Source organism: Telmatherina bonti (genome assembly GCF_933228915.1).
Source record: "Telmatherina bonti genome assembly, chromosome: 14".
Lineage (NCBI taxonomy): Eukaryota > Metazoa > Chordata > Actinopteri > Atheriniformes > Telmatherinidae > Telmatherina > Telmatherina bonti.
Genome location: NC_136612.1, coordinates 31,542,644 through 31,686,822, shown reverse-complemented (window position 1 = coordinate 31,686,822; position 144,179 = coordinate 31,542,644). Strand labels below are relative to the sequence as shown.

The window sequence follows — 144,179 nt, the reverse complement described above, 5'->3', positions numbered from 1 at the left end:
CTCCCATCTTTTCAATGTCTTTCGTTAAAATGATGGAAGCGGCACATTCTAAATGTGAGTAAAGGAAAGACTAAAATGGTGTGCAGCAGCAAGACGTTGGAGCACAAATTAAGTGAAGTGTTTACATGCAGTTAATCACAAATGAGCATCTAATGGTAAGGCTTTGGGCCCTACCATGTTTAACACAGAACAGATGTTTAGTGAAATAACAGGTAGTTGCATCACTACGAACAAATGACGATGAAAGGAAGCTGATAATAAACTAGAATATGGGGGGTTTTCTAATATTTTTCAGTTGGAAATGTGAGTGTTTTAGGTCTGATTATTACAATGTTTTGGGTTGGGGGGATCTGAGTGGTGGTTTTCTGTTGATGGAAAGAAGCCAAGCAGGAGACACCGTCTGATTACTTCAAGATGTTGGATTTTAATGTAAACAAGCTCTATGTTGCCTTTCAAAGAACACAAGGGGTCACTGTGTTGAAGTAAATCATGTGATCTGAACTTAAGTCAACATCTCAATGCAACAGGGTTAGAGAATCTGGACTAATGCCTTTTATAGTGTGGTCTACCTCCACACTTATCAGACAGTAAATCAGAGAAGCTCTACCATTGAGGGAATTATCCGTGAGGTGGTCGATGTACTTACTTTCAGTAGTACCACAAATAGTAAAAGAAACATCAAGGAGTATTGAATTTATTATGAACACTGGTCAATGAGGGATTCAATGTCACTCAGGTATGTATGTAGTCAGGTGAAGCCAGGAACCAATCCTCCAAATCTTTGTAATCTAAGAAACTGATTGGTTTCATCTGGCTTCATGGTGAGGTAGCTCTGAGTGTCATCCACATAGCAATGAAACTTTATACCATGCTGCCTGATGATATTTCCCAAGGAAAACATGTATAATGTGAAAAGTATTGGTCCAAGTACAGAACCCTGAGGAACTCCATGACTTACCCTGGTGTGTGAGGAAGACTCATCATTTACATTTACAAACTGAAATCTATCAGATAAATATGACTGGAACCAGTCTAATGTGGTCCCTTTAATCCCAATAACATGTTCCAGCTTCTGTAGCAGAATATTGTGATCAATAGTGTCGAATGCAGCACTGAGATCTAAAAGAATGCGTACAGACTGAAGTCCTTAACCTTTGGCCATGAGAAGATCATTTGTGACTTTCACCAGCGCTGTCTCTGTGCCATGATGAGCTCTAAATCCTGACTGAAACTCTTCAAACAGATTGTTTCTGTTCAGACTGGCGCATAGATGGGTTGAAACTGTTTTCTCAAGAATTTTAGACAAGAATGGGAGATTAGATATTGGTCTATAATTAGCTAAAACTCCTGGATCCAGAGTTGGTTTTTTAAGCAACGGTTTAATTACAGCTGTCTTAAAATATTGAGGTACATATCCTATTAATAGGGATGAATTGATCAAGTCCAGTACAGATGTTTTAGACGCAGGACGCCTGCTGTAGCCCACAACGTTACGCCGCACTTCATGTTGTTTACATTGAAGTGGACATGCTTTGAATGAGAGGAAAGGTGGAGAAAAAAAAACTATGGCGGCTGTAATGTTACAAACTGGAGCAGAGTTGAGTGATGACAGTAGTACTACTTAACAGTCATTTACTACAGTAGTACTACTTAACAGTCATTTACTACAGTAGTACTACTTAACAGTCATTTACTACACCAGACAATGAAGGTCAGATGCTGCAAAGTGTATGCATGATCAGTATTTTGAGTTTTTGAAGATTATCTCTAGATTAAAAATAAGATAATATTGCTAAGTTGCATGGACCAGGCCTAATGCTGGGAAAAACATATTTCACAGAGGAAAAGTGTAATAGTAATACACTATTAAATTAGTCTGGTAATCAGCTAAATAAGTCTAAATTTATAACTTTTTTTGTTTCTAACCCTTTTATTCATAGTGGCCCTGTAGTGGGCACCTATTTAAAAGCTTTTTTCTTGCATATTCATGAATGAGGACGATATTTTTGTAAATAAACCACTTCAGTGGGCGTTAGTGAGTCATTCAATACGTTTCCACTCACTGGGGAATAAATAAATAAATGATACAACTGAACGTAATGTAATTACCCAACTTTGCCTTTTCGATAAATAGGAAAAGAAAATGATACAGCAAAATTCATAAAAGATTTACATAATATAGTTATGAGTATATTTTATTCTATAACTATTTTGTAGAATGGATTAAAGTAAATCATAAAAAATTCTAAATATCACTAATATTGCAAAAAATACTGTATTTAGAAAAATGTTACATTGTTTTTAAATTAATTCATGCATGAAAGGGTTAATGAACTTTAAGTTTATGTATTTACGTTTCAGTGTTATTTTTAATGTTCATGCAATGAGGCTTGAAGTTCATTAAAGTATCTCCATGGCACTTTGAATTTGGCAAATGTGGATTTGATTTAGAACTTGCTGTTTTGTTTTTTTTTGTTGTTTTTTTTTGTCATATCTGTGCTATAAAACTATTAATCCATAGAACAATTTATAGATCTACATGTAAGTATCAGCCATGTTTTTTACCCATATTTGGATGACAAACTGACAGCAAGTCATTAAGGGAGTACCACCACTTATTTTGTTCCACTTAAAGCAATCATCACACGTGCCATCTATCATGGACAATACAAAACTGGCAAAGAGGTAGATCTTTGAGGGGGCTGTGAGCGTGATTATGGATGATTGGTGTACGTCAAACTCCAACCTGTCTGTATCTGGGGGCTTGGAAGTGGGCTGTCTCACCCATGGCTCACAGGACACTCAGTTTCATAGGTTCACATTTGTCATCTGTTTGAATTTAGCAAAAACCTATAAAACCAAGAACACAAACAATTTAGCATATTAACAAAAAAGGAACCTTTCTTCTGAAAAGATTCAATGTCATACAGAAGATAATAACTTAAAGTTTCCATGCTTAAGAGGGGTCTACAAGTCTGGTTAGTGAGAAATGAAAGAGGCACATGTAATTAGACAAATGAAATTTTAAGACCAAGCAAGCTCCATGTGATTCATAAAAAAAAAGAAAAAACATTGAAAGAGGATTCAGTTTTACATGCAGCCATTTAAAAGGCCTTCATCCTTCTGAATATATGAAGTGATTGGCTTGGTATGGAACAGTTTGGGATGGGATGGCTCATGGTGCTTTTCTTGCATTTCCCATTGTAAAAACTGAAAATGGTTACAGAATCTGTGATCCGAGTCATCTTGCTGTCTTTTGGGACCTTTCCATTGTGATCCCATTCTTACCAGTCCCACCCCAAATGGGCTGCATACATTTGCCTTGCTTTATTCCTGTTATATGCATTGTAGTTCCTTTAGCATCATTATTGTTTTCTCCTCCTCATTATTTTTATTAACTCATTTTCACACCTGAGAGGAAATGACATGAACTGACATCCATGAACATAATGATTTAATTACAAATGTCCCGGATAAATAAACGCCCCTTGCAGGGGGGTTTGTTTATAAAGGTGAATGTTTGGAGCCGTAAAGCCTCATGATAATGTCCAGCTGACACTGAGTTTGGTGTTGTCTGTTTGGCTTGTTTAGAAGTGAGCAGTGTGGAAGAACCTTTTCTTGAGTGCACACAGTATGCATGTTGCATATTCATACTTATGTGTAATTGATGGTATTTGACTGTGTTTAAATAGAATTAGTGTTTGGGTTTTAACTCAAGATTCTTAAAGCTAAACTCCAGCTTCCTGTACTTGAAATCTTGCCCTTTATACCGTATTGCCTAAGTAAGTTATGTATTTACTTACAATAGATTTACTATGATCTGTTTCATTCTTTACCATGGGACCTTATTATTCCATATTAGTGAAGTTTGTCTGTGACCAGTCTAGGTCCTAACCCTCTTCACATTTGTATTTTGTTCTTGTTCACTTGTTTTCATTAATATAAAGTGAGTCCTTCACTAAGAAAAAAACAAGAAAATACAAAGATAAATAAACAGTGGAACCTGACATACTGCAATCCAGCGATTGGTGCAAAGATAGAAAGATGCTGTATTTAGTTGACTGATTTGGCAACATCTTTTGCGTGTTTGTTTTTTATGCTTTTGATTCTATATTTATTCAGCTTTTATGGTAGCTGGTCAGCACATGGACAAGAGAAAAATCCTTCCTTCCCTCATGCTCTTCTTCATGTTGTCCGAATTACAAAAAAGGAATCTTGAGTAAATGGTGGATTTATTGTTGTCCCCCCACATCCCAATGAGTGAAGTAAGTTTATTGTTCCAACCGTGAAATCAGGCTGCAGCCAAACAACGACAAAGACATGATCGCACATACTAATAAAACCATGACAAAATAAAATATGTTTAATATCTAAAACAGACAGAAAAGATGCAATGCATTCAGATAAACAGATGTATCACACCAACAAGACAAAAGAAACAGAATGGCTCGACTGCACATGATAACAAACACATCAACCCACTGTTCAGCAGTTTAATGGCAGGTAAAAAAAACTGGAATCTATTTGTCCTGATGACACCGTCATCTGACCAGCAGAAGGAAGTAAAACAACGTAAACCATGCTCCCATCAATGGAAACGCTAAGAGCTGGTCGTGGACTTCTGCAGACGTGGTTACAGGTCTGCTGTTTGAAGATAACACTCAGTTTCAGCTCTGCAGTCAAATAAGGAGACAATTGTTCTGTGGACATCGTCTCTTTATAGTCAGATACAGTTTAAACTGGCATCAGGTTTTACAATCATGTGCAAATGATCTGCAAACAAAACGTCTTCCTCTCAAACCCTCCTGTTGCTGATGTTCAGCTTGATCCACGACAACCAGCTCATTTGAATGTGAAGCGTTCGTCAAACACTTTCAGTTAAATGAAAGAAGATGGGGAGACAGATAGACGGGGAGACAATGGGATGGGGAGACTCCCATCAGAAGCTGGGATGAACTCTGCAGACATGTCTGGCTCACGTTAATCGGACCATCAGGGGAGGGACCTGGAAACCTCCACATAAAAACAACGGTCCTCCTGAACTCCATCCTGCTGCAGACCAACTTCTTTCTGTCCTGCACCTACCAAGGAAGTCCAGAACTCCAGAACTCCAGAAGTCAGGATCTCCACAGCAGCAGGTCTGAGCTGAACTTATTTTCACTTTGTACCTATTAAAATCTGAATCATATTGTTTTAAATATGAATTAGTTTAAACAATAAATCATCATTTTCTCATGTTGAAATAAAAAATAAACTAGTAAGGAAACAAGGGAAATGTGTTTTATTGATCAGGTGTTTGGGTTTTCTGATCATTTCTGATCACTTTTCTAGTAATTAGAAAAAACAAATATAATTAAAGCCGTTTATTTTATTTTCTAAATTAAATTAATGTAAAAATGTTTTAAAGTGAATCAAATGTTCACGATAATTTGCCCTATTTTTGTTTAAGTTCAGATTATTTAGTGTATTCTTTCCAAATTTAATTCCAAAATACTTTTCTGATATTTGTTTTTCTGATCTGAAGGGTTTATTCTTCTTTGCTCACAGATTATTCATTTCAGTTATTATTTATAACAGTTAGTAAACTGTATTTGATAAGAATAAATAATTATATTATATTTCTATTTTACACCTAAACATCTGAATTAATTTGCTGTTATACAAACAGCAAAATTAGTGTCAGAACAAATAACTGAAAAAAAAAGAGTGAAATAAAGCGAAATTTAAAAATGAAATAAATCCGTATAAAAGATAAATAAATTATATGAAAAATAAATACATTACTTTGAGTGCATAAAAGCTACAAAGGCCAGAAGTGGTTCTGCCATTGAGGGGTTAAACCCCGATAAGGTCCTTTTGTTTACTTTTTCCAGGTTGGCTGATGAAGATCAGTTTCAGGATTGAAGTCCTGAATATACATTTATGTAATTTTTCAAAATGAACTTAACGTCCCAGATGAAAGGACATTGTTACACACAGAATGCCAGCGCATCAGAGATTCTCAATTGGACTCAAGTCCTCATTTGTCCATCGATCACAGAAACTCTCCTAAACTCCATCCAACCCATGATGTTCATATGGCCCTAATTTTTAAAAAAAAGTCCAGATTTATCAGACGTGCCGAGGCCGTTCGTATGCAGGTTAGTCAGTAATCAGCTGTTTGTCAATCCCACCTGGTATATATCACCTGTTCGTGCACATCGGTGCATGTTCGTCTAACCAGACAGAGACGACGTTCCCTGTAGCAGTCAGGTAGAATCCCCTGACTTTCCCCTCACAGTGATGAGAGAATGAAACCAGTTTCAGTTCAAGAGATAAATATTATTCAACCTTATCTTAAACAAGAAAGAAAAGTATAAAGTGTGACTGAAAGGAAAAAATAAACATGTAGAGAGAAACGAGAGAAGTAAATGATTCAGGATGACAGACGGATCTCTGAAAGAAGATCCAAACATGACGAACCCCCACCTCCAGGCAGACATGGGGGCCACCTGGACCCGGGTGGCTCCCATGGTGATGGCCTGGGTGGTCTTGGTTGGGGGGTAGCCCTTTGTGTAGAGGCTCCTTGAGAATATCGTTTCCTTATCTGGTGCACATCTGGTGCAAATGCACCTGGCCATTCAACTTCTTTTAACTGTTACAGGGCAAATAGGGCATGGGTGAGGGCGGTTGTGGGTGGGTGAAAGGGGATGTGTATGTGTGTTAGTGTTTTATCTCTTTTTATCTATTTTGGTGTAAATTGTTTTATAATGTAAAGCACTTTGTATTGTTTTTAAGCACAAAAAGTGCTATACAAATAAAGTTTGATTTGATTTGATTCTGTGAAGCTCTCTCGCTCACCTGGTTCTTCTGCCTCACCTTACGGACACGGGACATCCCACCTGTCTAATATTAGATAACAGAACTCTGCAACACAGATCCCAGATTAGGTAGAAACTCTAACAGGATCTGATCAGAAATGATGCCATCGATCAGATCAACTGATCATCTTATGATCTCACAGCTAAGCGGAGGTAACAACAGATCAATAATGACTTCTCACCTGTCTGCCTCAAGTGTTTTTTTGTAAGATCTGAAACTAATTAAGCAACACGTCTGTTTATTTTTCTAAAAGATGAAGTGAGTCATTATTTCAACCAGATAAATCTCCAGATCAGAGATCATAGACGTCTGCAGAAATAATGATTTTCCCTGTTCTACATTCTGTTCCTACGCAGGTCGGAAATGTTCGGTATAAGAACATTTCTTAGTATCAGTACAAGATAGTAAATTCCACTTCACTTAAGATGTTCTTGTGCACAACAGAAGTACAGATCTGTGCATAAGAATGATGGATTCTACATTTTTTCTGCAAAGGGGTGTAATACCCACACAGTATGTCCTTGTGGTTTTCAGATATTAATGGATGTTTCTTTGTTTTCAGTCATGGCAAACTCCAGTCAGCTGTTGCTCCTAATGGTGTTATCCTCCCTCCTGCTCTGCAGCCAGACCACCAACCAGCAGGAACACCGCCATCTGCAAAAGAGAGTTGATAAAACAGATGTTCTGAATGTAGCAAAAGATGTTCTTCAGATTGCAACAGCAGCTGAACCTCTCATCGACCTCATCCCAGTAGGAGGGGCCATCATAAATACTTTCATAAAGCTGGTATCAGGGGGTGGTGGAGATGCAGAAGCAATAATAAATAATGTAAAGGGTGAGTTTAAAAAGTTAAATGAAAAGCTGGACAATCATCTCATAGTGGTCACATGGAACGTCTGGGCTAGCGGTTAGCCTGGGAAAACTTCAACCATTTTCTCAATAGCTGTCAAGGATCGTGCATCAGCTCTGAAAAGAAAAAACAAAATCAGGATCTCTTTAAAGATCTGCATACTAACATGGTGTTCGCTCCAAATAAACTGCACACCTTGCTTACCACAAAGCAGCCCTCCTTCATTACTGACTTTGAGAAACTGCTGGCCGACCACGTCAGGTGTCATGAAGACAGCATCAGAGACTTCACAGAGCTCATCACTAATCTCATGTACATGGGCAACACCGTCAACCACATCTACTACGAACTACATGGAGTTCAGAGTGAGGATAAAATGGACAAAATGGCTTATGAAACATCTTCAGTCATGTTTCAAATCCACAAAAGCTGCATTTTACATCCCGATGAATACATAAAAAAAGACATCCTCGATCTTATTAGTGAAAACCAGGATCGTCAGAAACTAGCAGAAGACATCAGGGGGTTTCTAGAAAGGGTGTATACCAGGTATGACTGGATGGTTGTTGCCTTCATCACCAAAAACTCCAAACGCTCCAGATGGTTCAATAGATTCCTAAACAGGCATTACTTATCTGGATTTACTGAGATGACTAAAGGAGAAGTTAGTGTAGCCGTAGCCAAACAGGTCAAAGGGACTTATGACAAGGCTGAAGCAGTGAAAGGAGCCATTAAGAGTTGCCTTTCTCAACCCCCAAAATGTGATGAAGTCATAACTGCACTCAGCAAGTGTCAGGGTATCAGTACTGCTGCGCTAACAGCGGTTCATGCTTTTGTTGGCAAAAGTCATGATAGCCCTGATGCCACAGCAGAAGATGAAGACGTTGAGTTCCTAGACCGTGACCCGTCAACGCCAACAAAGTACATTTACACTGGAGAGTGCAAAAAATACAAAATATTTAACGGAGGACACTTCAGAGTTCTGATAAAAAGTGATGAAGAGATGAAAAATGAGGATCCATGTAAAACCATGAACTGTGGAGGGAAACAAAGAGGGACGTGTGTTGCTCTGAAGAACGTGCTCAAAGCATTGTGCGAGTGTAAGATGGGATACTTTGGGAAGAACTGTGAGAAGAGCTTAAAATGAAATTAAGCTTTTGATGTTTTCGTCCTAGTTAATCAAATCAAACCACATTCTGCATCAGTCAGCTGAATCCAGCGATTACTATTCTAGTAAAGAATCAAGCATTATATCAATACATGACCCTTGCTTTCCAAAATACCTCAATCCACATGTGAACACAGAAGTCACAATCATGCTGCAGTTGCCCCTTTATCACCTATAGGTGGCAACAACCTCTGCACTGATGCGTACAGTCTGAGCATGCTCAGCAACTTGGCTTTTTATGATGATGGCAGCTTGGTTTTTGTTTTTGTTTTATGACACCATACCTGTTAATTCATTAATCCAGGACCTTTTTGTCCTGAAAGCAGCAACATGGCAGAAAAACAAAATTTAACTGTTTGAAACTTTACTCAGGAAGAAACAATGATCAGATAACAGGAAATCCACATGACTTCTGATGCATCTTTGAATGGTGGAGGACGTTGATTAATCAAGGTTCATTTCATCACCTTTAGTTAGCGCTGATCTTTTTTTTTTATTTCTATGACTGAGCTGGTAATAATTTTTACCTTCCAGAACAGAAAAGGGCTTTCAAATGCAGAAATCTCAGCATATTAGGATGAATAGATTAACTTATCAGATCGGATGTGTATTTCATCTGTCTTTGTGAACTAAATTTTAGCTTCATGAATGCATCATTCATGCACCCACCTTAATACATAAATAATCCTCACCCAAGTTTCCTGTTGATGTTGGGATGCTGATTAGCTTATCTATAATGCAACTGCTAACATCTATTGTTTGTATCTGCTTATTTTTTCACCTGTTCATTGACATGCATTGTCTTTCATTTTATTAACTGGAGAAATAAATGTTGAGATCTGCCTTGTGTCTGTCAGTTAGCTAGCTGACAGGGACAGAATGCAGATTTTGTGCTCAGACAAGAGGAAAATTCATATAAACCCACATGTAACACATTCAGAGGCTCAGAAATGAATCATCTGATTTTCTGTTCACCTGTCATGCTAACTTCCAGTGGCTAATCATTATAACTTCCTGAGGTTTAACCAATCCGATGCTTTGTGAGTTTCAGTTTGAGCCGTGTGGAAATAAATAATATATTTACTGAAATCGTGTCTCTTAATTTTTCTGTAAACGCAATCGGATCTAGATCATCCAGCGGTTTCTACGGTAACCAGTTTTAAAGACACTTTACGTGACTTTCTGACCTTAAAACTCTGCATTTGTTACACCCTGGTACGTTGGCTGGACTTACATTCTGGACTTTTATTTGCTGGACTTTTATTTTATTTAGATAGTTGCATATTTTTTTAGAAGTATTTACACATGTCCGCATTCTTGTTATAAAACATAACAATAACACATTGTATTCCCATAGGTGCCACTTAAACTTAAAAACAATTCAACATAAAACAAAAAAGTTAATCACTTCTCCGGTAAACCTTCAAAAGGTTAGCAAGTGGCAGTATAGCTTAATAAACAAACTGAATATCCAAACTCAAAAATAAAATAGACATGGTATACATCTTCATGTGTCCACATTTAACATCCTTCATCATTAAATCCCAAATAAATGACTAAACAAAATGAACAGTCTCACACTCTTCAAACTAATCACTGTCAGTGAATAAATCACCTACATTTGCAGACTCAGACCATACACAGCGGCATGGAACAATCAGACACTCTTATCTCTATTAAAGTGGAACTACGAAAAGCAACGACACGTTATGCATTCCTGCTCCAGCTTGTAAACGTAAATTAAAATCTTCTCTGAAGAAGAAATTCCAGTGTGTGTTTGACGGGATTGCTAAAGCAGGAAACCCAACGCTTCTGAATGAGATCTACACAGAGCTCTACATCACTGAGGGAGGAACTGGAGGGGTCAACAATGAACATGAGATCAGACAGATTGAAACAGCATCCAGGAAACCAGACAGAGCAGAAACAACCATCAGATATGAAGACATCTTTAAACTCCCACCTGGAAGAGATGAACCAAACAGAACAGTGATGACAAAGGGAGTGGCTGGAATTGGGAAAACTGTCTTAACACAGAAGTTCACTCTGGACTGGGCTGAAGACAAAGCCAACCAGGACATCCAGTTCACATTTCCACTGACTTTCAGAGAGCTGAATGTGCTGAAAGAGAAGAAGTTCAGCTTGGTGGAACTTGTTCATTACTTCTTTACTGAAACCAAAGAAGCAGGAATCTGCAGCTTTGAAGACTTTCAGGTCGTCTTCATCTTTGATGGTCTGGATGAGTGTCGACTTCCTCTGGACTTCCACAACAATGAGATCCTGACTGATGTTACAGAGTCCACCTCAGTGGATGTGCTGCTGACAAACCTCATCAGGGGGAAACGGCTTCCCTCTGCTCGCCTCTGGATAACCACATGACCTGCAGCAGCCAATCAGATCCCTCCTGACTGTGTTGACATGGTGACAGAGATCAGTGGGTTCACTAATCCTCAAAAGGAAGAGTACTTCAGGAAGAGGTTCAGAGATGAGGAGCGGGCCAGCAGGATCATCTCCCACATCAAGACATCACGAAGCCTCCATATCATGTGTCACATCCCAGTCTTCTGCTGGATCACTGCTACAGTTCTGGAGGATGAGCTGAAAAGCAGAGAGGGAGGAGAGCTTCCCAAGACCCTGACTGAGATGTACATCCATTTCCTGTTGGTCCAGATCAAAGTCAAGAAGGTCAAGTATGATGGAGGCGCTGATACAGATCCAGTTTGGAGTCCAGAGAGCAGGAAGATGATTGAGTCTCTGGCAAAACTGGCTTTTGATCAGCTGCTGAAAGGAAACCTGATCTTCTATGAAGAAGACCTGTTGGAGTGCGGTATCGACATCACAGAAGCCTCATTGTACTCAGGAGTGTTTACACAGATCTTTAAAGAAGAGAAAGGACTGTACCAACAGGAAGAGAAGGTGTTCAGCTTCATCCATCTGAGTGTTCAGGAGTTTCTGGCTGCTCTTCATGTCCGTCTGACCTTCATCAACTCTGGAATTAATCTGATGAGGGAAAAAGAAATATTGAAGATGCCTGAAGAATTCAATCTACAATGTGTAGATCAGTGGGCTGTATTCAAGGCCTTACAGAGTCCAAATGGACACCTGGACTTGTTCCTCCGCTTCCTGCTTGGCCTTTCTCTGCAGTCCAATTAGAGACTCCTACGAGGCCTGATGACACAGACAGGAAGTAGTTCAGAGATCCATGAAGAAACAGTTCAGTACATCAAGAAGATGATCAGTGAGAATGCGTCTACAGAGAAAAACAATCTGTTCCACTGTCTGAATGAACTGAATGATCGTTCTCTAGTGGAGGAGATCCAACAGTCCCTGAGATCAGGAAGTCTCTCCACAGACGAGCTGTCTCCTGCTCAGTGGTCAGCTCTAGTCTTCGTCTTATTGTCATCAGATAAAGATCTGGATGTGTTTGACCTGCAGAAATACTTGTCTTCAGAGGAGGCTCTTCTGAGGCTGCTGTCGGTGGTCAAAGCCTCCAACAAAGCTCTGTAAGTGCATATATTGTTGGTGGTGTATAAATCTACTGCTGATCAGAGATCAGCAAAGAATAGAAGCTTGATCAGTGTTAGGTAAATTATCTTAGAATATAAAAAATGTGTGGCTCCAAGTATGGTGAGAAAAGTTAATGTGAATGTGTGGTTTAAAACTTCTTCCACCTCAAAGACCCCAGCGGCAAGGGTTGGGGATTAAACATCCGATTTCACAGGTGTAATGACTGGTCAGTGATAGACATGCAGTATCCATGGAAAGTCCAGAGCTCAGCTAAAAGTTTATAAAAAACAATTTGTCACTAATAAACACAGTTTGGACAATAATTCATAGACCATTTAAAGTTCACAAAAATATGTTAACACAAATTATGGACCCCATGTACACTTGACGGCATGGTAAAGGAGGAGAAATGTCACCTCTACTGAAAAAACCCACATTAAACAGAATTAAAAAATATTAGTTTAATCTCACTATGACCAATATTTACTAAACTAGAAGTAAAATAAGGCAATATTTATGCTTTATGTTTGAAAAACCTTACAAATTCTGCTGACTTGGGTCCAAAACTTATCCTTTTATGCATTTCACTTCAGGGTTAGAACTTTACACAGATAATATCCACATGTTTAATCATGCTTTTCTGAAAGTTTTTATCAACTTAAGAAACATTTCAAAGTCTTATTATGAAATGCAACAAATATTTAGGCCAGGGAAAAATCTTAACATCTTCCATATTTTTCATCTTGAATTACGTCAACATATTGGTTTGTGGTGATATGTTTGCTTGTGGAAAATCCCATTTGTTAGTCTTATTTTGATACCAAGATGGTTTATGTGGAGTTTATAATCACAGAGAAACCAATACTTTGTATGTCATTTTCAAACAAAAACCCCCAAAAGACCCTTATGATCGAAGAGGTCATACGTGAGTGATAAGTCATCAGAAGGAAATTCTTCTGTAGCCAAAAACAGAGGTTGAATTTTTATCAAATAAATGTTTTGACAGCATTGCTTTGTCAGCAACACAGCTTAAAAAGCTATGGACTGTTTAATGAATTTTCTGGAAATGTCAGAAATGAAATGAGAAACAAGTGATCAGATTTTGGAGGTGATCTGGGTCACTGTTGGGATCCTAGAAGTTTTTAAAGCAATCTTTACTATTGTTAGATTGGGATAATTGTGCCATAACAGCTTGTAGCTAAACAGATAATGCCCAGAATCAGTGGCAAAAAGAAAAAAAACTAAAGATTTCACGTTAGATAAACTAACAGCTAACCTAGAACATTAGCTGTTAACTGAAGTAAATGAGTTTTTTCAAAACCTGCAAGACGACCGGTATTATAGCCATTTGCTTCATCTTGGCAAAGAGTATTTAAAGAGTATTTTTCCAGCATCTAGGTTTCTAAATAAGATGTGGTGTCAATCTTGATGATGGAAACAGATCGTTATACTTGCTTGAAGCTTACATACCAGTGTTGGCATGGAGTTGATAAATCCTTTGGGTTTTATCCTCAGGTGAGCGACCCCATAGCTTGTCGGACACCGAGTGCTTCTTTCTATATATATATATATATATATATATATATATATATATATATATATATATATATATATATATATATATATATATATATATATATATATATATATATTGTTTATGAAGACTGTTAAAGTTTTGTAACTTACAATAAATGTTAAACTTTTTCAAGGATCATTCAACTGAAAGTATTTCTGCCATCTTCACCTACAGCACTTAGTGTGTGAGTGTGTGGTGAAGCCTGATTGTATTTCACCAGGGATCCACAATTGTGGTCGTTGAAGGCTGGTGTCCTGCAGGCTTTCCAATTGTATCTGCTGCAACACACCTGATTTAAATCTGTGTATTTAGCCAGAGTCAAGTGTGTTCCAGCAGGGACCTGAAATCTGCAGGGAACTGGCTCCAGGGTACCAGGATTGAGGATCACCATATTACACAAAACCACATCTTTAACAATACTGTTAGACTTCGATTGCTTAAATTGGATGCGGACATCCCACGATGCACTGGCAACTTGTTTGCTCTTTCTTTGCAAATTTGTTTTCTTCCTGTTAAAAGAAAGGTTTTCTATCTATTGTCTGCTGCTTGGTGTGTTCAGGATGGGGGATTAAATTGAAAAGATAATTCAATCCCAAATTGTTAAATGGATTCTAAAGGGACATAAAGTGGCACTCCATAAAGTGCCTTGAGATTACCTTGTGGTCAGTTGATACCACATCTATAAAGATACAATTAATTAAAGACAAAGATAAAGTAGACCTAATTACAGTTCACCATTTGGACATAAACTTACTCTAGTCTACTATTTTACAATCACTTAGCAGGTGCTTTTTTCCAAAATGATTTACATCTGAGAGTAAGAACACCACAAGTGATCAAATAAGACGGGGCTATAACATAAAATTGTAGTCATACTGCTGTGAGTCCAGTTGGACAAATGTGCTGCCTTTGTGCATGCATAGGCAGTGCAATTTTTTTCTTCCCTTTCTTACAATAATCTGTTACGCCAAATATTGTCTTGCGCGTAAGTGCACGCAGCTTATTCAGTGTAGAGTTGTGCCAAAGAGCTTATGAAGCTGATTTGATATACAGATGGTGTTAAAGCCTACATCCATGGTCACAGTTGATGAAGTTTTGTCACATGTATTGTCTTTTTCTTCCTAATTGTAATTTCAGATTAAGTGCGTGTGGCCTCTCAGAGAGGAGCTGTAAAGCTCTGTCCTCAGTTCTCAGCTCCCAGTCTTCCAGACTGACAAAACTGGATCTGAGTAACAACGACCTGCTGGATTCAGGACTGAAGCAGCTGTGTGATGGACTGAAGAATCCAAACTGTAAACTGGAAAGTCTCAGGTCAGAATTAAAGTGCAACAACAACCCCCGCATAACATAGAAAAATGCAATATAATAAGAGGGATGGGGGTAAGGTGTTGAGCCTGAGGGCGGTCATAGACAAGACAATTTATTAACATGGTCAGCTAACAAGTCTGTTTTTGCAAAAGTATTTGCTATCACAAAGCTTGATACTCTGTTAACATTTTGTTAGGGCTGTCAAATTATTTAAATATTTAATCGAATTAATCACAGAAAAGCTGTGAATTAATTACAATTAATCATATTTTAATGTAATCACCAAAGTTCCAGTCTGACAGAAGGTAGTTGCTAAATCCGCAAGTGTGATACCTCGCAAATGAGAGAGGTAATGATATGTAAGGACTAGATCTGATTGTTCCTTTTAATGCTCTGATAAGAAAATTTGTTCATAAATGAGACTCATGGACTCAAAAAAATGAAATAATTTTTCTCCTTGCCTTAAGTACAGCTCTGTCCTCTGGAAGCAATGGAGATCGTGCTGATATGGATTACATTTATAAGTCTCTTCTGTGTGTTTGTTTTATAGACTGTTTTATGGAGTCTGAAATAGTTTTGATCTTGAATTTTATTAACTTGGTTTTAGCTGCTCAAAAACTAAATGGAGGGCAAACCATGAAGGCAATGCAATTACAAAAACTATATATTGTAAAGTAAAAAAGAATCACCTTTTTAAATAAGAAAAACAAGATTTTTTTTTTTTTCCTTTCAGCATTCGAAAATACTTTTGTAATTACATTTAATACATTTTGTAATTACAAAACAAATTCAATACAAATTGTTTAATTTAAGTGTAGATTAAGCAATCTATATTTTTATTTAATAATTACTTATAAAAATGCTTAATTGCTTTCCTTAAGACATTCCTGGTTCTCCATAGAGATAGAGGTGGTTCAGGAAAAGGACAACTTCTTTAATCTGTCTGCAGATAAAAGCACCTTTGATTCATTTTTCCTTTCTATGATGTTAATACTCAAACTTTTTGTCTAAAAGACCAGCAGGTTTTTCTTTTTTTTTTTTTTACCCCACTCGTCACAATTAGCCATTACATAGATGAAACTACAAGTTTACTATTGCAACGATGTGGTGAATCACCACCAACAGCAGCTCAGGAGTGTCAACCAGAATATAAGAAAAGAAAACTGCATGGTTAATTGTGTGATGTGTCAAAGAAGTCATATTGCCCATGTGTAAAAAAAAAAAAAAAAAAATATGAATGTGATAATTCCATAATAAATCTCTTTGCATAAACAGATTCATTTTGACAGCCCTATTTTTGATCTTTAAATTTTTATAAGTTCTAAATTTTTATATTTGGTTGTTTACTACTGGCTTTTTATTACTAGTTTACCTCCAGCAATGCAAAAAAATACTAAATGTATTTTTTGTGCTTCTGGGGTTTGTAATGGAATTTTAATTTAATCATTTTTCTTTTTATAATCACACTTTTTATGGTAATCTAGTGATTATTCTTAATAGTAATACTGTAAACTTAGATATGTAAACAATTGCCTCAGAATATTTGCATTCATTCAGGGCCATGGATTGACGTAAATCAGGCTCTTGCATGTGAATACAGTCACATAGAGTTCACTGTGATATTTTCAACAGAATATGTTTTTTTTTAAATAAATCTAATAAAAAGAATGTACACAATCATGTTAATGTACTGATAAAAAGTTATGATCTAAAAGCTACACAAAGTTTCATGCCTTTACCATTCAAAAGTTACAGATGATTCAGTTGCTGTTGTCTCTGCTGAAACCTGAAAATGTGATATTTGTCACTAATTACGCATTGAAGTCATAAAATCAAAGACAGACTATAAAGTTAGGTCCAGCTATAAAGTTAGGTCCAGTTTCTGTGAACATTTGATGACATTCAGCTTTAGTTTCAGTGGAGATGGTGCATCATTTTTGACAGCTGTGTTTTCTGTAGTCTGTCAGGATGTCTGATCACAGAGGACGGTTGTGCTTCTCTGGCTTCGGCTCTAAACTCCAACCCTAACTCCTGTCTAAAAGAGCTGGACCTGACCTACAATCATCCAGGAGAGTCAGGAGTGAAGCTGCTGATGGCTGCGTTGAAGAATCCACATAAACTCTGGTATGGAGAATGCTGCTGCTACACATGTAGTCACGGAGAACAACAACATGTGAAGGAGACTTTAGTATTGTTTCTGCTGTGATCATAGAACAATGTTTAGAGGGTCTCAAAGGAAAACATCTGGAGGAACTATCTGTTGCTCAGTTTGCTCAGATTGGACATCTTTTAATGTTAAAGGTTGGAGTTTGTTACTGTAAACATCCTTTCTGTCCTGTATAACATTATGCAGGCCATGTAGCTTACCACAAAGATTTCTCAAAGCATGTACATGTTCATTTTCAGTTAATCACATTGTAAAAAGAGATGTCTGTCTCTCATTTCAGGACATACCACTTTAAGCAGAGCTTTTAACATTTGTCTAATACTCAAAAAAAAGTTTCCACTTATTAGTTCAACATATGAATTGAGCTGCAGATGTTTCCTTAGTCGTGGATTTGATGCCATGGTGCCCATGCAATTTATCACTTTTAGCAACAAAATAATTTCAAAATAATGTTTGCATTTAAAGACATTTTCAGCTCTGTTTAGCAATACTTGGAGCAACACTTGAAAAAAATCTTTAGTTTTTTTTTTTTTTTAAATAGATGTTTCTTATTTATTTAGTTATAATCAAGAGCAAACTTAATGTAAAAACATCTGCACCAATGATAAGGTTAAGTATGGGGATGATGGCCAGTTGTGCTTAATGGTTTATTATAAAATTGGTAGCATTAGTACATGTTTATTTATAAAGCACCTTTGAAGAGAAAAAATCTTAAGTGCTTCCCAAAAAACATCTCAAAGAACACAAACAAAATTAAGTTAAAGCAAGTTTAAAGAGATGTGTTTTTAGCAGCTTTTTAAAGGGGTCCTATTATGGTATTTGGAGTTTTCTGAGCTTTCTACAGTGTTACAGTGTTAAATCCTCATCAGACATGTGAACAGCACTGTTTTTTAATTACCTAAACGCATGTTTGAGTTTGAGTTCCAGGACTCTCTTCGTTCGGTTTCCATGGCGATGAAAAACGCGTAGTTTTAGAGAGTTTTTTCTACTTGGAGATCCTTGTGACGTCCCGGGGGATAAGGTTTGGTGATTGGTTACTTTCTACTGGTTAACAAGGGCATGTACAAATACATCAGGCGGGTGGAAAACGTGGGATAAAGTTATTTCCAACGATGGCTGGTGAGTTTACCAAAGAGAGACATCCTGCTGCATTCCTTGCTGTGGGTTGCTGTTTTCCACTTCGTTTTCAGGCTCTGATTCAGGTTCCAACATGTAGGGCTGTATGCTATGTGTTGACATTGTATTTTTTTTTATCAAGTTTATATTAGCCTAATCCTTCTGTTTATGAGATGTTACAATGACGGCGAAAGCAGTTGCGGTGCGCGCTCCCGATGTAGTGCAGTGGCGGGAGGCGGGGCTTAATGCGGAAGAGTCTCAATCCACTCGTTTTGCCCACAGGCTGATCTGACAGCCTACGGAGAGGGTCGGTCTGAAGTAAATAAAGCGATTTGTGACAATAACTCAATCAATCCCAGCCCTTCTGGTCTCAGAAATAAAAATAAATTAGCCTGAAATGCACATAATAGTTCCACTTTAAGTGATCAAGTCCACTGATCTCAGGCTGAGGGGAAGGGAGTTCCAGACGGAAGGAGCCAAGACTGCAAAAGCTCTGTCACCTTTGGTTTTTAGCTGTTTAACAACCAGTAGACCCTGATCAACAGATCTCAGACCTGCTGGGAACATAGGGCTGTAGATGGTCTCTGTTATAATTAGGTGTATGTAAGGCTCTATATGTCAAGCCAAGTTAGAGCTAATAGTCTAAGCCAATCAACTCTGCTGAGAATGTTGCTGTTTAGATTAATAAGATTTAAAAGGGGAAATTGAATGCACTTTAAACCTAATCTGAAACATTTCTCTACATTATCAATTGAACTTTGGAGCCCTGCTTTGGTAAACATGGTCAATAGCTTAAGTGCAGCCGCTACTGCAATTCAAAGCACTTAGAAAAGTAATTTGAGTGCAATATCACCTTTAAGAGCAAACAAACAATCTCTGATCTAACAAAAAACTGCAAGCTTTTAGTCTGTTTTGTTTTCCTTTATCTGTGGAGAGATGGAAAATGCTGACCAAAGAGCTTTCTGATTTTGTTCCACCTAGTTACTCGATTCAGGCGAATGTGTCCAGATGTTTAACAGTTGAAAAAATGAAAAAATGGTGCTCTGACTCCCTTCCTCCTTTCAGGGTGGATCCTGCTGGAGAAAAATGGTTACAACCAGGTCTGAAGAAGTGTAAGTGTGTTTTTCATTGGCTTGATCTAATTCAGCCTTCATACTGTCACATAACATTTTAAGGCTGACCAATGAGTTAATAGTTCAATAACTGCAAATGGATTGTTTTTGTTTCCATCAGACTCCTGCCCACTTACCATCAACACAAACACCGTAAGTAGAAAACTTAAACTGACCGATGACAACAGGAAAGCAACTCGTGTGGAGGAGCATCAGTCATACCCTGATCATCCAGACAGATTTAGCTATGCACAGCTGCTGTGTGGAAATAACCTTACTGGTCGTGGTTACTGGGAGGTGGAGTGGAGAGGAAATGTTTGTATAGCAGTGAGTTACAGCGGAATCAGAAGGAGAGGAAATGAAAGAAACTGTATGTTTGGATGGAATAATCAGTCCTGGATTCTGAACTGCTCCGAGGAAGATGGTTACTGTGTGTGGCACGATGACAGAAAAAGATTTATCATGGCCGCCTCATCTTCCATGTCTAACAGAATAGCAGTGTATGTGGACTATCCTGCTGGAACAGTGTCCTTCTATAGAGTCTCCTCTGACTCACTGATCCACCTCCACACCTTCAAAGTATGGCAAAGTCCTTGTGGAGTTGGCTGTATACCTATATATATATATATATATATATATATATATATATATATATATATATATATATATATATATATATATATATATATATATATATATATGTATGTATGTATGTATGTATGTATGTATGTATGTATGTATGTATATATATATGTATGTATGTATGTATGTATGTATGTATGTATGTATATATATATATATATATATATATATATACATCTAGTTTAGTCGAACGGCATGCAACTTTCAGGACTATTGGATTTTAATGTTTGATGTAGTGCAGTCATCTTCGTGCACTTCATTCTGACATTCATCCTGCACTGTTTTTTTTCCCCCATAATAGAATCTTTTCTGATATAACCTAAGCCGTCTAACTATTGAAAACCTTTAAGAGCTTTAAACAAAAAATAATCCAGGAGTGTTGACTACCCATCTGAATTCTGATTACATTTTACTTTCATCATAATTAACCACTGAACCAAGTACAGCTTGCAGAGGGGTATAAGTCACCAATATCTCACGCTTGGTGTCTAAAAGGTCTCATTCTCATGCAAACTGGTTTGATAATATTTTTTTTGGCTATAAAACTAAAAATGAGCTGCTTTTACAGATAAAAACTCCAGAATGAAATAAGAACTGAAGGCTCCAACAGTTGAATTAGGTACTTACAATATTCCATAACGTGATATCTTGTGAAACTGGGACTAACGTCCGCCAGGTTGGGTGACTATTTCCCGTCAACCTTGACTATGCCCTCTTTAAACTGACCTCCCCCCCGTTTTCCCATCGTGTCTGCAGTTGCATACTCACAACTATACCAATCAAACCACTTTATGTGGGCTAAATGTAGCTTACCAATAAAAATCAGATATAGATTACAGATGATGTAATTACCTCTGACAGTTATTCAGGTTTACTGCCTTGATTGGCAGCTGCTGCCTGTTTTCCTGGTCAGGTGAAGCTCATCAACAGAATCTACTGATGACAATGAAGTCAAAGAATTATTTACAGTTAAGTTGCTTTTGATGGACAAGCTCAGACAAATGTGAAAAGAAATGCTCATCATATAAGCAGCTTTAAGCTAAGAGCTGCATTAAGTATGACCCTAAAGAAAATACAAAGATCTGATTAAAGCATTTTCATGTTGCCGTAAACTTAAACTAAATTTTCCTTACTAGTTTTCCTTTTCTATTCCTCATTGAAATATAGTGTGCCTTGCATTCCTTGGTGCTGTGAATCACTCGTCTTTATTTTGACCTGCTGTGATTTTATTCAGTCTGCACATTAATATCAGTTTTTGAACACATGTAGGTTGAGAAGCAAATGCTTAAACCTCAAATCTACAAGACCTAAATTTATTCATGTGTTGACTACTGTAAGAGTCTTAAACTGACATTCCTGTTTGGGGGGAAAAAATTATAATTTACAACAGAAATACAGCAGAAACCTGTTCAAAAGCAATTTAGTAAAGATTTAACAACTGATCTGCTCAAAAACACATTTTACTGCACAGCTAGGGTGATAAATTGACACTAAACTACCTCAACAAACAGGCAGTGTTGTGCAATTAATACAGTACAATTGTGCTAATAAGTAATGTTTATTTATTCATTTTTTTTGTAGGAAGCAAATTGTGGCATCGCTTTGATGCAACTAGTCAGCAGACTAGAACGACGAATGTGACTGCAGGTGCCACAATGGAGGTCCAAGCCTACCTGTCGAAACCTAACATCTTGAGGAAATCAGACCCACTGAAGTATTGGGAGCAACAGAAGGCTGTATATCCAAATCTGTACAAACTAGCTGTGGCATTTCTGTGCACTCCTGCCTCGTCTGTGCCCTGTGAAAGGGTATTTTCTAAAGCTGGAGAACTATTGTACAAAAAAAGAAATCGTCTTTCTCCCAAAACACTGGATAAATTAATATTTCTAAATAAAAATGGATACTTTTAAATTACATCTTTATTCAGTTTTGCATAAGCACAAACATCAAGTAACACAAGCACAAATATAAAGTCACAAAAGCACAAACAACAAGTAACACAAGCACATTTCACAGCTCTGTGTCAGAACCCCTTTAACTCAACCAGTGTGTAGTTCATTTTTTTGTCCACACAATGGAGACATAGAGCAAATGAAGCACCTTGATGAAGCGCCAACCAATGTGTGATACACTTGGCAGCGATGCCTCACTGATTCATGACGCCTCATTTTCCCATCACTACTATTAACCATTAAGAAACTAAACTAGACAGGCAACATTTAACAGACATGAAGCTCAACATTAAAGACATTTCTTACCATCATGGATGATTTCCAACCTCGCGTGGAAGCTGAAAAACATACACTCAGTTCTTTAATTCCCATCCCGCCTTAAATAAAAATAAATAAAAATTTTTAAAAAAAACAGCTTTTTCTAGCTGTATTAGCGTTGTGTATCGCCCAGAGTTTCTTTCAGCAGGCGCGTTTGTTCAGATGAGGAAGAAGAAGCGCAGCTGACCTGCAGGTACCTGCTGCGCACCTGTTCTGACCAAGACAAACCACGTGACACATGGGCTTCGAGTGAAAATCAGTTTTAATCATGTGTTGTCTTTCCCAGCGTTAAATTTGGTCTAAACAAGCACAATAATATTATATTGATTTTATAGATAATATTTCACACTATGCAATCATAATCTAAAGCACAGACGGTTTCAAATGGGCAGAAATCTATCTATCTATCTATCTATCTATCTATCTATCTATATATATATATATATATATATATATATATATATGTGTGTGTGTGTGTATATATATATATATATATATATATAAATAGAAAAATAATTACAGACATATTACTCATTCTGTAGTGAATAGTTTCAACCAGCAGGAGGCGCTGATGTTCTGAAGAACAGCTGAACGATATAATGAAGGGAAAGATGCAGGATTTATTTTTTGTTTGTCACTGTACTGCACAGCTTTTTAATCATTATTTTCCTTAAATTTAAGATCAGTTTGACAAAGTTAGAATTTATACCTGCTCCTAACATTGATTTCTTTATTGACAAGTTAGAAATCTTACCTCATCAGAGGGCACCACTAAAGAAAAGCTCAGGTCAACATTTAAGTCTTGTGGGGTTTCTGCCTTTTAGCATCTTTTTTTTCCACAAAATTTATTTATTTTCTATTTTAATTGTATGGGTTTGTTTGTTTGTTTGTTTGTCCTTTAACCATATTCTGTCTGTTCCTTAATTTGAGTCATCTGTACAGCACATTGTGACAGTTTATCACACAACTGACCTGATTATGTCCTTCATTAAGTTCTGTAAGTTAATACAGTAAGTTCTGTATCATTGGTAGGAATTATCAACACAAATGGATCAGATTTGTGAAAATATATTAAGCATTCCTCTCTCTTGGATCCTCTCCCAATTTAGGTTCAGATGCACTATACTTTTAGGTTTGTGTTTTAAACGTTCTTTTATGGATAAAGGTTACAGTTAATCCTCACCTGTGTGACTCTTCGCCATGCCTTTAGTTACTCTGCTATGGACTCTGGCTGCTCGAGGAGGGGCATGATTTACTTTTCAGGTCTATAATCTCCATGTTTAAATATAAGACAATATTGCTGTCATCAATATGTGCCCTTTTTTTTTTTTTTTTTTGTAACCCTCTTACCTGTATTACCCAGCCCCAATAAGTATAGGCACATGGCCGCCCTGGTTTTGTTGGAGGGTTTTCTTTCATTTTAAAGGAGCACCCTATGTATGACTTTTGCTGTGGTTTGGGCTTCTATAACACAGTAATTAGGAGTTAGACTGTGTGGACACAAATTTAATTGGAATATGATATCGTTTTACTGTGCCCAAGCAGTTAGCATGCTGCACATTTTGCTTTGTTTCTCTTGATGTTTAGGTCCACAGTTACAGGTACATCTCAGAAAATTAGAATATTGTGAAAAAGTTCAAAATTTTTCAAAATGTGCCTGCATGCCAACTTTTTGGGCACAGTGTGAAGAAACGCATAAAAATGCACAAAAACATAACTTAACACATTTTGGTTTTTTTCCCTCAAATATGAATAATGTGTCCAGTAATGTTTTGGTTACCGATCTATTTTCTTTGAAGACCCCATTTCATGCAAATACTAAAAAGCAATGGACCCCCTGGCCCCCACACAACCACGTGCTAAAACTATGCTTGGTTTATTGCTTTCATCAGTGAAATTCTCACATTAAATAATGTATTCTGACAAAGTTCTGTAAGTGAAACAAACAACATGTAGCCTTGCTTAAAAGAAAGGGACATATCATCTGCTTTGTGGAGTTTCTCAGACACATTTCTTTCATTAAATGCTGCAGGAAAAATCAAGGCTACCAGGAAAAAGATGAAGTGCTCCACCTGCTCTCTGACCTCACTGAACCCCACTACATGGACTAAATTGATTGGACGTGTAGCCAAGTTGTAGCCTTATTAGTGGTATTTTGTTGCTGTTGTTGTTGCTTCTTCTTCTTTTTTTTTTTTTTTTTTTTTTGGTAACCACATGCATTAAATCTTTGTATGCGCACATTATACATAATGGCTACAAACAGTCAAAGCCTTGAGGACCCCTGTACTCTTTGCGGGACACCCTTAAAGGGTCCTGTACTCCAGGCTGGGAACGATTGCGCTGCAATGTCCATATTGCTTTTGTCATAGAGGTTTGTACTGCAGGGACACCATACCTGCAGCATATTAGAGTTTATCTGTTGTTACTGTTTAAAAAATCCAAATCTGACCTACCAATCTGTTTGATATGTAAAAAATATATTCACAAACACACAACAGTGCTCTAGACTTTTATTGAGAGATGATAGACAGCATGAAAAAATCATTTAGTTTTACTGAATATAATTACAGCAGTCATTTAAAGAAAGCACCTAAATTAGATTATTGACACAGTAACATTTGTCTTCTCATCCCTTGGTTTAGTCATTCTTATGATGAGGGTTAAATTTGCCCACAAATTAATTATAATTAAATGATTTCAGTGAAAAGATATCTCCCGATAAATTATTAGGAAAAAGAAAGTAAGGGTTCATGATGCGTTGTAGGTCATCTCTGAGGAAGCAGGAAGAAATGGAGCTGTTCTGCTGCTCAGTCACATTCCTCAAAGTAGGTCTTCATGGCATGATGGCACTGGCGAGAGGGCTCTCTCAGCAGATACCTGATGAAAGAAAAAACAAACTGGCTCTTAACACTACAGCTGTTAGTTGTGGAGTGTGTGACTGAATCAGGAAGAGTTTTTTTTTTTTTTCAATATTTCATCCAGTTCTTTGTTTGAACTGTTTGCATGATGTGCACTTCCATTTTGACTTTACTCCAACCTTTATTTCAAATACATGTTGAACTTCATATGTATGTTAACCCAGTAGTCTGAATGAAACAGTCATTTGGCAGAAAACACCTCTTTATCTGGTTAATTTCAAGTTTGTCTTGCAAATAAACTACATTTCCTTGTGCTGTCACATGTTTGCATAATTTATCCATATCAATATAAATAATATGGACAAACAAACAGATAAGATCCTGGAGACCTCTAATAGCAAAGTATCAGCACAACACCAGCCTGTTTTCCCAAACAAGTTTGATATTTCAAGGAACTTGCAAACAACTTTTAAGCTATATTTGATTAAAAAAAAAAAAATAAAAGTAATCCAGTCAGTGTTTGGCTATTTACCAAAAGGGAACATATTACGGACAATTCTGCTACTGCTGTGCTTGAGAGCACATATATGGGTCACTTCATGCCCCTAAAATAATATATGGGTAAAAGACTGATTAGCTACTGCGATGTTTCCATGTACTCTTTTGAGTACAACCAACCATGAAAATTTTACACACACACTAAAGTAAAAGGTTTGATCAGTTCCTGCCGGGGTATGCTACTTCTTCCATACAATATATGCATTAATGCAAGTGCAGTAGCTCAAACATAACTCTAAAAAGATTAGTATTTAATCATTTTTTCTGAATTTAAAAAAGAAACGCTGTCAGAATGACTCAGAGATTATGTAAGCCAACCACAACTCAGGCAAGTGAATGGGTGTGTTATTTTTACAGTGTATGAAAGGATCACTGGTGGTGGTGTGGGATCCCCAAATGAACCTGCCTGGGGCCCCATAAAAGCTTGGGCCGGCCCTGACAGCCATTTTATTAAGGAAATTCTGTCAAGTGCAAAAAGGATGTCTCCTTAAACTGCACTGAACACAGCAGGAGGTTCAAATGTTTACATCCACACATGATGAGCTACATGCATCGCCTTTGTATACGCTACATATGTTTACCTATAAAACATAAACATTAAGGCAATAAATCACACGGCACTGATTCAACCTTTCAATCTTTTCCTCTCTGCAGATGTCCACTTACCTCCAGAAGTCACTGTTCACGAAGCAAGCCACGTCATCGCTAATGTCGTCATCGGCGAAGGCTTCAGGAGACAAAATTATAATTAAAACATGCAGAAAGTGTTCGGTAAATGATCAGTAGTGATTGCTACATTCATTTTTTTGCAGCAGCTCACCTGAGCAGGATGACTTGCATACATTTCTTGACCAACGATAACCAGAATTACAGAAGTGGCTGTCAGAGAGCTGAAAGATCCCGTAGAAGCCGAGGGACCACGGTATCCTCTGTTTTGGTTCTTTTGATTCTTTTGATTCTTTTGATTCCTTTGATTCTTCTGATTCTTTTGATTTTTTCGATTTTCCTTGCTTTCCTTTCGCCTTCTCCTTCTTTTCATTCTTGGACTTTTTGGACTTGTCACGGGCTGAACGTCGCTGCCGCCTTCCTCCGGTGCTCTCTTCCATTGTGTCCTCCCCAGTGCCCTCTTCATCATCCTCCAGGTGGTCATCATCTTTCATCAACTGCTCCTCATCAAACATGTTTTCTTCATCGTTCATCACATCAGACAGAGACTCCTGTAAGTCTGACTCCTTGTTCGGAGCAGCGCGCTTTTTCCTGCCACCGGCAACTGTGCTGTTGGAGCCCAAGCTTGTATTTGAGCTCATCGATGGCACAGATGTAGTTGGAGTTGTAGTCGTTGGAGTTGTTGTTGCCACAACCATAGTTTCATTGTCTCCAGCTGTTGTGGCAGCTGCTGGTGCGGCTGTCGGCGCAGCTGTTGTAGGTATGCGATGGCCATCCACTTTGATCAGGTTGGTATTGAAGTGGGATTTTCTCTCCACCTCACAGGTGACTACATCAGACCAGTTATGCAAGTGCAGGGCAGAGAGAAAAACAAGGAAAAAGAAGAGATTGTATACAGTCAGCGTGGGAAAGCAGCTTCTTTTTAATATCCAGAATATTTTGCAGGCCATCTACGTCTCTGTGCAGAATTTCTTTGTTTTATATTGTGAAGTCTTAAACACTATTTCTTTCTCTCTCTCTTTTATCTCAGACTCAGCAACAGGACTGTAGATGCCCTTCAAATACACCATGCCAATCGTCGCCACAGTCTGTAAAAATGCAAACCCTGAGCTGTGGCAGGAGGTAAAGCCTTACTTCCAAAATCTTTATATGTGTGTGTCTATGAAAGATTTTTCAGTGTAGAATCATATGAACTGGTGTTTTAGAAGGTCATGATCAGATTTATCATTCAACTTAATGTCTTTATTTAAAAAAACTTATATGAAATAACTTTTGATGCTTTTATTTAATTTGCACAATTAAAAATAAGCACATAACAGCTTCATAGTGAGGAAAACAAACTTCTTCTCAATCTTGCTTTAGCCTGTTTGTCAAGTGGTAATTTTAACTTGGAAATTTGACAATTCAATGTTTAACATGCATCTTCTTTAGGAGTGAATGAGGAAACGAAAACATATACAGGATAGCTTTCATTGGGAAAAATAAAGCTTTACACTTCCTTTACCATCTTAATCTTGATGCAATCAACTCAAAACCAGTTCAGGCAGATTCTCTTCATGGTTTAGTTAGCTTAGCGAGCTGTTTTTAACTGAGTCACAAATGTAATGAATCACATTATGGTGTTTCACTGCAGTTATTGATGCTTGAACCTGCAAGTTACCTCAGTGTTGTAGATGATGTTTACTGTTAATTGTACTTGTACTTGCTGATATTTTATCTTTTTCTTTGAGATAGTTGTACTAAAATAGAGTTCTTCAGATATTTTCCGCTACATGCTCCCTTATTTGAAGTCATCCTCTTAGCCACTCTGTCGGGGTTTATCTTAGTAAGTCTGGCTGTTGCGAGTTTTGCTTATTTCACTGAAACACCACATAATACACTACATTAATCAACCTTACTGATGGCCAGTATCAGGTCCTTGTATGGCTCAAGCCTTTTGGAGAGGGTGATCCGCTCTCTGAGTATCTTCCTCAGCTCGCATTTTGAGACGATTCGGCACTCAGAGAGGCCGGGGACCAGGGCCACCATGGCCAGCACCAACAGCAAGCCCAGCTTCATGTCAACACTGATAGGAGAATGAGAAATTGCTGGGAAATGAGGAACAATGTTTGGAAACAATGCACATAAAATCAAATAAAAAGGTTGATTTAATCTGAAATTATTTTTGGGGTTGAAAAGATGTAAGAGGTCAGTGAGCTGACTGAGTCCTGATGTGACTAGTAGGAGGAAGAGCAGCACTAGTGATTAAAAATTATTAAAACTGCTTACAAAACAAAATTACTACAAATAAAACAAGTTTTTTTTTTTTTTTTTGACAAAATTGTTCATTTCTGCTGTGCATCAACAAGATGGATTATAATCTTTTATGAATTATGATGCTTGAATGACCAAGTCAATGATGTAAAAAGAAATGTTCCGAAAAGTTTGGCTTGTTGTTTAAAGTTGTTTAAATACGATTTTGATCTCTTCAATATTTACATATCAATAAACTTGCAATTGATGCAAGCTGTTCTTCATTTAAAAAAAAAAAAAAAATGTTGGTTCAATTAGTTATGAAACATTCTGAATTTTACATTGATATTTGCAAATCAGAATCGTAGTTTAAATAAATTGTATTAGTATGAATTAAACTGAAATGCTGTGAAACAAGTCAGCACAACACAAAGCCACAGTTTGCTGTAAAACATCCCTCAATCTGTCAATTCAGCTTTTTATGAACCATTTTAAACAAGAAAAATAAGCTGACAGGACTTGTGGGAATACAAAGTAAAACAATGTATCAATGAAATGTGTTGAGAAAATGACTTAAAAACTAAAAATTAGAAGAAGATTCTTACCACGTTTGTCCACCTGATGGAAATTTGACTCTGTATAACTCTACGTATGAGCCCAGCTTTATAAAGCCAGTCATGAACCAATCAGCAATCTGTTTTACAACCTGTCAGTTTTCTACATTGTTTCCATGACGGAAGAAGGAAATCTTTCAGTCAACAAAAGAATGGCTTCAGGCCATTGTTAAAAAAAACTATTCAGTCTTTTACAGAATACAACAGACTCCAGCATCATAGTGCATTTACATATACAGTATATGCAGATCTATAAACCCTGGTTTATTGGATAAAGAGCCATTTATGATCATGTCATGTTACCAATCATCAAAGATCCGGCTACATTCAGAAGCTTCACTGAAACAGGCGTTGATATGAAAATGAAAGAAACTTTTAGGACTGATCTCTGACTACTGTAGGACAGAAAAACGTACGCAAGTTTAAAGTCTTGTAATGTCCACCATTATAACAACAACCCTCTTCTGTATGGTTGAAAGTATTCCAGTAAGTTCCCAGTAAAGGGTTAAAAGTTCCTGTTTTCCCATCAGCCAGAATTCCCTGATGACTCTGCAGCCATATGAGCTTATTATTGTGGACAAGACTGTTCAGTTCAGTTACAGCATTGCTGCATAAAAGTACTGACAATGCACACAAACCAAACACCTTTTCACAAAGGAAGAAGGTAGTTTCACACGGCTTCCACGGCTGATTTAATCGCTGATCTGTGTTGGAACAGACAGAAAAATGTTAAAGCAGCAGATATGGAAAGTTTTCTTTGACTGCAGAAGAAAATAGTAATGCTCTTTATCGGAACTTTAAATAATTATATTATGTAACTTGAACACAAACAAACAAACCAACATTTCATTTAAATGAAGGTCTGATCACAGTTGATTAATAAAAACAACATATTGAACTGTGCACGCAGGGTTGCAAAAGGGTGGGGCTGATTTGTCAGGGTTATTTTTGCTGTGTCATAAACACGTTCTAATATGATGACTAAGTGATTCTGGGACGTCTGGACAATAAAAATGAGCACAAAGGACCAACATCATGGTTTTTTCGGAGTCAGGTGATCTTTACCTTTAGAGCTATTACTCAACAAATAGGAATAATTGCTATTTTTCACTGCGTAAAACCGTTGATGCAACAAAAAACGTCCACTTAAGCCCATCTTTCATTTATTAAATAGATATCTGTTCATTTAACATGATATAGAAAACGTGTATATATTTTCAAATGATTATTTTTGTTGGTTTTATGGAAAACAATGAAAGTTTGATTAACTAGATAAGTCATGTTCAGTCGGATAAACAATCATCACTTCAAATCAGCAACTCTTGGGTAATGACTGGATGTTTCTGTGCTGAGAGTTTGGGTTGTTGACTTTAGGGTTGTGTTTAGCTTAATTAGATAAGCAGCCCCCCCATGAAGCTACAGAGCCCTGACACAGCTGACCCAGGTTTAAATCCTGGGCTTTGGAACCCTTTTTACTTCAAAAGATTAGTTGTTTTTTTTTTTTTTTATTTGTCATAAACATGATTATAATTTAGTTTTATTGACACTTTTATAAGAAACACTTAGTTGCAACAAAGAGGTGTGGATTAAAAACTTCATAATGTGACATGTTTCTGTAATTTAAGCAATAATAAATTGAATTTGTTGGTATAGTGAGTCCCTGTCTTCACCAAAGTTTCCCTCCAGTGACAAACAGTGACAGCTGCAGTTATTATTTCATATCAAGGTTCAGTCCCTGGATTTTTATATTATTATTGGCCTGATCTGCCATGTTTTTCCTTCTGTTGTTTTCTTTGGATTAACTAGGTTCAGAAAAATAAAACATGGAGGATTTTTGTCCTGTTTAATCGGTTGGGATGAGGGGAGGGAAATGCAGCCCAATCATGCAGGCATGCCAAGCAGTTCTGGCTCGTCGTGTGTTGGCATGCAGGAAGATGTCAATGCACAGGTTTTTTTTTTTAAAACTTCATTTCCTCCTTTGAGTTTTTTTTTTCTACAACCATTTCTTAGTTTTTGAACCATGTTTGTGTAAGTAAATACAATTTCCAAAAAGGCAGTTTAATTAAAGTGTCATTAAAAAATGTGCACATTTTGGTTCACATTTATTCATCTTTATATTCCTACTTTTTCCATTTCTTACACAATGTTTAAGACTGTTTTTTAATCCTTTCTAGACATCCATTAGTTATGTAGCAAAAGGGATGAGCGTCTCCTGAGCTGGGGTCTACATTTACGGGACCCAACTGTCCAGGTTATGCTCTTATAGTTAGGGATAGTCTAGTCATCCATTACTCATGCAGCAATGTGGACGTCACCTGATGCGCTGAATAGAACCCAGCTCCATTTTTCTAATGTGTAAATATCTGACAGAATTACCATCTCAAACTTATTTCTCCTTCTTCCGCAGGTCTTCCAGAAAAAAAACTGCTGTACACGTTGATCTGTCTTTCCTGTCGTCTCCACCCCAACCAGTCGAGGCAGATGGCTGCCCTCCCTGAGCCGGGTTCTGCCGGAGGTTTTCTTCCTGTTAAAGGGGAGTTTTTTCCTTCCCACTGTCATCGCATGCAGCTCAGGATGTGGGATTGGATCCAAGTCGTGATTCAATGCAATCAGTTGGTTTCCATGATAGGCTATGTATGAACTGGCTTGAAATGATGTGTATGTAAAGTGCCCTGTGACAACATTGTTGTGAAGTGGTGCTATACAAATAAAGCTGAATTGAATTGAAAAAAAAAAAATAGAATTTCAATGTTTTATTTTTTTTAAAGAATTATTTCATAGTAATGAAAAGAAATGAAAAAATACTTCATGAATCCTTGAAGGAAATTGTAGATTTTCTAACTATATGCAGAACATTCCATCCAGCTTTTAATACAAGTAGTTTAACAGTGGAGAGCAAAAGCAGTATTATTTGTGGCATTTACCAGGAAAAAGAAGCTGCGACAACATGAAATGGCAAGTATAGTTTACATTTTGCATTAAATTTGTTTTCATTTTTAAAATGAAGTAAACAAAATCTTTCTCTTTAAAAAGGCCATAATTATGTCGCACGTTCATGTCAGTGAGAAGAGCACTGATCATCATTGGTGCTTGTATAAAGCACATTGTTTTACGCTGATTTACTAGTGTTCTCCGTCCCCATCATTAACTATGAGGTATGCTGACTGTACCTTTGTGTCTGCAGTTATTCCAGGAAACTGAATTTTCCCCATTGTTGCTGTAACCAGTGACGCTCCATTGAGGAAGTGGTTGTCAGACTGGTTTGCTGTGCATTCTGACTGCAATCAGTGTTGTCCTGAACAATCAGGCTCTTTGTGTGCACTTTGACAATGACCGTGTCGTCACGGGTAACGTTAGGTGTAAAATCTTCTGCAGTGAGCTGCTGGCAGGCTGAAGCCTCTGCAGAATCCAACCCAGTAGCAGGATTAATTTATTTCACATGATTATTTTTCAGAACCATAAAGTGGCCTGTTCACATACAACAAGCCCAAACAGGAAAAAATAAAATGAAAACTGTTTGACATAACAGAAAAGTTTGCTTGTGTTCGGGCAACATCCAGATTTCTGACTACAGGATTTAATTTCCTGCTCCTTGTGTGAAGGTTAAATAGATTCAAAATAGCAATTTTCTGTTGTATTTTTGGCTTAACGGTGTGGCTGTGCTTATCTTTCTTCTTCAGGTATGATGCCAAAGGTTTGTTATGACAGAAAATGTGACAAAAAATTAGATTTTTGTAAGCTTTAGAAAGATTTTAGTGAAATTAGATTCATTTTAAGACACGTTCAGCTGTTATCTCAATACTGAACAAAACATTTCACCTCCACATGGAAGATTAAGACAGAAAAAATGAGAGTTTCTTCCTGTGAATATTTGTTTGAGCTGCATTAGATGATACACATGCACCCGTTCTGGACCTCAACAAACCAGAAAAGGAAAAGGTAAGGTTGAAAAGAAATCTATTTCTTCCATGACACTGAATTCTTTCACTTTTCTTTCTTTCTGATCAGATTGTTCCCGTCTGCATCCTGATAGGTTTCAAGTTCACGTCACCGTCACACTAACAGCACTGCCATCTTGTTTCTTTGTCATCCCTTCACAAGTAGAGAAAGCTGACAGAGTAACGTTCACTCACCCCGGAGAAACCAGAGGGATTTGTTTAGTTGTGTTTCTACGTAAACTGTGTTTTTCTAACTGTTTCTTCTTCTAATACTTTGTTTTCTATCTATTTCTTTTTGCACATTTATGCATTCTTTGCACAACCTCTGCTCTTCTGCGCACCACACCTGCTGCTAGATCCCACTATCTGATGCTGCTGAACTGTCGATCCGGTCTCATCACTATAGTCAGTTGTCAACTGTGCTGTGTGCGTTCCTGGTGTGTAGTTGTGCTCTACTGTTTGTTGTTGTGTGTTATCAAGTCCTGTTTTCTTGTAAACTGAGTGTCATTCTGTGTTTTTATGTTGTTTTGTTGACCTTTGTACTGTGTGGGTTAAATGTAAAGCCTCGTTGACTGCGCATGTCATCTTTTCCAGTAACAGAAACACAAAAAGTTTAATGGGAATGAAAACATTTGGTGTGTTTTTATTTGTTTGTTTGAAAAGGCCGGAAAAGTTGGAGTTTACATTTCATTTCTAGTGAATCCATCAGATGATTTTGACTGATTTGCAGCAATCTCTTCTCACGTCTGATTGTCTCTAACATGTAATTATTACTGTGTTTTTAGGTTCAGCCCTACCAGTAATCTGATCAGCTGGAATGACTGGGACGTCCCGTCAATGTGTGTGAGCCAAGATTTTAATCCTACTGAGCAGCTGAAAAGAAAAGCTAAGATAGCACACCTTCAGACATATTTCCTGTCCAGACTGTTCCCAGCAGCTCACACGAAGACAAACATGTATGAGGTAAAACTGTACCTGCCTCCAGTTTTACATAATCCTCTTTTAACAATCTCTTTGCAGCATGCAGTGGTGTCAACACAGTTGAGATTTATTAGACCAGGTGAAAGCTCCTGCATCGGTCCAAGATTGAGAAAAATCTCTTTGTTTGTCACTTTTTTATTAGACAGCAACAAGATATAGAAACAAGCACTTTACTATAGTCTAACTGGCCTCAGACTGGCATTCGAGCTGCTTTCTAATGGTTTGTACTGAAGCAGGACAAGTTGTTTTTGGTAAAATGGGAACTTTTCTTCTGTTTAACAGCCTCAATGGTGCATTAGGCTCTTTGAGGAAGCATTTCAGAGCCAATTCTGTTACACTGTGGACAAATTCCTCTTCACTACCTACGATGCTCAAACCTGCCCCTTAAACCCCGAGAAGTCCTGACGAATCACAACTATCTGCCCCTCCGTCAGGAGGAGGGAGGTGGATGGAGGACAACTGTTTTCTGTGAAATGGAGACGTTATTTTTTATCGTAACTGTTCAGACCCATGTCAGGAATCTAAAAATGATGAGCTGTGTGCTTTGTAGTTGTAGTTTTCCAGTCATGGAACACTGCTGAAATCTGTCCTTTCAGGTGACGTTGTCCAGATAATTATCACAGCTTGAAGATCCTCAAGGCTGGATTTTTGCAAGTGTACTCGTGTATCAGAAAGTCTCTGATATCCAACTGCAGCAATTTGGCAGACGGACTGAAACCGGTTACAAAAATAAGACAAAGTGGTTTTGTGCTATTGTTTTTTATTTGTTTATTTATGTATTTTTATTGATGTTTTTACTCAACTCAAATACTGATTTTTTGTTTTGTATGTGTATTTTCAATCTTTTTAACAACTTTTTGTTGTTGTTTCCTGATCACTGTTATCTCACTGGACGATTACAAGTTTTTTTTGTGTGCATATAGTAACTTGGTTTTGTTTTGCCCTTCTTTTCATGTTTATGGTTGTGTACAGAACTTCTGTAAACGGTGGTGATTTTGTTTTATATCTAATTTGTAATAGAACTTGACATTGTGGGAAACCAAATGTATTTCTGAAATTTCCTGTTGTGTTTCACATGAAACAAATGGAACAAGGAACTAAAAGACGCTGCAACACAGCTGTAGCAGGAAATGGCTTGCTCTTAAATCACCTTTCATTCTCATGTTGCTCTACTAATTTATTTGTAAAGTGTTTCTTATTGTTTACTTAGAAATATGACTTTTCATGCTCTCATACTGAGCATTTATGATAAACTGCACCATCTTGTAGTTATGTTAGCTCGCTGCACCTACAATGAGTCCTTTGAAAGCATGCATGAAGCTAAAGGATAGTTTGTGCTCATACTTGTGAAGTGGCAGCAAATATGATTGAATTTGTATGAGGTGATTTTACTGTTCATCGTTTTAACAAAAGGATAAAATCTGACTGACTCAGCAGCTCAACTTAAAACAGAAACTGTAAAAAGCAAACTGAAAGCAGAGGACAAACAAGGATAAAAAAATGCAGAAAGTACATGCAGAAGAAAAAAAAACTCAATTCATCCTGAAATTTCTCGTGAACCATTTAAAACCTGCATTAACAGTAAAATAGATGTGAACACTTCACTTCTCAGATCTCATTACAACAATCCCAAATTCCTTTTTAAAGGTGTGTATCATTTAATAAATGGTGTTTTTAACAGGCCCTGTGTGTCTTTATCAGATTCTGCACGAGAACTTGGTAGATCACTTCAGGAATAACATTTATACTGTTCAATCGGATCTTTTATCTCAACAAAACGTTTATTTTGATATGAATTGTTTTTTTTTATTTTACCTGAGAGAACATTGGATAGTTTTCTGAAGCTACGGAGTATGATCAAGTTTTCTCCCAACAAAACCAAAAACCTTCCTTTGTGATCCCAAAATTTTAAAAATAAAATTTGATTTGCAATATCAGTACAAGCGTTGGTGGTGAAGGATAAATGAAGATGGAACACAGCACATTTAAAACGCAGCCGTAAACCTGTATGTAGTGAAGCAAGGAAACTGGAGAAGTTCTAGTAGAGATGGGTCAGGAGAGGTCAGAGGTCACCAAAATAACAAGTTCAGCGGTGCAGCTTCACAAATCTCCCAGATGGAGGAACTCAGATGTAGGCTAGCTGTCTGTATATTTCTGGTTAGCTTTCAGCCTGCAGTTAACTGTTAACACTGTTCAGTGAGAAAACTGATGGTTCACATGAGAACAAAACAACTTGACTCGAAACATTTCTGATTTTAAGGAACTGACGGCGATGAGGAAGCATCCCTGGGTTCCTCATCTAAAGAAATTCACCTTCAGTTCTGCGGTGGTCGTTGACAGGCTAAGGGTACAGGTGGACTTGTCAATGTTGTAATGTTATGTTCCATATTAAATCACATTTTAACTGAATTCTGAATGTTTTCCTCTAATAGGCTAAAAAATGGGGAATCATGAGAAATTAGAACAAAATAATGCCTAAAATGACACATAAAAGGATCAAAATGCATAGTTTAAACTACCAAAATGTACAAACATGCAAGAAAAGTAACTGCAGGTCTGAGAAATGACAGAGATTTACAGTTTGTTCCAGAGAAGAAGACCAGAGTACCAGCAGACCTCCTCAGCAGACCTCTGGGACCTGATCAACTGGATCCTGATTGGCTTACAAAGAGCGAAGAAACTACTGTAGGTGCCTCAATATCAATAATAAGTAATAATAAATAATGTTTACTCTTGTGTATTATCTCTCATTGTTCATAAGGATTTTATTGTAATTTTAACACATTTTAATGAGATAAATCGTTACTGAGCCACAGAATCAAAGTGCAAAAACAGATTAAACGCAATGTTCAGATAAAAACATTAAAAAATAAAACACTTTTAAATGACAAGTGATACATTTACACCTTGTATGATGGCGGTAATGTAATCACTCCAATCATGTATCATTTTACTGCCGTTTGTCGTGTTCGCTAGGTGAAGTACGTACATTAAGATGCTGCTGATTACTTGTGATGAAACTAAATTAATTTTTTTTAAAAATCGGTTTATTCAGATAAATGTCTTGTCATTAAAAAAGTCATTTAAACTCTTAAAATCAGACAATTTACAGGTAAGAGTGAAATTTAGAGCAATAAACGTGTTTTACTCCCTGCAGTGGGACACGCGGTTAAATCTGTTCCAGATAAAACGGCGTCTCCAGGACAGCTTCTTTTTTCGACAATCTCTGCAGGCCTTCTTCCAGAGCATGATGGATCTTCTTCCACGAGTTGATCTCTGAGCTCCAGAGTGCAGCTCTGGCTCTGATGAACTGTGAGAACTCGGTCTCGCTGCCTCTGGACAGACCGATGCTGTCCTTACAGATGAAGAAGATGTCCATGCCGAGGAAGAGAGCGTTGAGCGCGATAAAACCAGCTCTGGCTGACTTGGAGACAGCAAGGGAGCTTTTAGCCGCCGCCTGGCCCACGTCGGGGATGTCCGAAGCCACCCTGGGCACGCTGCCTAAAGCTTTTCCTTCCTGAGCCACAACCTTCCCTGCACTTACGATGACCTCCTCATTTTTTAACAGCTTTGCAGCAGAAGCCAGATCAACGATGGAGTCGATGCTTCTCCCAACGGTTCCGGCTTTAAAAACAACCTTGCTTATTCCCAAAGCCATGTTCCTGACATTTGCTTCTATTTTGGACAGCGACTGCCTGGTCACCTCCTCCAGACACTCCTGGAGTTTTGTCACATCCTCCATGAAGCTCTGGAAGACCACCCCGGCTTTCTTCTGATGTGTGTGATTAACTCCAACCTCGGTGGCGGTGGTGACGATGCTGTTGACTCCGCTGGTCACTCCCAGCCCCACACCAGCCATCGTCAGACCCAGAGACACGCCTGCTGTGATAGGCATCAACGCCAAGCCGACGATGGAGAGCACACCCCCCACTGCCCCCACTGAGCTGCCTGCCACGCTGGAGATTTTTGCCCCTTTGTTCATCCTGTCCAGCTGAACTGCGTTCTCCTCCAGCTCCGTTAGAAAGTTAAGCATCCTGGGCGCCCGCTCATTGAACTCCTTGATGAAGCAAACACACGATTCCTCCTGAAACAAGAACACTGTCCGGAAGTTCAGGTCCTCCCTGAAAGAAAAAAAAGAAAAACTCAATGCTTGCTGACTTATCAAGCTCTTTTTGTTGTTGTTTTTCCCTCAGAGGCTGAAAAATGTCATATTTCCATAACAAAAGATGAAAAGTTATTTCATGTAACGCCTCCAAACGGCATCCGAATGCACCATCGACTGTTTGACAGGAAAAGGTTTCTCTCTTTTAACATGGCGAAAGCAGCACATGCATGATGCACAATAAGGTACAATAAAACCTGAAAAATAGCAAATAAAAACAAAACAAGAGCAACATATGCAAATTCAGACATCAAATAACAAGACGTAGGTGTGATGTGTGCAAAGCTTGCAGAAAACAGTGCAACAGACTAAACTATGGAGTCCAACAGTCTTTCAGCTTCGTGGATAAAAACTGAACCTTTTATTGACGATGAAGGAATTTGGCAACAACTGCGTGGCTCAAACGCCAACACTGATTGGTCCCTGGAAGAAAAAGGAGCCTTAACCTGCAAAACTGAGTGTTGAAGCCAATGAGAAGAATTAAGTTTAGGTGTAAATTTCAGTGTCTGCTCCAGGGGAAGACAGGATCTCAGTCCTCGTCTGTACATCTTCATCACACTCTACTGAAATATAAACGTAAAAAATACTGTTTTTTTTGTCCAAAGCAAACATTTGAACATGTATAATTTCCTCCTTCATTTCTCCGGATATAGTAGAACAATGTTGGGTCATTAAGTTTTTCTGTCATCTGGAGACAAAGTTGCTCATTTCTTCGGTTAGGTGTCTTTTATTAATGCTCAAATAATGATAATAATAACTTTATTCATCTAGAATTTCCCAAAGAAATGCAACAAAGTGCTTCAGACAGGAAAACAAATAATCAAATAAAACAACGAAAAATAAAATAAAAATGTTGTTCTACAACAGTAATTCCCTGAATAAATATAATCAGCATCATCACATAAAATCAGAAATATAAAAGTATGTTTAAAGAAGATTTTAGATGGACCTGATCAGCTGTAGCACCTCAGTTCAGAGTTTCTAAGCTTTAACCAAAAACTGATCCACGCCTCTGGTTTTCGGCTCAGTCGCTGGGAAAATAAAAGTATAACAAGTTCATAAGGTTGTAAAACGTCAAGGTGAAAGGTCACGAAGGCTTTAAAAGCCAACAGTAAACTCCTAAAATCTAAAAACACAATTATGGATGAAGAAGATCATGCAAAAAAGTAAAGGAAAATCATCAAACATAAAAAACTAAATAAAAAAAATCATTGCCTTGTAGCTCCAGTGCTTATTATCCTATTTACATATTTCCACCCTTAACTTTCATTTACATTTATTTAACTTTCATGGATTTTTTTTATTAATCCAGATGCTTAGATTTGTATAAATTGTGTGCAAACGCTGCTAAATGCAAAGAAAAACTGGTCAAGCAACTGACTTTACTGTTGGCAACGTGCTTTCTTTTCATGCCTCTACTTCAGAATTCATGTATGACAAATAAAAAAAAAGCAAAAATAAAAAACACATTCCAGGAGAGAAAACGAGCGAAAAAGCAGCTAAAATGCAAAGACAAGCAAGCTTTCAGAAACTCTAGAGCAGTCCTTCCCAAACTGGGGGACCCGACCCCCGTAGGGTCCCAGGGTAATTCAGCGGTCACCAGATTGTTGTAAGAAACAAAACAAAACTTACATTTATTAAATGTTTGTATTTTTGTCAGGGCTGCCAAAGTAACCACACCCTGTGAAAGGAATGTATTCATTTTTTTTATGAAGAAATATGTAAACAACAAAGTTATTGTTCACCTCACATAAAAATCTAAATTTATCTCAGCCACAAGCCGGTTTTGCACGTCGGTGCTTTGTTATAGAGGGGAACTGAAAAAAACCACTTTATCCTCCTTATTTGTGAAGTTTCTGATCATTTTCGAGCCTTACAGACATCAGGTACCATCAGGTGCCCAAAAACAAAGTTATTCCCAGTGGTATTTTTTAAAATATTAATTTGAATTTGGATTTATCTTGGAGAAAGAAGCTGATTGATTTTCTTTGTCGTAGCCAAAATAATCCACCAAAACCCACTTTATCCTCCTTATGTTTGAAGATGGCGACACCCTGCAAGCCTTGCATGTAGGAAGGCATCAAGATGACCCATGTGATTAATAATCACACAGCCTTCAAGGAGGATGAAATGGTTTTTGCTGGATTTGGTTTACTGCTGCTACAAAGCACCTACACTTCTCCATGGAAACGATGACATACGGCGTGTGTATTACTCTTGTTGTTTACACTTTGATGCGTTAAACAAAATGAGCCGCTAATTTCACACTTTTATCTTTTCATTCATGATGTCGTTTTGAAAGATCTGATAAAAAAAACCCCAAATTTAATTAATTAAAACAGACAAGTCCCTGAATGATCTCACGACCCCCATGGGGGTGCCGACCCTCAGTTTGAGAACCACTGATCTGGAAGACGACAGCTCGCTTTGAAAAACAGGAAGAAAGTTTGTGCACTCGGAAGAAAAAGTATAGAAATGTCGGGAGGCTGAAAACTTTCTCACATCAGCAAAACAAGGAAAAACCAACCTGATGTCATGAAGCTGATTAATGTGATCCAGCATCCTCTGTATGTCATCTTCAGACAAATCCTCACTGAGCTCCACCACAACTTCCTCACTCAGCTCCAGAGAAAAGTCACTGAAGCAGCTGGAAAAGACATTTCCTATTAAATCTGCAGGATCTGCTTTTATAACAACGTTTTTTTTGTTGTTGTTCATCAGTTTACCTTTTCTGCATCTTCTCACAGATGCTCTTGGAGGTCTTGATGTATCTGTCCAGCTGATAAGCCAGCACCTCCAAGTTCTGAAGTTTGGGATGGAAGAAGACATTTGCGTCTCGTTTGAACTCCAGGAGGAGAGGACAGACGAGTCGCGCGGCGGTGATGACGGCCTGAACGTGATCCAGGCCGATCTGCTCGGGCAGCTGTAACACCTGGTTCTCAGCGAACACATGCAGCGAGGTGACGGCCAGCTTCTCCACCGCCTCCAGGAAGCCATCGAACTCCTCCAGCCCTTCCAGAGTGTCGTTTATCACCTCACCCAGCTCCTTCTGCAGATCGCTACGCCTGCTCTCTGCGCTGCCCTTGGTGAACAGGTTCTTCACATAGTCAACAAATTTTTGACCTTTGATTTGATCAGCCCTGTTTTTGATGTCCATCATCATCCCCAACTCCACCTCCCTCCAGATCATCCATTTAGAGAACATCTTGGAGAATCCTCGCACGGCGTAGATGCAGGTGAGGGTTTCAGAGGTGTAGCGGCACAAGGCCTCCTGCAGGTCCTGCCTGTAAAACAGCAGAAATCACATTTAAACACAAGAACAGAGAAGCATCTGGGGCTTTGACTGATCTTATCTGAAGTTTTCATGGAGCTTTTCCTGGCTGCAGCAGGAAAACATGAAAGGTTGTCACTTCTCTTCATTTTCAATGAGTTAAACAGCAAAGTTCACCTGTAGTTTTCAAACAAACAGCAGCAAACAGAGATCTGTTTGAGAATTCAACAAAAAGGTCTAAACCAGAAAGGTGTCAACGTCAAGCCAGTCGTTTGATACTCAAGGTTACCAATGCCAGGAACATCAGGACGCAACAAAAATCCACCAGTCTTGTAATGTCTTTAAATGTTGCATTCAGCTTTATCATATCGTGCATAAAACCAAAGCAGTAAAATGACTCAACTGAACCCTTATTTATGGACATAAAAAAGCAGTCTTTTTTTCAACAAAGTTCAGTTGTACACATAAACAGTTATGATTCTTTCACTTTTGATCCTTTTATTTAATCTTAATTATTTTATTTAATCTATTCTTCATCATGTATATATTATATTCACATACATACTTGTGAAATACAAAATAAATTCATACATACACAACACCCATTTCAGCACTCAGTTGTGATGAATTCTTGTTTTTTAGATACAAAAAAAAAAAAACCTTTTTTTTCAGTACTGGAAAAACTTAAATGTTAAGTGTAACTGGTAGGAAAAAGTCCATGGCTGAAGTGTCATTTAAAGGGCTTTTGTGTGTTTTTATACAGAGGAAAAGATGAGCATAAAAGCATAAAAACTGCATCTGAAAAGCAGCAACCTTTCTCAAAGTCTTTCACAGCCGACATGTTGTGTTTCCGCATCTGGACACCTTACCTGGCTGCAGACATTCTCCTCAGCGCTTCTGGGATTTCTCCTTCACCGATACAGCCTGGATACATTTAATAAAAAGCCAGATGTGAAGTCAGTGGTGTGTCTAGCTAGAAATGAAGCCTAATGAAACAATCTCTCCACTCGGTAAGAAAGTTTCCAATTCACCGTAAGTATGCTTGGTTTCGCTTTCCTTTCTCCTCGTCAACAAGCTGAGCTGCACCCATTTCAGCTGGCTCATGACTGCTGAGCTGCATTTTGTTTGTTTATTAGCTGATAAGCTCAGACAATTCACACCACAGCTTCAGACTGGTGGGTTGCTATATTGGATCAGCCGTGCTGACCATAGCAGCCTGTCAGCCAATCAGATAAAAGCTTGCATCGTGACAACCAATCACAACAGGGCGTGTGCCCGCTTCGTTCTTTGCGCTGATCCAATATAACTTTTGCTCAACAATATGACGTTTGTTCACTGATGATGTCTTCAAGTGCTGTAGGAAATATAATATTTCATTTGCGAGCCTTGGAATTTACTTCCCCAAAGAAATGCAAATGTTACAGCATATTATTTCGACATGCAAGGTTATAAAATTACTGATATAATCATTAAAAAAAAACAGTATAAATTGTCATTTCTGCTACGGATGTTTTTAAACTATATACTGCTGATACTAAACGTTGTGTTTTACACACACACACACACACACACACACACACACACACACACACACACACACACATATATATATATATATATATATATATATATATATATATATATATATATATATATATATATATATATATATATATATATATATATATCAATGTATATATATATATATATATATATATATATATATATATATATATATATCAAACAAGTTAGAGAACAGAGAGTAAAAAGGAGGCTTGCCTGTAATATTACTTGTGTAAAGACAATAAAAAAAACTATTAGAAATAAAAGTTTGATGGTTTCAGTCTCACACAGAAAAGTAACCTCTGTGTGTGAGTGTGTGTGTGTGTGTGTGTGTGTGTGTGTGTGTGTGTGTGTGTATAGTACTCTGAGGAAAATGCAGCAGCCTTCTTTACAGCCTGTTCACCATCTTTTCTGTTCAGCAACTATAAAATACAACTACATCGCACTCATAAAGCCTTCACTCTGAAACCACAAATAACATCCTGACTGCACTCATACACTCAGCTGACAACCATCTGTTGAATAACATTTGAACAGATAATATATTCTTTCTCTCTCTAAATAGAAACTCGCACCAGCACCAGTTGTCTATCTGCTGATTTTTCTCACCAGTTATGTGCACAGCACTGACATACAGGATACAGTTTTATGACTAACCCAAGCCCTTTAAGTTCACAAAGGAAGGTACAAGATAAGAATCTTTTCCTGCCACCGAGTCAGGCAACACCCAGCAGTGAGATGCGGTTTTACAGCTTCTTCTGGCAGTGAAAAAAAAGTGTGAAAAAGATATGTAAAAGGTGGAAACTATTTATCAACTAAGAAATTAACGCAAACTCTTGGTTTAAAAATAATTACCTAAAATAATAATTGCCTCAGAAGAAACTTAGGTAAATAACATTTAAACAGAATATGTACTGTGATCTCCTTTTCATTAATATTTAAGTCTCTATATTGCTTTTTCTAACCTGAACAGAGCTGTGTGTTTTATCTGATGCTGTGCAGGTTGAGTTATTTCTGTCTGCTCATTTTAAAGCTCTGCAGATTCATTTTCACTTTTTTTTTTTTTTAGATTATTTTTGCAGCTGTTGGTCTTGTTTCTATATGTCATTATGATAATGTCTTGAGAGTTTAAAGAGGCCTGCGGGGAGGATGTGGAAAGCTATTAGTAAGGCAGGAAACTTGAAAACATGTCGTTAATGTAAAACATGTAACTGTGAGATAAGTTGTCTTAATTTAAAACATCAGGTTATCTGTCTATCTCCACTTCAGGAAGTTCAGTCAAGTGTTAGATACAAAAACACCTGTTAAAGAACCTTGTCGTTCCTGAATCTGCAGGAAACTTGGCAGCTGTGCAAAGATATTGCACAAGATTGACTTCGATGGTGTGCCATTGAAAAGCTTTGCCTTTGAGCTACATTATACACAGTTTGCTGGTGAATATACAGGTAAAAACCAAATAACGGAGCTTATTGACCAAAGCCTTTCTGTGGAAGAACTGCATGTCAACTGTGAACCACGGTGGCAGTAATCTTCTGGTTTGCATCAAAGTAAATTAGTGGTTCAGAGTAATCTGACGCCGTCGTTCTATGTGTTGGAATTAAATCTAAGGTGGAGGATTTTAACGGATAAAAAAACTTCAACTGAAGCATGAAAACATCAACAAGTAAATGTCAGTAAGTGCATCATCACACATGCCGAGTTAAAAACTCACATTACAAACTGGGCGGTGCAGCTGAAACTGCAGCTCTACCTGAGGCCAGGTGAGCATCTTGTAGAGCTGCAGCTCGGAGATGAACACCTGGGGACTCCGAACCAGGACTGTAGGGGCTGCCATCCATGTGGAGCATCTGCAGCATCCATGTAAGTGGCACTGGATCAAGGCCTGTGTGTGTGTGTGTGTGTGTGTGTGTGTGTGTGTGTGTGTGTGTGTGTGTGTGTGTGTGTGAGCGAGAGTGTGTGTGTGTGTGTGTGTGTGTTGGTAGCACAGGGACATTCATGTCAAAATGCTCACTCAGCTGCACTCAGCTCAGCACAGACACACGGGGATCAGGGCAGAAACGCTGCTGACACGGCAGTGTCCTCACACACGAACATGCTCTGAAACATCGGCGAACACACAGCTGCAGATGAGGCGAGTAACTCAGGACATTTACTCAGATGTTCCTTTTCTGCCACTTTAAACCACCATAACTTGTGATAAATACTGTTTACCCATCCACATCATTCTCACACACGATTTACTGATATAACTTGATTATCTTGGATTTGTGTTGTTTTTATTGGATTGTAATGGATTTTACATTATCCTTTTTAGCTGCCATCTCATGTTTCAGTGCGACCCTTCCTGATACAAATAAAGTAATATAATATAATATAATATAATTATATAAAATAAAATAAAATAAAATAAAATAAAATAAAATGTGACAAATCATTGCCAGATTAGTGATGTTTAAAATACGTTTTTTTGCCACACATCTTATCTCTCAGTGGGACCTTTCTTGGTACAAATAAAATAAAATGAAATAAAATAAAATAAAATAAGATGTATTGTTATCCATAAAAATGGCACATTCAGTGGGAAATGAATAAGTTATGGAATATTTAAATACAACGCGTCTGATATGAACTATCAAATTTTAATTTTTGCTGATTTGACACCATCATGAAGAAAAGTAATAAGTTGAAAATGCAATGCAGAGTTTCGTTCCCTGGTTAAAGTGTTAGTAAATTAAATAAATAAAATTCTCCCCTGAAGTCTTGATAAAATTAAGATTTAATTTGATATTTTATCTCCAAATTAGAGACCATGACACCCCCGTCTATACACAAATAAGGGTCCGCATCGTGTTTCAAAGCTTTTCTTTGTGACATGAGCAGTTCTTCTTATTGAAAGTGTTCAGCTCTCTGCCCTCCTGACTGTACAGTCTAATTTTCTATCCTGCTGGAAAGAAATGTTTCCTCCCAGGAGACCAGAGAGCCCATGGGTGCTTCCTCACCCAGAGAATCCCTCTAATCAGGTTCAATTACTGAGAATAAAAGAGAAAAGTTCAAAGTCTGACCACCTTTAAGAAATCTTTTTTTTTTCTTGCTCTCTTTACTCCAGAGTACAATTTACTGGAAGACCTCCCAGAGATAAAGCTCAGGGGGGAGAGAGGGGCGCATGATTAAGGCTGGATTTGCAGCCTGCTGAGTTCATGTCTGATTGGCATAAAGAGTCCACGCGGGACCAGGGCGGCTACGGTCCTGGGACCTGATTCGCGCACCCTTCTCGCCTGTCAGGGATAATTGTTTAATGAAAGCGAACGGTGTCCCAAATCCAGTCGGAGAGAGAGAATCAGAGAGCTTTTCAATGTGAGCTCAAGGTCTCCCTGCAGGGAAAAGTGATGAAATCTGCAGACTCTGCTGCATTCAAAGTTTCTGCTGTAGAAAAACGAGGGACGTGAAGTTATTCAGCGTGTTTACTTAACCTTCCAACCTGGACATCAAACTAAGACCAAACCATATCCTTCTAACCTAATTCGATTTATTCATTGCTTCTTTTCTCCATTCTTACACTCTGTAGAAGGAACAAAGATCTGTCAGAGTTCAGACTGTTCATGTCGACTGCACGCTGGGGAGGAGCGGGAGATGCATGGTCTTACCTCTGACAGGCTGACAGAAAACATGACATTTACAGAAAAACAACTGAAAGACAAACAGATCATGATGAGGATGTCATCTGGCTTTTCTTAGGTAACATAAATACTGTTAGTTGGCTTGCTTGGATATTTTGGGACACATGAGATCTTTATTATTATGATTCTCTAAAACTGATCAACCAGAAAAACTGTTTAAAAAGTATTTTGAAAAGCGTTAAAATTAGTCAGATTCGATTAATAAAACCTTTGGTATTTTAATATAAATGATTAATTTTAATATTTAACTTTGGAAGCATGACTTCTCAACAACTGAGTTCAGGTTCAGCTTTACAAACTACCCAGTAAAAGTCTGAGAAACTTCACGGCTTTTATATCAGAGACAACATAAAGATGTGCTTTTCCTGGTTCTCCGAACACATGATGGCACAAAACACATTGGATGAATTAACTCCAAGTCTTATTAAAGGACACTTCCTTCAAATTTGTGCTGGAGAGAAAAAGTACAAACATGAATACAAACTTTTCTGTTTTGTGTCTAGAGAATATAAATTTAAGATGGGTGCAAAGTGCAGTTTTTAATTTTTTTAGCTCAGCATTTAAATTACTTTTAACATCATCCAGTTTCTTTACTCCACGTGTAAAAGTATCCTTGAGCAAAACACTTACCCACACACACATGCTTCATTGAAGTGTATTTGATACAGGAATGAAGCTCTGTGTAAGCATGAACAGGTAAAATGCAACATTTAATCTGTATCAGGGTTTGGCATGTACTAAGAAACGAAAATAATCTGTGTTACCACTACTGTGATAACTGTTTTCGCATTAAACAAACATAACAAATAAAACATCTTTACATTAATAACCTCAAATGAAAATATTTGCAGCAATGTAAGAAGATCCACATAAAGGTAAGTTGGTTGTTTTGTTTAAATCCATGATGGGAGCCGTCATGTCTGCCAGAGCTGGAGCGTGATTGGTTTAATCTGTGTCTTTTCCCTTCATGAAAAACTTGGAAATATCTCCTTTTTTAACTTTATATCTTCCTACACAAAATAAAAGAGCTTACAGGCCATGTGGTCCTTCATTTTGTAGCTGACATTAAAGTCAAACACCAGCCTTGCTAGCATCCTGCTAAAGTTAACGGATTGTGTTGCGCTAGCTTAGTGCCAATACTGAGGTACTCTTTAGTCTCACTTCCAATGTGAAAATCCTGATTGAGTTAATGTGTAGAGCCTAATAGATACACATAACATAGTAATATTTATAAAATAAATATAAATTATACAAATATCTTATTAAAATGGCTCTTTTGCTAGCATAATATATACATATAGAATATTTATCGATGTTATGTAATATAATATATGAATATTGTTCAAGTTTGACCTATATTATGTCAAAATGAATCTTTATGCGAACATCAGGTTAACCCTTTATGGGGCAAGTCACTATTTTTAATTGTTTTCTTTCATATTCAGCATGAAACTTATGAAACTTTTTTAATTTTTTAACGTAACAACAGAATGGAGGACTTTTTACAAACCAGACGGACAAATTTAAGTAAAATTTCTGAGTTCAAGGCATTTCATTGAGTACCCTATAAAGGGTTATATACAATGTTTGTGTTTACTTTCACAGGGACAAGTTTCATCCAGAAATGTGCAGCCAAATGCCAGTTTTGTAAAGGATGACTTTTTAGGAAACTACTTTAAAATTTACTTGTAGGCTGGAGATCCATGTTGTTGAGAAATTATTCTCTGCCAGTTCTCAGCAAGATATTTTGCATTGCAGATTAGTAATCACACTTCTGTGTATAAGTTTAAATATCTATTTACAAGTCCAGGAATATACAGTCCAGTTTCGGGTTCAGAGTTCCTCTCGCTGTTCAATTCAGTTCAGCTTTATTTGTAGAGCGCCACTTCACAACAATGTTGTCACAGAGCACTTTACATTCACATCATTTCAAGCCTGTTGCAGACAGAAGCAGGTCAGCTCAAACAGTTTCAAGTCTGAACCCAACTACATGTCCATCGAACCCTTTTATAAGTCAAATCAAATCTAACTTTTTTGTTTAGCACTTTTCATGCAAAAGCATTTCAAAGTGGTGACCAACATGAAAAAAATGTTGGCTGATCCGCGCTCCTCCCCCTTCAGCTGGTTTACCAAAGAGCAAAGGCTAGAAGGAGGTGATGGGTAGAAGGGAGTAGAGAGGGAGGACTGATAGAGGTAAAAGAATGAATGAAACTGTGTGTTGAAGGAACTTGACAACCTTCAGATAGAAGGAAGCACAGCTGGTTGGGTTGGAAAAAAGTTTTTATCAATTTAATTAAAAAAGCCAAACATTTCCAGTCTGGCATATTTCAGTTTGCACCTCTCACACATGTATACAGAGAAATTTATGAATACAATAATACAACTGTGTAAATATGAATAAAACAGAGTAAATGTGAGGATTATGTGCTTTCAGTGTCAAGAAATGCTCCTCAATGGTGACCAGTACCACACTGGTCATCTGCTTTGCCCTGCACATACTTCCATGTGATTGGACAGGGATGTTCTTTGCATCACATTCTTTTTCCATAAGGGTGGTAAACAAACAAAGACATCTAGAAATAGTATTGACAGGATAGATTACATCTGATTTCTCTAGTTTTCCACCTTACCCTTCCTCTGCATGTCTTCAAAATGATGATCATGTAGTTCAGATCCAGGAGCAGCTTTCTTTCTTTCTTTCTTTCTTTCTTTCTTTCTTTCTTTCTTTCTTTCTTTCTTTCTTTCTTTTTTATTTGGATCCCCATTAGCTGCAGCAAAACTACAGCTATACTTCCTGGGGTCCGACACATAGAAAACAGAACATTTCACATTTTAAGCAAACAAAAAATAAAAGTAAATGTTTCTAGAAAAAGAAAAAGAAAATAAAAGATAATCACACAACATGCTCAACAATAAATCAGGAACAATATTCATATATTATATTACATAACATCGATAAATATTCTATATGTATATTATGCTAGCAAAAGAGCCATTTTACTAAGATATTTATATAATTTATATTTATTTAATAAATATTACTATGTTATGTGTATCTATTTAAGAGATATTTGTTTATTAACAATTTCAAATTTTCTATTGTAAAATATGTTTCCAAGTGTTTGGGAGACTGTTTCATGCCAACGTAGCTCTGTAGATTTTTACAATAATTTGTCTGCGGCAGTGAAAAAGGACCTCTGACAGCTTGTCTCATGCTGTAACTATGAGCTTCAGAACTGAAACATAATTGTTTGTATTGAACATTTGGGGTTTTTTTTTATGTGGATACATTTCTAACAAATATCAGTAATGGATAAAGTAATCTGTCTTTTACCACTAACCAGTTTAGATCTTTATGCATTATAAACACATTTGTTCTAATGTCACAACCAGCTGAAAAGTATTTTGTACATAAACCTTTAAAACTGATTGAAATAATCTGGAAATTTCTGGGTTGCAGCAAATATTCAAGCTGTTAGAATTTATGAAAATAAAGAAACTCAGCTGTCATGATGGGGTGTTTGTTAAACTGGAGCGTCTTTATAAAAGGAAGGAGATAATAAAAAAGCTGCTGGTACTTAAAGTTATATCCTTATATTTGTTTCGTAGTATCAAGTAGAACTATTTTAACATCAGTTGGGAGGTGTGAGCACCATTTGACATAAAATATCTTTCACTCTTTTTTTCATAAAGTGATTTTTATTGCAAATATTATGTTAACATGATTTATACATCTTTAGAACAAGATGAGAACACAGTAAACAAAATGCATGATGGGCTATTTGTTGAATATTTCAGCAGCTGTTATGAACATTACAAAGACATCCTCAGAGGAGTGTGACTGTCTTTCCACAAGTTGAACCATCTTACTTTAACCTTAAGTTATTTTCCTCAAAATAAACCAAGTTTTTTTTTTTCTTTTTGACATTGGGATCCAATATATACAAGATGTTCCTTCCACCTTCTTGTCCTCCAGCTGCCTGCTTTCCCATAGTTCAGTGTGCTGTTTAACTATGACCTGCTCCAGTTATGTTGAAAAGCAAAGCAAGTCTGCGTCCATTTTGGGCTCCATTTATGGAGAGAAACTCTGTAAAAGTCTTTACTTTGAACAGATTTTTATTTACCTACTCTCTCAAGTCTCATCCGTGCTTCAAGATGTTGTTGCTTGGAGGCTGAGATGTAATAAACGCTGAAGTAAGAGACGCAGAATCCACTTGTCCAAACGTGTCTGACCGGAGCTCATCTGATATCTGACAGTGGCCCCGAGGCCTGAGAGATACACGATGGTGACTTTTTTCAGAAGGAGACCTGAACAGGAAGTCTCTCTCTCTCTCTGATGCTGCTGGTTACATGAGCAGCTGAATGACATTTTTCATCCCCATCATCAGGGTCTCCACCCAAAAACAAACCCACAGCCTCAGAGCATGCTGATACAGCTGGAAATGTTGATGGCAGGGAAGGTTCACTTCACAATAATAATGATGCTTGAAAGCTGTTTTAGAGCATTATTTTGTTCATGTTGTGCGAGACGTCTCTTATGAAAGCATGGGAAGAACATCTGTGTTTGTTTGGACACAAGTATGATCATCTAACTTCACAGTATTTAAGCCTTTTTATGGTGGGGCATGTTAATAATTAGTGTGTATTTTAGTAATTATGTTTGAATTTAATTCTTCGCGTAGTCTCAAATTCACATTTCATTGTAGTCCTATAAAGATGCTGCTAGCAGGCATCCCAAATGGCCATCGAGGTGCCATCGTCCTGCAGATTCTGTGTGTGGTGGAAATTATGCACATAGTGTAGTTTTAATGTTACGCCTTTAGTAAGCTTCTTTCATGTAGTACCAAATATATATGCTGCATAGTTTAGAGTAGTTCAGAAAGCTTGCTTTAGTAGCTTCATGCATAAAACTGAATGTTCTGTTCAAGGCCTGGTTCAGCTTTGACTGCTGTTATCTTCAAGCTGGCAGTTGTTTTGACTAGTGCTGCAAGGCAAAGTTTATTAGGGTATGCCTAAAGATTGCTGTAACACCCTGAGCAAGGGCAGAACTCTTGAGACCTCTTGCTCGCAACAACTGTGCATTGTCAATAAACTGGACAGAGCATGGTTGATCTCTAGATTTATTTCTCATCAGACAAATTCCACGACAGTTTGGTGTCAGAAGTGGGATCTCACGTGTTTCCGCTGGGACTGGACCAAGCGGCAACCTCCGGTGGTTAAAAGTGAAACCTATGCGGAAGTGCGTAAAACTGCAGTTCCCCCTTCATCCGCTAAGGGCTGCAAAACAGAGTAAATCTCCATAGACTCCCATGTTAAAAAGGCCAACTTCACAGCTGAAATAAACATGTTTACAGCCTGGTTCAAAAATCCATTTTCGGTTTATAGGTCAGGTTTACCTTCATGACAACTGTGTGGGGAGTGAATTTTTTTTTATAACTGACCCATTTAAAAGTAATTTAATCTCAAAGATCGGCAAATTTAGGGGCGTGTCCTTTTGATCGACAGGTACCGATATCCAGCTTCAAGTCAGAAGAACGTAGAACAGCCGCGGTTTTTAGCCAGTTAATAACGTGACTTAGCTTTAGCCTGCTTACCTCCGTTAGCTGGTTAGCTCCCGTTATCTCGGGGTTAACTTGGTTAGCTTTTAGCTACAGAAAGCTCGGAGTTCGCTCGATGTCAATCATCCGCCATGACGCTCGTGGCCCCCCTGTCAGCTCCACCTCTTTGCCCATATTTGTATTTTCCGAGCGAGACGTCGCGCATGACGCTGCCAACATGGCCACGGTAGGAACCGCCCACCGAGCTTCATTTCAGCTCTTCAGAAACCTATGGGTGAAGTCACGGAGACTCCGTCCATCTCTTTATATACAGTCTATGGACCGGACTGAGAGGCAGGTCGCCTGAATCCAAACTGATTAATCTTCTAACCCCGAACAGGCTTTAAGAGTGACGAGGGCTACAGTCAACGGTTTCACGACACTGTTTTCCTGTTTCAGCAAGCCTGGTTCAGATGAATGGATCATTGTGCAGAACGTGAAAACAATCTGATGGATCTGAAAACATCTAAAACCTGCATGACCGTCATGGATCAGAGCTGATGTCCTGATGCAGAGTTTTTCATAGAAAATTTCATCTAAAAAAACCAAGACACTTTAATAACTCCTAGATTTGATGACTGTATCTCTGTTCCTGCTTGGCATCAATCAGGCCTCCAGCTCTCGCCTACAGCCTGATTGGTGACAGACGGTGGAGAAAGAAAATCACTCTAGTTTTGGAATCGCTTCGCTGACTTGTAGTTAAATTTCTAATTGATTTTTAATATTTTTTTATTTTAATACTCTTATTTGTTTTTAGATACTTTAATGGTTCTGTCCCATCCTTATGCCGCATCCAAATAAACCATCAAGCTTACTTAGGTCCACTAACCAGAGGTTTTTATACGTTATAAAGGCTCAAATCAAATTCAGATGTGACTGTTGTTCCTCTGAGACTGGAACATTTTACTATCATATATCAGACAGGCTTCCTCACTTTGACTGCGATTTTACTTGTCATGTGGATTTTTGTTTGTTTTACTTTACTCTTTAATTGCTTTTTATTGCTTTACTTTGTGTTTTTCTCATATTTTACTTCCTGCCCTATCTAAACTTATTACTTCCTCCAAGGAGGTTATGTTTTACCCAGCATTTATCTGTTTGTGTTCAAGATAACTCAAAAAATTATGGACGGATTTTCATGACATTTCCAGGAGTTGTTGGAAATATGAAAAGGAACTGATTTAATTTTGGTGGTGATCCGGATCATCATTTGGATTCAGGAACTTTTTAAAGGCCTTGGTGGAAGTTTGTGCTCTCCAAGAGCTTTTACATTTTTTTTTTTTTATCTTTTACAGTGCAACATATTGGTCTTTTTTTCTTTTTCTTTTTTTTTTTTTTTTAATAAATAGAGTGCTATATAATATTACAATTACGGATTTGTCTGTAAAGTGACCTGAAATTACATTGTTGTGAAGTGGCACTAGCAAATAAAGCTAAACTGAATTGAATTAATTAGAAACTAGTAAGACGTAGGCAGACAATACCACATTTTACAACTGGCTTTATGATATTAGTATGAAAAATAACATGTAAGCTGTTAATTATATACACTTTTAAATGTAAATGCATCAAGAATTATGAAACCAATCATTATGAAACCTGGACTTTAAGTTGTGAAAGTTGACAGAAACACTCTGGTAGACTGATTAATAAGGAATATTGTGAGGAGGTTTGTTTTCACAATTAATTATCACTCCAATTGTGAAATAATTATTGAATTCAACATGCATTATCTAAGGAGTTTTCTCATTTGAATTTCTGATTTAATTTAATTTAATTTTTATCTTTCTAATTTCACCTCGTGTTGCAGGTTCAGCTACAGCTTTTACTTCTACTAGAGTATTTCAACTGTGAGGAGTCTGTATTTTTGCTTAACTGCTATAATAAAGTTGTTTTAAAGAGGCAGAGATGTTGGCTTTACGTGTGATTTTATATCTGTTGCAATAGACGTGTTCTGCCAGCAGGAGGCGACAAACTCCACAGACGCAGCGGGAGCTGTCCTTTCAGCACCACCGTTTCATTCATACGTGCACCAACACAGCACATCAGGTGTCTGCCTTTTAAGCGGCATATCTATGTGAATCTAATGTTGTGGTTGAATATTAAAAACACACAGCTTGCTTAAAATTAGTATCTTCCTTCCATCGGCGTGTCCAGCCTCCTCCATCCTCGCTGCTAATTGTCATTTATGGAGGGTCGTGTAATCAGAGCATGCATGTCTGCCTTTAAACTGTACTCTGTAACCTTGAATTTGGGAGCTTCTGAAGACAAGAACAGGACATAGAAAGATAAGTGAAGTCGGAAATTTGGTGGGACGACTTGAGGGAGGGGTGCATGAGAGAGAAAGAGAGAGAGAGAGCTGCAACAATTGGATCGGTCAATAATATGAGCCAATAAATGCGTAAATCTCAGCCTGTGCACACAAGTGCGATTCAGTAATCCATTTAAGAAAAGAGAGTGAGACACAGAGATGGAGAGAGTCCACCATCATTACAACCCCCCCCCCCCCCCCCCCCCCCCCTCGTTCCGCACCCTCCACCACTCAGAAACGGAATTAAAAATCTTTAATATCTTTCCAGCAACTAGACCCCCCTGCTGCAGCGCAGAGAACACACACAAACACACACACACACACACACTCACACACACACACACACACATAATAACACACACTGCGGGGCCTTTAAACGTCGCCAGCGAAGAGGTAGAAGAAGAAAACAAACCTGCAGAATAAAGAGCAGCTTCTTTACTCTGACAGCATCAGAGTAAAGAGACAGAAAGACTTTATAGATGTGCAGAGCCGCTCGCACTCACATCGTGACAACACCAGCGTTGTGCGTGGATCTGCGCGACTCGCTTTCCTCATTGTGTAATATAGATCTCTCTCTCTCTCTCTCTCTCTCTCTTTCTCTCTCTCTCTCTCTCTCTCTCTCTCTCTCTCTCTCTCTCTTCCTGCAAAGCGGCCAAACCTGCATCCGAGAGCGCAGGGTGAGAAATGAGCAGAGGAAGAGGAGGAGGAGGGGAAAACAGGGACATCGTAACGTTCTGATTTCATCTTTTTTCTCTTCCTGTTACATGGCGCAAGGGCTACTATCCAAACGGGACCGTGCACGGTGTGACACTGCCTCGGTGTATTTGGATACCAGAGCAGCAACAGCAGCAGCAGCATCAGCACCATCCCGCTCCTCCAGCCACCGAACAAGCATCCGCGGCTGCGAAGGCGCCCACACCGACTCCTCGTCCTCCTCCTGCCGGCTCTATGTCGAGTGATGGTCGGCTTACCTTGCTGGATGCTCCCCGCTCTCTCCGGATCGCCAACGACCGAACCTCCTCTGACCGCAGACCCCCATTTTCGGCGGAAACCTTCCCAGAGCTATAGGGCTACATATGGAAACTGGGGATCAAAATTTTAGGAAAAAGGAAAATATAAGCGGTTGATTTATTATTTATTTATTTATTCATTCTTTTTAATCGGGTTTCCCTTCTTTTGGGAGATTTTTTTGTTGCCTGCTAATTAATTCATTTAATGGTTGAGCCTTGATTTCCTCATCCCACCGGGTTGATTTGAGAGAAGCCAGCGTTAAGATTTTCCTTTAACCTCTCAATAGCCTGTAACTAAACACCCAGGGAATAGCTTATATTTCCTCGCAAAAGGACTTAATGGTCCATTTGTTTACTCTTGAGATGATAGATCTGCTTGTTGTATTTCGTTTTCCTCTCCAGTTTAGTATTTCTTCACCTTTTCCCTCTTTTAACTGACGAAACCTTATATAATAAGAGAAGCCAAGAAATAATAGTATTTAGAATTACCTTGGATATAACTATACTTATAGCCTTCGACTCAAGTAAGTCCATATTGAACTGTTTTACTGAAAGCCTGCCATTATTTCTAACACTGCTACCCTGAAGCACCTCTTTGCTCCATGTAAATTCAGCTCTGTGTACAGCTCCCACCTTTAGTAAACAGGTTGTTTTAGAAGGTGAAAGCCACGTCCATTTATTCCCAGGTTCAGCCCAGCCTCTTTAGGCTACTATTAATCCTTTAATAACTGGGTGTTATTCTTCTCATGTGTTGCTTTCCTTGCTGCAAGTGGCTGTAGTGTGGGCTACATCTGCAGCTACAGGCCTGTGGAGGTGCTGCCATTCTCTCTGCATCCCTTAGTTTGGTTTTTTTTCATCTTCGATTGGTGGGAAAGTAAAGGCAAACCAAGAGGAGAGACATCCCTGCCTCTTCCTCTTTGTCCCCCTCTCCTCCTAAAAACTCCCATCCTCAGTTTTTCTCTTATTGTGGTCCTCACCCAAACGCAACCATAAGGTTCCTACCGCATCCTCCTCCTCCTTCCTCCCTCTCCTTCCGCTCGAGCATAGCCCGTTTTTTCGGCTTGGTTTGGTCCCGCAAATTTTCAAATATTTACTTCCTGTACATCAAGAGGAAAGGGGGTCCCCCTTTCATGGAATGCGGAAACATGGGTCTGTTCGACCGCGGAGTCCAGATGCTGCTGACCACGGTGGGCGCCTTCGCGGCCTTCAGCCTCATGACCATCGCGGTCGGCACAGACTACTGGCTGTACTCCCGCGGGGTCTGCAGAACCAAGTCCATGAGCGATAACGAAACCAGCAAGAAGAATGAGGAGGTGATGACCCACTCTGGCCTCTGGAGGACGTGCTGCTTGGAAGGTAAGCAGAGGAAAAGCTTCTCCATCTGAGCTGCACAAAGTTTCCCAACATGGGTTTGTTTGCAGACTGACAGTTTAGTATTTAGTCTAAGTTGAGTTGCTACTCTTTAACATCCACACCACGATGCAAATAGAAGACAGTTGTCTGAAAACTGGTGTTTTTAAGCCAAAATAAATCAAGGAGAGATGCTCATGTTTCTCTGAAGATGCATGCGACTAATGACTAACGACTTCTTGCAGGTAATATGCCTCTACTCTTTAACCTTTAGTTGATTTGCTTCATGCTTTACATCAGTCCAAGGAGGAAGAATATGTAACCATGTCCAAGGTTTTTCTGTTTTGCCAACTGAATTCATAAAGAAGAGAAGTTGCAGCTAAATACACATCATGTTCTTCTGTTCTTACCTCTATCTTATCTTTGTCTTGTTCAATACGTATTTACTTTATTGTGCTTCTAATGAATGAATTTGACAAAGAAGCATTTTGTTCTGGTTGATATGATTCATGCAACCTGTGACGAGCATGCAGCAGAGACTGTTTTGCTTTCAAGGACTTCAAGTACAATAAAAGTTAGATGTAGATGAACAAGAATGAATGCCACAATACAATTCAGACTAAAGTGACTCTGTTCAACTCACATCTGAAGGGTTGGAAGCTTTTTAAATTCACCAGAAAGAAGGAAAATAATACTTCTAACCCAAATGTATCTTAACTGCAGCTTGTCTTGTTTTCCTTTCTCTTTTCCATAGAAAGCAGTCTATAATTAGACTTCTCTGAGGCTCTAATCACACAATATGACAAGAAAAAGCCTCTTTTGTTTTATTAAAATGACACGCTATCAAAACAGATAATAACAAATAAAAGGCTGAAACTTTCCAATAAATCCAGATGAAAAGGTGATATCCGGTGTTTATCTCCAGGTGAAGACGGACTCTTGTTCCATAAACAACTCCCACATAAATCAAGATGGTTTCAAGAACTTAAACAGTAAAATAAAAAACTCAGAAGCCGTGTGAGGACCAAAACGTTAAGTCACGGTGGAAGTGCAGTCCCATCTGTCAGCCAGCCTGACCTGCCTGACAGCCCTGACGGTGGCAGCGGTGCCTGTCATGCGACCTCTGACCTGTCTGTGCTCTCTGCTTTCTGAGATGCCAAACAGCCTCACTTCCTGAGTGCAGGTTTCCTTGTCGACCCCTGGTGTCTGCCCTGTCAGACGGAGGTGGTGTGTTTTCTGTCACGCCCCGGCGGAGGCATAGGAAGGAGGCGCCGTAACCTTGTGAGGGCGCGGAGCGTTACAAATCTGCTCAGCTTCTTAGCTGCAAGATCCTGAAAGGCTGCGGTGTCTGACTTCATGCTGCTGAAGGTTGTGATAAGCAGCAGCAGCAGCTCTCTCTGCTCAAAGCTTGATAAGTGACTATAAATGGAAATTTTAAAGCAGCCTTTATCCATTTTATTCTAATAACTCTGATAAAACAACAATATGAAAGAAGTCAGCGCTGCAGCCTGCACAGAACTGTCAGATGAATGTGAAGCTCAACTTTGCAAAGAGTTTTCGTTTCATTCTTTAGCTGTGACGTCCAGTCTGAGATTTTCAGCACATAAGCATTAAAAATGCTCGACACTATCAGCACTGTGAAATCAGAACATAAAAGGATCTTAAGAGAATAAAAATGGACTGTTTTAAGTTCAGAAACTACAGACATGACTGGTAAAGACTCAAACACTCAAGTGAAATGGAAATGAGTGCTTATGATCCACGAAGCTTCGTTGTCACATTTAAAACAATGTTTATCAAGAAACCAAAACTGGCTGTTGATGGAAAATGAGACCTGCTCAGAAATTACTGATTAAAAAAAAAACATGTTTACATCAAACTAAAAACTGCTGGAAGTTTTTATATTTTTTTCTACAACGAGAAGTTTCTTGTTGCTTTTTCTTTTGTTCAGTGTGTGTTTTCACATGAAAGCCAGCAAAGTCAAGTTATTTTACTGTCCTTAATGGGAAACTTACTGCATAGACACGTCGTCACACTATCCAAAAACCAAACAATAAACTTACACACATCAAACATGATTGTCCACTGAAACTCCAAATAAAACCCCAGATGAAATAAAGCCACTACTGTTTTACTAAAACAGGAAACAAAGCAATAAATTAGCCTTAAATGATTAAAAATGCTTAAGATAAAACACACTTTGTGTGGTGTCGTGCTGATGTGTTTATATAACAATATAACTCTCGGAAGAGTCTAAAAAGCTTATAAAACAAAATGCCTCAAGATAAAACACCAAAAAGGAATAAAAACACACTTTGTGTGACGCTGATGTGTGCTTATGTTTATTTAAATATCTAAATACTTTGTGTTTTTAACAGGAGAGTTTAAATAAAGCTTAAACAACAAAGTTTTCACTGAGAAACCAACTTTTAGTTAGCGATTGGCTGTTGGATTCTCTGGTTTCCTCCAACAAACAGATTACATAATAAACGCTTTTCCTTTTCTTTTACTCGTCTCAAGCTGTGATTTTGTGATTTTGAGCTGTAAATCTCAGTTACATGTTAATCGCTGACTAAGTGCCGTCATTGTCTTTAATAATTTTACTGATTATCTTCAGTAATTCTACGAGGAGGAGTCTCTGCTCCCACTGAAAGCTTGTTTAAACAAGCTAATCCCAACGCGTAGCTGCATTGTGTTCTTAATTCCCATTGTATTAATAATGGTAACAAAGGGGGGGGGGGGTCAGATAAGATTCACCAGTGGTCAGCCACTGGGATTTTCATGCTTAGTTATACTTTACTTTCATTTACTTAGAGAAACAACCGCCTCAGAGTGGCAACGAACATATCACAGGTTATTGATGTGTTTCCGTCATTTTCTGTCCCGTCAGTCCTGCGTGTTTACCAACCAGTTTGGGGAAAAAAGGCTCCCCTATGTTTGCCTTTTATGGTACTTTTATCTGGGGTAGGATGACACTGATTCACCAGAATACAGATAAGAAGAGAGTCCATCTTCTCAACCTTCAGCTTTGTTTGTTGCTAACGCACCAAAGTCCAGGCCAAACAGAGAACTGGTTCTGTTCATATACTGGTTATCTTTGTAGCATGTTCTTGATTTGATTGCTTCACATGACTTTCAATGTTTCTGCTTTTTTTTTTTACAAACAGTTTCTACTTTCCATGTGCTGAAGGTTTGTCGCATAATTATCCCAGCGTTGCCCAAAGGATTCTGGGTAGTTTTATGTTCCTTATATCTTACGTGGTTGTTCCCATCGTAGTGCTGAAGAGTCTGGAAATGTTTCAGCTACAAAGTCTCATAAGGAGGTTGGGATGGAGGAATGGCCTAGTCAGCATTGTCTCCTTTCACCACGATTGTTGCATAACTTATGTTTATTGATCTGACTGTGGCTATGGAGGCTCTTTACCCTCAAAGATTTCATTGTTTAAAGTATTTCAATCCCAAATCATGATGATTGATTGTCAACAGTTCAAATTTCCTGCTTGTAGGATCTGTGACAGGATGGGAAAAAAACAATCTCCAGTCGGACATGTTGGTACAATACCAAGAATTGGCTTTAAATGCTTTCACTCAGTTCCTATCCCCTATGGATAATCAATAGTCCTCTCAGTAGTGAGCAGCAAGCTGATGAATGAAGTCCTCAGTTGACATCGTCACTGCCAGCTGTTGATGTGGAGTGATTTACAAATGCTACAATGAGCCAATGTTTGGGTTTGTTGGGAGAAAATGGTGCATTATATACTGGATCTGTTGGTTTCCTCATATAGGCTATTATGAATTGGCTTTCATTGTTTTGTTTTGTTTTTTCCTGTCTGTAAAACGTCTTGAGATGGTATTGCTGTGATTTGACACTGTATAAATAAAGTTGAATTGAATTGAACTGGACGCACTAAACAGTGTGTGTTCAAATGAAATCCAGCTTCTGTAACGCTTTAAATTTCTCCTGTATCTAACTTACTTACTACTTTGCTGGATGTAAATGTCCAAAAGCAAAGCAGAGAGACAAAAGCAGCATCAGTGTTAAAAAATGTAGGAATCACATCGACACCTGCATCAGAACAGCTTCCTTATCAGTCCTCCACGTCCGAGTGGGGCGTTTACACCTCGGCTGTACCTGAGAAGCTGCTCAGGTGTCACCAACAGAAAGCTGTGGTTTCACCCAGCAGGCTTCAGGTGGGAAAAGAGCCCAGTCACCCCTCCCTGATAGATAAAAGAACAACACTGAATGCTGATGGAGGGCTGCGGTTATTACGCTGCACATAGGATTAATCACAGCTGGGGTGTAATTGTGACAGTGGCAGGCTTTTATCCCTGCCAGGCTGTTATTTAATTGGCAAACAAAGCAGGACAGAGTCAAGACGACATCAAAACACTTCACACTTTCAGCTCGGTTCATGTGTGTGTACGCAAGCGTGCAGCTTTTGTATCGACACAATGAAGCTCCCCGTTTGAATCGAGGATCAAAATGGCTGGAAATGAACCCAGATTTGTTGTTTGGGATTCATGAATGAATCTCCTCAGTCCAGAGGAGGCAAGAGAGTGGAAAAGCAGGGGCGCTGCATTTACTTACCGGGGTCAAATTCATTTAAATTCTCATTCAAATGACTTCCTGCTCAGGAAATTGGGTCTTAAAAAGCGAGTACATTTAATTATAGGTAGTTTGAACATTTTCAACCAGAAACTGAGCGGATGCAGCTGGAGAGAGGCAGCGATGAGACGGCTGCTTGCTGCCTTGCTTCAGCTCATAGAGAGTCATATCAAGTTTAAACATTTCAGATGTTAATTAGGCTTCAGTTTGCAGCTCAGCTCTATTAATTCCAAGTGCCAGCAGGATGACTAGTATTCACATCTTCCCCCGGCTCCTCTCAGTCCTACTGGTGATCAGGCATCGACTGCAAATGGTTGAAGTAGTCGTTGAGTCCTTATCGCAGCACCGAACATAGACAGTAGGCCCACACATCCTGCCCGCAGAGTGGACACAGGTGGGCGACACTTTGTGTTTGTATAACTGGAAAGGAGAACCTGTGAAACGGCAAAATGGGAATACCCACACTGGAGGCTTGAACGCAGCAACCTCAGCTTCCCTCGCTGGATGTCAGAGCATCCCACCTTGATTATATATGCATAAGTACATCATTAAAGCACACACATCTTTTATGTCTAGCACTTGGGGCGGATTTTGCTTCAACAGCTTATTTTTATTTTTAATGGTTTTATTCATATTTCCATTAACTAAACTAATCAGTTCAGCACATAAATGCTAAATCATTATGGAAACAGTAAGTCATTTGTGCCAAACATGAGACATGCAGCTCTGATAACATGCTGTGTCTTCTGCCAGCTTCAGGAACTTTCTGATTTGCTACCTTTCTGTGTGTCGGGATGAGCCGAGTTTAACACGCTGAATCTGGTTTAGCTGCATCTGCTGGACGTATGTAAACCATAAAATAGAAAAAAAAAAAAATCTCTTGGGAGGGGGGAGGGGTCACTTGTCCAAGACTCCTGAGCTGGTTCCTGATTGGCTCTAACGATATCAGATGATTTTTATTAGATCCCATAAAGAGACCATTTTAACTGGAACAGTGTCATAATTATCCACCACATTACTGCTCAATTACCCATTATGTAATTTTACAAGCTGCAATCATTTGTAATAATATTTTATTCATTTATTTATTTATTTTAAGCTTTTGGGGTTTTTTTTCTTTCACATCATTTTTATCCCTGGGCTTCAGTCTGCAGAATGGACCAAAACAAAACATTTGAAGAAGGCTTGTCAGGATTATAGTGGGCTTTATTTATTTATTTATTGCTTATTTATTTGTTTATTTATTTAATTTTACTAAACTAAAACAGGAAGCTCATGAACCAGCCCTTCAAGAAATCTGTTTGGACGATTTGTTGGTCTGTTTTTTGGGAAACCACAGTTCCAGTTGAATAATCACATAAGTGACCCCTTTTTGGTCACTTAATATGGAGACATTTTTAAGTTGTTTCCTGTATATGTTGTTATATACAGAGTGGGTGGGTTTACAAGCTTTAGTGGGGGGAAGTTTACATTCATCGCGGTCCTTTTAAAAATCATCCAGCTGGTGTGAAAGTTCGGAGACTTTTTCGTTGCGTGCACGAGGCTGCAGACAGTGCGGCTGCAGAGTTTCGGCTGGTGAGGCATGAGCAGGACTCACAGTAAACATGCGTGTTGCTGATGAATTGATCCCCGGAGGTCGGTGCTCCTCTGTTCCAATCTCAGAGCTCCCGCCCTCCCCCCCTCCCGCGCCAGGTGTGCTGCACCGCTAAGCTGAGGCATTCATCTTCATTATAACCTCACCCTCCAGCTCCACAGCGAGGAGGAGGCGTTGGCGAGAAATGGCGGACTCCGTGATGAAGGAAGACCACCACAGCGTCTGATGTTTTATCTTTGGTCATCTTTCACGAAACTACACGTCCACAAAGGCTCATTGTGCTCGCAGTGTCCAAATCCTGCATGTGGTTGCTTTACAATAACTTACAGCTACAAGCAACACATTGAGCCATCCATCCATCCATTCCACATTTAGCCATGGATTTTCTGCCAGTCTATATGTTGCCTTTAGGATGCAGATCTGAGGGGAAAAGACATTATTTCTACTCTGCAAGCTAAAGATCTTGTGTGTATTTTAGGAGGAAAAGGACTCAGTCCATCAAAATTTTAGGGATTTAATGCATCAAAATGTAGAAGAAGATGAAAACTTTGCTATTCTATGACCTATTAGCTGTCCTTTCAGTTTCAAGGCAAGTCTTTCTTGTAATTGTGTTCTTTCACTTCATCAGGAAGATATATAGAGATAGGAACTTTCCTCTATTAAAAGAAATGCCTGTGACTTCATTACAGCCTCCCACGGCTCACGTCGATCACTGCACATCGCAGTTCATACATCCTGCCTCATGAGTTTATGTAGAAGCATGTGGGAGCAGCACACTAGTGTATATTCATGCATCAGAAAATACATGTGGGAGTGTGTTGTGTGCATGTTTGAATGAGGAGCGAGGTCGGATGAGATAGATGTGGATAGCAGAGCGGCAGAAAAGAGCGGGATTAGTCTCATAGTCCAATCAGAGAAGGATTACAAAGTTAGAGATTGCCCACCCAGACTAATGCCCCAGCCCTGAAGTGGCATTACACTGTATTATGACACTGATCCACTGTACACCCAGCAGCACGGGCCAGGTTACAGTCGCAAGTTAAGAGCCACGAGGATGGAAAACAGATTCAAGGCCACTTGTTGGAGAAGAAACTGAGCCTTGCCTCCTGTGTCAGGATCATTCCTCAGGGCTGCTCTTCCTTCATCTGACAACAGCCTGTGTAAAGTGACTGAGCTCCATTACGCTGCACTGTCACTCTGCCCTGCAGCTGGCGATGGATGGGATTCATTTTGCCCTCGCCAGCCTCCACTGGAGCTCCACTGAGACTGCACACAGTTGCTGCTGAACACAACTGGTTTATTGCTCTCCACTTTGCCCTCTCTATTGCCCACTAATGCCAAATTACAGACCAGCTATTATGGACCTAAGCACAGGCAAGAGACTGTAAGTTCAGCACAGGGCTCCGGTCTCCAGTTGTTTTACTGGCAAAGCTGCCATTTGTTATCATTCTTACAGGCACAGCACACACACTCTGGTATCAATGCAGAGTTCATTGATTACGTTTGAGAGCAGCCTCGGGTTTGTTTTATAGCTCATTAGACACATACAGTATGTTAAGTTACATTTATATCTCTTCTAAAGTATCAGACATGTGTTTTAAATGTGTTTCAGATACTCCGTTTCTTTTGGGATTGCTGTTTGTAAATCTGCAAACCACTTGTAGTTTAGAGCTTTAAACTCGGTGCCAAAAATGGACTTGGACTCAAAGCTATTGAACAGAATATCATATTCCAGTCATAATCAAGGAAATGGAAACAAAACTGCAGTAATTCCAACAACAGTTGGGGATATTCTTGGAAGCAGCTCTGATATGTGCAGCCACTTTCTACCCCGGAGGTTGGCGCGCTGGCACCAGGCTGTCCTGCCTCCAGGCTGCATTGCCTCTGTTATTGAAACAGAACATGTGGCACATTCACTGAAGTACTACTAATAGATTCATTTCCAGCAGAGTTTCAATTAATAATATTTAATAATACAATACATTCAGATGATAGGTACTTCTCACATGATGTCTGCTGGGATTTTCTCCAGCTTCCCTGCGATCCTTAATCGGACAAAGCAGTTCAGAAAAGGAATGAATGACATGAACCCCATTTTATTAATGAAAGTCCTGTATTAGTATCAGTCACTCCAGCTGCTGCCTAAAGGTGTTGACTTTTATCGCTGTTTGTAGCTTGGTAAATGCTGATATATGTTGTTTTGTCAGAGCATGTCTGTTCGGTTTTTGTTGTGCATCTTTTAAAGTTATGCATTTAACCTCCTGACTACCAGTAGTTCAATTTGTCCTCTGTGGAGGACCTTTGTAAACCTAAATATTTTCATCTCCCTGAATGCTACTGAACTAACACCTTTTGGTCTTTAAAGAGGTGCTATTATGGTATTTGGAGTTTTCTGAGCTTTCTACAGTGTTACAATGTTGAATCCTTATCAGACATGTGAACGGCACTGTTTTTTATCACCTAAATGCATGTTTGAGTTTGAGTTTGAGTTCCAGCACGCTCTCCGTTCGGTTTCCATGGCAACGAAATCCGCTTCGTTTTAAAGAATTTTTTCTACTTGGAAATCTTTGTGACGTCCCGGGGGATAAGGTTCGGTGACTGGTTACCTTCTACTGGTTAACAAGGGCATGTACAAATACATCAGGCGGGTGGAAAACGTGGGATAAAGTTATTTCCAACGATGGCTGGTGAGTTTACCAAAGAGAGACATCCTGCTGCATTCGTTGCTGTTTTCCACTTCATTTTCAGGGTCTGATTCAGGTTCCAACATGTAGGGCTGTATGCTATGTGTTGACATTGTAGGTTTTTTTTTTTTTATTGAGTTCATATTAGTCTAATCCTTCTGTTTATGAGATGTTACAATGACGGCGAAAGCAGTTGCGGTGCGCGCTCCCGTTGTAGTGCAGTGGCGGGAGGCGGGGCTTAACTCGATCAATCCCAGCCTCAGAAATAAAAATAAATTAGCCGGAAATGCACATAATAGTTCCACTTTAAAGAGGACATTTAGTGCTTTTAAACGGTACCTCATTTTTTGGGGGGTGGGGGGGGGGCTTTGTGAACTTTCTTTCTCTCTTCAAGAAAAATGGCCTCCATTGCAACAAGCATGTTTTATGGGAAGAGCAAAAGCTCATAATACTTTTCTTGCTGATTTTTACTTGAAATTTTGTAGTTATATTTTCATTGAATATCTTATAAACACATTAAATCGTTTCTTAGATAAATATAACTGTTTTACCACAATGTTAAAAGTTTAAGCAATGTCCTCCATAGTGGACATTTGTAGTTACCCTTTTTATTTTCCTGGTAGTCAGGAGGTTAATAGTAACTGAAAGAAATGGACAAAATAGTATAAATTTACAGTTTTTAAAGAGTCAGGTTTTTGTGTGCCCTTGTTTAAGAGGATTTTGATATTTTTTTAGGAATATGTTCAAACTTTGCTAATATTAAACTATCATGCCTGCTCAAATACACATGGGAAACAACTAAGCTGTGTCTGAATGTCCACACTATTCCCCACAGAGTGGTCACACCTTTTCTAGGGGTGCCCGAATGTCCAGAGAGAAAAAAAAAGTAGATGCACTCAAAATTACCTGCAACGCATCTTCAAAAGTAGTGAGCATCAATGGTCTCTAGACGGGTCAATATAGACCATAATGCATTGCAGGCAGGAGCTCAAAGTGACACGAACGTCCAAGTAGGTTAAGAAAAAAACTTTTTCGATCAATAATTTTATGTCTTTATTTACTGAATAAATATGCACAAAGACAGAATAAAATACTGTATCAGAAAATAAAATATTGTACGAGTGGATTTAATTTGGAACAAAGCGCCAGTGGTTGCCATGGTGACGGCTGGTAGTCACATGATCTGCAATGAGGAGAAAATAACCAGCTTTGTGTCCGAATTGCCAACAGAATGACTGCACCACGTGGTGCCGTCCTATGTAGTAAATGAGAGGTGAGGTTAATGTGGGTATTCTGACATAGCCATGCTGGCATATTATGTGCAGAATGTAGCCTGTTTGAAAGAATACTTCATGTCACTCTATTTGTAACTTCCATCAATAAAGTTGGTGGCTAATTTTTTTTAAGCTTTGTTTTTCTCACAGAACTGCGACTGTACCTTCCTGCCTTATCTGGCTTTCATGTGCAGTAGTGGCAACCAGGTTCCTCTGTGATGTCACTGGAAAAGTTATTCCCAAACAAAAGTATCACGGCAATGAAGCTCGAGAGTTTGGGGCATGCACATGCAACAATTTCTGACGAAGAGAGACAATTCAGTTGTCTTGGTTAGCTAATTGGCTGTTAGCTGCTAAAATGAACATCAACAGTGAGGTACTGACTTGTATTGATAGCTTTGACATTAACAGTAGTGACACCATTAGCACACACGTCATGTTTTAGCTGTTATGTTATAACAGTGATGTAATGTTTGAATAGGAAATGTTATTACAATAAAACTACAATTTACATTTGATCCAATTAGGCGTCTAATTAGCAAAACAATTAATGACCAGACAATTGCAAAATGAATCATTTGTGGCAGCCTTTAGTACCCTGATTAATATGTTAAGACCACATTTTCACCTCATGTTACACGAAGAAGAGTGATCTCCATGGCAACGTTTTATGTCAACAATTAATTCTGTTGCTGCCAATATTTGAAATCCTGAAATTGTGCTGGTGTGTTTGCATGCAAGCATTACTCACCCAGTATGATATTTGTCTATTCTCATACGCCCTTCCTTGTTATATGTAATAATGACATTGTGCAACCTGTTGCAGTTCACGTTGCATTCAGTCGTAACCTATCTTCAGTGGTTGTTTTCACTCTGGAACTGTGGATTCTTGCAGTTCACACTCAAAGTGCTGCCAATGAATAAGATTGCATTACTATCCCATCTCTTCATGCAGTGTTACAGTTTTTTTAAGGTTTCTAAACCTGACTCTCACTGTAAGTTTAACTACGTTGCTCTCAGTTGCCTTGTTATAACGGACTGAAATTGAAAAGTTGTAATTGATTGATACCGACAATATCAACTTTTATTGTTTAATCAGAAAGTTTGGAAAGGAATCAGCACATCAATCAGTTTTTTACATGAGATGTCAATTATTTGACATCCTCTCTCAGAGTCAGACGCCAACCTTGAAAGAACATTAGAGTTTTAAAGTGCACATCGTTGTGATTCCTCCCTTGTACATTAGTAGTCACGTCTCAGTAGCTCTGTGAAGTGGTGTCTGGCTGTCCTGAGAGAGTCTCTGAGATGAGATGGACAGCAGAGGAGTGTGATGGCATGGTAATTGGTTTAGTGTATGATTAATGCTTCTGGTGGCTTTGACAGATGTGAGGGGGAGCCGTAAACTTTGGTGGTGTCCTCATAAATGCTGTCACGCGTTTTGCATGGAGGAGCCCCAACCACACTTTGAATAAGATGGCTCCTTTTGGCTTTAGATAGGAAGCACAAAAATAAAACAAAGCTTTAATGTTAAGAAATTCGTCAAGTAGAAGCGTCACAGATTCTACATAATAATTTCCTGCTCTGAACTTTGACACCTCCTCCTCATCACAGCCAGCCGACTGCATGTGTGCAGCCTCTGTGTGTATTTGTACCACTCTAGCCTTGATTTATTTGTGTTATTTTTAGCTGCAGTTGGTCCTGTTGGGTGGGGTCTATCTTTATCTTACATGACTAGAGAACAAATCAATACGAAACATACCCAGAGCCAATATTTGTGTTAGCATACAATGTGGCACCACTACTCAGCAGAGCATACAGAGAGACCAGCACCCCTGCCGTACATGATCATGTTTTATGTTGTTTTCTTCTTAGTTCAACTTGTTTAAACTTTTACAAATACAAAATGCAGCGTACACACACATACAGACATGTTTTTAATATCAATGACCAATGAAAAGTCGCTGTGCTGCGTATGACATGCCCAAGTACCACTAGCTGACAGATGACAACTTTTAATAAGAGATTTGTAACTGGTGGTGGCATGTCGGTGCCATCTTAACAACTTTAATATTATTTTAGATATATTTATTCTTAGATATATTATTACTAAATCTTGTAAATGGCCATAATTATACCCTGGATATCAATACAAACCGTCCTCTACCAATCAATTATTAGGATTTTTTATATGAAAAATATTTCTTTATAAAAGAGAAAAATATATTTTATTATGTAATGACAAACGCAAGTTTTGTGACTAGCCATGTGAGGTTTGTTTACCCTGATAGACTATGATACTTAACGTAGATGGAAGCAATGCAGATAATGTTTTAACAAGTTCCTGGGAAGATTTACACACCGAGCTGACTGACTTAAGGAATAGTTATTGATTCTAGCTGTACAGATTTTGTTCTTTTATTGTTTTGTGAAGAATTTGGTCAATTATTTGAGACACCTTTAATATAGTTGCCTAAATACAAAGCAATAGCCAGCAGTAGCTTAGCATACTTTAGCAATAACAAACCAGCTAGCTAGTAGCTGCTTTTTAATCACAATTTGTTGATGCTCGGTAAAATAATATAGTTTGGATAAAAAATACACTGCTTCTCTATTTTTAACTGAATCTTTGTATAAAATGATGAAATTTTACAACATTTTCTTTTGTGAAATCAAATGCAAATTCAACAAAGCAAAGCAAAAACTGTAGTTTTACGCAAAAAAGGCTAAAAGCCTCAAAAGGCTACTAAATTAATTTATACACATAACGTGATTTTTTTTTACAAATGCAAACTGCATGATGTAAAGGTAAAGTATCTCATTCAGCACACAAAATGTTAATATGAGACATTCAGGGCTGATTATCTTGCATTGCATTTTACAGTATACTTCAACTTTTTCTAAGATCTGCAACATTTTAAACTTGTGTCCGTGAGACTGGTCGGGAATACGTGTAGTGTAGTTTTACTGCTGAAGGTGAACAGGGAATGTTACGCCTATGCTGATTGAATATCGCAATTTTTCTTTCAATCTTAATATTCTTTATGTTTGATATCAACAATAGTTGTAGATAAATTTCTCCTCCTTTTAAACATCAGACTCCACAACCTTGCTTTGCTTTGCTATTCTCAGCAACTGATAATCAAACACATACTGTCCCCTTGAAAATGTAAAGTTTCCATGTTAAAGTGGCCTGAATAACCACTCGATTTTCAGTGCGTTTGCACCTCTGATTACAAAGAATTGATTTCCTCACAATGAAAGTGTAATTACCAGCAGGCCAATCTCTGACTCCATCACAGCAGAGCTCCTCTCTGTTCCAACTCGCCGGTTGTATCCTTAAGCTGTGGAAACATCCCAAAGAGACCCTGTAGTAAATGATAATTAACTGCAGATACAATCCATTCATTTTAAGGAGGTGCGATTCCCTCCTCTTTTTTCCTGCAATGGCACGGAGAAAGTACGGCAATCTGCCTTTTGATTAATTGGTGGTGTCCATGGCGCAGTCCATTTGCAATCTATTACAGTGTACTTGCTTTGTGTCAGAATGCAGCTCAAACACACTGCATCATCTCAGAGTTGGGGGAAGGTATGAAGCAGAGTTTTTGGGCTTGTTTGGTTGCTTCACTGCAGGGAGCTCCACATATATCTGCCTGCTGTTACCAATACTTATGCAATAACTATTATGATCATAGTAATGACTGTGGAATGGATGTACAGTAGGATACTACTTTAAAAGTAATTTGTACTCTCAGAGCTGATGTTAAGAGGTTCAGTTCACAAAAATGGACTCTTTAGTACATTTTTTACGATGTTCGCTTAAGTTTTACATTTAGGAGGATGATCTATGATGTACAGTCCTGCTGTACATCAGTACCATAGTAAAGTTATGCATCAGCATGTTCCTTTTTTCATCTTATTTTCATTTGCCACATTACAAACAAAATATTTTATTTCTTCAAATCCTTTTGGTGAATGTGATTAACAAAGATTGTGATAGTTTTGTGAGAAGTGTTGTTACTTTTCCTCTTTTCCCTTATTAAAATGAGGATGAATTACATGACTAACTACACATTTAACACCATATTTTAAAAAAAAAAACCCTCACATTTGTTTACCAAAATTTTCAGTGGTCTAATATTTATTTACATGATTGTATATGACCAAAGAAAATAATCAAAGGCGTTATGAAAATTAATATGACCAATTTTATTGATAAAAGTTAAACATTTCCTGGTTTCACCTTCTTGTAATTTCTGACTTTTTGTTCTATTTTTACCTAAATTCAACGTCTTTATGTCTCTACCGTTGTGTGTTTTTACATTTTCTTCCATTCAGTAGATAAAACAAACTTCAGATGACTCAGACACCAAACATTGTATGTTATTAATTAGGGAAGCGCAATAACAAGCATGTGTACTCATACTTGGAATTAATAAAAATGTACCGATACCACACTAGTCAAGCCAGCGCAGATGTGTTTGATGACATGCTCCGGACATGTTTTAAAAGAAATAAATGCCTTGAATGTTAAAATGTGACGTTTTTTTTGTGACTCTGTAACCTGAATACAACTATAAATGTGGTTTTGTTTCAAAACCACATTTATAGTTGTATTTAGATAAAATGTGCCAAATCAAAATAAAACTTGTTGAAATTGTTAGATCTGTAATGTTATTATGTTTGTATTGGTGAGGTAACTTCAGAAAGGATGGGTCATTTATTACAACCTGATGAAATCTTACACAGTTATAACAACAATAATAACCATAGTCACAATAATGTTCACATAAACAGATTTGGTATTGGCAAATATCGTTATCGGTAGATATTTAAATTTCAGATATCGGTATCGGATCGAAACTCCCAAAAAGTGGATCGGTGCGTCCCTAATGTTAATCGTAAATTATCCCACCAGCATTATTGTAACAAAAATGCTGCTCTTTTTCTGTCTCCCTCCATCTCCATATATCTATAAAATATGGATAAATCAAGTATTTTTAATTCATTTCACTGTTTGTGACAATGGATTATTTTAAAAGAGGAAAACTGACAAGTATCAAACTGCTTCATGATATTGTTTTTACAAACAGCTTTACTAATAATCAAACTCCGGTGCACCCTGCAAACAGCTTTGCTGGTTTGCTTTGCCACATAATGAAAATTTCATTGATAACTTAGGCTAAACAGCTCCACGAAACACAATCTCAACTGCCAGACATCCGGAACGGCGCAGAAAAGATGAGAGAGATGTTCCCACTTCTGCAAAGTCCTCTTAGCACCTAGTGGGAGAGCTGCTGACAGCTCTGCAACCATCATGGAAGCCAAAAGGAGCACCAGACTGAGAGTCTCGGGCCTGGATTGAGGCGAACAGCGAGCTGGAGGTTCCTGGGTCGCTGCCCAGGGCCGGGTGGAGGACAGAGGAGGGCGGCTGTAGGTAACTCCTGCAGGGCAGAGTCAGAATGTGACAGATGGAGGACTAAGCAAGGGGCAAATGAAGAGGAAGAAGGGAGGAGATGGCATGATGTAGCTCTACAGAGATGTTGGGGTTGATAGAGGATGAAGGTGATCTGGTCCAGATGGCCCACAATAACATATGTGTCAGTGCATTTCAAATGCAAATCCAAGGCTTTTGGTGCGTCTAGTTACCAGGTGTCTTGATGTTCAGTATCACTGATTTGTTTTCTGCACAGCAACGCAAAAATAAATGAATAAATTACACTGTTAGACTGAGCTGAGACAACTGAATACATGGTTAGAGAGTTGTGATCTGCTTTCATTCACTTGTGACTTTAAGGTGTGTGTCACCATTACCCTGAGGGTAAAATTAATTTCCATAATAAAACTTCTAAGAATTTCTAAGAAATAAAAATCTTTTGAGGTCAAAATGAACAAAGTAAGCTACAGGATAAATAAAAGAGTGAATGTCCTTCATTCAAAAGCTTCAAAAAGATGCATTTTCCCTCTGTAAATAAGACAATCAGTAAAATCGCATGTAATGATGAGTCAATAAGAACTGGTTTGACTGAACTAATAAAAAAATTCTATGTAACTAAACCACATCTCATGGGGAAAAAAGCACAAAAATCTAATAAATGATGTACAGGCACCTTAAAAGATTCATTTGAACAAACAGTAAAATAAAATAAAAGTCTATAATTTGTTTGATTGAGTCCATTATTAAGCCAAAAAGCAGTGAAATTTCTCCTTGAGTCCCTGGAGCAACTAAAAAGTGTCACATTAATATATTAATGGATAAAAAATGTCTGAAGACTACTTGGCGTAGCATTGCATTGTGGGTAAATACATAACGATGACAGAAAGTTAGTACAAAATGTGAAGAACATCACCTGCTAGAACAAAAAGCTTTTGGTAATTACTGTAAATGACATTGAACTGTGGTGTCATTAAAAAGAAAGCGGATTGTTTTTCCTGTTAGATAAGAGATGTCACATCCATCAAAATATTCAGACTGCCTTCACTATAATGCATTAATAAGAAAACGCTTATCTAGTTTTTATTTTACATGCTGCTCTGATCCAATTTTTCCTTTAAGAGACGTCACGGCCACTGGACTGCTGAAAACATCTGGTTTGTCAAGCTTTTCCTGCTGGACTGAGCGCCAGCATGAAGCCTGTCTCGTGATTGGCCAACGCCACACACTCTGCTTTTAAACATCTTATAAGTTCACTGTAAGCCACACTGTGTGACAGGCAGCTAATAAGGAGACACCAACTTGACGTGGAGGATTTATAACTGCAGCGTTTTCAGACGTGTGAGGATATGTTTACTGATTTCAGACTGAGCTGCAGTTCCTCAACATGTGACATCGCTCTTGATGCGATGACGGTTCGTCTGTTTGGTTCAGTTTTAGCACAACGGTGCCAGTATGACATTTAACAACACATCATTCCATGTTGTGTTCTTCCTATATTCTTCTTTTGTGGTGGGTTAGTCGTCGTGGGTTTTATCTGAGGTCTCGCTGCAGGACAGAGATGGAAAAGTCTGCTTTGTTTGGGGAAATGTGAACGCACCAAACGAATTGTGATTCGGAACAAAGAAGTGGACTCGGTCCGCCAACAAACGCAGGTCTCGGTCCATTTCAAGCGAACCAAATACAGGAAATGGACTACAAAAGGTAGTCGCTTCCTGCATTTGGCGTAGCATTGCATTGTGGGTAAATACATAGCGATGGCATAAAGAGTCCTCTGCTTCGTCTGTTGTTCATACTGCAGCCATGTTGCAGTATATTTCTGCAGTATACTTCCATAGGACAAAAAAAAAAACAAAACAGCGATAGTTTCATCTCCATGTTTAACTCGCAATCGAGTTTTCTTGTTCACTCGGGTCTTAATCTCTTGTTCGCTAAATACTAGGGCTGCTCGATTATGACAAAAATTATAATCACAATTATTTTGACTTAAATTGAGATCTCGATTATTTCACACAACTATCCAATATTTCTAAACAACGCTGCGTGTCTTAGGTGTTCTAGACTCCGTGTCGTGCATTATAACGTCTAATGGACGGTTCAGAGTTGTTTAATCTGCTTTTACCGCTTATATAGGAACTATTTCATGTTGGCCTCGATGTACGTTTTATACCAAACAACCGCTGTCAGGCTACAGCGCGTTTCTCTCATTCACCTGTTAAAAGACAGCTGATCAGAACCAGCTGATTAACACGTTGCTATGGTAACGCCCCATAATGGAGGGGTATTTAACTCGCCGAACCATGTATAGGAAAATAATGCAGCCAGTTGTCACTGACAATGGCATAAACTATGTTTAGGTGAACTTCCACAACCTACTGCAGTTATTCTACATTGACCTGCAGCCGGAGCCGACTGAGACTGGCCGCCTGGGAGTGCTTTAGGACGGGAGAGGCTCCCGCTGCTCCTTCCTTACAGTAACTGCAGAACAATATGTGCCTTCAAGTCAGTCGCCAAAACACCAGAAAGGTCTCTAATAACTCCAGTAAAAGTTGCTAGATTTGTCGCTTGTCGGTTTTAACAAAAAAGTCGCCAGATTTAGCGAGAAACTCGCAAAGTTGGCAACAGTGTCTGAATGAAAGCAAAGCGGCTGTGAGAGGAGTTTACAGCAAAGCGCTGCAATGCCAGAGACGCTCGATTAGCAGCTGAAGACAGCAGGAGAGGAAACTGCAAAGAAAAAAATAATTGCACCCTTTTATTTTTATGATCGTTGAAAACCCAGATCGTAACTGAGATTAAAATCTGATTAATCGCCCAGACCTACTAAATACTAGTGCAGCGCCACCTTTGGTGAGAATGGGAATATATTATTCTAATGGATTTGTTCATCTGACCAAAGAGCAGCGTGGATCCGATCTTAGTCCGCATGGATAAACCCCTCGTCCCCAATCGGACCGGGTCTAGCGGACTATCCTGATGTGAATGCACCCTAAATGTTTCTCAAACAGCTCATTGTTAAGTTCTACACAAGACTGTTAATGACCCGTGTTTTTAATGTGTGTTGCAGCAGGGAAACAACTGAAACCTGCCAGGAAATAGTCTTCAAGGTTCGGAGATGTTGATCACTAGAGTTCAACATTTCTTTCTACAATCAGAAAAATATAGAAAGTTCTCTGTGGGACTAGGTGGATTACAGTACACGTGAAAAATACTTGGTTCTGTATGTTGGGAGTAAATTTTACCGATCTGAATAAATATCCAAGTTTAACTACAGGTTTACTGAAGGCAGAAACTGGTCAGTGAGAAACAAGGAATTTCAAATCAAACTAAACTTTATTTAAATAGCGCTTTTTGTACAGATGCATTGCAAAGTGCTTTACAAGATAAAAACAATTTCACACTTACGCACACACACGCAGCCCAAACCCACAACCTAACCCTTCCCATAACCCTCCTAATCAGTTTATGCTACAGATCAGTGCTGGTAGAAGACGCTGATTTTAAATTGGATATTATAATGCAGTGTTTAAGGCAGATCAGACAGCAGATTACAGTGAAAAAGGACTTGTGAACAACTCTGCATCAGATACTCCAACAGGCAGGCTGTGCTAACAGACATATCCGTTGCTTATTCCAGACTAATTACATGTCTGGTCCATATGTCATCTCAACCTGGTCCACATCGGTTGCAGGAATTTGCTGGAACAACGAATAAAGAAGTTTCCCTTAAAATAAAAGTAATTTTTGATATGATATAAAAAATATAATGAGATCAGCTGCACCGTTTGGAAAATTCACCTTTAGTGAACCTGAACTTACCAGGTATCTGTGGCGAGTTATCAGCCATTTTAATTAGGATTCACAAACTTAAAAACTGATAAAAAATATATATATATATATATCTGGGTGACCTTTTTTTATGTAACTTTATCTTGTTGTTGGCCAAATTTTACATCTATTAATGCAAAGCATTCAAGACCAAACCCTGTAGTGCATCTTCTAAAAAGAAAAAAGGCTTATTTTTGTACTCTGTCTTCCTCCTACAATAGAAAAGTCATAAAAACAGTGTCTCTATGTTCCAAATTCAATGGCTTTTTATGATTTGGACATGCTTGTTGATGTCTTATCACTGACATTATGTAAAACCTTGGTGATATTTAATGACCTGTTCTTAACTCCCGGTTGTGTGAATGTTATTTTCTTTGGTTTTCTATGTTGTAAAAGATTTTTAATAGACATGAAAAGCAATTTTCTTGCAGGATAATCCTTTTGAGTTTCTGACAGTGCCAGAAACAGTTCTTGGAAGTCTTTTGTGGGGTTTGATTTCCCATCGTCCGATGTGGGACTGCTGTTTTTAGCCATGTTTGAAGAAATATCCATGATTGTTTCATGTTGGTCATCTTTCATCTGGAAGAGACGGAAATGAAATCGGCTACGCTGAGACGGAGCAGCTCCGTTCCACTACATTATTATTAAGCAGCTGAGCTGTCAGAGCAGAATGGTCGAGAGCGGCAGATGTCGAAGTGCAGTGTTTCAGCAGAGAAACACTTTGTAAACTTTGACCTGTGGAAAGCTAGTCGATGGATATTATGGGCATTTTAAGAAATGATTTGGTCATGAACTGTAGGGCTGGTGTCTTTATGTCCTCTAGTGTCCATGCTGAAGCAAAACCCCTGAGGCGCCTCTCTGGCCTTTGTGCCTCGGAGGACGTCAGAGCTGCCTGTCAGTGTGACGCTCCTCAGATGGCCATGTTTACTGCACTCCAGAGTGAGTATTTACTGCAGTCGACAGGCCTGGCAGACCCCACTGTCACAGCAAATGGTGCTGTTGGGAAAACAAACAGTTGTAATGAGATTATATCTGTCAATGAGACTGCTTCAGTCCAAAACACAAGTAGAAAATGGCTAACAGAGCTTGGTGAGTTACAGAAATGCACCTTTGACATTTTGCTTTTGGTGCATTTTAGATGTTGAACGTGTCTAATTGATGGAGATGCTGTTTGTTCTATCACTTCCATGTCTCATCGGAGCAACTTGATGGAGTGACTTGCATGCTTAACCTGAAGTTTGATGATTTAATAGTCTTCCTAGAAGAAATGATGTAAACCTGGTGTCGGAGAGAAGGCTGACACTCGATTATTCATGTCTATAGCAGTGCGTACTCTGACTCTTAGACAAAGCCTCAGCTAAAATGCTGACGCTGCTGCTGATTTTTGTGGGGATAAAACAACAACAACAAAAAAAAAAAAAGACAACGCCTCGCTAATCTGCAGATTTGAGCAAATCAGGGAATTTGTCAGAATGAAGTTGTTTCCGTTATCATGGCTACATCCTGATGTGGGCGAAGATAAGGTGTTGCTAAGTCCACTGAGGAGGATGATGTAATTTCCAGTGGAGCATGCTGCTCCTCTCCCTCCCCCTCTCTTCCACCCTGTTTCTAGGAGAGTAGATAGTGTGAGAATGTGTGTGCAGGCATGTATGCGAGCGCTCACCTTCATGTCTCTGTATCCCTGAGAGCAGTAAGGAACAGGATGAATTTTTAATGAATAGCAGCGTGGCTTCTCTTTGCTCTCTCAGATCGCTTTCCAGGACAGGGTGTCTCTCATGATCATAGCAGCATGCACGCAGGCAGCGCGAGGCGAGAAAAAGTCACACACATTCACAAGTGAACACACTTTCACCTGGAAATGACTGCAGATGTTGACTGCACGTAAATGTTTTTAACTTTCTTCTCTGCTCTGTTGATACAAGCAACACTTGTGTGTCTGTAAGCTGACTTGTATTGTGTGTGTGTGTGTGTGTTACTTTATTACATCACCACCACGAGAGCTTACACTGTGCCGGTCCTTTGTGTGACGCATGGACAAGTTGTGAAAATGGATCTTTTATTTATCCACAGTGTTTTTCATTCCACTCGCTGCAGGCCAGCCGAGCCACAAAGTCGTCACACAGGGTTGGAATACTGAAGGCCACACACCTGAGAACGGAAATGATGGAGCATTAAGGCCTTCATTTCCAAACCACAAGTAAATTGATCACTGAATAAATCTTGTTGGTGTTGGTTTTTTGTGGATTGATGTCAATTTAAATGAAATTACAACACATAAGAAATGTGATAATGAGAAAAATGAATGAGTCATTTGAAAATGGGTACAGACAGTGAAAAGATGATATGTTAACAAAAAGAGAGGATGCTGTGAGATTAGAGAAGCACCACTGAACGTTGATAGATTTTTCTAATTACAGCTAATTCAGCTTTCATATTGCTTCCTGCCTCTTCTTTGAGCTCTTTCCAGCTTTTAAAAGTCAGTCCAGTGTTGACTGCTGTCTTGTCGCTCGCTCTTCTAATCTCACTTCCTCGACCAATGTTGTGTTTTGTGTGTTCAAACGGCCCGCATTGATATCCTCAAAGCAAATCTCAGCTGTTTTGATCCAGGCTAGGGAAAAGAAAAAGGTTGCGAAGTGTGTTTCCTCAGGATGCTGCTAGGCAACAATGGCTGCAGGAACATCCATAATAAATGTCACTGTGCCATCAAAACAAACAAGAAACATATTTTTAAGGTCAGAAAGTTGCATTGTGCTACTTTAAGAAGAGGAATTGAAAACAATCATTGGTGTTATTCAAAACCTTTAAAAGATCAATACAAGTCTTGACTTCATTTAAGCATAAGTCAAAATATGTCAAAACGTATGAAGTTGCTCATATTTTTTTTTTTTAAACACTCAGAAACAAAGAATCAGGATAAGATATCAGAAAATTGCCTCCTCTGTTGTAATGAAATAGTTAGCTTCATAAAACTTTAGTTCTACAAATTAACACTTTAAAGCAGAGGTTGGTCATCTTGGGAAGAAATCAAAGTTGTCTCATAACCTGTATGTTCTCAAAGGCTGGTTAACCAAAGCCGGTGTAACAGTGACCAGATTAACACCGTATAGACTGTCGGTTCTTTCATTTTGCTTTGTAGACGATGGGGAGAGTTTTTGAATTTGGGAGATGGTGACTGTTTCAGGACATATAATAAGTTATTTTTATTCACATTGCCACATTCTGTTGTTATACTGCTGCTGTTTGTTTAGGAAGTAAAGTGGTCATCCACTAATTGGAAGGCCGGTGGTGGTTCAATCGCTGGCTTCCCCAGTCCACATGTCAAAGTGCCTTCAGGCAGGATATCAAACCCAGCATTGCCCCCGATGCATTCAGCACTGTGTGAGTGTGTGTGGTAGAGATATACGCTCAATACACAGTAATAGTGTCACAATAAAATTCACTGTGGACGTGTGTATGTGTCTGATAAGGACAGTTTTTCTCCTTTGAAACTAAAAGGTGAAAAAGGAATTTTGTTCATAAAAGCAAAAACTAACAGACTGCAAGGCACGATTGTTTTCCTTCAGTTCAAGTAGCAAACCTTAAATTAAATCTAAACTGGTTCATGAGGAACTAATGACGACATAATCAGACAGTTAACAGGAAAAAGAAGAGCGTAGTAGAATATATACTAGCAGTGGTCATCATCTGGTTATGTGCAGGTACAGGGTAACGAGACAACCAAGCACAGGCATAAAGCGCAACAGAAGAGGTAACAAACACAAAAGTTAACAGGAAGTAAAGCTTGACAAAGACTTGAAAGCAAAACGTGAAAATCCAACAGCAGGACAGAAAAATAAAGAACACACTGAAATATTTCTTCATATCTCTAAATAATCAGCCACCAAATCCAAAAAACCAAGTCCAAATATATGGAAGAAAAACACACAGCTAGTGAGACGGAAACATAGTCAAGGAATAAAACAACAAAAAGCAGAAAACATGAGATTTTGATTTTAAAAAAAGTTCTTCTTTTAATGTTGTGCTTTTGGGTTTTTTATTTTTATCACCTCAGGCACAAAATAAAACAAAACAAACAACGTTTTCTGTGTTTTTATTTAAAAATATTTTAAAGGGCTAAATAAACTAAATTTATTCTTGATTTGTCCCTTATTGGCTACTGTAGGATCATTCTAAACAATAGAAAGATGAGGAAAGCGGTTTGTTTGGACGGTTTTTTTTCAACATATGTTTGAAACAAAAAACACTATTTATCACATTCATGATATGGATGTGTGAAGTAGCAAGGTTCATGGAAACCCATATGAAAAAGACCCAGAAGTTTCCTAATCATTTCACATTTCTATTCAGCAAGTTTGGATATTTTCATTTTGACATGCACGTCATGCGTTGCTTTAGGATTTCACGCTTGTCTGGTGTTGGGAGCATGAACATTATTCTGCATCTTATATCTTAGAACTAAGATCATGAACGTGAGCAAGCTCCACCCAAACCCCATCCAAACCATCCACCAACTGGTTCAAACAGAGATTTAAACCAGTAACCCTGTAAATCCTGTAATTGTTACTATGGGCAGGTTTTAGAGCAAATTAGTGGAGGTACTTCTTCAGCAACTGGCTCAAAATGAAGTTAAAGGTTCATTTATACCAGTCCCTCTTAATCAAATCCTTGTTTTTTTTTTTCCTGAGTTTACAACACTTAACTTCCACAGATATTTATTCTTCATTTGATCTTATTGTACCGCACAGATATGATGTAACACGGTAGTTGTCATAAGTACTTGTTACTGTGTTCTTTCAACTTAGTATTTACCATTAGTTTCTTTTCTTCAGCGCTACTATGAAGAGCCCTCAGTTGAAACAAAAGCAAATATTTACATCTGCTTTGGCATCTCCGTCGGAGTATTTTTGCTCATGCTTGTTTGATTTCACGGCCTGTCCCCGATGCTGTATTCATGCCCTTCAAATGTCACATGCCAAAAATTGACATTTGCTGATTTGTTGTACATATTTCATCGCTCTAATTAACTGTATAGAGTCAGAGTGTGTGTAATTCTCAAACAGCAAAATGTAGGTCACACTCTTCTCCAAACGTATTCTGTCAGAAATGTGCTCATCGTTTGCAGAGGGACAGGCTCGTCAGTGCAAACGCTAACCTTGTACAGGCCACATGCAGGCTTAATTAAAACGATTACCCAACAGAATTAACTGCCAATCAGACAGCCTGTCATCTTCTCCAACACGACCCCCTTCAACTGCTTCTCAGAGGCCACAGTATTAAACTTCCGTGGCAGCAGCTGCATGGGATTTAACCAAAGGAGAAAACACGGAGAAGGATGGGAATCGAAAGAGGCAGTGAAGAATCGCGACGGAGAAAACTGTGTGCAAGACAATGTTTGTCTTATACCAAGTTGTTAAATGGAGGGGGGGTACTGGGGTGGGTTGAAAGCACACACACACACACACACACACACACACACACACACACACACACACACAGTGTAGCATTTACATAGGTGTAATGAAACAGGGAAATGGATGAATGCCTGCCTCCATCCATCTCACCATCTTGCCTGCCCTCCCTCGCCGCCATCCCTACTCTTCCTCCCCATCCTCTTCCCAGCATGCCACGCTGCTCGCCGCTGCAGCAGGGCAAGAGATGACATGTGGACACTCAGTGAATTGCCAATCGCCACCGAGAGAGGGAGAGAGACTGAGAGGAGGTGGTTTGACGCATCCAGACTGCAACCATTGCCTTTTTTTTTTTTTTCCTACATTAAAGATTAGAAAAAAAGAACTGCAGAGAGGCACCACACTGAATACAGGATGTGCCCCCCCATCCTCAACACACACACCTCTCTCCTGCTTCACTCTCCAAGTCGCCCCCACCTCACCCTCTTGCTTCTCTGACCCTCTCTCACACAGCCTCACCCTCTCCCTCCCTCTCGATCTCTGTCTCCCTCACAGGAGGAGAAATCAATAGCCACAAATTAATCATTCTGCCACAGGCAGACCGAGGGGGGAGGTTGCTGGACAGTGGAGGGGGGCAGAAAGCGGAGAGGGGCATTTAGGAACCTGCAGAAAGCTTTCTCGCGAAGATCTCACAGACTCTGCAGGTGTGATGGAAGAAAAGCAACAGAACTGGCGTTTGAGGTTATTTAAAGTTGTGATTGTGAAAGCTGACTTGTCAAGTGTGAAGCTTGTTGCTCAGGCTGGTTGCCAAGTTACAAAATCTGGTGATGCTGATTTAATAGAAGGTATAGCGAAAGTTTAGAGGCCACACATTGCTTATGAATGTGGACGTGGTTGCCAAGTCTGAAGCCATTTAAATGCCTTCAGACGTTATACCGCTGATCGCCTCTTGGGGCGGTCTCAGAAACACCTCTGCTGTCCGCAGACTGCCATTCAACAAGTAAAAGTGTGTCTGATTAAATTAATTAAAGTGGCTTTAGCCAAAATGGCACCTTCTGATTTGTTTGTATATAATCAGTTATTCATTTTATTTGCAATATTATCCAAATGCAGTCAAAAATAAAAAGATTTGGCTCAAAAAACACAAAAAAGTGGTCATATTATGCACTTATTTAGTGAGGAGTAAGCAGACCATTAGCAGTGTTCAACACTTCAGCTTCCTTTTCCAAGTTGTCACATGTTTAGTAAGGAATTAACAAGGAACTCTTCACACTGGCTTCAAATGTAAATGTCTATTTTGGGCATAAAAGGTTTCCTGAGCTGGACATGCATTATAGTGGTAACACAAACAAATTTTTAAAGACACACTGCAGAACTTTTGCCATTTTCCCCTTCACACATCCCCTATCGACAGCTAATACAGCATACTAGCTGACCTGTTAACTTTTGCTGAATCAGCTACATTGCATTTCAAAAGAGCCTGTGTGGTTTTTAGCTAAAAGCGAAACTCTGCACAACGTCACACAGCGTCCCGGATGAAAACGTTGTATAGTGCAGCATCGGGATGCTGCTGGGTAGCAACAGCTCCAGAACTGCACATGATAGATGTCACTGTGTCATTGAACAAGTCCAGGATTTTATGGTCAAAAAGTTACGTAATGCGTCTTTAAAGCTTTTTGCAATGAAATGTATTTTCTTTTGTATTTTAACACCACTCCATGATAATTCCCAAACCTCAACCAAGTAGTTGTAATACCTAACCTTAAATTCCTTTTTGAACAATGTAGTGTATTTCTTTCAAAGGAAGTCAAAATAAAGAGTGTGGGAGAACAAGGGAAGTTAAAAAAGTTGATGCAGTTGAAATGTGTTTTAATAGATGTCACATGTCTGGGTGCAGGATTTATTTCCCTCTCCTTTTCATAGATTCATGCCCATTTTTGGTAAATGCGCACTACCAAACTATATTAAATTGTCAGCATTTACTATCTGCAGGGTTGTTGCACCATTTTCCCCAGAAAATCGCACCTCTAAAATTCTTCCCTTTGCATCCAAAACTGACAGTAGAGGGGTCCCCCTGTGGGCTGAAAATTGAAGCCTGGGGCTCTTGACCAAGCAGTAGTATATTAAAAGTTCAACATTTTTTGACCAGACCACTCACAATATGGTAATACATGTTTTGCAATGTAGCGCTGGATCTTGTCCCAAAGTCGGGAACCCCTTCTTTAAAAGACACTAAAACTTTCTTTCCTCTACTCAGTCATTGTATCACAATGAGTCCACACCTCCATTAACACCTCCAACCACATTCAATGTAATTATCTATCAGTGTTGAATGTATGAAATCCATGGCACTAAGAGAAGCTTCAGTTCTACTATGGTACTAGTGTCAGCGACTAGTTTAGGCTGGAATGAAGAGTGATGCAGGAGTTTACACTTCTTTCCAACAACAATACAGGGTCAAAAACAGTTTAGCACATAATTTATTAGGTGTTTGGTTTCTATGCAATGGACTGCCAGTTTTTCAGCATATGACTTGTGTGATTCTGCAGCTTCAGCATGTTCAGATGAAACAGACTGGGCCCAATATGATGCTAATGTTCAACATTCTGTGAACAAACCAAATGAGATGCATTTGAAATCGTAAAAATAGGAATCTCTTAAGCTCTGTGGCTGATAGATGCACAGAAGTCACTTTTCATTTTTGTTTTCCCAAAGCACTTCCATTTTATGACAAAGCGTTTGATGTATCTTAAAATGAGGGCTGAGACTTCATAAAATAAAAGTGAACAAGTCTGCGTTTTAGTGCGCAGATATATTGTCAGACAATTCAATTTGTTATCCAAGGCAGAAAGCAGCTGTCTCGTAGTGCTGGAACTTGTCTCTCCTGCTGATGTGCGATGTCGGGTTGAGCTACCTCAGAGAACTTACTGTAATTGGCAGAGATGGGAAAGGTGACTTTGACGGTGTGAGCGTGCATTTTCCGATTCCCAACCGTTATCTCAGCTTTTTAAATTGGAGCTCGGCTTCAGTGGAAAAGCTCAGATATCCTTTGGAAGAATCATCAAAGTCAGCGTGGCGTTTGCTGCAGATGGAACAGCTCCAGCTTGATGACATCATACTCTGGCTCACAGTGAGACGGGTTCATGATCACAAATATTGATCTAGCCGTCCAAAGCTATGGGAATCATGTGAATTTGTAAAAGGAATAATGTTCCCACTTCAGAGACATCCAAGACGAGACGTGTAAGGGGAGCATGTCATGGGACTATAGCGTTAACAGTAAACCCGCATTAGTCATCCGCACAGCTGCCTGAACTCCCACCGTCATATTTACTGCTATTCACATGTAACTGCAGTTACCTCACCTCACCTTACTGGAAATCGCTGCTATAATTTGGAGGATGGGTGGGGGTTGCCACTTGCATCTCTGCAGAGACTTTCTTATCTTGCCTCAATAACCTTATCTGCTAGGTGCTGCTGAGGTCTGCACTTTCAGGAACAAGAGGACGCTGATGGAATTATTTAAATCCGGGGAAAATCTTTGGAAATCCTTTTCTGACAGAAAAATCGGGAAGAAAATTGAAGCTGCTGAAAGTTTCTCTTCAGATATTATCGTGTAATTAAGAGATTCGAATGATACAGAATTAGTTGTTTTACTTTCAACAAATAAATGATTAGTAGCCATTAAGCAAGCTGCTTAAAAAAAGCAATCGATATTCGTGGTTATTCTGAATATCTGGGAGTAGGAAACCCTTCAGACTGTTGTCGAAATATTAATCATGTGTTAAAAAAGGAGTATGCTCCCCATCTGCCAGTTCTCACTCCATTTAAAACGACAAGTACTTTGTTTGCCTGAGGAAAGGCCTCTTTCACTCACACACTCTGTGGTGGTGGGAGTGATTTTTACCCGCTCTGGAGAGGAGAGAAAACAGAAAAGAGTCCAGGATATTTTGCAAAAGAGAGGAGAGCGAGGGTGTTTCAAATAAAAAGATAAATAACAGCGTGCTGGGTGGACACCAGCAACCAGGGTAAAACAAAGAGAGCAAAAGACAAGAAAGAAACTCCATCAGCTCAAATTGAATCAGATTTGAAGGATGTGACAGCTGAAGTGATGGTTTGGTTAACTCGTGAAGAATTAACCATTATTCCATGTTGCGTGGTCGCCATGTTGCTTCGGGAGCTTCTGATTAAAGAACCAGGACTGCCATCTATCCACAACCAACTCTGGTTGATTTTGTTAATGTCTGGTTTATTATAAGCACGAGAAAACAGATCTATCATGGAGCAAGTGAATAAAAGTTGTAGGCTTTTATCCCCACTACGATTCTCTTCTGATGGGAATGTTTTTACGCCTTGCTGAGTTCATGCTACATAAGTGATCTTTAGCAGGTAGTCATGTGCTTTAACCATAGACTGTATATAAAGAGATGGACGGAGCCTCTGTGACATCACCCATAGGTTTCGGAAGAGCAGAATTGAAGCTAGGTGGGTGGTTCCTACCGTCGCCATCTTGGCAGCGTCATGCCCGTCGTCTCGCCCGGAAAATACAAATATGGGCAAAGAGGTGGAGCTGAGAGGGGGGCTGTGAGTGTCATGGTGGATGATTGACATCGAGCGAACTCCGAGCTTTCTGTAGCTAAGAGCTAACTGAGCTAACTAGGAGATAACAGAAGCTAACCAGCTAACGGAGGTAAGCGGGCTAAAGCTAAGTCACGTTGTTAACTGGCTAAAAACCGCGGTTGTTCTACGTTCTTCTTACTTGAAGCCGGAGATCGGTACCTGTCAATCAAAAGGACACGCCCCTAAATATGCAGAATTTTGAGATTAAATTACTTTTAAACGGGCGAGTTAGAAAAAAATTCACTCTCCCCCACAGTTGTCATGAAGGTAAACCTGACCTATAAACCGAAAATGGGTTTTTGAACCAGGCTGTAAACATGTTTATTTCTGCTGTGAAGTTGGTCTTTTTAACATGGGAGTCTATGGGGATTTGCGCTGTTTTGCAGCCCCTAGTGGATGAAGGGGGAACTGCAGTTTTATGCACTTCCGCATAGGCTTCACTTTTTACCGCTGGAGGTTGCCGCTTGGCTTTAACATTTTAAATCTTGACTTATCTGGCCGATCTTTGTCGGGTAGCTCATGAAAACAAGTCTCTTTTTTCCATGGTTAATGCTACACTATGATGCCAGTAGTTTGGAGATTTAATGCGGTTCGCTCATCAGGTTGTTGACGAGAACTTTGCTTTTCTCCACAACTTCTCTCAGGTTTGAAAGGATGACGTGCACTGGCAGCCTGACAGACATCAGAGTTCTCCTAAGATGTTAGATAATTCATCTTGTTTCTACATCAAACTTTAGTTTCTTTTATTGGCCACTTCTGGGTTTGTGTCCCCTGACACTCTCTCTTGTGCTCTCATTTGCTTTGGGCATATGAACATACATTTTCATGTAAATATAAAAGATTATACCCGATGTTTAATTTTCATCTTTGTCCCTAGGCAAGGAGAGGGGACTTAAAAAAAATGTAAAAATGCAACATAATACATAGAAAACAATGCAAGACAACTTTGAAAATGTGTCTAGCTAAGATTGTGTTTAGTTATCTTTTTGCAAATATAGGCCCGAAATGGGACTGTCTTGTTTTAGCCAGTAGTAATCATTGCCAGTACCACCACCACCACAAAGTGGAGTCGATTCACAAAGCTGTGCGCCAACTCCAAGAAAAAAAAAGCAAACAAAAGGAAAACAGTAGAACGCTGTTGTTGTTGTTGTTGGGCTCTAGTAAAAAAGCATGTGTAGCTGTGGGATTTTCTGCTTATGCAGAACAAATTTAAGAAACATGAAAAGCTGAAGACAATCAGCAACAAGGTTCTGTGTGGACTATTTGAATAATGGTCGAACGGTGCTCTGAATCCGGCTGCATATTCAGTCTGAGACAAGATGTGTCCATCAGAGTCCCATTTTGAAGTATTTACACTGAAATGAAAAATTCTTGTTCCTTTGATAGAAACTGTAATGTTGTAGAAATATTAATGCACTCAAATCTTCTACAAGAGCACAATGGCTGCTGACAAGACTGACCTTCTTTAATCTGATATCACACAGTTCCTGTGTACAGATCTTCTCTTGAACACGGACAAGTCCAGTAATAACACAATCTGTTGCTAAAGAGAAGTGTGAAAGCCTCCTCCATATAACTTCCCGCTGACCTCATTGTTTCAGTCTGCTCATGGTCTTAAAGCTGTGTATAGACACGTTCTAGTCAGGGTGGGATGTGTTCCTGAAGCCATGTCTCGTCTATGTTGTTAGTTAACAATGTCAAATTTCCCATAAAAACAGGTTTAGATTTCCTGAGATTTTCTGTTTGCTGCTTGCCTACACAAGCCCACAGAAAGGGAGAATTCCTGGTTGATCTCTGAAAACTTTGCATAAGATCACTGATCACACCTCCTGCCATGTATGGTGTGAGGAGTTCCCAAGCGAGCAGCTGCACCTCCATGGCAAGGATGCGGTCTGACCGGTGCCTTCTCCCGATGCTAATGACCGACCGCCCTGCGTCTCATTCGCCAGCGATACAATACAATACATTCTGTTTTCACTGCAAAGAAAGACTGACATATGAACACAGAATGAGTCATCACCATTGCAGCCAACTGTAAAAATTATCCCTCACTCCCACTCTCATTGAATATGATTATGGCTCTGATATTCAAGCTGCATGGACTGATGCTCGGACAGAGCAGTGCGGAGCGTTTACAGCTCCTCTTAACTCACATCGTCACAGCAGCAGAGAGCGGGTCGTTCTTCATGTTCTTTTTTACATTTAAAATTCCTGAAGAGGTGTGTTATTAAACTTTTATGTCATCCATAAAAACAGTGACAAACTATCAGTGTCAGGTGGCGGGGGCTGGCTTTGGTGCTTATATTCATGTGACCTGACACACTACTGGTGCTACTGGTGTTTGTGTTACTGAGCAGAACTGTATGTTTACAGTTTAGGTATAATGTTGAGGAAATGGACTGGATATGTCCTGTTTTCATTGTTTAAAGAGATGTGAGCGTTGCAAACACATGAATATGGTGGTTTTCATGCAGATGTGTTCTACTTGTCCTGTGAGAGATGAAGGTAAGAGTTGGCAAATGGTTACAGAGCTTTTTGGTAAAGAGAACGAGTATGTGTGCGCTGCTAAGAGCCCTTCTGAAGTGCATTTAACAGGCCAGGGAGGGCAATCATGGCCCCTAACTCTCTGCAAACACACAAGTGAGTCAGTTTGCACTATCAGCCTGCAGTCCGGCTCATTTGAACACAAAACACACAGGCCCGCAGCCTGATAATATAACATGAACAAGACGCATACATGCACGCCCATTCATGTTTCAGAATCTGCTGCGGCTTGTGTGTGTGTTCCTACTTCGGCACAGATAACTAAATTAAAAGGATTTAAGACATCATCTGAGGTAACACTTTTAAGATACAACATCTCCTTGGTTTAATACGCAACCAAAAGTACTGTTTTCCAAAAGCACAAGAAGAAAGCAGATGACAAAAGAAAGTCTTTGAACACATCATTAAGGTCAGATTAAATCAGTAAAAATTCTACGCTCTGAGTTTGTCAAAACTTTGTTAAAACTAGAACCAAGTCAATAAAATGAGCATGGCTCAGCTTTCATGTACTAGTTCCTACTGGTACTAGTACATGTACTAGGAACTAGTACATCTTTCATGTACTAGTTCCTACTGGTACTAGTACATGTACTAGGAACTAGTACATCTTTCATGTACTAGTTCCTACTGGTACTAGTACATGTACTAGGAACTAGTACATCTTTCATGTACTAGTTCCTACTGGTACTAGTACATGTACTAGGAACTAGTACATCTTTCATGTACTAGTTCCTTCTGTACAGACTGTTATTGAATAAATCTATGGTTTAATTCTCCCTCACAGTAGAAGCACATGCAACCCCATATGGATCTGCACAAGTAGAACACATGTAAAAGCTATGTGGACCACGCGTACCACATGTCGTTTTGGAATGTTTCCATGGTGATATGTCAAACTTATATCATCACGTGAATTCTGTGGTTTTCTATGGTTACGTGGCATGTTCTTTTAACATGTAAAGCATAAAATTCACATGTACTTTATGTGTGATATTGTAGGATTCACATGATACTTTACACAGGTTTTATATATGATTAACTGGGTTTCACATGTGAATTAACATGGGTTCACATGCTAATATATTGCATAGGCTTCACATGTGACTCCATATGTTTTCACATGCAGTTATATGGCTTTATTTTAACATTTCATGAGTTTTATCTTTGAATTTACATAATATTCCCATGATCATATAGGTTGTACATAATAAGAAGAAGAAGAAGAAGAAGAAATTTTAGCTCTACATTGGCTCTGCATATACTAGAGATGTTCAATTTTTTTTCACATAATGAGCCAGAAAATATGCTTTTGGAGGCGTTTTATACAAAATGAGATTGGGGGAGGGATCAAGTGTGCTTTGTATGATCAGGTGTGCGCTTATATAGGTTTGCCAAACTCTTCGATGCTGTTTTTATCATGTAAAACACTTTGCGTTGTTTAGATATAGATAGATATACAAATCAAATTTTATATGTTTTTTTATAACAAAACATTGGCCTCCAATGCTTCGGCTCCAGCAGGGCAGCTGGGAGGGGTTAAGGGCCTTGCTCTAGGGCCCACAAGGCTCACATCTGCCTAGAAACCCATAAATATACGTCTTTCACTGGGATTGTGTGGGTTTCATGCAAGATTTTTTACATGGGTTTCATTTGTTACCATGAAAACATTCCAAACCACACGTTTCCCAAAAGTAGCATATGTGTTTCACATGTGCAACGCCACATGGGATCCCATGTGAAAGGTGTATTTTCTGCAAGAGGGTACACTGATTGGACTTCACCATTTTACCGTTTGTTAATCCGTCAAACTAAACCGTAATGGAGCTGTCAAACAAAGCTGTTATTCTGATATACTGTTGGTTATTATTTTCTGTCAAAGAAAGGACAACATGGGAAAAAAAACAACCAGTAAATTAAACTGTAACAGCAGCAGCTCCTTATTATTCCCCTCGTCTCGGTGTGTGGCTCACTACTCATACAGTAATCATTATATTCCAGTGAAACAGCTGCATCGACTGCATTTGATTTGTGATCTTTTATAGTCACGCGTAAAATTAACCCCCCCCTCCTCCCCGAAGATCCATCCTATAGTGTTCCTGCTGTTATTAATGGCGGTCGGGAATCCAGTTGATTTAAATAAAAGTGCAGCACGTTTGTAAGATCAATGGGCAGCTGTTTTGAGAGAGAATTTATAACCACCGAAGACCATCCTGCTGTGCTCACTGTGCAGATTTTACGCTGATACCATGAACTCACTTTCAGGGGCTTGTGATATAAATCACGGGTAAAAGGGCGGCAGCGAGGTCAAATCATTTAGGATTTCATCACAGCCAAAGAGTTGCAGCTACATTATCATCAGCAGAGCAGGAAGGTGAACAATCTGCTCAGATCCTCCTGCTGCTGCCAGTTTATTAAACTGAGCTGAATTGACTGTGATGTTTTCCAGACTGTGGATATAAACCTGAGGTGAGGAAGTTTAAAGGACGCTTTGTTCTCCTGCACAGCTGTTAGCTTTACCGCTGACTCAGAGAAAGAACTTCACATGAAAAGAGCATTTCGTCACTCCTATTTCAGATCAACGCTAATCATCATTTTCAAAGGCTTTCTGATTAGTTTCAGCCGACCTGAGGAGGAAAAAAGTGACGGAGGTGAAGCTACAATGCTGATCGCCGTTTTGTTTCTGAGGTTGATAAAAAGTGTGTTTTGCAATGACATTGACTGAGCTAGACATCTTGACCCGAGCATGTGAGGCTGGTTTGATCAAACATGTTGAGTAAAGTTTGAGTAAGGCAAGTCTCGGTTGGGAGAAGAACCGTTGTAATTTCATGCTCTGATTAATTCTCCAATCAAATTGTTTGAGAAAACTTTATGATGTGAGGCCCATTGCATGGTTGCATGGTTGCGCTGACAGCTAGCGGCTAAAATTACAAATTGCAACCAAATAACACCGACTTTCTCTTTATCTGATGGTTGCAAAAACTGGTCACCTGGAAACAGTTGCAGCACCTTTGAACAGAAATTTCACATTCGCTCTTTGACACAAATATATTCTCCTTTTTGCAACGGAGAATCGTAAATGTTTCATGCTGAAAATTTAAGTAAATGACCTGTAAAACACTTAAAAATCTAAATAAAAATAAATCATCATTTTGTTTCAATTTGCCAGAAAATAATAATAATTTCTATTGATCGTTTGATTAATATAAAAGTTAAGAAAAATGACCGAGTTGTTTTTAGACGAGTCCTTAAAGTGGAACTATTATGTGCATTTCAGGCTAATTTATTTTTATTTCTGAGACCAGGAGGGCTGGGATTGATCGAGTTATTGTCACAAATGGCTTTATTTACTTCAGACCGACCCTCTCCGTAGGTTGTCAGATCAGCCTGTGGGCAAAACGAGTGGATTGAGACTCTTCCGCATTAAGCCCCGCCTCCCGCCACTGCACTACATCAGGAACGCTCACCGCACCTGCTTTCGCCGTCATTGTAACATCTCATAAACAGAAGGATTAGGCTCATATAAACTCAATAAAAAAACCAAAATACAATGTCAACACATAGCATACAGCCCTACATGTTGGAACCTGAATCAGACCCTGAAAACGAAGTGGAAAACAGCAACCCACAGCAGCAGGATGTCTCTCTTTGGTAAGAGCGACATTTGCTGGAACTCAAACTCAAACATGCATTTAGGTGATAAAAAAACAGTGCCGTTCACATGTCTGATGAGGATTCAACACTGTAACACTGCTGAAAGCTCAGAAAACTCCAAATACCAGAATAGGACCCCTTTAAACTGTGACATTACTCTACAGCAGGGATCCTCCATCCTGGTCCTTGAGGGCCCGGCTCATGCAGGTTTTAGAAGCTTCCCTGTTGCAACACACACACACACACACACACACACACACACACACACACACACACACACACACACACACACACACACACATACAGGACAAAAGCTCTTGAGGACCAGGATTGAAGAACCCTGAACAGCTTGACTAGTGGAAGATCATTTATCTTGTTTTCTCTCTAAATATCTACACTGTTCGGTCAGTAACTCAGTAATGAATAAGATGTCTGTCATTTCCCACCTTTTTCCCCTCATTTCACTTGAAATGATGCAAAAAATAAATTGCATTCTCTTTTTTTTTTCTCTGCAGACCAGTCATCTCACATTTGCAGCACATGCCATGGTTGTCTCATTAAAAATGAATCGCGTGTGTGCTCAGGTGTGTTTTGTAAGATAAATCGTGTTTTTCAGCCCGGTAGCATGTTGCCGTGGCCTCAACTGGACGAAGCTTTTAAGCTCATGCCAGTCCATTAATTCAGATCTGAGGGATTAGACGGCAGTTTGCTGTGGTGCAGCGCTGTGCTGCAGGCAGGACTCAGCTCAGTCCTGCAGAGCGGACGCTTTAGGTCCTACAGCGGCGTGGCAAGCACACCTGATGGTTAGTTTAGCTCTTCTTACAGCTCTGCCTCCTGCCCAAACAAACCCTTCAGCACTTGTTTTCCTGAAGCTGAACAAGAGCTCGTAAAAAGGCTGCTGTTGAGTGTGTGCTGCTCTTTTATGCTGTTTTCATGTAGTGCACATAAGTCTGGTAATTGTTTGTAGGATCTTATTAAGAATAAATGAGCTAATTTGTTTTGCAGAACTGCTCAGTGCAGTGATCAGCTGCAGAGATTTTTCTCCAGGTAAATGTTTGTTTTGTTTTTAGTAACAGAAGTAATTTAGGTAAAAGCGTCCTGCTGCCTTTATACCCAGAAGCTTTGCTTTGTTATCCCTTTTTTAAGTGATGCTGTTTAATGTTTTCTGCTCAGTTTCCTCACTCAGATGGAGGAAAGATTTAGAGAAATCTGATAGATTTTGTCCTTAGTTTTGAATACACACATTTATTAGAAAGAGCACTACAGCTGACTGATTCAGCTTTGCTCCAAGTTCTTGCTGCTAAGTCATCATACAGCGAGGCTTATTATTCCTGAAGCATGTGTTTTGGATGCGCAGGGTCTTGTAAACTTAAAGAAAAACAGTCAGGATATGTGTTGCTATGGTAATGGGGTTAATATGTGCAATGCTTTCCACAAAAAAACTGATTTTTGTTAAATGAAGTGCGGCTTTCATGCCAAATGTGAAAAGATGGAGGGAGATCTTGCATCACCAAGTTGAACTCTACGTCCATTGTGTCACTTTGCAGCATATTTGCAGTGGAGAAATGAAAAGAGTTCAACTTTTTTGACAAAGTGTTTGACTTTGTGACTAATTTTTGCAACAATTTCATGCATCAGGGAGATCCACTGCTGAATATTTGATTTCATATTGAACAGCTAAAAGAATCGTCTGAATAAGAGAAAGCCTCCTCTCTATGTTATAAGAACAGACTTTTTTTCTTTTTTTTTTTGCATTTGATTGATATGAATCAGCGTTTACATCACAGAAGACAAGTAGAGGACAAGCAAGCTATTAAGACTGATTGTTGTAAGTGACTCTCTTTTCGGTTCCATCATAATTGGTGAATTTGCTTGATACCAGCCTGTGAATGAGTCAGCGCAGGCCAGTTCAGAGCATCCTAATTTTCACTCCAACGCTGAATTTTCATCATTTTGCACCCGGCTTCACAGATTGGCAACGAGTAAGAAATGCATGATCATGTTTACCCATCTGCTTGTACAAGTTTATTTCTGCTTTCCGTGTTTACTCACCTTCCTGTAGTTAACAAGCAGTTTTTTGGGGGGTTTTTTGTTAAGACCTAAACTGTTTTAATTACCCGTTTGTCTAATTTTTACACCACCTATAAAATTATACTCCTCCTGCTGCACAAGCAGTGCTGACAGTTCAAGCGTCTTTATCTGCAACCAAATGTGTTTTTTCACTAAAACACACAAACAGGTGGTGTCAGAAAGGATTTCTTCTTCTGTAGTTGAAGTCAGGCTTATTGTTACTTTTTTCACATGTCAAACAAGTTGTGTTTGTTTTTATAGGATCAGTAGATGCAAACCACATGTGGAGCTGATTACATGATTGCAACTGATGTAGGTGCAGTGTTGTTATTATTGTTGGGTGTTTACATCCTGGGAATGCCTTTCCTTGTGGGGGCTGCTGAGGGATTATGGCAAGAACTAACCAGAAGGCTGTGACACACTCCGCTGTGGTGACGGTGACTCAGTGATGCTCCTGTTCTGGGATCTGTGAAATCTCATCCTTCCCTTTGCTGTGATCTGTGCACTGCTCCGAGACCTCACACATCCTGGGGTTTCCACACCAGGACATCCCGGCCGAGACGCACAGATGGACCATAAGCCAGGAGAAATCCCTCCCACAACCTGACACGTTTCCCCAGCAGACGGCTGCTGATTCTCTTCCCATCTTTGCTCATGAAACAGCAGAGGAACAGGCAGAACGTCTGATGTAAAACAGTTCACTTACAAAGGAATATGAACCAAGGTGCAAAGTTCTTCAACTGTGGGAGAGAAAAAGATGTTGAGTTTGATCAGAAAATTAATCCTAATGAATTGTTTACATCAGTCTGACATAGAAACTTATAATCTATTCCAGTAACAGACTTGATTTCACTGTTAATCACTGTCTTAAATGGCACATTTAGATAATCATAAAGATTCATGAACATAATCATGATAATAAAAAATAAATAAATAAATAAAAATCTGATAATGAATCTACCAGGAAAATCTCTGTCTGTAACGTCACTGCTCCCAATCACTCCCAATCTGTAGAATTTGGTGCTCCTTCCTGCAGTGTGGCAGGAAATTTGTTAATTGAACACTTTGCACTAATTAAATTTTTAATACTGGTCAATGAAATGGGGAAAAGAAAAGAAGACGAGGTTAGCTTAATGGAAGGGTTACCATTTCAGCTCAATAGTTTAATGGAGTGTCTTCCAATAAATACGTAGCTGTAGGAGAATAAAATAACTTGAATCAGTTATATCTTAGAAACGGCATACTTATAAGTCTGGTGTTGCTGCCCCACCTATATCCACCCGGATCTCCTCCTAACCCAGATGGAGAGCAGGTTTTTGCCATTTTAGATTTTTAGATGCATATTATCCTGCAGTTTCCAGCAAATTCTCTGGCAAATATGTGCATTACTTATCTGGTATTAGCTTTTTAAGCTAATACCAAAACAAACAAGCCCACATTGGGAGGGTGAAGGGGTTAAAGTGCAACAAATTACTGCAGGATTTGACTCAAGCATGAGTTGTTGTTGTTCTTTTTTCATTTTAGATTAATTTAAATAAAGGTGTGGTTGTTCTGAGTGTAAGAAAATCAGAAAAAAAAGTGAAATTCTTTATGAATTTCAGTCATGAAGATGAATGAAGTATCTATCTACCTAAACATTAGTGTTAACTAGACACGAGAATCTGTTAGTAGAGTTTAATGCAGGCATGAGAAACAAGTTTCCTTGCAGAATATTTACATTTGGTGTGCAGCTGTGTTCAGATTCAGCTGACAGACCTTTTCTCTTGGTGTGCCATTATTTTTAGCTTCTGTTGTTCCATCAGCTGTGGGAATTTCTACACATATGTAACTTAAACATCTGTAACTTCATTCATTCATTCATTCATTCATTCATTCATTCATTCATTCATTCATTATCCTAACCGCTTAATTCAATTCAGGGTTGTGGGGAAGCTGGAGCCTATCCCAGCAGTCTTTTTGGGCGAAGGCAGGGTACACCCTGGACAGCTCGCCAGTCCATCACAGCATCTGTAACTTAAACATCTGTAACTTAAACATCTGTAATGGTCCTAACTCAGCTGCGTTATTTGCATGGACAGCATTGTGTTTTAGATGGTTCATGTGCAGCTTCCTCTGAGACACACACGATGTGTTCACTGTCCTCAGGAATGTTGTTGAAAGCCTTAAAAAAAAGCAGCACTCGCTTCACTTTCAGCTAGTAACAGCATGACGCTGACAACAGCAGACCTTCTAGTGTCTGAAGTTTGTTAGTTCCATTAACAAATGTCTTAGTCTTTGCGTCCAGCGATTGGAACCAAAACTAGAAATACTTTCAGTTTTACCTGTGAGTTCAGGAAACTTCAGACATATTTAGCATCTCTTTAATGTCTAAGGAGAAAAACTACATATATAGTTTGCTATGTAGGTGGTGCTTTTAGCAAGTTTCACAAAAGTATGTCTTTGACCATTTTTGCCTTAAAGGAGCAACGCTGAACTTTGATTGTCTTAGTGAGGCGCTCCCTATCAACAGCTAATTCCGCATCCATCTTGTATCCCACATATACTCCAAGCTCTTTCCAGCCATTTAAAAAGTCATTCTGATACTGATTCTAGTCTTAAATCTTGCCCTGTCCCTTTATCTTTTTTCCTCCAATAATGTCCTTCTACATTTTTTTGCTGAAGCAACCACAGTGTGTTTTCTAAACAGTGAATGTGTTGATATCCAGTTGCTGGCACATGAAGCAAATTGCAAAACAAAACGCTGCAGTAAAATGATGCAGCGTCAGAAGAAAAAGATGTGAAGTGTGGTTTCTCAGTCTCAGGAAGCTGTTGCACGACGACAGCTCCAGGAACATGCATAATAAATGTCACTGCGCCATCAAAACAAGCCCGAGATGCATATTTAAGGTCGGAAAGCAAAGAATATTACTTTCACGTTTAGATAAGATAGTCTCTTTTTACGGAGTTAAGTAACACAGACTTGGGGGGAAAAAACCCTACGAGAGGGAAAACATCCTCATCTTGGACACTTCAGCCAGACTGGGGAGGCACTACAACTTCTTGCTAACGTCAGTGCTGTTAAAAACAGCCTCACAAAGCAACAACGTCTTATATGAAATCTGTGATTGCTGGAAACATAAATGTCAAGTTTTACAAGTGAGGGTAAAAACAGAAGCCTAAAGATGAAGTGGTATGAGAACGCAGTGCGGAGAAGAAATATTACAGTCAGTCTGGTTGTGCTGCTCCTTAGCATGTCCATTGTTTTTTTTACTGTTTTTTTTTCCCCCATCAATCAACTCAGGAATAAACAGTCCCACACAGCTCTGCTGCAGCTCTCAGACAGACTCAGGTGTGGCGTTCAGGATCAGAAACGCTGCACATCCGTCCATTTCAGGCAGGGAGAAGCATCTTTGATGGGAAAGTGCTCAGAGCTGAGTCGTAGGAGGTCAAATGACTATCTAACATCTGTCAGTCATCCTCCAACGAGCCGAAACCTGACGGCACCGCGCTCCCTCCTTCAGTCTGCCTCCCACATCACCTGCAGCTACAGTCACTGTGTTAGATTGCTGCCAACTTCTCAGCCTACAAACTGCACCTTCTTGTTTCGCAGTTTGCTTTATTCCTGCCTTGTGAGATATATCCTTTTTTGTTTTCTATTAAATCAGAATTCTGCCCCTGTTTAATGACATATTTGACAATCCATCATGTCCCTATCATAGGGGACAAGCTGAACGGTTTTTGGCATAACTAATGTAAAAGTTTCCACTGACAACCAGCGCTGAAGCACCATTTCTGATGATCAGAACGTTCCAAGCGGAGTTCATTCATTTGGATTAGGTTCTGGGTGTCAGTCCCAGACAACCACAATGACAATTAGCTCAGCTTCACCTCTTTCTGTCTGGATTTCTTCTCACTTTCAGAACCTTCGGTTACTGTCATTAAACATGTTTCTGTAAAGAAAAGTAAAGTTACATCCATTCTTGAAAGAATGTGCGGATGGGAATCTTGATGCATATCTAAATTTGATGAGGATTAAAGTTTTGGATAAAACCGTCTGCTAAATGACTATAGAATAGAATAGAATAGAATAGAATAGAATAGAATAGAATAGAATAGAATAGAATAGAATAGAATAGAATAGAAAGGGCTGAGGTGACAGTATTCAAGAATTTCTGTGTAAAGACTTTACTGCTTCATACCAAGAAGAAATGTGTAATATGGTTTCTTATATTTGTCATGAAAAGGAAGGAAAGTCCCTCATCTGTTGGTTAATACAGGATAACTTCTGTTTCTAGCACATAAAATAAAAAATGTGGAACTGCGTCAAATCGTAGCATCCTTGGGTTAGTCATTTTCTATTCTATCAGAACTTTTACTTCTTATTCCACATCCAAAGGCTACCTTGCATAAGCCGCCATTCTCCTAAAATCCCACTATCTGAACGAGATTTTATGAGAACTGAGACTTATGTGCTGAACACTGTTCAATGGAAACACCTGCAAATCGCTACTGTTGTCAAAACTTACTAAATGTAAAGGAAACACAGCTACAGTTCGTTCACACCAGAAGCCACAGAGGCCGAAGCACTTCTACATGCAAGAAGTTCGTGTAAAGACTCCCTGTTGGGACTAGTGATGTGTCCAGGGTGTACCCTGCCTCTCATGTGCATATCGCCGGGATAAGCTCCCGGATCTCTGAATGGGAATAAGCAGTATATAAAATGGATGGATGAATAGATGGGTACCAGTTAGATTTCCCACCTAGCCATTTACATGCGACAGACTCTTCATGCACTTCACTTTCTCAATTTTGATTTCCACTTTTTGTGTTCCTCAACACTGTTATTAACAGTATTTTCTTTTTTTTTTTTTTCTTTTGACTCATCCTTGTCCACTTTGCTATATATCTTGTTGTCGTCCCATCGATGCTATTAGAAATAATAAATACCTGAGACTACTTCTGAGATATTTTACATTAGATTGAATGATGTTTAAACACCTTCCACTTTCAATCAACAGACAGATGTTTGCAGATGTTCATGGTTCTTTTGACCAAGGGCAAAAACACAACAGAATACTTTAAGTTAAGTCCAGATAGTCAAGTAAAGATACCTTCCGAACAAACCAGAGTACTGTACAGAAAGTCCATAAAACCTCACAAGTTTCCATTATTATGAGCCGGAGGTGTGTGTTTAGATCTCAGCAGGCAAATAACCTTTTTACAATTCTAAAATAGTTGCAGCTGAAGTGCCGCGTGAATGAGGGCGGTGTGGGTGGAGGCAACATGCACACACAACTGAATAGAGGGTTAAATCCAGATCTGATGCCCACTTTCTGGTTCTCAATTCTCAACCAGTTCTCCACTACTTAAACGACTCTGTCCACACATTACTAAATCTAAATACGGAGTGTTTACACAACAGTTCCTCTCTAGCGCTGACCTGAATGAAATGTGTTTCAACAGCCAAAATCTGCTTTTCTGTGTACATAGAAAAGGAGTGATGGTACGTAAGGGCTCCCCTGCCTTTGCAGGGTCATTACTAAGATGAATATAGTGATTATAAGGATGAATAAGGTGTGATTATGAAGATGAATAAGGCGATTAGAGTCTTGTCACTTCCTCTGGGGCTGCTGTTCATTAGGAGGGAAAAGTTGTCACGGTATAACATACATGGACCCATTACCTTCTCGTCCACTGGGATTTATAAGCACACACCTGATTCTGCAACACCGAGATGCTAGAATATCGTACTTCCAGAACAAAGACCACTTGTGTTTATGTTTGCAGTTAAATGAACCCTTTTGGGTATTATGCATCTCTGCCAACTATAACGGTGGATTGTGGCTCTATGTTCTACCAGCATACCCGACTGCCTTTTGTGGGTTTCTGTGTGGAGTGGACACCAGCTTGCAGGCTGTCTTTGCTGGTAAAGTAACAGCTGCTGACTAACGCTGTGTCACTGAAGCTGCTGTGTGTCCAGGGGTTAAAAACATATCACCAGCTCCGTCCATGTGATCCTCCCCCCTTGTAGGGGCCCAGATAGCTATATCCATGGCAACCGAAGCGAACAGCTCTGATGTCCACATGGCAACGGCTGCTGTTGGGACTGAGGACGGGTGGGAGGAGGACATGGGGTAGATGAGTGAGGAGGAGGGGGGTTTGGATGCTGACGCACTATGTGGCTCGCTGGAAAGTTTGAGAATGCCACCCACTAACAAATCAAAGGTGGGCTTGAATCTCTGTCTCTAATACTCTCTTTTAAACTGCACCTCCTACTCAGTCGAGTCCTTCTGACCCTCTGCAGCCTCCTATCACTCTAACCTCCCCTTTCCACCATGGACCTCCTACGTGTTTGTGTCTCTTCAAACCTTTGTCTCCGTCTGCAGAGCTGTGGCAGCTGTGAGCCCATTTGATCACTGTTTGAGGGTGTCATGTGTGGGCAGGCCTGACCCGGATGTCTCTCTCCTCTGGTATCCACGAAGAAATGGACAGGTTCTGCTCACTTCCCGCCTGCAGAAATGGGCAGTGTGATGATAGGCATTATGAATACAATTCGAAGTGCTACTGATTTGTTTGTGCACTTCGCCTCCACAAGGAGCTACATGTAACTGTTGCACTGCAAGTCACTACTAAATGAGAAATTTTAGAAGGTTGAACATGATTTTGAAAAGTATTTGTGAAGTTTCCACTGAAAAAGGTCAGGTTTTTACTGCCTAAATCCATCCCAGTTGAGTCTTAAACAATGTTTAATACTTCATTTCTTTGTTAAGGTAATGTTATTTAAAAACAGCTTTCGTTCAATATAAACAGCTGAAGCATCTTTATCGACACAAAGACACTTAAAAGAACAAAAAATAGGCTGATTTTCATGTTAGTCATTTAATGCCATATTTATCTAAAGTTTGGGGGGGGTACTTCAGCATTTATTTGAGTTGAAAGCTTTTCTGCAACACCAAACTGAGGCATCATACATTCCATGCCAGCTACGATGGGATCCACAAAGATCAGTCATAATCTTGTTATTCATGTCCAAAACAGACAGTAATTAGAAAATCAATAAATATATGAAAGAAAATGCATTATAAATATTAGCTAATTGGAGACTGATGCCTTAAAATTAGCAGGAATTCCTCAGCAACAGGCCAGAAAACTGCCTTTCTAGATCGTAAGAGACGAAAATGAGCCTTTGCCTTTTTCTGCTCTTTAATAACCAGGAGCCAGGGGGCATGCCTCTGGTATCAGTACCCTAAGAGCTGCATCACAGACCTCTTTAAACCAGTCAACACCTAAACCTTGGAACACTTCCACAATGAGCAGAGTTCTGCTTCGGCTGGAGGTAATCCAGAACCCTGCACATAAGGGTGAACATGCTTGGGGAAAGGCTTTTTTTAAGCACATGAATAAAGAGCAGTGTGGCCAGGAACGGTGAGCCTTGTGGTTGTGTGCCAAAGGAGTTTGAAAATGAGCTGACCAAATAAACCATGGCCCCTCAGGACCAGACCCAGAGCCTTGCTGTGTTGGGATGCTATAAATCTGCATCCCTCTTTGCCACAACATGTCGTCCTCTCATCTGCACTCCACTCTTGAGTGACTCTCGGCCTCTCAAGACCCTGTGGTAATGAAGTGCTTTATGGCTGGAGAGGACTGGAGGGGCATGCAGGAGGCATGGGGTTAGCTCATAGCTCACTCCCTCTGCAGGGGGGGGCGCGCACTCGCCAATGGTGGCTAACAGATGAAGGGAAAAAAACTCTTAATAAACATAGAACTGGACTCCAGCTAAGGGTCCGACAGGTTTGATGATGGTTTCGATCGCAGCAGGATAGCTTGGCAACCACTGGATGTGGTTAACATCTGGATTTCAGCCTTTGTTTTTCATGTTTAACATTCAGAAAATTCCCATTTTTATCTGTTGATTCCAGTTGTACTGAAATATTCTTGTGAGGTCATCCTTTCTCTGGTAAGACTTCTCACAACGTGAACATCGCTCAAAGAAGATCTGATAGAGTCTCAATATGCTGTGTGGACCTTTTCGTGGCACATTTCAGCCTTTTTAAACTTAATTTAAGAGATAGAGGGAAGAAACCTTTATTAATCTCCATATCATATAAAAAATATCCCTCGCCAAAATGAAAAAACTCACTAAATATACTGCAAAAATGCTCCTTTACTTACATAAATGGGGACGACTGTTTTAAATGTTGCCTCATGTCGCTGCCTTCATACTTTAGTGCATTTTCTTTTTACATTGACGAGCTTGTTAAGTCAGTTTGTCCACTAGTGGGCAGTCATGGGTTTAGAGCTCGCTTCCATACTGGTTGATGCTGGTTGGTAGTGGTAATGCACTGCTGTATTGTTGTTTACAGCTGAGCAAAAGCACCAGAAGCATAATAAAACCACAACTTTTTTTTTCTGTTCTCAGTTTGTTAAGTGTCCTCTTCAGGTATTTTTTATTTGGCAATTTCTTTTTGTTTGTGTTATTTACAATTTCTGCTGTATTTGCTTCATTTTATGTGTCAAGTGACACATAAACCCCTTGAAAATGGACCAAATGATACAGGAGATGGACGAAACTGTCCGTATGCATATTCATCGTCTGCATTGAGAATAAATGGGCCTTTAGCCGAGGTCTGACATTTGCATGAGTGTCCCTGGAAATTGTGCACTGACAGTGTTCCATGTTGTTGGGAAGACAGGTTTTCATTAAAGGCTTTATTTTTATAAATGAATTAATCATAAATAAACAGTTTTTTAATGCATTACTTAGGTATAAAACAATAAAAATGGTGCCTCAGAAATGCAACAGAGTCAAGCTAGCTCTTGTAAAGCAGACTGAAAAGCCAGCTGAGGAGTTGCTCAGTTTGTTTTCAGATGCTCTGGAGTGCTTTCTCTTCATATTTTAACTTCAAAGTTCAGTGTAGGATTTTGTCAGTCAGTGCCCATTTTTTACATTTATTTTCTAAAATTTCCCAAAGTGATAAAATAGTTTTATGAGGTATTTTCAGGGCTCAGTTTGGTTTCACCACCAAACATCCATTTCATTTGCATGCTGTCAGTATATTTAGATTAATTTTCTAATGGGAAGTTATGAAGACTACCACTTCAAATATTTGAATATTGAACAAGATAAAGTTTCTTTATCTTGTTTTGGACAATACAGAGAAGCATATACAGTAGCTCTTCGTAATTTGTGGGAGTGGGGAATCATAAAAAAATTTTTTAAAAAAGAGTTTTAAAATATATTTTTTTTATATTAAAAAAAATTATTTTTTTTTTTCAAATACCAGTAAAGAATAATCCATTATAAAACTTTGGTCTTTTTTTTTTGTTTTTATTGATCTTTTTACTTGTCTTCTTGGGCATCATAGCAGCAGAATATTGGTCTGGCTACTGTGTTGTTGTTTTTTTCCTAATTGAAATTAAGAAAAATGATGAGCAAAAAAAGTTTTGGACATTTTTTTTGTTTTTGTTTTTAGTCTACAAAAATCAGCAACATCGAAGAATCATGAGAATCACAATTTAAATCGAATCGGCTCCCAAAAGATCGTAATTGAATCAAAAGCATTTCGTCACAGCCCTAGTAATTTGGTGCCCTGTGCTGAGAGTCCGGCGCAGAGCACACCTGACCCTTCTAGTAACACCTCTCCAGTTAACACCAGGATCTCTGGCATGCAGGCAGCTAGTATTAAATTTTTTTATTTTTTTTTTTTTAAATCGCACAACTGTAGGTGAGCGAGCCAGCTGCAGACCAAAGCTTACACCCACTTGATAACATTGATAAGACACACACTGCGCTCTGTGGGTTGCTGTTGCAGCTAGTTTGCCCAGACAGCTCCACTGGGAGTGTGTAATGTAGTCGTATGTAAACACAAGTCATCGTTCAGGAAATGTGCTCTGAGAGGAGACACAAGCATGTCTTCTCTTTCTGCAAATGCAACTTGTTTAAAGCTAATTTAAGCAGGCGAATTTAATGGGAACACATTGTTATTTCCAGCAGCAACTGGGGGGGGGGGGGGGGGGGGGGGGTTGCAGGAGATAGTGGGGTTACACCTACAGTATACACTGACACTCCTGAGAGCTGCTGAGCAACAGCTCGTTACCAAGCCTTCAGCCTTCAGCTAGAGTTAGCTTCAGTGAACTGAGAGCATCTTCCAGCTGATTGGTAGGAACCCAGTTTTAATCTTCAGTCTACTTATATCAGAGTGTCGAGTTGAAACACCGTGCAGCTCTGCTAAACTCTGGAGAGCTTTTTAACAGTTCAGCTATTACTGCAATACTCAAACTTTATGCATTCCCCCTCCCACTCCATTTTCTCTTTCCCTGTCCTTCAAAACTGCACTTACCTGTCCTTCCTACATTTATCTCTCCTCCTTATTACACTTGCCGTCTCTCTGATTTCCTCATCTTTTTTTTTTATCTCTCTCTTACGATTGTTCTAATTGCCACAGGACCTGTTGATGAAAATCAATGTTTTTTTGATTATGTGCCAGAGCTGAGTCAGTAGGAGAAATGATTGGTCCACCGGATTGTGCCTAAGAAGGATTAGTGGGTATATTTGTGAGGAGGTTCCCACGCTCATTCTGAAAGAGTTTCTGGTGCACAAACTCTGCAAGTGTGTTGAAAAGAAAATTCATTTTTCATAATTCAGTGGTCAAGAGAGGAAAAGTTGACCCAATCACTCACAGCTGTTGTAAAAGCTTGAAAAGAAGAAAGGATCAATGGTGTGAGAAATACTGAAATCCTTCCTCAAATTGAGATACTTCCAAGAAATTATGTCAAATTTGTAAAGTTGTTCCAAAAGTTAGTTAAAAGCACAAGAGACTGGTTAAGCAAGTAATCTTTTAATCCCTTTTTTTTTTTTCAGCAAACTAGTATTAAAGTTTATATTAATCCTTTCATGGCTGAATTATTGAAAAATCAGACATTTTTTTCAAACAATATTTTATTTCTACTGATGTGCAGTGATGCGTTTTGGTTTAAAATTATATTTTACTTTATACCTTTTTTAAGATATCTACTTTAAATTATATCTATAAAATATCTTCATTACACAAATATAGCCATAATATTTTTCTGTTCTCTCCATCACTGCGATATTCTCAGATAGATGCCAGAATGGATCCCCAACAATTACACCATTTTATGAAGCTCACTCAGCTCTCCATCCAACAGGTTAGGGCTTCTCTAAGAACAGCTAAATCCTGGCTTCTGGCTGCACCTACCCTTGTGTTTACCCTGCATTCCTCTGATAAATGACCTAGACAGATGACCTCTGCGATCCAGGTTCATAATTACTGGTCATACTAATAATCTGTAGCTATTCGTTGCTCTTGTTGGTTGTTAGGTAAAATTTAAAAGCCACAACATCAATACAAACTTCAAGGGTCTGTCTGTGTGGTGATCATACAGTATTTATATACACATCAAATTTTATGATCAATTTATTTCTCAGTGACTGACAGTGTATTGGATGACTCATTCATTTCCAGTGAGGTTACCTGTGAATATACTGGAAATTAGTGTAAAATAATAGGTGTCTACTATACAAGGCCGGATTGTCCAATGGGCATTATGGGCACAGGCCCAGGGGTCCACGCCCACTTGGGGCCTTGTAGGGCAAACACCAGCAGTTTGGACATGAAAAAAAATGTACATAAAAGCCAGATAGTTACACCACAGTGTCTAGTGTATTTCTATTGGTACTATTGGCTGAGAGATGTTAGAAATGTGGTTTCACAGTGTATCATTCCCACTTTTTACACTGTTGCAGTGGGTAAGGGGGCCCCTGGAATATTCTGGGCCCAGGGGCCTGTGCACTTTTAATCCGGCCCTGCCACTATAATAACCACTACATGAAATTATGTTTTAGTAGAGTTTAGTTTTCTTTTTTTTTCTTTTTTTTTTTTTAATAAAAAAAAAGGTGAAATTTGATTAAATTTCCTCCACCTAGCCCGTTGTCGTCATCTTGGGAGGCTTAATTATGTAGTGACGGGGTTCAGGAACCTTTATTTCAACCACTGCAATAACAAAAGCTTCTGCTTAACCAAACAGAAAAAACAAACTTAACATCTACATAAAATACAGATTCTCTGGACTGAGTTAAAGTGGGGAAATGTTTTGGAGGTCTGAACAATCAAAACTTGAGTTTCTAGGGGGCAATCATGGATGTAGCAACCTCCATGCTTTAAAAGGGAGCGTGGCATAAGTAGCGTCATGAGATCACCATAAACACTGAACATGTGACGTTTTGGAGCAACATCTTCTATCATTCAGGAAATATCTGCACTGGGAAAACCTCGCCCATTTCAGCAAAGCAAAGTTCGCCAAATTCTAATAAAATAAGAAACGATAGGATGCTGTTCAGCAGCTAAAATCCTGTATTTACCAAAATACTGATGCATTTCAGCTTGAACTTCACCTGGACTTCTGCAGGTTGTGAACATCAGTGTGAGATCAGATCCAGGACGCTTTGATGTCTCATTTCTGTCAGGTGTCACTCTCTCTAATGTCTGAGTGGTCTTCACTGTGGGGGTCCCCCCCCTCTAAGCTGCATGTGGATCATTCACAAAGTAATAACTGTACCCCGCTGTGCCCATCATGCCTCATTGCCAAAACCTCTGCTGCAACACCTGGCACCATGGTAACCAACACCTGTTTCCCTAATTAGAGGGACACTGGAGGGAGATAAGATGAAGAAGTTAATGAAATGCTAATCTGGTCCAATCAAACGCTCCGGCATCTGCTTCCTCACCGCAGCAGCGGGTCGTAGTAATGGCCACCTTATGGGTACCTCCCCTGGCAACGCCACCCTCAACGACCTCATCAGAGCTAAAACTCCTCACATGGAGAGCAGACGGGGTGGAGGATAGGGGGGCTCCTTCCTGGGTGGACAGAGAATCTGGACGGCTAGGTGTCAGCCAAATGACCGAGCATTAAGAGATGAGGTTCCCCGTGCACTGCAGCTGGAGCGGCTCCAGGTCGCACCAGCTGCACCGCTCTTGTTTACAAGCCGCCAACTGCTGCAGGTCTTCTCTCTGAACAAAGAGTCGCTGATATGAACTCTTTTTATGTGCTGTCTGCTCTGGCCATTAAAGAAACTGCAAAGTGACATTGCACCTCAGTAGGAACTCGTCTGCCAGATGTTTCCTCAAAATCCGATCACAAAGTGCAGAAAGACCCAAAAGATTCAGATTAACCTTAAAGCGTGAAAATGACTATGTAATCTGAACATGCTGGCTTTTTTTTTTTTTTACATTTTTATCCTTTCACCTATAAAAAGTCATCCTTCTTCGGTTTGTTAATTAATCGATTTATAATTCCCGCGCTTGAATAAAAAGTCATTTTTGGCTCAGCTGTTTTGGAGATGTCAGCTTGTTTGAATTCTCCTGAACTCTGTTTTTCCCTCCAGGAAACTTCAAAGGGATGTGTAAACAAATAGACCATTTTCCAGAGGAAACGGACTATGAAGCAGACCCATCTGAGTACTTCTTACGTGAGTATGCTCCCTCTTTATTTCCATTCAAAGAAAAACAGACATTTCCAGCATTTTTGGGTCTTCAGACTGAAGCGTGTTGCCTTTGGAAGCTCTTGGCCCGTGCATCAGGGCTGTTTCTGCCTGCTTTTAACATGAGGCTGGCCAGACTGAGCCTTGCCAAGCAGCTCGTCTGTTTTTACTGCTCTGCTGTGTGTAACATAACGTGCAGTGTTACAGTCGGCTGTGTACCCTGTAAACACAGCCATTGATTTCTGCTCCCTTTTCCTTTGTGCAAGCAAGACAGAGATGCTCGTCAAACTCATTTGCTTACTAATCCTAAAAATCACAATCAGTCGGAGCTGGTGATGTACTGTAGCTACAGTTTGGTCAATACATCAGTAAACATGTCCGAGATGAAATTTTAACATCTCATATTGCATTTTCTTTTTTAAACACAGTGTTTGAATAGTAACTTATTTATATTGTTGTGTGCACTTACAGTACTGGAGCTGATTGTTTCTATGGTCACTGTCATTGTTGCAACTGATGCAAGTAGAAAAGGTTTCTATGGTTACCCTCTGCTCTCCTGTTTATCTCACAGTTGGACAGAAATGAACAAGAATTTGTAAACGATCAAATACTTTTACATACTTTTTTCTTTAATGGATAAATTAGATTTTATCCAATCCAATCCAACTTTATTTACAAAGCGCTTTAAAACAACGAAGTTGGCCAAAGTACTGTACACAATCCCAGGCTCAACAACAGGATACTACAGAATAAAAAAGATTTGCCAGTTTACTGCTGTGCAGTATTACATAAATATATATATATATATATATATATATATATATATATATATATATATATATATATTTAAGGTATTTTAGTTTCTACTTGTAATCTCTGGCTGTAGTAAAGTAAACATTTCTGTACAATACGGTGCAAAAGTTTTTAGCCATGTCTAAAATATTTCCAGGAAAACTACAAAACTGAACAAGCTTAAAGGGTGAATATTTGATCTGAGCAGCTTTACTCTTCAACACACTTTGTACCCTTGCAGAAAAGCTTCCTTGTCATTTTTTAGTTAGTCTTCAGTAAGAGTTTTCCAAGCTTCTTGAAGAAAAGCTCTTTGGACGTTGGCTACCCTTGTTCTTTTTTCCCCCCTCTCTATCAAGACGATCCCAAACTGGAGGATTCATCCATCCATCTGACCTGTGACTGACTTTCAGCCCTGCTCTTGAGTCATTTAGCCTACTGATTTATTCAGATACAGTGCTGGAAATCATTTTTGAGCCTTCCACCACTCCATTTGTTGTACACTTCTCCAGCTCCCTCATTTTCCTGAAGGGCACACAGTGCTGAGGTGAGGCGTGCACGCAGGCTCACATCTAAGGACCAGGTAGATACAGGAAGACGATTGACTTTATTCTAAACAAACCAATAATGCTGCCAAGACAGAAACTCTACAAGCTGAAATTCAAAACACACAGGAGACCAGGGTAGGATTTAGAGAGCCGCACACTGTTGACAGAGTCACAACAAGGATGCAGCGCAGAAACCAGGGAGTATTTAAACTGTGGGAACTAACAGCCAACGAAGGGCAGCTGCGATAATTTCCTGATAGAATCCAGGTGTTGGGCTCAGCAGAAAATCACATTTAATTAAAGCAAATTATAAAACCAAACAGAAAACTAAAATGTGACCTGACAACAGAAATAATTAAAAAACAAAATGAAATATTAAAACAAAGCCCTAAAATGAATAAATCCCACAGAACAAGCGCATGCTGCAAGTTCTCGGCTTAGAACTGCTGGGATTCATCTTGTTGGTCAAAAAATTAACATTAAATCCTGTCAAATTGTTTCTTAAATTTATTTTTTGGTATGTCTTATAGATAAAAACAAAGAAATGTGAACAAGTGTTTTTTGTGACAGGCTGCTGGTTACAAAGAGTCTAAAGAACCCATTTAAAATGGATTCACGGCTACCTGCCTGTGTAGAAGCAACACAGATTCTTCCTTTAAGATTTTGTATGTTTCCATCATTTATTGGTCATTTTAGGTGGCCTAATAAACAACAACAAAAAACATTTCTCTGAAAATGATGACAAAACTATAGGCTACAGGAAAACTTTGAAAAACCTCAGAAAACCTGGAAAACTTGATGAAGACTGAATTTCCCTTTGGGGATTAATAAAGTATTTTTCATTAAAAGAATGCTTTCACATGTTACTTGTGGTTTTTTTCTCTAATTTGTAAACGATATTGAGCTTGAGATACAGTACTCTGAGCAATATTTGAGTTTGTATGAAGTCTGACAGTGTATAAAACTGTTGTTTCAGGTGAAAGTAGAAATGTGTTTATGTACGAGTATTTCTGTACACTGTTTTATACAATGTATACTTTATATATTCTGTACACTGACAGAATATGTGGGATGTGAGTGTAGTGGCTTTGGTTTAGTGTAAGAACTGAATTAAGGCCTTTACACAACGACTCCAAATATTTCACACAGTGATGAAATTCTGTCCAGCGATTTTGCGAGTTTTAATTTTTACAAACTGAGGTCAATTTCTCTTAAAGGGGATATTGCATGCAAAAAAATCACTTTTCTAAGTGCTTACAATTGTCATGTGTGACATTTTAAGTCACAGACAAAAAACAGATTAGCAGATTTTAAATTAAGTGTCTGAACAGCTCATTTTAAAATATCCATTTTTATGATGTCATAAACTATTAAGCCCCTCCCCTGCTGGCCTTCAACACCCTGATGTCCGTGTGTGGTTTGCTAGAAATAGAAATTTGTACAATTTCTTGTTGTTGGTTCGCATCGGTCCTGGTGTGTAAAGGCTTGAACATGAAGAGTACTACACAGAGCACACAGAGTGGACGTCACATCCGACATTAGACAACCCTAGATGCCTCTAAAACAGGGATCCTCAGTCCTGGTCCTTAAGGGTCGGCGCTCTGCAAGTTTCAGAAGTTTCACTGCTGCAAGCTCTGCACAAGTCTGCTAATTACCCATTGATTTTAATTAGGTCTGTATGATAATCACAATAACAGCGAAAAGTTCTTTTCTTTTATGGATGGATGTGCAGAGATTTTCTATACGTATCTGAAAGTAGGTTTTTCCATTGTATAATGTTGGAGTGGCTTTTTAAAAGTATTGTTTTCTTTGTGGGAGTAAGTGCTTTAGATTTGTTTAATTGTTCAGTTAATATGATCTCCATTAGTTAAAACTCCATTATAGGAGCAGTCGGCTGTTATTTTTGGGGTGAGAGACAACAACATACTGTGCAGTTACTGCAGTCCAAATACACTTTTCAGGGTGCATGCAAACACCGAGCGCCACAGTACGACATGGAGGAAATCTCGGAGATATAGTTTGTGTGATCAAACCTAACATCAAGCATAAAAGCTACACACTCACAGTGTTTTTTTTTTTTGTTTGTTTTTTTTTTGTCAATGCATCCCAGGAATCATCTGTTGTCACAGCTAAAGAATCATAAAGACACATGCAACACAGACCACTTCCATCTACTCTATAAGCATTAACTCTATCACTTAGAGCTACATCCTTACCACAAAATATGTATTCTCCTTCTATTTGATTTGTTTCATGAGTTTAGAATCTGCTTCTATTTTCTCAGCTTTAGAAGTTTGTGATTATTACAGAAAAACATAGTGTATGTGTCTTTCTGAACCCATTAAAACAAGGTGACTGACTCTCATCACATTCCAAGAGGCAGCAGTGCAGAGAAGCCCACAAGCAAGCAGACTTGTAAAAGAGAAAGGAAAGACCATCCTACAGGCGGGGGTGGGGGGGAACCATAAACTCTGATTTACTGGCTGTGGTCCACAGGACAGACTGTTTAGGCTGCCAGCCATGGTTCAAACTGGAAATCTGGATCCAGTTCATGTCTTTTTATCCTCTAGTTGGAGCTTCTGTCAGTTTTAGAGACTCCCTGGTTAATGTTTTGGTAGTACAATACAATACAATCAGACAAACCACTGACTGAAACAAGAACTGATAAATACTTTTAGATCATGAGCTACATCAGAGAAACAACAGATGCTTCTGGATCTTGAGGATTTTTGTCCAATATCAAAGATAGCTCAGATTAATTTTTGAACAAACTTGTTCTTTATCACATCTCATTTGAATAACAAGGACTACAACATGTATTTGTTTTGGTAAATCAGACAGAGCAAGATTAGTTTCCAGTTTCAGTCTGTTGATGTCCCGAGTCCCAGCCAAGCCCGTGCTGCCCGAAGTGATCCGAAAGCGTCCGTCTCCTTGTCTTCATCTGACTGCGATGGAGAACTCAGAGAGTTGAGCGGTGCGTGCCAGTGCTGGAGATTAAGCCCAGCCAATTAGGCTGCGTTTGACTCAACGCTCTGAGCGGTTGTTCCCGTCCGTCTGTGCCACGGAGAACCGTTATGATAACAGCTCTAGTAATGATTCTAACTATGCCGAAGCCGTGGTGATGGCAGATCAGACTCATAATGAGGCATCTCTCAGGCTGGGGATGACAGTTGAGGGGCAGAGGCCACGCTCTGGTCCTCGCACCGCCACCACTTGTCTGCGCGTGCGGGATTTCTGAGTGTGTGTGTTACCCCTCTTCTCAGGCGGTGATTGGAGGAGAAGGCCGCAGTGCTCCCAGTGGCTTGCCAATTAGGACACTCACATCCATAAATATTTCAGCCTCCTTCTTATATAGGTCAGGCCTCTCTTGATTGCTGTCTCTCTCTGCATCTCCTCACCCTCACACCCATAGTATTGCATGTACAGTACTGATTGTCTTCTCAGCCATGATGACTCACAGCATCACACTTCTTAAACATTTTTCCTTGGGTGCATGACGAGGTCACGGGGGGATCAGGCAGCATCTTGCTGGATGCCGTTCTTTACATCTGCACATTCCTTTTCCACCGACACACCTGGTATTTCCATAATGAGGAGTTACACACCGCCTCCGGGTGGACGGAGAAGAAGAAAATCTGCTGTAACACGCAGGCGAAGGGAGTTATGCAACAGAAATGATGTCACTTCAGGTGAAAGCCCGGTGGATGTGACATCACTGAGGAGCTTGCTGGTCCAAAAATCAAAGGGACGTGCTGGTGATGTCATCAGAAGAAAGAGGAAGATATCTGGTTGTGTAGTTGCCAAGCAGGAAAACACACAGATCTGACTGGATTCTGCTAAGAATCACAAGCATTGATGAGGTGTCCTAATGCCAACATCCACACACTCACAAATTTAAACAAACGTGGCAAATAGCCGTAGCTGTGTGTGTGTGTGTTTGTGTGTTTGTGTGTCCTAAGCTCTCCCAACAGCAAGGCAGTTTGCACATCCACACTGGGTTATATAAGCCAGCTGAGACACACTAAAGCGCCAGTGGGTTTTTAGATCATGCCGTGTTGGAGCTCCCATCATCCACTGCTCTGCTGGGCGCTAAGCAGCTGATAGAGAAGAAACAGGAGAAGAAAACGCCCAGTTATGCAAGCTGCTCATACCAGAACCGAAAGACATGACTTCACTGTGGCGTGGAGATCAGAAGGTCATGTGAGGCGGTGTGCGTCTGGTTTCTGTAAATGAGTGCTGCTTCAACAAACATTTTATTCTTTTGATATGATTTTAGAATTATTTTCCTCCTGTTTTACAACGTTACGCTGTGGCAATGATTATTTGCTTCAAGCTAAAAATGATTTTATCTAGAGTTTTATCATTATCAGAGTTGGATCTCTCAGCTGATCTTATACGGTGTGACTTTATGAACTATTCAAAAAGCTTAGACTTTGCTTCAATGACATCGGACACTTGAGTCATTATGTGCCTATCCTCTGGATTTTCTCATTTAATCTTCTAAAAGAGGACAAAGAAATACTTTAATGTGGCATATTTACAAAAATAATAAAGCAAAATATAATCTGACTATTTGGTGACAACGTTTCATAAATGTCATAAAAAGGAGAATCTAGTGTTCCAGCATCACTGACTGCTTCAAAGTGAAAGGTAAAATATATGATCAATTTTTTTGCTGAATTTGTCCAAAGAGTTAAAAACTAAACAATTCAGTCAGTTTGAAATGATCTTAAACAGCAGACAGTCAGAAAATTTATTATATTAAGATTATCCAGATTAGCCTTTTTTTCTTTACTGAATTTTACTTGAATTCAGTGTCTAAACTAACTGATCACTTTTATTGATCAGCCAGTTGAATGCAAAATGACTGAATGATTATAGGATGCTTCCATATGCGTTTCCGGTCAGTCTCCTGCCTTGCCAGCAGAGCTTGCAGGGAGGACACTGGTTTGCTGGTTTGGTGGATAACAGGGTTTTTGTTTTTTTTTTACCTGGCCTCGATTTCTCTTATATATCTCCTCAGTCGGGTGGGCAAGGCTTGGGGTCAGTATCAGATGTTTTGACATTTGATACTATTACTTTTGTCAGAGCCAGTGCATCCCTTACCACAGCAACATGCATGAATCCCCTGATGAGAAAGTCATGACCGCTATTCTGCGCACTGAAAAATAATGCAACAGGTTCTTAAAGAGATTCAATATGTGATTGTGTTGTTCCCATGCAGAAACAAACCTGAACTCTGAGGAAACAATAGGTTTTACTCATGACTTCCTTTTCTTTTTGAGAGAGGAAGCAGTGCAACAATGACATTGGAGGTGCAACTCAACTTGTGTGTAAAATAAAACCCTTTCAGCTTGCAGTTGCAAATTGTTAAGTTTAAACCCTTAACATCTTAACATAATTATCATTAAATAAGAAGGAGGCCAGACGAGGCGTTCTTCAACTTGCAAGGGAGTTCACCCGGTCAGTCGCTACAACCCAGCAAACTCGACCTTCAAAATTCTTTTGCATAAGTTTCAGATCTACCCGTTCAAGCCATGCAGACCAGGTACTGATGACAAAATAGTATGTTTAGAGCCCTTCTGCACAAGCCAACATCACTGGACAAGTGAAGAGCAGTACATCTTGTTCAGTGTAACTAATGATTGTCTTGGTATTTATGTGGAAAAAAAAAAAAAAACTTAAAAAGAATTAATCAATATGGTCTTTAATTTTCCATGTACAAGGTTCTTACAGTCAATTAAAAAGCCATACAAATAAGCAAGACCAGAAACTGAATGTGTTTTTTACTCATCAGCTAGTTTAGTTTATGCTAAAAATCTCTTAATCACACAAATTTCACAGATGCTAACTTTAAACATCTTTATCATGATCTAAACAAACCCTCTATGCTCAGTTCTGACCCAGATTTAGCTTGTTTTAACACTGTTTAGCTGCTATATACAGGCATCTAATGGTGTAGTGATTTCCTCCGTAAGGTAAGATGACAAGAGGTCAGATTCAGGTCTTAACCTAGCATGGCAGATCCGCTGCCTTTTGCTTTTACTTCGAGCTTTTTGTGGCGTTTGCATTTTCTCTCACTCCTGGCAACATTTGCACCAACGTTTTCTTCCGCTTCAGGCTGCATATTTGCTTGCTTCACATCAAAAGCCACTTTGTTCTTCTCACCCAGCAGCCCACTGTAATCCCCCAGTCCCCCCACTGTGTCCCAGTTCCATACCATAGGCTGATATAAGTATACACTAAATTCAAATGCTATTGCTAACATTGGGTTGCTACTGAATAGTTAAGAAGTCACAGTCACAGAATGCTGATGCTTCCATAACCTGTTAATAAATCACATCCTGGACCAGTAACATGAAATGAGAAGTTAAGCCTAGCGAGGTATTTCAGGAACAACAGCTGGATTGATGCATGTTTAAGTTTGTCCAAAACACAATGGCTAATTAATGATATTGTCTGTGAAGGTGTAAATAAGTTGCTGTTTGCTGTGATGTTTGCCATATCAGCTTCAAAAAGGTGATAATGGGTCAATGTTGTCTTCACAGATTCCTTTTTTTTTTGTTGTTTTTGACAAAGCAGCCAAAACATCTAGTATAGTATTTTTACACTATTAGGATAATGAATTATATCTAGTCTCTGTATTCTTTTGTTTATTTATGATTTCAAACATTTTCATATTTATTTTGTTGAGCTGAATGGGGTTGTTTTGGTTTTTTTTGCTTCATTTCTGTCATATTTCAATCCTATGTCAGTGAAAGCATCATAGCGGTCCACAAGCAAGTGCTTTCTCTCATACGAACATGAAATATTTGTCTTTTTGCCTACATGGAATTATCCATGTAAGGAACTTTTCTCATTTTTTCTCTTTCCCTGAGCTGTTAGTATGGGTTACTTTGAGAGTATTTGCTGACATTGATGAGGCCAGCCTGCCACAGCCTGTCACCCTGGGGCCTCGTATCAGACTGGACGCTGGCCTGAGCTGGCTTTGGTGTCGCCCAATAAAATCAATAGGTCTGGGGCAAGGGCTTGTAGGATAGGGGCAGGGGGATTAAAACAAAACCAGCTACCCCAACCCATACATTAAGTATTTAGTTACAAATAGTGTGTGTTTTTGGTGTGAACTGGGGTAAATGGGCTCATATTAGTAGGGAGAGGCTGTTGGGAGTGTTTGGTGTGTTAACAATTGGCAACAAAGTTAAGTACCAGCTCAGCATTTCATCCAGCAGTTGACCCATTCAGTCGGTGACATTGAGTCTCGTGTAATTTTAGCAGTAACCATGGCAACAAATAAGAAATCCATTGTCTGATACATAAAACACAGTACACGGCCGTGAGCCAATAAATTAAAATCCAATCATTTTTGTCCTGATTGACCAAGCGCATGCCAGCCCTCTCACTTCATATCATATTAAGCGGGAATAAAGAAGCAGCGCGGCTTGTAAAACACAGCGCTGAAGGAGCGTGTCCTCATATTAAAGCCAGATTAGAGCATACAGGACGAGCCGCCGTGTGCAGCTGTCACTGGGATTTCATCTAAATAGTTAAACATGCACACGTTTGTTCATCAGAAGTGAGCCTGAAAATTCCCAGCACTGTGAGAGAAAACTGCAAACTTGTGTCATTTTTATCTCTCAGCACAAAGAGTCAGGTTTGACAGTTTGCTGGCCTTTTTATGCCAAAGATAATCAAAGTGAGAACAGTTTGAGTGTTGCAAGCCGGAGGGAAAGCAGATCCTCTTTGCATCAAAAGTAAAAGGACGTCCAGATGCTAAACTGGTGCACAGAATGAAGTGTTCAAAGAATAGATTCTGTATGAGAAATGTTATGGAAATGTGCTTTCAAGGGTGAGTTACATTCAAAAAGAATTTGTGTTTTGATTTCCCTCATTTTGTACACAACATAGAGGATAATTAGATTCCTTTTATGCATTTCGGTTTGAGTTGGGGTTTTTTTATTCCCCCACCGGCACTGTGGGAGACGTGTTTGTGATGCACCATTTTGCTGTGAAATGATGATACCAGTTTTTACCTTGAAGAGTTTTTCACCACTAACAGCTCTATGAGGCAGGACTCTGGTATTCTGGTGTCTCTAAAACTGCAGTTCAGCTGATTCAGAGGCACTGCAGTGCTGTGCAAAAGATAGTGACTATTGACGAATTAAGGGAAACCTTTTTTTTTTTACTAATTATCTGCAACAGCTCACCTGATGTGTCGGTATCAGCTGTGAACACGCATGTAAAAGAGTTATGTCATCATACATGACTTTTTTTTCAGTTGAACTTCGCATGAAGACATGAGTAGCACAAATTGCTGAATGTAAACTAGAATATGACATGGTTGTTGGTGTGAGTATTTACTGGGATTTTCACACACAACCATCAATAGTATTTACAGAGAAGGCCTGAAGAAGAGGAAATATCCAGCGAGCTGCAGTTGTCTGGACCAGAATGTCTGGTTGACCACTGGTTCCAACCAAGATGATGTTCTGCAAGATATGCTTGCAGAACATCATTTCTGAACACACAACACGTCCAACCTTGAAGCAGATGGTCTACAGCAGCAGAAAACCACACCGGGTACCACTCCTGTCAGCTAAAAACATAAAACTGAGGCTATAATTCACACACACTCACCAGAACTGGACAATAGAAGATGGAAAAGTGTTACTGGTCTGATTAATCTAAAATCATTCATTCTTTCATTATCCAAACCGCTTAGTCAGATTAAGGGTCACGGGCAAGCGGCAACCTCCGGCGGTTAAAAGTGAAGCCTATGTGGAAGTGCATAAAACTGCAGTTCCCCCTTCATTTTTTTCTAACTCGCCCATTTAAAAGTAATTTAATCTCGAAGTTCGGCAAATTTAGGGGCGTGTCCTTTTGACTGACAGGTACCAATCTCTGGCTTCAAGTAAGAAGAACGTAGAACAACCGCGGTTTTTAGCCGGTTAATAACGTGACTTAGCTTTAGATCACTTACCTCCATTAGCTGGTTAGCTCCTGTTATCTCCGGGTCAGCTCGGTTAGCTCTTAGCTACAGGCAGCTCGGAGTTCGCTCGATGTCAATCATCCACCATCTCTTTGCCCATATTTGTATTTTCTGGGTGAGATGACGCGCATGACGCTGCCAAGATAGATTAACCGCCCGCCGTGCTTCAATTCAGCTCTTCAGAAACCTATGGGTGACGTCACGGAGGCTCCGTCCATTTCTTTATATACAGTCTATGGTTGTGGGGAAGCTGGAGCCTATCCCAGCAGTCTTTGGGTGAAAAGCAGGGTACACCCTGGACAATTCACCAGTCCATTGCAGGGCCACATATCCACTCATGCTCACTCCTAGGGGCAATTTAGAATGACCAATCAACCTAACATGCATGTCTTTGAGGAAGCTGGAGTACCCGGAGAAAAACCTACACGTACATGTGGAGAACATGCAAACTCCACACAAAAAGGCCACTGACCAAACCTCCCCCCAGCCGAGAATCAAACTAGCGATCTTCTTGTTGTGAAGCCACAGTGCTAACCACTATGCCACCGTGCAGCCTGAATCTAAAGGCATGTTTGGTATTTGTGCTTGTACAGATATCACTTTAAATTTCTGATTCAACTTGTACGTTAATCCCATGTGTCATTTCGCCCATATTACTGAATTGTTCCGAACCTGCTGGCGTGAACTGCTGATCATGCTAAATTTCTGAGAGTTACTGTCTTACACACACACACACACACACACACACGTTTAGCATGATCTGTGGGGAGATCAGCAGTGGAGTGGAGGGTAATTACAGCAATGGAAATGGTTTCTGTGGAGGGAAGTTTAACTATGTGAGCAGACCTGTCATGTGGTGTTATTTTACTTTCACAGCGTACCACTGACCCATCTCTGTATGATATTATTTTGATATGACAGCGCCGGACTCGGTAGGAGAGCTAATAGGCTTTAAATCTGGGTGCAGAGTGAATGTGCAAGGACATGTATGTGCACAGTTTATCACTGATGATTTTATATTTTTCTTATGTAGGTGTATTCATTTTTTTTTTATTAAGTAAATTCAGGAAGCTCCTTGATCTCCACAACCCCCGAGATCTGTTTGGGCTACAGTAGTGCTGCAGGTCCTCAGGGCCCACTGCCCTGCTCACTCCAACACACCTGATTCAGATGAACTTCCTCATGCATGTTAACTAGCCTTTCATTTAATTGCACCAAAGTAGGTGAACAAAGTCATTTTAATTAATAAAAACTCTTGAAGAATCTGTCTTTTTGCAGCTGGAATAGGCAAAGAGGACAGTAACCTGTGCAGTCTTTATATTTGCCTGGAAGCCATTTATATAGGCCTGTTATGGCATTTATAGCATATCGTTTAATAGCAAGTAATTCTTGCCAACAAATTCCATACAGTCTCCTAAATGAAAACAAAGCAAATATTTACACGTTAGGGGATGCTACTGTTCTTCAAAAGTTCAGTAACAAAACAGTTACTATAGGTAGATAATAGGTAAACCCATACTTAGCAGTTTAAACAATAAATAACAGACCAGTTATTGAGAAGGGAAGTGATAAGAGGATGGAGAATCCATTTCTGGATAAGTTAAGGAAAGCCTAGGTTTGATAAACATCGCATTTTTACTTTTCAGACATGGTTCTTTCAGTAAAATCAGTCAAATCTCCATTTATTCTCCAATCAACTTCAGTCAGGTTGTGTTCTGCCTGCGATGTGTGTTGTCAGGACACACCAGCTCGGTGATGCAGCCTAAAAGCTTGTTTTAAATTTAGCCATCAAGCTCGTCTTTGTACATCCTTTATTTTCACTCTCCCACAGTTTTCCTTTTCCTTGTTTTCTTATGTGTTGTGTTTGATGCCAGTTTGACAGGGAGGGGTGAGAGGGGCAACAAGAAGTCTCTCGGCCGGGACAAGGACGGTGCAAGGGCTCGGTATTGAGGAGGAGGAGGTGTGGAGGGGATTAATAAGTGTTTGTAGTATTAAATCAATGTGCCTGGGAGCTGAGGCACCTGATTAGCATGACCCTGTCCTGCACATCAGCACATTCGGGGCTGGGGGAGGCTGATTAAGAGCCAATGCTAATTTCCTCTCAACGCTGTCAATGAAGGAAAGAGTGAGGGAGTAAAGGATGCAGAAAGAGGGAAAGAATAGAAGGTAAAGAGAGAAGCCTTAACAAAGAGGACTTAATGCATTTTGTTTTTGCACATCTACAGTGCCTAAAAAATGAAAACACTTGCTTTTAAGGTGTTAAGAACAGAGAACACCAGCCATTCTGAACTGTATCCTGGTTTGTTTTCTTGCTCCTTTGGGTTGATGTGAATGCCATACCAAACTTTGATCCATCCCAAAGAAGCAAACTCTAGTCCAGCTTTAACTGAAGGTCTCAGTTTGCTTCCATCGAACCAAATGCAGAGCATGGACGACAACAGAAACCAAGAACCCAGGTTGCCCTGCATTAACCAACGGATGACTTCATTTTTTTGGTTTGCGGCTTGTTTTGTCTTCTCCTTCAGTAATTCTTGATGCAGTGCCCCTTCAGATGAGGATAATAATTTATTCAATGGGTTCAGTTCATTTGAGTGCAGTGTGAAAGTAAACTTGAACCAGATAAATTTTGCAACTTAACTGCGTCACCAATCGAGTCGAGCGCACTATTAGATGTGGATACAAATTGAGTATCAGGATTCAGCACTCCTGTTATATAATTATAACTGATAAAACATGATGCTTACACCGTGTTACTGTTTATTTACCAATATTTGATCCAAATCACTACCCTAAGCCATCTGTGAAGATTGCTGGAGCCGATGTCAGTCAAGCTTTAGATGTCATACAAATGGCCTCACATTTGACCGCAGAATACTTTGGTATACAGGAGAGTTCGTGGTCGATTCAATGACAGCAAGGTGTCCACGTTCCGTTGTTGCAAAACAAGCCCAGTTCATTATCCCTCCACCGCCATGCTCTACAGTTGCTATGAGCTGATTTGCTGTTTGTTTTTGTCCTAAGATGCTGCTAAGAACATCTACTTTGGTCTAGTCACCCTAAAAGACATTTTTCCAAACATTTTGTGATTTATTTATTTTTTTTAGCAGAAACCTAAGCTGTGCTGCTGTACTCTTGTTATAGAAAAGCAGCTTTCCCTTGCAGCCCTTCCTAACAAGCTAGTTCCATCTTTTAATCTTCTGTTGTACAAAAAATACTCACTCATGTATTCATAATAGTTTATGTTAAATACCCAGAAATTCAAATAACATTAATTGACATTTTCTATTTTCAATAAAATCTAAATTAAATTCTGACTTTTAACAAACCTGCTCCAGATATTTATATATCGTGGCCATTTGGATGAAGGTGTGAAACCCACCGTGGCGTTTGAGCTGGACGTGCGACTATTGAAACCGAGCCATGAGCCTGCATGGGTGTTGAGTCTCATTAAGTTGTTTGTCAGCCAGCGCAGAGGAGTGCCAGCGCGTGGACACCAGCCTGAGCTGCAGCCGTGCCAATCAATACAGTACACACAGTATCCGCTCCCACCCTGCGACTCTGTAAGCAGGTTGGCACGCATGCTGGCAGGGTGGCAGGACCGGGCGGGGCTCGCGTCATCGCGCAGACGCCAACAGGACGGGCAGCAAGAAGGAGAAAGGGCGAACCCCAGTTTGTGTTACTCAGTGTTTGAGAGAATGAATGACTCACTACTTATTACTGCAACGTTACAGTCCTCTTAGCTTACTTATGCACTGAGGCACATGCACATGTGGGGGATCAGGGAAACCAAACAGCAATAAATTTCAGCATTCCAGTTCAATAAAATGTAAGTTTGAGAGATTTACTCCATCTGGAAAAAGTAAATTAATTAGCCTTGTAGGTAAACAATCAATTTTAGAGTTAGTAAATAGAGAAATGCCAATCATTACGGGATAAATAGCGAACAGTCAGTAAAGAGAAATGAGTTTGAGTCAAACAGAAATGTAGGATTTTTTTTTTTTTCTTTAAGAATTAGTACCGCCTCTATTTATCTACATCATGAACTGGCCTCAGTGGGATTTCAGTGAAAGTACCACCAGCAAATGTACTGGCTTATTTACAACATTATCTCACTTAAGGTTCATTTGTTCCTTTTGGCAGTATAGAACCCAATCACCTGCTCCGTTATTTCTGAAAGTCCCTGGGGTTTTTTTGGCTTTTTTTTTTTTTTTACTTTAGGAACTTCTCACCTTTTAACATCAATGAACAGGAGATGCAGAATTGTCATTTGGCTAATTCGGCCACAAACATTTTGATGTTAATCAATGTGTGTTGTCCATTTCATATACATTTTTAAATAAATACACTAGTACATAGGGGTAAATACGGAGGATATTCCCAGAGGGTTCTGTGGAATGAACCATATGCCATGCGAGGTTAAGATATCAGCTTTACAGCCACCTTGTCCCTCTGGTCACTAACAGTAAAAATCCCCATACATATATTAAAATGTACAGTAGATGTGTGCATATTTATACAACACAAAACCTAACAAGGGGATGTGTTACAGTGTATTACCACTGACAAGCAGTGACTCCAAAACACGTCTGGCTTCAAAAGTCTCCCAAATAATCTAGACAGTTTTCTCAAACGCTGTTATTGTGACATGGTATTGATTAGAGATGCTCTGATCCACTTTTTGGGAGTTCCAATCCGATACTGATATCTGAAAATTGAATATCTGCAGATAGCTATATTTGCCAATACCAAATTTAGTTTATGTAAACATTATTGTGACCATGGTTTATACTAGTGTTATAACTGTGTAAGGTTTCATTAGGTTGTAATAAATTACCCATCCTTTCTTAAGTTACCTCCCCAATACAAAAATAACATATGCTCTAACAATTTCAACAAGTTTTATTTTGATTTTACATATTTTAGCCAAATACAACTTTACATGTGCAATTTTGAAACAAAGATCTCGCTTTTAGTTTCGCAAAAAATGTCTTTTTTTTTTCTTTTTTTTTTGTCTTGTCCAGCATTTAAGCAAGCAGACTGATGTTCTGGATGCTGTGTTCTGCTGAGCAAATTTATTTTGCCAAGGGGAACTTTTATAGATGTATTGATCCCCTTGTATTTCTTGATTCTTATTTTATTTTTCTATTTTGCTTTGGATAATAGTTAACTATTATTATTAACTAACTATTAAAGTTTATGCTGCTGGACCTGACCAGAAAGGACAGGAAAGGGGCAGAAAGAGAACAGAAAAGAGAACATAAAAAACAAAAAGAGATCAATGCATACACATATATGCACATACATACCCACCTACATATATATGTATATACACTCGCACATACATTATACATATATACATATATACATACATACATATATATAGATAGATATACATACATACATACATATATATATACACACAAACATACATACATATCCATGCACATACATACAGACATATACATACATACATATGTACACTCACATACCCACCCACACACATAAATATATACACCCACACAAGCCAACTCTAGATTCATGGTCCCTGTGGAGAACAAAACCATTGACAATCAGGAGGACCAGAAACTAGCAAGTTAAATCAAAAAGACAGAAAGAGAGGTACCTGCTGTAAATTTGCTGGATGACTCAGTGACTGTGACACATGCAGAACATTCATGCAGAACATTTAGAGTGGAACGTGTTCAGAGAAGAGTGATCATGCCAATGTGACCCCACCCGCCTAGGGCTAGAGGCAGGCCAGGAGAACCCAGAGACCCGGGTAACCGACAGTCACCCCCAGGCACAGACCCCAACCACCCCACTCCGGAGCCAGCCATGCATCCACCCAGGAAGTGGCGAAGGAGGTGCCCAACCAGAGTCCCCCGCAGTCAGGGGGAACAGGCCCAGGCCGGCAAGGGCCGATCCCGCCGGGCACCGGCCACCCAGGGCAGACAGAGCGCAGGCCCCAGGGCCCCAAGAGCCCGAGAGCAGCCCCCCGCCCCCGCAGGCAGAGGGTACAGCCCACACCGACGGAGGACCAGGATCCCCAGACCGCCACCTAGCGGCAGCCAGGTCGCACCCCAGTGCGCCAGCTGCACTCCCCGGGTACAGGACACCACCCCCCCACCACCAAACCACACACACATATACATGCATACCCTCCCTCCCCCAACACGCACTCCCCTCTCAGCCCCCATCCACACACCCCTCCACAATCCACACACATCTCCCATCACATACACATCCCCACCCCACCTCTACTCACTCACCCATACCAAGTCACACAAACCCCAACTGACCCCGCCCCCACACACGCTCACACCCCGCCACCCCATCCCTCTACTTCTACCCGACCACACATGCCCCACCAAACACCCCTCCACCACCCACAGCCCCCCCACAGACACCCTCACTCCTCCAACACAGGCACACCCCATTACATGCAACCCACCCACCAACATACCCCTCCACACACACACACACACACACATCTACTCATCCGCACACATCCCTATCCCCTCACCCCCCTACCCACCTATATCCCCAACCCTAATCCCCCCCCAGCCACCGCACCATCCATCTGTAACCCCATACACCCACTCCCACACATCCTCACCTCACCGCTCCATGATGTCCCATGTGAGATGCCCCAGCGAGGGCAGAGGACAGGATGGCCCCGATCAGGGCCCCCATAATTACCGCCCACCACTCCCAGCGTTCCCCCCCACCACTCCACAGATGCAGCTGACCCAGCACCCCCCCAGGGCCGGTGACAACCCTCCTACAGCCAGGCCAGCCCAGACTCAGGTCTAATGGATGGCGCTCTTCCCCCACCTGTACCCTCCCCCAGTAAAGCCCCGAGAATAGGGGCATGAGAGGACCCTATCGCCCCTGCCTCCCCCCCGCTTATGACTGATTGTGAAGTATGTATTAGTTGCAATTAAAATTGAGGGAAGTGCCCCGCGGTGTCGGGAGAGGGACCACCTAAGCAGCCCCGCCCACCATACACCGCATGCTCTTCCCCCTAATCATGTGAGTTGTCAGTGTTTTGGTGTTTTGATGTCTAAGTGTAATTAAAACTGGGAGGTGAGCCGAGGCTGGGTGCAGCGATCAAGACCACCTTGATGGCCTTTCTCACCACCCAGCGCCACGTGCACACCTCCCAATACCCTGCCTGTGTGTGATGGGGAGCGGGGAGGAAGAGGGGTCGAGGGATTTAAGTCTGGAGGAAAGCTCACCCTCCTCCAGAAGGCGAGCTGCCAGCAGCACTAGGCATGCCCCCCCTCCCAGGGCCTCCCAAGGACCAGGACAAGCCAGGGGCAGCCATCCCCATAACCAGAGCCCTCGGCGACTCTAACCAGAGAGTCATCACCGACCCAAGAGGGGACCAACTCACCACACGCAGACGGGGGGCATGAGGACAAAGAAGAGGAGATGCGGCAGAAGGGGAATCCCAGACCGATTGTCCACCGCCCCCTCACTCACAGAGGACACCCCCACCTGGGGACATGAAGTCCCCCCTTGTCCACACATCGGCACTTTCACACACATCCGCCACTGTCTCAGCACACACCCACACACACACACACACTTCCCGACACATACAGGTCCACCCAGCCACACATTCAGCCCACCCTCAAAACCATCCTCCTGACCCCCACGTCACATCCAAATCTCCCCCACCCCCATCCATCACATCTACACTTATCCACCAACCCACCACACACATGCACCACCCACTCCCCCATACATACACCCCAGCCCACCCCACGGCGGCACAGCGCCCGTTATGGAGTCAAGCCCGCCAACCCATCACCCGCCAGCGACCTCGCCCCGCCGCCGCGTGGCAACTCCAGCCGCCGGCCCATCCAGGTCCACCGTAGGGCTAGAAACCTAGCAACCCCAGCAGTGGAGCAGTCAAATTCCCCCCCCAGGAGCCCACCACAGACCCACTGCCTCCAGAGACCCCCAACCGGCCACCAACCCCGAGCGCATTAAGGTCACATTCTCCCCCCATACTAAGTGATGGAGCTGATCACAGGGGACCAGAGGGAATGAAGTTCAGCCGACTGATCCCTTGAGGAGGCAGACATCATTTCGAAAAAATATCAAATTTTAACATTCGAGGCATTTATTTCTTTTAAAACACATCCGAAGCATGTCATCAAACACATCTCCACTGGCTTAACTAGTGTGGTATTGGGTATCGGGTATCAGTATCAGTATCGGTAAAGGGTTTTGGGTGTAGTATCAGAACACTTTTATTAATACCAAGTACAAGTACAGACACAGTATTGAGCCGATACTGGTATTGGTAACGGTGCATCCCTATGATAGATTCAATCACCTTCATCTATGTACTATTGAATTTCTGAAAATAACTTAATAGTGACTATCATCTTTCAATGAAAAACAAAACAATGCAGCAAACTTCATGCACTGTAATTCTTGATAAGGCAAAGGCTTGATCAAGTCCTTAACAAGTTATCTGCAACACTTCAACTTTTTAAAAATATTTCTTGCCATATAATACAATCAGAAACACAGCAATATGTTAATGTAGAGCTTTAAAAGTTAGATCCGCCGGCATTCAGACCCAGAAACACAGCTAAACACTGTTTCACATGAACATGGCAGGCAAGGGGCAAGAATCCAAAGAGGTCCCAGTGAACTCAGTCCAAATCAAAACAGTGACCTCAGTGCTAATCATGGCAGTCCCAAGAGCATCCTTTCATGTGGGCCTAAGCGAGGCTTTCAGAAACACAAGACGCCACGAAGGTCACCGCTGTCATCAGCTATTAAGACGGAGGTCATAGCTTTCATTTGGACAGGGTACCGTTGTTTCCAGCAGACGGAGATTGACAGTTTTTTTACCACACATTATCACTGCGTCCCAGGACTGCAGACATCCCAGCCACCCTCTGTCAAAATAGTGTCACCCTGGTGGAGATAATGGCCATTCTGCCGGCCTCCTCTGTACACTGTGAAGTTGTAACAGATGTACCGTTAATGACTGTCACAGTTGCTCGAAAAGGTTGATGACGTGATGTTAATGGAAATTCAGTCCGCTTGTAAAAAAATGCACAAACTGTACGCAGAAGTCAGCATTAACCTTCCTTTGTATCAGAGTTACGCTACATTCACCTTGCTCCTTTACTGTCATAAACTCGCACTGCTCTGATGCATCAGAACAGCGAATGTAAAATATTCATATTTTCTCTTAAACTGTTCATTTTTGCTTTTTCTATGCAAAAGATAAAAGTTCTTCTAATACTATATATATATATATATATATACATACAAAATATATACAAAAGTCATGTAATATTTTAATATGTGCAACAGCAGGATGATGAGAGGAAACGGTGGGACATTACTATCCACGCTCCCCCATTCGTAGCAGATCAGTCCCAGACTTTCATTCAGCCTGTCAGTCTCCGTTTCTGCCTCCTCCCCCAGGGATGTTGCTACGCCTAAACATCCCTCCAGGCAGGAACCAAAACTTTGCCAGTGACGATCCTAAAAAGACAGCAGGTGAAGACACATAACCTTAAGAACGTGGTGAAGAGGTTCTGATTGTAAATAGTGGCCCTCGCTGCCTTGGGGATAGTTACTGCCCTGTCGTCCCACAACAGTTTCCATCCGCTGCCTGTGCTGCAGGCGCAAAGCTGCTCCGAGACACAGCTTTTTGGGCTTCAAACAATAAGTGAGCACTGACACACTCTGTATTATGGAGGAGAACAGAGTGCATCTTGGCATGAAAAGTCTACAGGGACTTCAGCCTTTCCTTTGGAGGCAGAGTGTGGTCAGCCAAACCCAGGGACATGTTGGCGCAGCAAACTGCAGCACGATCCCAGTGAAGGTACGCTGCACACTGGGAGGTCACTGTGAAGGTCAGCGCACACGCTGCTACACATAGATTTTAATGCAGGGAGTTCTTAGGATTGGAGAAGCACTGGAGGCCAGCTGAAGATCAAAGATATGCAAATGAGCTGGATCTTTCTGTCTTAGAAAGCTACAGCATCGCATTGCTTTCATTACTTTAAACATTTCTAAAAAATCTCAAGGCAATGGGGCCGTCACTTTGTGCATGAGTGCATTTACTTTTTCTGTTCATTCTGAACAAAGCAAGGCTGTTCTGAGCTGACGAACATGAAGCGAGGAATTCGTGCAACATCGAAGGATGTTCTTGTCTAGAGTAAACGGCGTTACGACGAGTTCTGCATGCACACATCCTACAGGAGCACGTTTCACTGAAAGCCACCAGACCTTCTGCTGATTTCTGCACCAGACAGGCTGTATGTGCAAAAGCTGCAACTGCTCCAGGATCTGCATAACAAGATCATCAATAAGCTTTCATTTCACACATCAATTATTTTATTGCAGCCGACTGGGCGAGACAAGAGGAAGGCAGGTTGCAGACTGAATAATAAGCTTTATATCTGGATGCATTGTGATGGGCCAGCTTTGACCATTGTCTGCTGGAACCTTCCCTACCCACACACATCCACACACCTATGTACCGCCACCAGTCCTCAACACACACCCCTCCACACACACACATCCCATCCACACTATCAAACATCCCCATTGCTTTATATCTGGATGCATTGTGATGGGCCAGCTTTGACCATTGTCTGCTGGAACCTTTTCCAGACTTGTCACTCCATCAGCATAAAACAGGACTTCTGAGAATAGATAGAAAGAGTAAATTATGAGATGATGATGACACAAATAAGGAGAGCCTTCCTCATTCCTTTCTGTTTTTAAGCTTGTCTGCAACTAAACTTTTTTTCTTCAACTTTTGTGTCACCTTGAGATGTTTTTCAATTAAACAACACCATGTCAACAATCAATAAATGTGGCTGACCCATTATCCCTCTTTCGTCCTGCCCAATGAAGCTGATGGATGAAAAAGAGCCCATGTGGCCTCTCCCATGTACTCTGCTCTTAATGTCCATGTCAATACTTTTGGGAACGGGATGGAAGTAGGAGGGGCAGAGAAGTTGAAGATTGAGAGGGTTTGGTGCAGGACACAGGAGCAGGGTCAACTCTTAGGACAATTTAATATTTAATCATCCTCCCTGGTAATCCTAAACTCCACAATCCCCGCTGGACAAGCAGAGACAAGGAGAAAAGGAAGGGAGGAGGACAAGATGACACTTTACCTTTCAAACTGTGTTGTGCATTGACTGAGTGCGAATTAAGTGTGAGAAAAACAAGACGGAGATAAAACTAGTCTGGGGGTGTTCAACGTGTGAGATGACAGTGTGCATTAGACAGATGCAGAAAAATGAGAGGTGGCGAATAACAGCAGTAAAGTCTTCCTCATATTGGCGCTCAGTGGATAGATTGTTTCAATCGAGATTAAAGGAACACATGAGCATATCATGATGTTAAATAATAGCATGATAAATATAATAAGGACAAAAAAAGACATTCTTGCCTCTGGCCTTTGTTTTAATGACTGAATAAAAACGTGAGGAGGAAGAAGAGGGACAGAGTATGTGGTGGCCTTTTTTTTTAATTGTCCAAACGTTTTATTGGAGTACTAGAAAAAAAAACATCATAAAAAATGTTGACGGGGGTTTTTAAGAAACTTTTAATAGTGGCACTGTCAGTTAGCCGTTTGTCATATGATTAATATGAAGAGGCATGAGACTGCTTTATAATCCAACAAGGAGTATGACTCTTTATTTCGATGTACTTTCCAACCAATATCACATTCCACACAGATACAGCAGGCTTTTATACTCTCTTGCTGTCAACCTTAAGAGAATCAGCCCATTAAGGTGGGGCTACAATTACCAACCACAAAATACTAACACCTATTTAAAAGCATTAAACACAACAAAGCATAAATATTTACATATACACATCTCTTTTTATATATACCCATCAGTCAGTGACTATCAAACCTTTTTACATACATAAAACTATTTAATCTTTAAACTACATCCCCCTCCTCGTTAATATGGTCCATTCCTGCAGCTCTTAAGCAGGTAGTTGAGCCTACTTCCCTCTTTTAGCTCCTGCGCTTCTCCAAGACCACAAGAGGTAAGTAGTAATCTTAGTTGTTAAGAAAATAAAACAAATGTATAGGAAGTTTTCTAATCAAGCAATGCTAATTAAAACTCTCTTCACAGAGGAAGGATGGCCAGTCCCCCTCCACAAACACCTATCAACATTTGATTTTAAACATTTTCAATAAACAATTGATCAGTGTGCTTACTCATTGTCATCACATACCTTTTGCATCAACTATAAAGCAGTACTTGGTGATGGAGTCACACATGTCCATCACAGGCACTGACTATAAAGGCCTTCTTCTAGCTGTAGAGACCGAACATATAGTTAACGCATGCTTCCAAAAACCACTAAAAGCCCTGGGCTTGTTTCTATGTTCTTTACTAAATCTCTTCAGTGTTACAGGAAAGAGAGAAAAATAGATATACAAAAAAAAATAAAGGTACTCCTTATGAGTAAATACACTTCAACATGGTCAAAGAGTAGTGTGCTCTCTGGGCTCCACAGCAAGAATTAATAGAAAAGAGAAACTTAAGCTTCATGGATGGCTTGTTAAACCAGAACCAATCAAAAGCGGCGATCCAAGCAGCCTTAATTGTCTTCAATTAAGCTTGTTAAAACTTTCTCATAATTAAACAATTGAATATTTTAGCAACAATATTAACTAAATGGCTCTAACAAAACTAAAATGATGAATGTATCCGATGAGGCAGAGATGGAAGAGGGGATGTAACAGTGACATCTCAGAGCAAATGTGGATGAAGGACATGTGTCCCAATGGAAAAGTACAAATTCAACCTCTTGGAAAGCATTTGGCTGGAAGACTCTCTGTAGACTGTTATAATCACAACTCCAAAATCCCACATGCAAACTAGGAGGTAGGATACAGAAATTAATGTTTTCATTTCAACTTGAAAGGACAAACAGGGGTGACTAATAACAGACCATGAAGCCAAGAGGCATAGATACACAGAAAGCATAAGACACAGATGTAATGGATAAGCTAACTAAGTCAAGGAGAACTTAAAGTAAAAAGAAAGCTAGATGGAAAACACAAGGAAAACTACAAAATAAAACAGGAAACCACAACTGAAACAATAAAAAAAAAATAAAAACCTTTACACCATGACATTGTCATCATTTTCATATATTTTGTGCCTGTCTGAAGATAATAAAAAAAACTTTCTGCTTACTCAAATATCTACAACTAATATATAAACAGTAGAAATGGTGTTTCAGTGGAAGGGACCGTTGTGGGGGTCTTACACTCAGAATATGAAAATATGTGTAAAATACGTGTTATGGGTTTTCAGCATCACAGCAAGGAGAGAAACGACAAAGAACTGAAACCAGGAGGTCTGACTGGACAAAATGTTCTTGGAACTTTGTGTTATAAAAAGAATAACTTTTTTCGGCTTCAAAATTTAAAAGAAAAAACTTTAAGAGGTGGGGTATAGATACGGCACCAAAGTGTTTGTATTAAGTTTTTTTTCCCTTTGTTTTGGTTGATTTCTTCTTTATTATGGAATTATTTATTTCATTTGTTTGGTAATTCTTGTTTCAGGGACTGCAGGTGGAAACTAGCTAAGGCTGAAAATCTGGTGTAAAGCATCTTTCCCTAATGTTTTTACACATGGTCCCTGACAAATAAACTTTTATCAAATAAAAAAAAAAGTTTGACCCCACCCATGTTTACTTCTCATAGGACCTGGATTCTTCCCTGGTCTATTTCATTGCAACGTAAGAATAAACCAGAAAAAGGGAATCGCCAAGGCAACCTTTGAAAAATAAGGAGAAGGAGAAACTGCATTGTTACAACAAGCAGCAGCACGTATGTCAAACGACAATCAAAAATATCCAGCCAAAGAGAGTTAAGTATGACAGACTAAACTCAACAAGTTCTCCATTTGCTCTTCTTGTAAATGGTGAAAGCCAAACGCAGACCGTGCCTCCAGCGAGCTGTGGCCGCCGTTGGGCGAAGCAACTGCTAACCGCCGCCTGTCAGTTTGCCTGTGGGCTCAGGGTGACTTTCCCACCGACCCGTCCGCCCGCCTTAAGGTGCAAGTGATAAACAGATCCAGGAGAGAGAGCAAGGTGGGAGGAGGGCAGTGATGAATGGCAGCATGTAGGCAGGCAGATGGGCCGCCGGGACCCCCGGCTGGTCCCCGCGGAGGTGCAGGCAGCCAAGTTCAGCAGAGAGCCACCCAACCTGACATCAGCACTTTGGGGAGAAACTGGAAAAACTGCTGAGTTGGCAGCCGCATGGGGAGATGAGGTGAAGTGGTGAAAATTTAACCAGCCTGATGAAAGTTTTAAGTGTGCATGTTAAAGAGGAGAGGGGTGGGGGAGGGGCAGGTGTGTGGAGGTGAAGACTCCCTCATTGTTCCTGCTGCATAACTCAAACAACAGGCTTTTTTTTAACACACTTCGACATGACTCTGATTTCACCTGACACCTCGGGGTGCAGTGCAACCCTTTCCTGACTCTGACTTGACCTCCAAGTAACATCATACCCCACTTCCAGTCTCCGCTTCTTGATAATTGGCTGTGAGAATCCTGTTTTGTTTCAAGGACATTGGTGGCATCCGTCTGCACCGCAGCCTGGCTGATGTGCATGCCAGAGCCTTGAAGCGCTGCTCTTTACTGCATTTCACATGAAGCTGCACAAAGCAACCGGCTACCTCTGCTGAAAGTGTTCAGAACGAGGAGGAGGTAGACCCAAACAGTGTGATTACGTAAGCCATGGTAGCAGGCTCGCTGTGGGGATGCACACTCACTGGACAGTGTTGATGGAGTCTTTCACAGGCCTTATGGGGTGTTGATTAGGATATGCTCACCCACAAGGACCAGATGCTGAAATGGATCCTGATGTGCTTTTTTTTTTTTTTGGCTATTGTTTGTCGTTCTCTCTTATTTCCACTCTTTTTTTGCTTGCCTTTGCGTGTCCTGTCTGTGTGTACACCGAATCGTATCCCGTCACCTCTTTCCCTCCTTTTTGTGCATCCCTCATGCCTCCTCTGACTTCCAGGTGCGGTACGAGCCTCCAGCATCTTCCCCATCCTCAGCGTCATCCTGCTCTTCATGGGAGGCCTGTGTATAGCTGCCAGTGAGTTCTACAAGTCACGTCACAACATCATCCTCAGCGCAGGGATCTTCTTTGTGTCTGCAGGTGAGTCAAACACCAATAAAATGAGACAGCGGGAAAGAAGTTTATGAGGAAACTTGATTTTAAAGATGCGTTCTTGATGTAGATTACGTTATTTTTACCAACTGGCCACTGATTTGACTTATTAGTATATTAAGCTGCCTTACAATCACTTTTTTATGAGTGGTAATTTAATCAAATGATCAGCAATGTTTTTATTTTAACCATTTCTTTCATAGACCAGTAATTATACATTTGATTTCAATGCTTTTATTTCCTTGTCAGTGCCATTGCCCCTGTTTCTACAAAGACAACGCCGTTGATGTCTTTCTACCAAATTTCCTTGGCCGTTGTTGGTCTTTTGCACCGCAGCTACCATAAAGCCACTTCTTTTGTTCGTTTTGTCTCTTCGCTTGATCCAGTTACGAGGCTAAAAGTCACCCATTGGGACTTATCTCTAAAAATATGGTGTCCCTGACACACTTTCCCCATGAACCGTCTTTCAAAATATGCTATGTCAAAAAATTTCTCTGCATGTGACTAGCAAGTCAGAGTGTATATGCAGGCTTGTGTACAATGTGTACACAGCTCGAGTGTGGGTTACTTTATGCCAAGTCCCAAATGATCTGCATCAAGACATGAAGCGGCCCTGTTTTCTTGCTGCAAGGGCAAAGATTAAGTCTTGTGTCATGTTGGATGGAGAGTTGTACAGGATTAGTACGCTTGGTACAATGTACCAACTCAAACATACTTGGTGTGCTGCTGCAGTAATCTAGAGAATAACTGTGAAATTATCTCAGCTGATGACTTGTGTCTTCTCTCTTTGTCCTTCTCCAACTATCTTCTTTCCACATGGATCCGTTGCCTACAACTGTCCCCACTCCTTTGTATGACACAACCTTGTACCCTGCAACCCATCAGGTCTGAGCAACATTATCGGGATCATCGTGTACATATCAGCCAACGCGGGGGACCCTTCCAAAAGCGACTCGAAGAAGAACAGCTACTCATATGGCTGGTCCTTCTACTTTGGTGCCCTCTCCTTTATCATGGCTGAGATGGTGGGCGTCTTGGCCGTGCACATGTTCATTGACCGCCATCGACAGCTGCGAATAGGGGCACGAGCAGCTGACTACCTCCAAGGCTCAGCCATAACGCGGATCCCCAGCTACCGCTACCGCTACAGGCGCCGTTCGCGCTCCTCTTCCCGCTCCACAGACCCCTCACATTCCCGCGACACCTCGCCAGTGGGCCTAAAGGCCTTCAGTGCGCTGCCATCCACAGAGATCTCCATGTACACACTCCCCCGGGACACCCTAAAGTCCTCCGGTACACCCACCGCCACCTACAATTCTGAGAGGGACCACAACTTCCTCCAAGTCCACAATTGCATCCCAAAGGACCTGAAAGACTCGAGCCACACCAACACAGCAAACCGCCGCACCACACCAGTATGAGGGAGCTGACACAGGCCTGGCTAGCCCCGCAGAGATCAGGAGACACAGGAACCCCTGCAGGTGCGGCCCACCCAGGAGAACGCTGGATTTCCATGTTTATAGACATTTGCTCTTTTTGTTCGACTGCATGACTTTTCCATTAACATTGTTGAGAATTTCAACAAGTCTGCTGAGTTCCTGGACTGAATGGCAGAGGAGTGAGAATGGGTCAGGATGTCCCAAGAGAATGACATCTGCCATTTTGCTTTTGCGCAGAGTTTCTTTATGAGGTTCAGGGCACTGAAAGGGGGTTGGGAGGGGTTGGGCATTTCTGAGATTTTAAAGAAAACAAAAACAGCTCCATGACTTCATTGCCCTTTGGTTTGACAGTTTTGCCTCATAAGTTTGGTTGGAGCAACAGGTCAAGCTCCCCCTCAGCCAGCCCACCGCCCAGATAAACACCTCCTTTATTTATTGATTCATTTGTTAATTTTTTTGCATTAAAACTGTGAATTGTTAACAAAGGTACTAAACATATATATATACATATATATATATATATATATATATATATATATACATACATATATATATATATATATATATATATACATACATATATACATATATATATATATACATATATATATATATATATATATATATATATATATATATATACATATATACATATATATATATACATATATATATATATATATATATATATATATATACATATATACATATATATATATACATATATATATATATATATATACATATATATATATATATATATATACATATATATATACATATATATATACATATATATATATACATATATATATACATATATATATATACATATATATATACATATATATATATACATATATATATATATATATATATATATATATATATATATATATATATCTTTTTTAAATAAATGATTACGTTAATAATCAAGAGATAACAGACTTTACTGAAGCAAAAAAAAAAAAACGAAAAAAGTTACTAAACCAAGTGCTGTTGAAACATTAGAAAAGACTCTTAGTTTCTGTTCACTTGAAGGTCAAGAACAAGAGAAGGTCCTGGAGGTAGCAGCAGCACAGCATCTGAAGCCACCAGACGCAAACAGAAGACAGTAGAATAATATCTATTCTTTTAATAGAACCTTCTCGTCTTTTTCTCAGCCTCTGTTCTCTTTCTTTTTTGGGGGGAGAGTTGTAACAGGAGAGTCGCGCCACTCAACAGAAAGAGCCAAGCAAAGACTCCAAACATGACTTCTGCAAAATAAAAAGGAAGGAGCAGAGGGGAAGGAAAAGAAGAGGATGCCAGACATAAAAACAAAACAAAAACAAGTTAAAAATGAAATAGAACAATAAAAGCTAAGTGACTCACAATTTCAGAAATTAAATGCATGCTATAAAATTACAGCAAATCTGCTCTTGAGAATCTTAAGTTTTAAAGGTTAATTATTATTATTATAAGGGGAAACAAGCAAAGGCGCTAAAGTTTAAAGTATTAATGTTTTCATGTGTGTTTTTCTGATGGTTTTTTTCCCCTCTTTTTTTATTTAGCTCATTTTATTTCATTACATTTGTGAGACAAACCAAACAATCTGCATTGAACAAAAGTACTTTTTTAAACTGTTTGGTTGATTTCTTTATGAATATATAAATATATGTCTGTATGCGTTTCAATTTGTTTTTAAAACTCACACAGCCTTAGCCATTTATTTGTTTTCTTTTGATTTTTAATGTGTTGTTCAAATTGAAAATGAAATCTTTAAAAGGTGCCAAAACCGAATGATCCTATACTTGGATGCATCAAGTCCTGATGAATAAAATACAAACCCTAGGGGGAACAAATCACCATGTTCCACTGCTTGTTTCTTGTTTCTTAACCCAATACCTTCCTGTTTGTCAGTTTTCAGTGCTGACACTTATTTGTCTGTCACATCTTTATATCTGCAAGGTCCTTCTTCCTTTGGATGGAAAAAAATGACAAAAACCAGAGGTCAGGCATTGTTATAATTCTCCGTTGTTTGGAGCATATAACTTCTAAGTCGAAAAACAATTATTATTATCCTATATGGTGCTTGATGCTGCATTGATTCTGCAGTTCACGAGTAAATATTCACAAAAATAAAAGCAATCTTAGCTGAAAAACTTGGCTATAACAGACTGAATATCATGGATATCAAGCAAAGGTGAGTGGTGGCGTAAAATGAGACATGCAGTCAGAGACGTAACTGTAAACCATGCAAACTGGACTCATAACGTGTCTGGAACAGTCGTTGCTGCATCTGTCTTGCACATGACAGTGCTCATTTTACGTGTCTTTACAGCTGTTTTCTGCTGCATTCTGGTTAGTTTACACCACATCTCGGTCTTTTCACTGACTGCTTTTGGTTATTTTTTCATTTCTGTGGAGGTCCTTATACATCTTTCCTTGGTTTATAGTACTAATCAAAAGTTTGGACACACTTTCCCAATAAATGTGTAGGAGTAGGGTGTGTCCAGACTCTTGACTGGTTTTGATTTTTGTTTTTGAGACCACTCAGTCTCTTTAGGTTCATGTAGTGCATCATTTTGGTCATTGCCCTCTTTACAGTGATTCTATATTCTTTTAAAATTGTCCAATTTTTATCAATTTGTGTCCTGCTGTAGTCATTATGTCTTCTTAATGACGTTCTAATTTTCTTCCTTGTCCAATTTAGGCGGTGCTGCATCTCTTTGTGGGATTTATAAAAACAGCTGGAACAGCTGCCTTCTGATTCCTGGGATTCCTGGACCTTTATCAGACAGATCTACTTCCTGTTTACGGTATCCCAGTAACACCATTTTACATTGTTTGTGTGTAAAAAAATCCAGCTAGTGATTACCGGTTAACACATTTAATGTTTTCTGGTCAGTTCGGTCACAATGGAGAAAAACTTCTACTTCATCATAAGAGTTTTGCTTGTAATCCTTGAAACCAGGTTTAATAATTATGACATATTTTTTCACTGTCATGAGATGATCAGCATTTTTTCATTAATTTTTCTATTTTATGAAAGGCATGTGCTTCCAAACAGCATGCAGTCAAAAACCTACAAAGATATGTTACGATCTGTCTGGTTTTATTCCAGACAAAGCCTGGTGAGAAGAAAGGCTGTTACAAATCTGAAGAAAAGCTTCTTTTTCACACTCTGGGTTGCAACACAAAATATTGGCTATTTGGCATGTTCAAAAATTATTGGCATCTACCCTCATACACCCATAAAAATAAAAAGCTGAGCTGTCAGACATAAAAACTTGTGTGCTCTGCTGAAATCACGGCCTCAGCCTGCTGTTGTAAAATGGTGATAACACACTGTAATTGACCACAGGGAGCTGTAATCCAGAAATATCAGTACTGGCCATCAAATATCTGAGTTTACTGCATGTGCCAAATGAAAACAACACTGCCTCTGTTGAACAGAAAGCAGCTTTTACCATAAACTCAGACATCCATGCGCACAGATACAGGAAGCATTTTTCTGTCTCTCCTGCTCCGTGAAAAGCTTCTGAGTAGCAGCTTGTAAAACATAAACAGTAGTGCCATCTTTCTCAGACGTGCCACTCCTAAGAAAACACAGGTTTGCAATCACACCAGCTTATTTTCCATCACAGAGGTCTCCCTGCATAGAGAACATCCAACACCTTTCTACTTCACCAGGCTAAAAGCTTCCAGGGACAAACATGCTGGTCCTGGTGGAGTGTGTATGTGTGTGAGAACTGCTGGCATACAGTAAGAGCCGATGCAGAAAGTGAGGTTTGTTCTGCTCAGGAAGCGTTTCAGGTGTTTAACGCGGTCCTGAGGAAATGAGGAGATCTTCTCAGAGGAATATAAAGAGGTTTAAAGTTAATTTAAACTTCTGTCTTCTCTGGATAGAACTTGGTCAAGAAATTGACTCAAGATAACAAAAAAAGCTTCTTTTTGAGAAAGTGCAGAGATCCTGAAGGCCTTCATCTGAGTTCAGACCGTAACAGGCAACTTGAGAGGAAAATATGTTAACGTAGCAGTCCACATGAATAGGCCTTTTTTATGTCACCCTTCTTATTCAGAATTCATAAGCAGAAGTCATTTTGCAAGCCTGGATTACATTAAAGAGAAGCCATGTGTGTGAGTGTGCGTGTGTGTGTGTGTTTGGGGCAAAGCTTAGAGATACTTTCTCAAAAAGCAGACACCTGGCCTCAATGCAGCTCTCCAAATGTGACATTTTTAATGTGTTTTGGACTGAATAAGTCATTTTTTCCGTCTATGCTCTCGGGAATATCCTCCTCATTTTGTTTCTCTGTCTTCTCTGACTTTCACTTTTTAGGGCAATATCTTGTTTCACTTTTCCTTTGAGATTGACCGGCCTGTCGGGAAAAAAAACAATGCCTCCCTCCAGCATCACAGATTGAGGGATGATCAGCGTTCATGACCCTGTTTCTCTTATATGGAGTGAGATTTTCACTTAACAGATATTCTCACATAGGGGGACACATTTTCAATTTAGAATGAACTCACTGATTGTATGTCAGTCTCAAGGTTGCAACTAGAGATTCTGCTCTCGGAAGGCATTCATGAAAACATTACCATCTGAAAGTATCCGATGTACTTGAAAGTAGGGTTTCTAATCATACAGAAGCAACTGAATCAGGTTTCTGGCTAATAGTGGAATTTATCTGCTGAAATAATACCTGCAGATTTTCAGCCCAGCCTCACTGTGTCATAAACACAAACCTACAACTATTGTTTGTACACAGCTTTAATAAAACATTACTTTAAAAGTAATGCATTTCACATTTAGCTAAAAAAAAAAAACCGCGGCCCTGCGATGGACTGGCGAGCTGTCCAGGGTGTACCCTGCCTGTCGCCCAAAGCCAGCTGGGATAGGCTCCAGCTTCCCCGCGACCCTGAATTGGATTAAGCGGTTTAGAAAATGAATGAATGAATGAAAAAAAACGCAGCTTCTTATGAGTCTTTCACTCGTCTTCATGACTGTTTGCAACATGCCGTTTACTGTCATTTCTGTTTAATCGCTGCTATGAGTCATTTATGGGCAAAAATACCATGAATAAGATGAGATTTCATCCATGTTTTGTAGCTGTTTTGTGAAGTAAATGAGACTGTGGATTGAACAGCTGAGGCTAGCTTGTTTGGTTTAATACTTCTTGACTGGATTTCTGTTGGACTTTTTCTACTATGTCCTCCTGACTCATTTTAATTGATAAAATGCCTAAACATATGTACTTGATGGTATTTACTGTCAAGTACATAATTCAGGCGAGGTGCATGGCAAGTGCATGTCCTGTAACTCTGTTGAGGCTAAGTGGGGTTATTGTTAATGACTATATAAACAGATGAAAATGTAATTAGTTGTATCAGATATTATGTGGGTGGATTAATTTACACCTCTATGTTATCAGTTCCAGCCTTGTTTGACCACAGTCAGAAATTAAATGTTAGGACGGTACAAAGGAATAGTGTGCTAAACTCTACAGCGATACTTCAGACATCATCATGTCATTACCATGAAACGGTTTAGGGCTCGTGTGTGTCCTTGGCTGGGATTTGGAGAAGGGCTTCAACAGGTGGCGTTGTACCATGGAGAATGGGCATCTGCATGATGGCATATTGTATTCTGGGTAGTATCAGCCATACTTGCAAATGGGACATCAAATACTAACTATATGTGATTAAACACACATATGGAAAGGATTATTTCCATCCGTCCATCCGATATATTGCACTAATTACCACTCATCCTATCTGGCATTCTGGTTTCATTAGTCCTTACCAGTGAAGTGGAATGCAATTTATTACTTATACTCATGTTGGTACTCTGTATCAGAAAGTACTCAAATATAAGAATTTGTACTCATCTTTAGCGTCTCTAACCACCATATAATATTTAAACCTGTATAGACATGAATAAAGTGGTGTTTATCTAGTTATTCTGTTTGGTAGTTTTAGTGTAAGAATATAAACTCCTGTCTTGTATAGTGTGGCTGTTTGTGACATGTGAAAACTTCTCCTCTGTTGTATTATTTCACTACAGGACGCATTAATTTAAGAAACTTGTTTGGAACAAACCTAAATGAGTACAAAGTTGACCTGCTTGCAAAAAGACTCACTTTTATATTTGTCTCTGTGTAACTTGCAGTTTGGATCGGTGTGAAGCAGCAGGTAACCTCATCTTCACAGAGCTAGTTGTGTCTTGATATCTACTGGTCCATTTCAGAAGAGATTAAAACGTTCTGCTGTTTACTGCATCCATGTTAATGTAATTACAGCTCCTGCTTCATAGAAGTGAAGCTAGGGCTACAAACAGATTAGTGGTTCTAGTTAGCTGCGTATCGCATGCATATCTAACCCTGTAAGTTGTAAGCCTGTAAGTTATGTCAAGAAATAAAAATACAAATAAATTATTTTAGAAAATGATTATAGGTTTGTAGGTATTTTAGGTATTTTACCAACCCAGTGCAGCCACAGTAAATGTGCTGCTGCTGCTGCTTTCGCTGGGATGCACAGTGTGCCTCTAAAGCGAAGACAGATAAACAGATATAATTATACATCAGATAAATATATTCAATTTATTGATGACAAAGCATATTTTAACCAAAAATGTGTTCATTGTGTTTCTACAAACCAAAACCAGTAAAAAACCCTGAAATCTGACATTCCTGTTAGCTCCACTTCCCTGCATCACCTGTCCTCTCCTCTTCACCATTTAACCCTTTCAGTTCTCCATCTTTCCACCTTGTTTCCTCCTTTTCTCTCTCTCTGTTGCTCCTGCTGGGGCGATCGAAACACCTCTGCAGTGCTGTGTGATCAGAGATGTGGAGGGAGGGTCACCGGAGAGGAGATGAAGCTGGCTGAGAATAGTAAGCACAAACACACTGGTTGTGTCTCTGCCCGAGCTGGCAGGCTGCAAGGTTACATAACCTCACATCAAACCTTCTAATGCCCTCTTTGTGACCTTACTGGACAACATACTGGGACAGAGAGGTTGGGACCAGTAGGAGCTGCACCTCCAGATCCAGGCTGCAAACTCCAACAATCACTCTCTGAAAAACCTGAAATATCGAGTTGACTTCTGTTCAGAAGAATGTTTATGATTATTATTACGAATCTTTTTTTTTTCATGTGCATGCAAGCATTAAATCTGCATGTGCAAGCCCGAGTGTGTGCCTGTTTGTGCTGACCAGAGAACAGTTGCTGACTGCGCTGACCCCGGGTTATTTTTGGGTCATGTAAAGTTGAGTGGCAACAGAGAGCTACAAGCAGAGTCCTCCAGCTGAAAAACAAAAGGAAACAAAAAAAAAAAAAAAAAAAAAAAAAAAAAAAGAATCACTGGCAGAAATAGTCAGAAATGACATATTCAAATCACTTCTGCTGCTGATACAAGCAGCAGGAGAGGACCATCACTTTCCTGCATATGAAACAAAACAGACCACAGAGCAGGCTGAGCCGTCTCACTGCTGTTTTTTGCAAGTCATCCGACGCTTTTAAATCCGGCACAGAATAGAGGACAGTTTTAAAAAGATAAAGATGAGGAACTAAAGTAGGCTACAGAACACAAAGTGCTCTTGGATGAGAGAAGCAAATGGAAGGCAGTTCTCCGCCCTCTGGTGGTGTGATGGGAGAAGAGGCGCAGACCTGCTGCTGCTGCTTCCAGCAGCTCAGAGAACGCGGTGTCCACGAACGGGCCTGGAATACTGATGCCACGGCGCAGGGGTGCAGGAGCTGCAGTCTGAGAGGCCCCACGGAAACAGCCACATTCAGTGTCACCTGCACAGACACAGAGCCAAGATGGACCTCTGACGCCGCCTTCATTAGCACGCTGCATCCATGTGAAATTCATGGTTAAAGATTTTTCACTTGAGGCAGTCAGAGCCTATATTTTATTGAATAAAGCCTGGAAGGGAGAAGAGAAAATGATCGGTGAGGTATTTCCACCTACTTCACAAGTGTGAAAACTAAATGTTTTCCAGTGTGTATGCCAAGAGGTCTGTGATCAATATGCTTTAAAAACATCCTGAAGCGATATGAAAGCCACACATCCAGACCACAGGAAGAATAAATGTATCTTTAAGGAGAAAACTGCAAAGGCATTCAGCCAAGAACGTCTTCATGTGTTGCCAGGAAAACATGGATTAGCTTCAGCATTTTATTGAATTGTGCAAACATAAATGGAAATAGAGCATATAAGACAGAAACAGGAGTTTCTATGACCACCTTCATTCATCAAGTCGGCCTGAACCTCCTTAGACAGGCGTTCCTGCAGTGTGAATGGTCTTCAGGAACAGTTCAAGCTTTTTTAGACTTTTAAAGCTGTTCTTTGGATGTTGTGTGGTTTGCAGTCCAGGTCTTGTGTCATTTGAATACCTCTGCTTTTTGTCTCCGTTTCCATTTTTCTCTTCATGCTTCTACAGACCATTCTGATGAGCCTTCAGCCAACAGTAGACGATAAACTGAAGGTCCAGGTGCATCTCCCAGGTCTAGAGTCTTTCCTCGCTTTCAGATCCGGATTTCGACCGTTTTTATGATCTGACGTTGCTCACACTGCTGAGATTTCAGCTATCAATCACCTTTTTGCAGCAAAAACACATTTTTCCCAAATGTGTTAAATGCACATGCAAAGGAGAGACCTTACCATATTTCTTTGTGAC

At 39.7% G+C, this 144,179-nt stretch overlaps 3 protein-coding genes across 3 annotated transcripts in view; 2 read left to right on the top strand and 1 right to left on the bottom strand.

Annotated features, from left to right (window-relative positions):
- LOC306765648 (NLR family CARD domain-containing protein 3-like) overlaps nucleotides 1-2,788 on the bottom strand; it is a gene marked incomplete at both ends in the record, with an annotated part of 26,811 nt that extends 24,023 nt beyond the window's left edge. The window contains one exon of the mRNA XM_079253133.1: nucleotides 2,785-2,788. Within this exon, the coding sequence (XP_079109259.1) occupies nucleotides 2,785-2,788 (4 nt within the window). The remainder of the gene's footprint in view (nucleotides 1-2,784) is intronic.
- A 5,089-nt stretch (nucleotides 2,789-7,877) lies between these two features.
- On the top strand, nucleotides 7,878-19,659 carry LOC306765647 (protein NLRC3-like; the record flags this gene model as incomplete). Its single annotated transcript, XM_079253132.1, is given in 8 exon segments — nucleotides 7,878-8,838; nucleotides 9,058-9,082; nucleotides 10,562-11,255; nucleotides 11,259-12,029; nucleotides 12,033-12,382; nucleotides 15,100-15,273; nucleotides 17,230-17,420; nucleotides 19,619-19,659. Coding segments are annotated over 8 exon segments (3,207 nt in total).
- A 37,486-nt stretch (nucleotides 19,660-57,145) lies between these two features.
- On the top strand, nucleotides 57,146-135,504 carry cacng2a (calcium channel, voltage-dependent, gamma subunit 2a; the record flags this gene model as incomplete). The annotated part of the gene is made up of 4 exons (XM_079252411.1): nucleotides 57,146-57,371; nucleotides 108,457-108,540; nucleotides 133,931-134,071; nucleotides 134,969-135,504. The coding sequence occupies 4 exons, from the start codon at nucleotides 57,146-57,148 to the stop codon at nucleotides 135,502-135,504; spliced, it is 987 nt and encodes a 328-aa protein (XP_079108537.1).
- Between the last annotated feature and the right edge of the window lie 8,675 nt (nucleotides 135,505-144,179).